This window comes from Pagrus pagrus (genome assembly GCF_965226575.1).
Source record: "Pagrus pagrus genome assembly, chromosome: 23".
In the NCBI taxonomy this organism is placed as follows: Eukaryota; Metazoa; Chordata; class Actinopteri; order Spariformes; family Sparidae; genus Pagrus; species Pagrus pagrus.
The window spans coordinates 8,725,858-8,845,771 of NC_140205.1; the positions used below are offsets into that span (position 1 = coordinate 8,725,858).

At 43.7% G+C, this 119,914-nt stretch overlaps 1 protein-coding gene across 2 annotated transcripts; it reads right to left on the reverse strand.

Moving 5' to 3' along the window:
• Positions 1 to 11,286: 11,286 nt before the first annotated feature.
• sema3aa (sema domain, immunoglobulin domain (Ig), short basic domain, secreted, (semaphorin) 3Aa) lies at positions 11,287 to 85,355 on the reverse strand. Of its 2 annotated transcripts, none has more exons than XM_084345751.1 (17): positions 85,285 to 85,355; positions 29,700 to 29,860; positions 27,947 to 28,009; positions 24,401 to 24,520; positions 23,485 to 23,575; positions 23,268 to 23,387; positions 20,736 to 20,878; positions 20,365 to 20,479; positions 20,195 to 20,264; positions 17,380 to 17,524; positions 17,059 to 17,278; positions 16,265 to 16,356; positions 16,109 to 16,150; positions 15,724 to 15,881; positions 14,160 to 14,227; positions 13,914 to 14,062; positions 11,287 to 13,353 (listed from the first exon to the last, which is right to left on the reverse strand). In XM_084345751.1, exons 2-17 carry the CDS (start codon positions 29,856 to 29,858, stop codon positions 12,628 to 12,630), a joined length of 2,481 nt encoding a protein of 826 aa, XP_084201877.1. In that variant the 5' UTR covers positions 29,859 to 29,860; positions 85,285 to 85,355; the 3' UTR covers positions 11,287 to 12,627. The 2 variants fall into 2 exon arrangements, with proteins under 2 accessions (XP_084201877.1, XP_084201876.1); XM_084345750.1 differs by lacking the exon at positions 85,285 to 85,355 and adding an exon at positions 45,027 to 45,762.
• Between the last annotated feature and the right edge of the window lie 34,559 nt (positions 85,356 to 119,914).

The window sequence follows — 119,914 nt, forward strand, 5'->3', positions numbered from 1 at the left end:
AAGCTAACATCTCTTAGCGCTGGCTTCATTTTTAGCTCAGTCTTAGCTGAATTTCGGCAAGAAAGACATTAAGCAGATTCTCAAAGTCTCAAACTACTTCTTCAATGCAGTCAAGGTAAATTCCTATATATGTATATCCTGTTGACACCTGTAGGTGTTGCAGCCACAGGGTTCAAATCCCACCTCCACATGCTTTTAGTTCCTCCTTCCCCATTTCTATTTTCTTAACTGCACATTTAGAGTTTCTTCATCTCCTTGGCTCTCCTATGTATAGATACAGCTCTTTCCTTTCAGTCTGTCTCCCTTCCATCTCCTCCTCCTCCTCCTCCTCCTCCTCACCTCAGTGTATGTGCATGTGTAGGCAGAGGTGAGTTTTGGTTTCCGTCTCCAGTGATAAACGATGATAGTGTAGCGATTGCTCCGCTCCTCCCCTTCTTCCCACTGATCGCTGAGGCATGGCCTGATTGTCTGTACGCTGTGAGGCGGAAGCAGCTCGTACATGCATGCTCTCTCTCTCTTTCTCTCTCTCTGTATCTCACCCACACATTCGCATAAACACACTGACCGAAGCAGCCAGTCATCCAAAGCAAACGCAGTCACCCAGACGGACAGACGGACGGACGCACAAACACACACAGGTGTAAACACACAACATCAAACACAGGCCTGGGGACAAGCAGCACTCTCCGAGGCATGTGCAAACCCAGCAATTTATACAGACACACACACACCTGCATACAGTGTACACAGTGTCGACTCGCTGGCACAATGCCATCAGGGCCCTTCAGGCAGATTTTTGTTATAGAGTAAACAAAATGTTGAGTTTTTAACTGTTATTGAAACTTATAGGGATGCACAATATAGATATTACTGCTGATACAAATAACCCATAACCAAAAATCACCTGCCTCTCATGGCCAATAGCAAAAAGATAACCGATGATTAGTGACTAGTTTGTAGGTTGTGCACGTACTGTAAGTAGGTAAGAAAGGCTAAGATGTAGCGAGCAAAGACGAACGACTTCTGGCAACAAAATGTAACATCCTGGAAAGAGATAGTTGAGTTTCATCCTCAGATTATCAAATCCTGATGCTTTGGGTTGGCAGCTCGGGTTGGATGCCTTACCCAAAGTGTCTGTAATTGATTTTCTGGGGCTGAGACTCAACGATCAACTATCTCTCTCCAGGAACCACTGATTCATGTTTTATTAATGGGTTTCTGTCTACTATGTGTTACTGTTTATGTAAAATCTGAACAATGTTGTCCAGTAGAAGTCTAAAGTCGTATAAAATGGGAATGCTGCAGTAACTAGTACCTTACAATTGTAATTAAAGGACCAGCATGTGGTATTTAGTGGTATCTAACAAACAGAATACCCTTTGTCTCACCCTCTCCTATACGGTGGCCGCTAAAGAAGCAAAAGTGGCTCTCTAAAGCCAGTGGTTTGGCCATTCTGGGCTACTGTAGAAACATGGCGGTGCAACATGGTGGGCTTTGTGAATTATGAATACCATTTTCCCCTAATTCCCTCTAAATTCTGGTGTCAGACCCGAGCTGTTAACCCAACGCGTCACTATCAGAACCTGGGGATGAGACTCATCAATCGTCTTTCTGGAACATTACATACTGTTGCTTTAAGTGAAATAGCTCAGAGGTTTAGAAAGGACTTGTAAACTTGCCCCATGTAAACACTGCTTTATTGTAAGGGGTCACAAGCCGAAAAGGTTGGGAACCAATGGTTAAATCTTTACTGATTCATTGAAATCTTAATGTGAAATGTAACTAGTGACTACAGCTGTGAGATAAATGAAATGAAATGTAGTGCAGCAGTAGTATAAAGTTGTAATTTAAAATAAATTGAAATGCTCAAGTAGAATACAAGTACCTTAAAGTTGTACTTACACAGCCTACATGAGTTGTACTTAGTTACTCTTCTACCTTGTACTTATATATGGATTAACTCCTCTCCTGGACGTTTACAGTTTGTGTGAGATGTATTTGTTCTGCATGGCCCGGCCAACGTAACTTGACTCTTGTAACCAGATAACGCACACTGCACTGAGTTCATTAAATTTGAATACTCGGTCGGGGTAGGGGGCAAAGACTAACAAAGGCAATTTCTTTCGCTGCAAAAATCGTACTAACAATATCGTCCTACGTGCAACAAGTTGCAGGTTTACACAATGAGACAAAAAAGACATCCCTGCAGATCTTTGGTACTTTTGACAGCTCTTTCCTCCCTGTGATACGGTCAGTTCTTATCCAAACAAACTACTAGAAGCTTCCCTGGAGAGCTTTAACTCCATAATCTGCTCTTATTTTCAGAAGCGAGTTCTCCAAACGTCCAGTTAAGAAGAGTCACATACCTTTACTTTAATCTCAATGTGTAGGATCAGGTGGTATCCTTGAAGTTGTGTGATGAGGTGAGGCAGCTCCCCGGGTGACGGTGCACTTGCGAGTGATGTTTCATTTCTAGTATATTAGCACTGAGCCTTTTCTCATCCCTATTAGCAGCCTGGCACGCGTCTAATTCCGCCCTCAACGCCAATTTCTCCTGACCGGCGAGACTCTGCGGACTAAAAATACCTTTAAAGCCACGGAGGCTCCCTTCCCTTTCCCTACACTCAATCTTACTACACATGCATGCGCACCGCCGGCACACGGGTAGGCGTGCTTGGGTGCTGCCAACACACAAACACAAGCCTGTGAACCAGACAAAGACACACTCGTGCACGGACATAAGAGGTCCTCCTAATCCTCTTTTCTTCTGAGAGATAGGCCAATCGCAGGCTGCCTTCTACTGTAAGCTGTTTTTCTTGTACACACACATACACAGTGAAGTCCTGCTGTAAATCTCTGCTGTATTCGAGGGTCAAGTTAACTCGCCGGCAATCATCTGAAACAACAAAACAAACGAGCAGAAAAAAGGCTCCCGGATCAATTATTCATCGCTCGCCCAACTCCATTTTACCCCTCAGAACACTTTCCCCCCCCTCACAAACACCCAGAGAGAAGCCATAACACCACCATCTGTTGGAGCCAGCCAACACAAACAAAAGGGAAGTGGATGACATAACTGCAGCATGACAGAAAACACGTATGATTTCTCTGCAAATGGGCCGTGTTTCTTTCTCGTGGCGTCTCCTTCCAGCTGAGTTCTCTGTGAATAATGCTCCTCGCTCCCTGAAGACACATAAAAAAAAAAAAAAAGGCGTCTGATTCAGAGACTTTGACACAATGCCGGAGTTACACAAGTCCCCTTTTGTTACATACAAACACACAGCAGCGCTGACACAAAGCGCAGAGTTGGGAAAGATGTAGACAAAAAGATAGAGTTTATGTCTGAGATTTTAAGGCATGAAATGTGGAAAATAACCCCAACATGTGCTGAAATCACACATGCTGTTTGAAAGGCTTAACTGTGGTGCGTTCCTACGTCACCTGTCCTCGTCATCCCTGATTCAGAAAGGTGCATTCAGGGACCGTAACACTCTCCCGTCTGAATCCTGAGATCTTATCTTTTTCAGGAGTAAAGATTAGGATTTTCGGACAGTCAAACAGACCTGATTAGTGTCTGCAGGATTTATTTTAAGGATTTTGTTATGGTGCTTTGGTGAAGGGCGTGGGAAGGAGACGTGGAACTGGTAACAGGACTGTTAATAGGATTTACTGGTCGCTGTCCAGAAGCCAATCTCCAAGTGGCTGATTGATGTAACAGCAGCATGACCTCCTAGCCAACGGATGGTGTAGGGCCAACTGTGAGGCGAGAACAAGAAAAACCTAGCGACAAACAATACATAATCATCTGTATAGGATCCCTGATTTGAGCAAATTTTCTACTTTATGCTCACTTTCTGTCTCGCAGCTTTTCACTCAGATATTTGCACAGCTCTCTGATGTCTCGTTCCTTGGAAGTTTTCATTCGTGTGAGCATAACAGTCATTGTCTTTGTCTGTTCAACACTCATTAACAAGGTTTTCTTTCCACAGCAGCTGCTGCCAGAAATGAAAAAACACATCACTGGAGGATATTTCAGGAGAAAGATCCACCTACAGGAAAACTGGCAGAAAGGCTTCATGAACAAAGTACATATCTGGATTTTTACTTTAAATTAATAGGCTGGTTTTTTTCTTGCATAGGTTTAGATGAAACGATCAATATCACACTAAATATGAAGCTATCACTAGCAGTTAGCTTAGCACGAAAACAGGAAATAGAGGTTGGCTGAAAAAAAGTTTAAAAAAAAAAGTTAAAAGTTAAAAAAGTTGTTATTAGCTAATTAAATCTTAATCTTGACTAAATCTATTATTTTGTTGGTTTACTTTTCTCTTCAGGTGTTACATTGCTTTTTTTTTTAAAGCGGAAACAGAAAACTTTTGCCAACAAAATGTTTCTTTGTGGTATATTACCGTTACCGTTGTGGAAAGACGTCGTTAGCTACATGGCTACCGCTAATGACCAGGCAACTGCAACCGTAAGAATCCCAATTTAATCCACTCGGTTGTATTAATAAGTACTTGTTCACACAGGAACTAATCTGGTAAAAATCATTTTGAAGTGTCTCAAGTCTTTTCGTTAAAGGGAAACACATAAAGCTTTCCTTTTTATCAACTGGGAAGCTAACGTTACACCTAGCATCATAGCGAGGCAGCTAGCAGTTTCAACTCCCGACACACAACCCACCATAAAACGACAACTTGTTGTTTTAACATTTCTTTTTTTGGACAGATAAATTAATTATCTTTACTTGTAGGCAGGTGTTTTGGACAGAGCCAAGCTAGCTGTTTCCTGTCTCCCGTCTTTATGCTAAGGTAGGCTAACCTTCTCCTCGCTCTAGCACAATATCAAGCGCACAGACATTTTCATATATTTCCACAGACGTCAAACTATTCCTTTCAAAGAAAACATCCTCATATCATTCAACTAAGCAATATAGTTCTTGAACAGCAACTCAACCGTGCTGTTGCTCATCAAAATAGCACTGCCGGTGGTGATATGTAATTGCTATTAATATCTGAACTATCTGCTCACGACTCGTGCCCTACATTTCTTTTTCGTGTGAATTATTCCTGCAGAGAAACGTGACATTTGAGAGAAACCTTCAGAAAAAGCATGGCTCACCAGTATAATGGATTCGTGTTATCTCCTCCTGCCCTCATCTCCCACTCTCACTCCACACACCCTCCCCTTTCAATTTTTCTTACTGAATTGACAGCAGCTGACATCTTAACTAATGCTGCTTCAGGATCTAATGGGCTGATTCATCAGCGGCGGATGAGCACTGGGAGTAGTCCTTTAGAGAATAAAAAAGAGAGTGAGAGAAAAGGCTGAAGAGATAGTGTCAGAGTGATGTGGGTTTGAATGCCAATCAAGTCACACAGACCCCCACGGCAGTTCATGAATCATTAACGACACACACACCTGTTGTCAAGGTAGTGCGTCACTGCCGGTCACGTCATCGCTCTGCAACGAGGAGGGGAAAGTCCCTCGAGTTCAGCCAGACTCAGCACGGATGAGTCACACTCAAGGCGAATTCAAATGTGAACACACAAACACATCACGTTATCAAGCTAACAAGGAGGTTACGTAAAAAAAAAAAAACCCTCCTTGGGAAATGTTCCAAATACTGCCTCAGCTTTAATGAAACCTTTTCTCTCTTGGCTCGTAGCATTGAGGTGGTTTGGACCTGAAAGCCTTGGCCGGCCCTTCCTTGATGATTTACCAAGTCCTTGAACGTAACCACGCAGCCCGGTGTGCATCAGTATTCTCTCCGGAGACGGACAGGAATAGGTCATTGATCACCTCATCAATCCCAAGCAATCAGCGAATGGAGGGTGTGTGAGGTCAAACTGGTGCGAGTCGGTTTTTAGCTGCGGCTGAGTGTAGGGTGTCTCTGTTTATGACTCCCAGCCATGTAGCTCGGTGCTGAGGAGGCGGGATCGCAGCCATAAATCATGGCGTCTTAACAACAGACAGGGAGACAGCACTCCCAGAGGGCACAGTGTATGTATTGAAACCCCAAGGAATATATGTATGGAGGGATGAAGCGCTTGGTTGTGTGATTAGCATCTGAAAATGAAAGGTAAACATTGCTCGGTAGCTTTTATTCAGGTCCAGATACATGTGTAGCAATCCTCATTCAAATTGTAGCTCAGTTAATGTTATATTATTAGTGTTGAACTTTAGCTTTCACCTTTTACAGGTGGATTATTTATATTGATTGTTATTCCTTGATCTGCCGATAATACCTCCTTTAATCTGTAGAAAATAAAATAGTGAAGAACCCAGCATGATGTCATCAAATGTGCAAAAATATAGTACACTTAAAGCTGTAATTTGTAAAATATTGCCAGAATTCTGAGTAGCAGAAGTTCGTAGTGGCCAAATCATGTAACTACATCGTCACCGGATGCACTGGAGCCCAAAAATACTTCCCTATAATGTGACTAAAATGATGTACAAGACAAAAAAAACAAAAATATAAATATAATTTGGTATAAATATATATATGTATAAATTGTATATAATGAAACATTGATAATAATACAGTGGAATAACATGATTTCACCCTCTCAAAGTTGTTAAAAGGGAAATAAAATAGGATTATAAACCATCCTTACATACTGTATTTTTTGCTTGACAATCCTGCGAGTGCAATCAGCGAGAAGGAAGGGAAGAAAAAGGAAAACTGCTGCTGCTGCTGCTGCTGCTGCTGCTAGAGAACACAGTTGTGGCTCAGTGGGGTTCAGTCTTGATGCAAAATGTCATCTATCATCAAGGAGAAACGCTCTGTATCTGATCCCTCCCTCGCCGGTTGCCATGGTTTCTGAGGCAGCTGCCACTCACCTGCAGCGTCCCTAATTACGGGATCACTCGAAGATTAGTGTCACGCGTGTTACAGGTCATTGCAGGTACAGTGTAGCACACCGACAAAAGCCTGCAGCTGTGAGCGCTCGTGAACACTGTGTGCGGTTTACTCAGCTGAAATTCATGGAAAATTGTGGACGAGGTTTGGAGCTTCACAGATGTTTTAACATCAGCTCAAAGGGAGAGAGATGAGATGGAGCTGAGGAGGGAAACAAGGACGTGAGGAGCTGAAATTCAGAGCAATGTCACGGCAATTCGTCCCTAATGAAGGAAAATGAGCTGAAGGAGGCTGAACAGTAAATTCTGTATATTGGATAGAGAGAGGGGGGGACTAGCAGCGAGTACAGCAGCCCGCTGGTGTGTTGTCCTGCCGTTGACCTAAATCTCCTCCTCTCTCCTTGCCCACAGACTTGATTTCCCACAATCCCTTGGGCTAGCTCCGGGGCAAGAAGGAATGAGTCAGAGCTTCTCAAGAGTCGCATGAAGCTCTGGATATGCACACACACAAATTCAAAGGTTTTGGCTGAAGGCAACATGAAGATATGTGAGATATCAATTTCTGCTTTCTCTCCAGTCTTGTTCCTCCTCCAGCACACAAACAAAGGCACAAACACACTGTGGCACGATGTAAACAGTGAGATATAAATAAGGGGACTGATGTTCTCTGATTCAGGGCGTCATCATGACGATAACATTCAGCCGATCAGATGTTGCATGAAGCCTGCTGTCAGAGATTACCTGTGTCGAATGAAAATATGAAGCGGCGTTTCTAATTTCAACAATTACGTACTAAAATGTTGGTCTATTTGAGCGCAGTGACAACTGAGCTTTCAGTCTGGACTGCTAGCTGCACGGCTAACTGAGCTAACTAGCTGATAGCAGCTACAGTTGGTAGCAGATAGCATTATAGTCCAAAAAATCCTTTTTGGCCCAGACCTGCTTATGGATGGAATATACGTAATTAATGTCATGATGTTGGGATTCAGTTTGTTTGTTTCCTGTTTTAATTTGTAGGGTTCATCCTCATGTGTCACGTTGTGTTACTTCCTGTCTTTGTCTTGTTTTCCCTCCCTTGATGATTTTTCAGGGTTAGTCATGTGTTTTCCCTGTTGCTCTGTGTTTGTTTGTCATGTTTCATGTGTTCCTGATCCCTGTGCTTTATTTGTATGTATTTTGTCTACTTTTTTAATGTTTTGTATTTCCTTGGTTCTTCTTCTGCCTGTTTTTTGATCCGTTTTACATTAAAGCTCTCTTCTGGTTTCAACATTTACCTGCCTGGAGTCTGCATTTCGGTCATTTTTGGCTACAACATTGAACACTGAGTGCTGCCACATCGAAGCATACGAAAACTTTAAAACTGAATCGAGCAATTTCTGACCACTGGGGAGCAGGAAAAAAACAAACAAATACTGAGTCCTACATGTCAGATTGGGATGGAAAAGATGGAAAATCAAAAATATAAAGAAATACATTTCAGTTGGAATGGATGTGACTGTACATTTTATCCAGTTTGCTGTTATAAATAATGCCTCCAGAGGGCTGAATGTGTTTTTATTCACAGCAGCGAATGATGAAGACGAGAAGGAGAAAGTAGTTCGAGACAGCGACGAAGCTCCCCCGAAGCAAAGGACACAGTAATAAAACCCTCCAACATAATAGTCAAGACAAGTCTTTTCTACAGCTGAAAATGTGTATTTCTACAGACTCAGGCAGATACACACACACACACACACACACACACAGACACACACACAGGACATTCAAGGACAGTCGCCATGGTAACAGGACCAGCGAGTTCCCTAACACATGTGAGTGAAACTCGAGGGCAGGGAACATGATTGCAGCCCTCCTAATCACTTCAGTCGACATGTACGCACACACACTCAAACACACACCTACACACACAGCTTCTGAGAAAAAGGTGATTGTGTCCGACTGTGAAAGGAAGGTATTTCTGTGCAAACACCACATCATGTTAAGATGTTACAGCTTCCACTTAGAGATCACCACGGAGCTTCAAGATGGGCTGCTGACAAGGAGGCAGTGAGACGACAGCGACCTCTGGTGGTTCATCCTGAGAATCATCAGTTTCACAGTCATGGATACTTTTTTTTTTTTTCTCCTATTGATGCTTGAACTGATATTGAGACCAGTGTCGATACTTTGGTAACCGATCCACCGACCAATAGTGCTGATTTCCATCCTGCTGGCTCAGTTTCAGAGTGCTCACTCACACACTTGAGTGAAACAGAGTTGGTGCTATTCCTACAATGACAATTCAGAAGGTCTGCTGAGAAAAACAGCAAATATTCAATGCTGGACATAAAAATATATATATTTATTGAGCAGTAACAGCAGCTGAGAAACACTTATAATAACCATGAATAAGAATTGGTAAATTTAGAGTTAATCAGTCTTTAGTTTTTAGTTGTTTCACTGTTTACAAACAATGAAATGCTTTAAAACCATTTACTAAACCGTTGTTTATTGTTGCAACGGATGGTTACAATGCTACTATGTACTGTAGTTTAGGGGAAAATACATTTTAATCAGAAGAGAATGATCTTAAAACAAACTCTCTTTGTTTTTGCGACTGAATAAACAAACTAACCTTAAAGGACAACACAAGTTCATACTGTTTTACTTTACCTGTGGCGGACCCTGCCACCTTTCCAGCCTCAAACAGTGTTCTGGGGACCTTATTTTCCTCTGAGAACAGCGCTATCAAGATTAAAATCAAAAACTGTAACACTGCACAGGTGAGCGCCGTCCCAGTTCCGGTTAACCACGACAGTGAGTCAGCACACAACAAGTTGATCTTGATGGAACGCAGTCGTTCTTAATGTTATTAGTTACACCTGTGCTTTTTCCTGCTATCACACACCAAAATGTCCGCCGTGAAAAAAAGCTCCATTCATCATGATTACAGTTAGCGGTGATAAATCGCCTCTGGATCGACTTTAACTCAAATAAATAGTCTCCATATGAAAACGATTAACTGCATGTTCTGTGGATTATGCGGGCTGACCTGGACAGTGTTTCTAGAGAGATACATTACTGAATACATTTTGGCGGTGCTTCATCTCAACATCTATGAACTGGCGCACATCTGTGCACAGATGTCCGTGGATGGCTATCCCACAGCTATCAGATGGATTGAAACTTGTTACACACTTTCATGTTCCCCCCAGGATGAACTGTAACAACTTTGGTGCACCCACAACTTTTTGTAGCGTCAAAATCAGATCACTTTTCAAATTTGCAAATATTATAACTACGAAACATACGGTAGATTTAAACACAAACGGGCTGAAGAGTCTTTATACATCTGTCTATCGTTATGCAAAAACCAAAAGTAGTGTCCTGCTGAGTTAGATCTGGGTCTGAGGAGATTATGTGATATGTTCTATGGTCATGACTATTATCTGTGTGTAAACCTCTTGAACAGAGCTGCAAAATGAAAACAGACAAGTTGCATCCTAGCGTAGATTATGCTCTCTGTGGCATGTTAGCATCAGTCACAGAGCTGCTAGCATGGCTGCAGACTCTTAGTGTTGTTTTTCATATAATTTGGGGAAATGACCCTTTAATGAGACATACTTCTTCATATATATATATATATAAATACATTTATCTCAGACCTTTTCTTGCCGACCATATGATCTTGTACGTGTAGCTGCGTTTTGTCACTGGACAAGAAATACAGTGAAGCAGTGAGGACAACATGTGCAGAAGGTTTTTTGACAGAAATGAGAACAAAGGGACATCGTTTTTTGTAACGGAGATGTTTATTTAGACAACTGAATGCATGCCAGAAAGAACTGTGTTACAGCAGCGGTAACTTTCAGCTCTCTCGCTTTTCTAACTCTGAGGGAGAGACCCGAAATCAGGGACACACCGAACTCTGGAGTGTTTTGCAGAGAACACGATCTGCACTAATTTATTGCATTGACACATTACTCTTGTCATGTATTAAGGGGGACAGGGGGGAGACAGGGGGGACGGGGAGGGGGGGTAACCACTGTTGAGTCGAAGATTAAGGAGCTTGGATCTTACACAGCTTCGGCCGGAGTATCGCGAGTTGTTAATATCACTGTTTTGGCAAAAGGACAGAAGTAACTCACACCTTGCTTTAAGGAGAACCTCTCACACAAAACACGTAAAGAGACGATAAAAAAGATGCACTTACTGTAGGTAGCATTCACATGCAGTATAACGTGTCTTCTCCTTCAGACTAGATTTAACATTTTTCTCCACTATTTCTTACAGAGATTCACAGCTAATGTTTTTCAGATTGGGGAATTATCTTACACGTAATGGCTACTGGATGAATGAAGACATGTTGGATGGATGCGGGAGAAAGAAAGAAAAAAGAAAGAAAAAAAAAAGACAAAATTGTGCTTATCGTTGTACTCGTGCTCCAGTTCAAAACCTTTCATCCGCACACAGGGGGACACGATTTCACCCGGTTGGTCCATCGAAAGTTTCCTTAGTCGCCGTTGCCGTTGTTTTCTCCAATATATTGATGAGCCAGAAATACCATAATATCAAAAATAAATGCAACCCTTTCACAAAACAATGAGCAATAAATAATAATCAAGTGGTGTTCTTGTACTGTATATGTACTGTATATACACAGAGAGTTAAGTTTGTTGTATATATGTACACAAAACAACTGGCAGTCTAGTTCAGACTGGCTTTTTAGCGTTAGCCTACTACTGGAATTCGTGCCCGGATTTCTAGAAATCCCAGAAAGAAGCGACGACATAATAACTTACACAGAGTCCTCGAGAGAGCAGAAGGGATAATGCACAATGAGACTACTATGTTGTGATTTTTTTTTTTTTTTTTTTTGCCTCGCAAAAATAGAAGCACCGGTCCGGAAAAGGAAAAAGTAAATATAAAAGAAAAATGTAACTTTTTTTTTTTTTAGGGTGTAAAAAAAAAAAAAAAAAAAAAAGCCTCTAGAATCCCATAAAATAACTAGCTTATTAAAACATTGATGACAACAACATGCACGATGCTTTTCCCAGCCTCGGGTGGAGAATGTTATGACGAAGCACGATCTCCCCACCGCCGCGGCATGACTTTGCAGTTTTTTTTTTGCATGTAACAATGCGTCTAACAACGTGAGGGCCACCGTCGAGCTGTGCACGCCTCGAGGTTGAATCGCAACCCTTCCCTTTTTTCTCCTGTAAGGGCGCTGTTCGTCTGTCTCGACTTGAAAGGGGAGCTCCTTTTCCCCCCTCAAACAGTTCCTCCAAAATAAGAGTTTTTTTTTATTTCCATGTACATTATCTCACAGTTCACATGCTCAGGTCAAAGAGGGGCAGCAGGATGCCATAAATCCGTAAATGTCTGCGTATCTGTTTCGTGTCTCTCGGCATTAAGTCCATCTGCTCACCAACAAACACCTCACGTAACATTTTTTCCGTCCCAGTCTTATTTTAGTAGCTTATGTACAGGAGGCTGGAGTGTCTGCCAGGCAGCATCCTCACACATTTACAGTATGCATTCCAGTTTCTCAGTCCTCTGTTCCTCTTCACAGGTACTTTTATGTATGCGTCCTTGGATGACAGCTTTACTGTTGTTATGTATTTCTATCTAGAGGTGTGTGTCGCTGTGTTTTTACGGGGTTTTGTTCTGCTGCTGTGATGGCGAGGTCACTGAATCTACAGAATGTGCTTGTGTATATATGTGTGGATGGTTGTTTTGTGCTTGTGTGTCGATCTGGTTGCATCATCTCTGTGCTTTTTTTCCTCAAACGCTACGTGGAGGTCTCTGAAGCTCGTGGGTCCTCCTGTTGCGTCCCTTCTTATTTTCCTGCATCCGTCTCCACTTGGCCGCGTGCTGGCTGCTCGCCCGAGACCCCCCTACGACCTGAGAGCCGGCCGCGCTGCCCTGCCCCTTCTGGCCGTTTTGCGTCTTCTGGTTGTTTTTAGGAGCCTGGCCGCTCAACATACCCAGATTCTGTTGAGCTCTCTGGTTGTTCTGGCCCCGTGCTGGCCCGTCCACTGTCGGAGCTCCAGCCTGGTGCCATGGCCTGCTCTGTGGTGGACTGGCCTGCTGCCTCTGGGTGTTCGGAGCTTTAGGCTGTAATCCAGAGTTGGTGCCGCCGGTGCTCTCAGGTTTACTCTGACCGTTGCTGTTCGGCGTCTTCACCCTCTTCTGCTTGCGCTCCTTCTTCCAAACTCGATCGCAAAACTCCTCCACGCTGTTGAGGTCCGGGTGGTCCAGGAGAGACAGGAAGTCGCGATACCACAGCCGGTGCTTGGCAGTGTGTCCGACCCCGCCCGCCGCACCGGAGAGCCCGGGTAGGATGTCGCCGAGCTTCTGGGCGGGGATGACCTGGAGGTTGAGGCGCAGTAGAGGCTGGATGAAGCCGTGCTCGACGGCCTGGCAGTGGTAGATAGCTGTGTCGGACTGGGCCAGACTCCGGATGAGCAGGCCCTGGTCTGTGCGGAGCACCCGGTCATCGAGCTTGATCTGAAAAAAGACAGAGAAGAGAACGTAAATAAACAGCAATCAGAAGAAGAGTGGTAGAAAAACACAGCACGTAACTTGACTGAGTGAATAACAGAGCCCACGTGATTTAAAGCAGTGAGGATGTTGAGGCATTGGTGAAAAAGATGTTTTTGTAAGATACAATGATGGTTGCCACGAGAGCTAAAATCCTTCCTTGTAATATTAAAACCAGCTGTGCAGATTGCATTTGATAAACTTCCTGGGTTGTGTTTCTTCATATCGCCAGTGCTCACAACCACACACCCTGCTCGTCCGGTTAGACAAATACAGCCACAGTAGAAAGTCAGGAAACTGGTTACATCACAGGGTCAAAAGTCAATCTAAACATCCACACCCACGAGGTCACCACCCTGTCTAAGTCACTGAGGTCGGAGGTCAAAGAGGTCCTACCATGATAACACAGCCGGAGAAGGAAAGGTGTAGCCTTCAGCACAGATGTGTTTTTTTTACATCGATTTAATTAGCCTGAAATCGAGAAATCCCTCAAAGTGCAGCGTGTGGGGTTTGCGCGACATACGCACCTCGTGCCTGCGGTCGTCGTTGGGCTTCTGCAGCTGCCAGTAGATGAGCGCTCGCTGAGACTTGGGGCTGCACTCCAGGAACATGCTGCTGTTCTCCACGCCGTACACGCTCCTGTCCTCCACGCTGCCTCCTAAGCCGTCCGTGTCTTCTACAGGACAACACACACAGAGACAGGATGAATGAGAAGTGTGTGGCAAGGAGAGGAAAGACTGTAGATGTACGTGCACGTGTGGTCATTAACGTACCGTGATGCTGAAGGTCTGAGCACTGAGAAAGAGGGTCTCCGTTTCTGATGTCCTGCCGTCTGGTTCGCCTGAGAAGAAGGATGGAAGTTAATGTACTGTACTGTTTAATTTCAACCACTAGGGGGCAATGTTACCCAACGCTAATCCACACGGCTTCAGGACTAGAGAGTGGCTGTTTATTCAACCTTCAGCTCCACTGTTAAATCACATATTAGGGAGAAAAAACTGAACCCTGGCGGAGTATAAAAATCATAAACCTGCCGAGCAATGAAACGGCGTGCTTCATTTCCTTCTGATGAGCCGAGATTATGAAACACATGCGGCATTGTCTCGCCCTTGAAAAGCCTTGTAAAAGCGGCCCCACTCAGCGCGCTCGCAACATGAAAGTCCACTATGTCACCCGGCTTTTAGCGAGGCGTTTTCACGGCCTGACTGAATACGTCTCCCCTGCTCCTAGTTGTCATGGTCATTTTTTAAAGTCTCTAATGGGCGCTGTAAAAATCAAAGCGGGGAGAAGAGGTGGGGTAAGCCAAAGGTGAGGCGAGGCCTGGAAAGTACGTAGAGCCATTAGGTGGAAAACGGAAACAGATGGAGCGAAACGGTCGGTGCACCAAAAGCGGGCACGAACATCCCTCCTTCCTGACTTCTGTGTCGTATGTGTCGTCTTTCTGTCTCTTTCTCACACGTGTACCTCCTCCCGGGCTAAACATTCCTGTCTCTTTTGGCCGTCTGAGCACGTGCGGGGCCTGGGAGGGAAAATATTTGCAGCGCTGGAGGAAGAGCTGAGAGGAGCCGGTTCCTGGCCTTAACCACGGGGTGTGCCACCTCCTCTGTAACCCCGCCAAGCTGGAGTATACCCACTGGCCTACTTCTGCTGGTGTGAGAAGTTCTGGATGAATGAGATGCAGGGGTGTAGTGCTGTGTGTGTGTGTGTGTGTGTGTGTGTGTGTGTGTGTGTGTGTGTGTGTGTGTGTGTGTGTGTGTGTGTGTGTGTGTTTGACGGCTGTAGTGGTCAGCCTAATCCCGCTGGATACAGCAGAGGGTAATTTGAGGGCGTGTATGTTCATACCTCCTGGCTGCAGGGTGAAGCGGTCAGACAGCTCCTGTTGGCTATAATTTAGAGTGTGTGTGGTTGTGTAGATGTATACTCGTGTGTTTCTTTATAGCTCAGCGTGTGTGTGTGTGAGCATCTTGGCTGTAGGTTGATGGCATCGCAGCTCAGAACAACTGTTACTGGCAGAGGTTGCACCTCTGTCGATTTAATGACTGTATTTTCTGCCCGACTCCAGATTACTTCCACGTTTAGATGTTCTGGCCTCTACCGTGTTCATTTTTTCTCAATTGCACTTGCTAATAAGCCGGTGGAGGTCTGAGGTCACAGAAACAGGGTTGTATATTGAGATGCCCTTGAGCAAAGCATTTAAAGCCAACTGCAGGTGCACTGATAACTCCCAGGTGTGTGCGTGACGGCAACACAAAGGCAGAAAGCATGCAGGCTCAGCAAACCCCGCTGAGCATAAATAAAGGTCACAGATTTGTTTGGTGTGTGTGCGCACGCTCCTACCTCTTGGCGGTGGGAAAGTATCTGGAGCACTCGGTGCCGTCCCAGGCGCAGTAAGGGTCTCTGGCCAGGCAGCACTCGGCGCAGGCTTTCCCATACACCTCGCAACGATGCAAAGACATCTGCGACACTCCCAGGGCCGAGCCAAGGTACAGCTGTTGCTGTGGGAGCAGAAGAGAAAGAGCGAGGACGTAAAAATTTTATATTCCTGTGTGGAAAAAGAAGGTGGTTGTGGGTTTGTTTCTCAGTAGGACCATTAGATATCTTTGTTTTCGGATATCAGTGTTTGCTTAAAGGCCCGGAGGTTAGCGCTTTTTGGTTCCGCGTGAACTTGCAGCCCTGTCAACAACTTTCCGATAAATGATTATGTGTGAAAACGAGTTTATACCTGCTTGGTGGACAGCTCCATGGCCGTAATGGGAGTGGGCTCCTGCGCAAAAAAAACACAATACAGCTGTTTTACGACCGCATCCAGACATCACGGGTGTTTTTATAGGCTTCGGATTCATTTCTTGTTGTTAACACTCAGTTTTCATTGTCGTACCCTGAAGACGGTCATCTCCTCCAGCACCACCTCCTCCAGGTCATGCCAGCTCTCTCTGGGGATCGTCACCACCTTCAGCACCGTGCCCACGTCTGAAACAATATAGACATTCATATACGTTTATTTTGATCGTATATTTACATTTTTTAATGTCTTCTACTAATGTTATTTCAATACAGATGCAACTGTAAAATGTTTGCTAAGCACTGTAATGTTTCTAACACTGGATTACACCATATTTCAAGGTGCAATATGTAAGAAGGTGCTCCAAACAAATAGGGGGCAGTATACCACCAGAGAAACTGCTACCTGTTGCTACCTCTGGGAGCTCAGAGCACTGGTGTTTACAATGCTAGCTGGTTAGCATGCTAACTTGATGGAATGGAATTGGACACACAAACAAAAGTTTAAATTTGTTTAAAGGTGCAATATGTAAGTATTGGCCATCTGTTGAATTCACACTCCCAACACATGGGGGCAGGATATCACCAGAGTAACTGCTAACTGCTGCTAACTGTATTCTGTTCATACATTCATGACTGTGGCTACTGTTAGCTTGTTAGCTCAGCTAGCTGTGCAGCTCGCCAGACTACCAGGGCAGTGTTGGTGTTTACACTGCTAGCACAGGAGCTTTGGACTGCTGCTTTGGTTTCAGGCCCTGGGGCTAGCTGGTTAGCATGCTAACTTGAGCAGACATCTCTGCTACCAAGTACATAGACGACTTTGACATAATGTTAGAACTGTTATTTCTTCACATTCTGCTAATAATTAAAGTTAATTGTACAGTTGTGTACCTGTCCCGATGAACATGACATCATACTGTCCGTCCTCCGCCTCCACTCTGTCCACCACCAGCTGGGAGAACTGGTAGTCCACGTCTGTCCGCACCATGATGGGACGCCCACCTATCGGGTGCACTGGGTTGTACATGGCTGGGTGACCCCTGGCGAAGGTGATGACATCATCGGGGAGGTCCTTGGTGGAGTCGAACCCGCCGAATGTCTTACTGGGACACTGAGAGTCAAATCAGAAAAAAATCAAGAATTGTTAGACTGTGGTGTGTTTTCCGTGTGCCTATTGTAAAAATCTTTGTAATTGTGGACTGTGTGACTCACAGTGCCAGGGCGGGGGTAGGGCACCCTCCCTTGGAAAGGCACCCACTGGTAGTTGGGTCCATCTCTGTGAGCGTAGGGCCCCAGGAACACCCTCCTGATGTCTGCCATGTTGTACATACACACCGCTGAGCCTTTAAAGATGTTACTGTGGAGAAACAGAGCGAGGGAGTGAGCGGTGAAATGAAGAAAGATGGCGCAGACAAACAGAAAAGGATTCAGGAATCATCGGTCACAAGACAGGGATTAGGAGCTTGTGAAATACTGAAGAAAGACAACAAAATGACCCTTCAGCGCACAAAGACGGAGGGGAGCAAGGTTGTCATTACCTAAGTACAGGAATGACAGATTGGAACTTCACTCTGATTGCTTCCAGCCTCTTGAGAACAGACAGGAATTTGGGCACGCCACCAACAAAACGAAAGACCTGCTTCGGAGTATTTGAAATCCCCCTTCAGTATTTTTGCAAAAACGCTCCAGCCAAGATGGGTGGGTTTTTTTTTTTTTGCTTTCACTAGCCAGACGACGTCCAAAAAGCAGGCGAAGGTCAATCAATCACGCCAAAAAAAGAGGGAATGATGTGGATTTCATTTCTGTTCATGCTCCGACCCAGGTCGTCCAGAAGACAGCAATCTGAGCGGTGACTCATTAAAGTGGAGGATTTGACGAATATTCCATGATGTACATATTCCGAACGCGTTATTAAAATATTCATGTGGAGACTGAGACAAATAAGCTGTCTGCTTAAAGGGTAACCCCGCCAATTTTACACATTAAAGTGTGTTTACAGGTCTACAGGGGAGAAACTACTGCAAATGTGAAAAAAAGCCTTCTGTGGCTCCAGAGGAGGCTGCATGTGATCTGTTAAATTGTCTCCAGTGATCTCACATTGGCTCCAAGTTGCATTATGGGTAATCTAGTGAGATGGTTTAGCTTTGCACTCCCATAACACCGTTATACTCGCGGACAGTTTAAAAACAAACAATTAAAATCAATAAAGCAGAACGAGCGATATCACCTTTTTTATTCCACACATTCTTCTTCCTTTTTCAGAACCTGGCGCCTACATTACCCACAATGCAACTTAGCCACCGAGTGACATCACTGGAGGCAATTTATCAGATTACATGCAGCTTCTTCTGGAGCCACAAAAGGATTTATAATTGTAATTGTATGCAACAGTACTCCCCAAGACCTGTAAAATTGGTGGAGTTACCCTTTAAATCTCCGAATCCATTAACGTCAGCCGACATGAAGGCGATCTGTTTCACGGTTTTTAAAATTGTGTTTATTTGCGTGTAGGTTAGACGCTCGTTCGTCAGCTTTTATTGCTTTCTACAGATGGCAGATTTGAATTTGTCGCTCGCCTTCGCAGGATCCGAACGCTTCAGTAAGATTCGGGGACGTCCTTTGTCTTGCTGACTGCAATGGGAAGTTGTATCAGACTAATTAGGGATGTGGCTGGCATACACGCAGCCGACAGTACTCGCTAAGGCGTGGAAGATGAATGGATTAGCATTTGAAAATGTTAATTACAGAGAAATTCAATTAACTCCTGGGGCACGAGAAAAAAAAAAAAGACACTCCGATATCTGTGCTTAAGAAGAAGGGCCAACACGTGTTTGTGCAGATACACACAGTCTGAGGGATTCAGTCGACCCCGGGTAAACGCGCGTACGCACACACACGCAAACACGGGCGCGATCAAACATTGATCTGTCAGTGGCTGCTTCTTTGTGCCTCATTAAGCAGTGATATTAAAAGCCGGTCCCTCCGAGTCTCTGCTCTATTCATCTCTGAAAACCGGCCACTTAGAAAACCAATTAAACCACTCTAATTCCTCAATGCCCCATAATTGAATTTTAAAGCGTGCGTGTGTGTGTGCGTGTGTGTGAGTAGACACACACACACGCGGGTACGTAGGTGCACGCCCGACCTCTTGCTTTGAATGCGTTCCAGAAAGCAGAGAAAAGCCGGACGGGTCTAGTGATGCAAGGCGCCTGTCGGTACGCGTTAGCTTGCGCCGCCGTTCCATTCAGCCCGTCTTATCATTAGCGGTGATTGATGGTGAAGTGTTTGTCCTCCTTTCAAAGCGAGTCAGAGACACTACTGGACACAAAATACCCCCCCCTCCTCCCTCCTCCTTTCCCAAAATGCAAATTCATCATCATCACGATAAGTGCCACCATCTGTGCCATTTCAACTCGCTTATCTGCCTTCACCTCTCCGCATGCTTCAATAGAGCCACACCCGGCCTCTGAAAACCCCATTCAAGGCTGGGGCGGCGGCCAGGGGCGAGACGTGCGTTCCCGCTGAGTGAATATCGTGTTTCTCTCGCTCCCTCCTGCTCCATAATCTGATTTCCCTACAAGCTTCTGCCAAGGTTTCAATGAAAAAAAAAAGAAAGGCGGGGGTGACAGGTAGGCGGGGAAAGGGGGGAATCGGCTAAAAGCAATCATGAGGAGGGGAGCCGTGCAACCATAAGACACCTGTAAGTGGATTACGGGACGGGGAGCGCTGTCTGGGAATTCGACGGGGGCACGCTCAGTTGCCTGCATCCTGCCGTGTCATTCAAAGCGGTTAGGAAATTACAGATAAAGGGGAATAAAGGATGTGAATAGGAAGAATTCTTGAAAGGAAATATGAAGCGTGTGTTTTTCAAATAACAGAGGAAATAACTTGTGCAGGACGGTCGCCCGCTGAATATATATCATCTCCGCCTGATCTCCAGGCAACACGGCAACAAAACAAATGTGATTCTCCCCGCGTCTGTCAAGCTACTTGAGAGTTTTGGAGGTCACCGTGAAAAGATCCGTACCTGGATGTGGTGAATACGGCGTAGATAACTGGATTCTTCGGGTCCTTGGAGCTCATCAGAAACACGTCCTCTGCAACGACACAAAGCAAAAAAACGGGCGAGGGGTGAGCTGTGAAGCGTGTGAGGTCAGCTTTTTCTCTTCGCGTACGCGTAAAGAAAACACTACTCACGCAGCTCATCGAAGTGTGTGTCAATGCCGTTGACCCCGGGCACTGAACACATTAGCCGGGCCTTGAGGAACGTGGTCCACTTGTTCACCAGACTCCTGTGACCTCCCATGTCGTTCTGCAATACAAATAACACAATAACTCAATGCATTTCCACAAGATTATTTCTGTGAGAGGCAGATTGGAGCTGCAACGAGTCGATGAATCAACGAGTCGGTCGAAAGAAAATTGAATCGCTTTGAAAGTCTGATCAGCATTTTTCACAATTTTCCAACATTAATGAAGGTGATCTTTAGTTGCAGCCCTAATGCAGATATGTAAGAAATGAACATGAGTCTCTGTGGTAAGGATTTTGTTTGTGTGTGTGTTGTTACCTTACACAGTTGTCCTATCCTGGCGATGGTAGCCTTGCCAGTGTGCTCTCCGTCCATGGCGTTCTCCTTGAAAAACAGGAAGATCTTGTCGTCTTCGGGGTTGTCGCTTTCTGGGATCAAGTTCACGCCGATGAACCTTGGGTCTAGAGGAGGGAAAAAAAAAACACACACATTGTTCCTACACGCTTGAGTCGCACTGACAAACTTACAATATACTATATAATATACTTTACGATCCAACCTCTGCCCCGACGGCAATCCTCTCACCCCTATTTTACACCTCCGAAACCAATCCCCCGTGATATTCTCCAGTCACGGCTCAGTAATAACAGCCATTCACTTTACACCCTGCTGTTACAGTATCTGACTTTACCCCAAGTGAGCACTCCAAGTCCAAATCCCACATAACCCCTGTCTCTAGACCACATCCTCACAAAACACACATGGCTCTGATTGTCCCGGGTAGCGCTCGAATACATTTATCCCGACTTTGGGCGCGAGAGGAAATCAAAGCTAAACGGGGCGAGGTCGAGGCCTCGGGGCCCGGGATAACTCTTCTAGGGGGAAAGAGGGGACCGAGGGGGGAAAGTGGCCGCAGTCACTGAGGCGTCGTCACGCGTAAAACGAGCCTGTGTCCAAAAGCTCGGGGGGTTTAGCTGCGGAGAAACAAGCAGTGCCATGTTACGCCTGCATGGTCGCTTAAGGATATAGAGTAGCTGTGAAAAAGACAAGTGTGGCCAAAGTGGGAAGCAGATTTATAAGCGCTGCGAGGGTGCGAGACCTCTGGTATGAATCATGTGTACCCCACACACGCTTCATACCTCCATCGTGAATATACCGTTAAATCTGCACGTTCGTAAATTTAACCTTGCGTGCGCTCGCATGCAAAAACAGGCTTCTGCCAGCGTCGCCAACCGCTGAGGTCATACGATTCATCCCGTTTAAATCCCGACAAAAGGCCACTTTATTCAGCGGAGGTTTAATCCAACCTCGGCGTTGAGTGCGAGGGCATTAAAGGGTGGAGAGACGTGTATATAAATTGCTCGATTCGAGACCAGCAAAGCCAAAGCCACTGTTTAACCCTAAATCCTTTTCAGTATCGACTGCTATTAAGGATTCATTCCCAAGTTTCTCTCTTGTTACATTTGAGTACCATGTAACCTTGTTGATAAAGGCTCAATAGAATATCCCCCATCCCAGTAATCCATGCAATTACAATCCCCCCTTTGTGGGAGAAGGAGCTGGGACTTTGCCGGGCCGGATGGATACAATCCCCCATGTGTATTTGTTTGAACAAGGTGAAAGATCGATGGGGATTAAGGCGCTAACAATGACTCCTCCTTTTTAAATCGCTCTTTATTAATATGTCACAGCAATCAGCGCTGCAGAGAGCGGTGTTTGTGATTTTTTTGATGGCGCTCGGGGGGGGGGGGGAGGAAGAAAGGGGGGCCGGTTGAGAGGAACTGAGAGGAATTTGACTCCACTACAGGAAAACAGCTGAGAGCGGATTAGTTCTGTGGGAAAGAGGGGGGAAAAGGGATGGCACGGCTCGAGGGAAAGGTTCAAACTGACCTTTTGTGGCTCCCCGAGTCCTCCGCGGTGCCGAAAGATAGCCAGACAGACTGAACGGTCAATAACCCCTCACTGCCGCGGTAATCTTACCAGCGCAGGCCAAATCCAGTGACTTTGTGAATGGGCTCTGATATCTGATGTCTGCCCGCGAATGGAAATGATCGGAGACTCGAAGCTTGTGAGAGAATTTAATGCCTCAAAGCCTGTTTGAAAAGCTCAGTGGTGTTCTTTCTTTAAAAATGCTCCATGACAAGGGTTTACTTTCTCCTTGTACTGAGGTTTTTGCAGGCCACAAGTGTCCAATTTTACTTTAATAGTAAAGTTTGTTGGAGTTTGTGAGGTTCGGAAATGTATATTATCTAGCTTTTGCAGTCTGAACACAATTTCAGCTTCCACTGCGAGCTTGTAGATGCACATGGCCCCTTAAAAAAACCAGGAGAGGCGACTTATTTGAGTAAACTACAGTGACAAAACCCCGGGACGACATTCAATGCAAACAACATTCAATTTAAAGCTGGAGCAAGCAGCCTGTTAGCTTAGCTTAGCATAAAGAATGAAAACAGATTTAATCTGTTTCATGCAGGTTACATTTGGGACTATTTCTCGGCGGGGTGCGGTGAAAAAAATCTGAAATTTGTCATCACTGTACTGAGCCAGGCTAGCTGTTTCCCCCTGTTTTTAGTCTTTATGCTAAGCTACGCTAACCAGCTGCCAGCTACAGTTTCTAATTGAATGTACAGACATGAGAGTGGTATTGATCTTCTTGTCTAACTCTGAAGAAGCTAATATGCGTATTTCCAAAATGGTCCAAAACTTCTATATTTCTAGAAGAAACACACAGATCCACTTTTTTCAGGAAATGCATCCCTTGGGGACTAAAACACAACTTTTCCCAAACCTTTATACTTTCTTCCCATGCTAAATCTGATTATTTATTTATTTAGTTATTTATTTTTTTACCGTTCAACCATCTTGAATCATGCTGCTCTGTTCTGATTGGATGATGATCTCCCAGGGTACGGAAAATAGCAAAGTCCCTTCCCATGAAATCAGCAGATGTGCCAGAGTACAGCTCTCCATCTGCCAGTGAGAGAAGTAAATAGTTAGGAACAAATGACCGGCGCTGAATCGAATGTGTGCACTTCCTGGAACTAATCTAGGCAGAGATCAAACTCACCGATCAGAAGTGAGGCCGAGAGCATTTTGGGGTCGTAGGGGCTTTTCCCGCGGCCGTTCTCGAAATGCGAGGCCAGTCGAAAGATGTTGTCCTGCGGTGGAGAGGGTCAGAGTTCAACATGAGGCCAATGAAAGCCACATTAAGCCCGGCTAAAGGTGCATTTATAGCCTGTGTTTCAAATTACACCCAATCCTCAGTTTAGCACACTGCACAACAACTTCAGGCCACACATGAGTTATGATCCGTTTCTCTTTTTCATTGATAACTTTGGTTACAGAACAACTTTAGTGTCTGCAACTGTGCAGGAATGGAAGGAATAATGGGGAGTAAAGTAGCAGCAAATGCACAGCTCAAACTCAGATTCTTTGAATATATTAAAAGAAAAGTTACAAAAGAGAGACCCAACTTCAAATCAATTACTGACAACACCACTTTAAACTCAAGTGAAGTCATGCAGGGTGCTCTTTACTCAGAACCCGCATGGTGCGAGCAGCCATTCCCCTCTCCATTGTCGGACTGCAGAGCCCATGCTGGTGCATTGATTAACCTGCAGACCTTCATCAAGATGACTGATTAAACTTTTATGTGGGGGAGAGGTTGTTTAATTTCCGAACCATGTAGTTACCACTCTTTTCCACGTCTTCGCACAAAAGAAAACACTGATGAGGAGATAATCAATGTAAGGAATGATTACTGCTGCGCTCGACAGAAAAAATGTGTGTGTGTGTGTGTGTGTTTGAGCCGCCTGCTCTTTAAAGGGGAAACACTATTGGACTTTCTCTCTCATTAGTTACTATAACACTGTTGTCACATTTCCAGACGCTTTAATGAAAGCTCAATTGAGCTCTAAATGACCCTTTGCATATATATAACTGATTAAATGTGAAGAAAAAAACCCCCACATTTTGTGCATTACCTCTGCCCTCTTGCCCATTTCCAGAAAAGCGCAGATGGGGTGGAAGGCTCCTGTGCCACAGATGTACAGATGGGTCTGGTTGTAGGGTTGGAGGACCCGGATGAAGTTATTACACTCTCTCTGAAAAAGGAATGAGATAAGGAACATCAAAACCCCCAACTAATGTGTAAAGCTTATACTGCGAGACACACACAGCTGGCAAAGAGATTTAAATACATTTATATACATTCATGGGTCTGCAATATCCGTCTCTGTTTATGTGGTAATCCTACCAGCGTAATATATTATATAGCCTTGTAAAGCGAGTTAAACTTTCGGGGATTTTTTTTATAAAAGAGGCTGCATCTGCGAGCATTAACCTCCACATATCATAAAGTTTAAATTAAGTTTTATCCTTTATGAAAATAATGCTGACACTTTTAATAGAGAAGAAACTGACTGAAAATAAAGACTAATAGGAAGCAGAGGAAAGCTCTGTTGGAATTCCCTGTAAAGCCGGGACTTTCCACTTGATTTGGAAAAGACTCGCTGTATGAAACTGAGTCTCCTTCAAGGAAATCCCACCTGTAAGTCAAATCAGGTCTTTAATGATCCATATGTTTGAATTTACTGAGGGGTGTTTGGGTTGGCTCTCCAGCACATGTTGATAGTCCCAGTGGTGTGAGACTGTTTATTAGAGTGCTAATCAACGGGATTGGTTAATGCAGGAGTGTTATTAGCAGCCTCGAGGAGCTGATTTGGCCACATGTGTTTAAGAGATTAGCCCGGGGTTTGCCTTATTACAAATACACACTGAACATCCCACCTAACAAATAAGAACACATTTGGTCGGGGATTTGGAAAACGCAGCGCACGCATCACATCACATCACATCACATGCAGACAGCCAAATTATCCGTCTTTCTTCCTCTCTTTTACACGTGCGTCTCGTCAGGCTCCTAAAACCTCACTGACATCTCGGTTTGATGGTTTGATGATGTCTCACATATGAGACACAAATGGATACAATGGAGTTCAGGTTTGAGTGATGACATTTTCCAGTGCAACAACAAATTGATTCTGGCATCGCGCACCGCAAACCTTTTCCAAAAAATCCAGATTTTTTTCCTGCTATTATTGAAAAAGGCAGAAACTCATGTTTAAGCTCCCAGTCTTTGTTCTCCTTTTGCTGAGACTACACAGTCAGAGCTAGCAGCCCGTTAGCTTAGCTTAGCATAAAGAATGAAAACAGAGAGGAACAGCTACCCTGGCTCTGCCATGCTCTGACAAAATCAGCCTATTAGTATTTTTTAATAATAGGCTATTATTATTAGGACTATTTCTTTGCCGAGGTGGTGATTTCCTGCAAGTCACTGCACCCCGCCAAGAAAAAGTCCCGTACAAAAGACCTTGTGAAACCACAAATTCGTAATTTCTGTACTTTGGTTTTTGTATATTTAAACAAACAAGAGTGTGTCGCCTTTGGACTGAGCCAGGCTAGCTGTTTCCCCCTGTTTCTAGTCTTTGTGCTAAGCTAGCTACAGCTTCCAAACAAAAAGTGGTATCGATCTTCTCGTCTACATCTCAAGAAAGCAAATTAGCATATTTCCAAGTCCTTTCTTACTGAGACTTACAATAGATGGGAAGATATATATACACTCAATTAAAAGCTGCAACATTTCCAAAATGTCCCAAATATTTTAGTTTTGGTTTCGCTGTAATACACATCATGTTATACTGTAGCATGCTGGAAGTATCTCACGGGGTCGATTGAAGCACTCAGCACCTTCCAACTGTGTATGTTATCATTAGCCCGATGTACAACAGATTTCAGAACCAGAACTTTTGCAGTCCACAGGGGAAGACTAAACTAAATGTCTTGTGGCTGACCTCAGCCCTGCACTTCTCTGTGTCTTTGCGACTGTGTAACTTAACGACTTTACCCTCTGTGTTTCCTCCCGTTGAACAGCAGGAGCGCACGTCCCCCCACATCATTCTCACGCCCTTATTATAGGCATTTCACCAGCTCCTATAATCCCCCCCCCCGCCCCAAAAGTCAGCTCTGTTTAGGATTTTACACAGCTGTCTTCGAGTTAGACTCATTAGCTATGTGGTAGGTAGGTCGCACCTAAACCACTGACAGACGTTAGTTACGCAAGTCACTCAAACACGCGGCCCTGTCTTGCCCTCCAGGTGAAAAACGGTCTCCCTGATCACAAACCATGTCATTATGTGAAAACCACAACACCCACAGAGGATAAATGAGTCATTATTGGATGAAATGAATGACTCTCTTTGGGCCGAGTACCGGCGATGACTTCCAACGAGAGAAATGGGTGGACAGATTTGTGTGTGGGTTTGTGTATATTTGGAAGAGTTGAGTGAATTTTGAGATTATGCTGAGGCCCCTAATTGAATATGGAAAATGCATTGGAAATGTAGGATAACTTCGGACTATTATTTTCCCTTTAATATCCATAATAGCTGGAGAAATAATTGCAAATGACATCAGTGAATCTGCACTCCAGCATCTGAACCCTTTGTTCACTGAATCAAATGCAACAACCTGGGCAGTGTTACACACTCGCCCTGCCAAGGAGAATGATACAGCCATCAGGCATTTTGGAGGGCAGCTGTTACATTTGCTCTGCGGCTGTAAATTGCGGTTTTGGAGAAATGCATCACTTTGGGAGCTCTGAATGCTTTAGTAATGTCCTAATCAAGGTCCCTCCATGCTGCACTCCGTCTCCACTCTCACCGCTTCATTTTCAGAGTAAACATTTTCACAGCACGCAAATACCTCATCATTGTGCTTTCGTGCGATTCTGTGCTGCCAGAACACATTTTTTGTTCCACTGTGCGACGGAGCGAAGGTGTAGTGCGGCGAAAAAGCCGGAGTTGGACCTCGGTTAAAACCTCTGTGATTTAAAAAGGGACGTCGTAATTCTGGATAATCCTAAAACCCTGCAGCCGATGCACTCCAGACTCATCCAGCCATGAAATTAAGATCAGATACAACACGGAGAGGGCCTATCCAAACAGCAACATGAAGATAACACACCACCGCCGCCGCCGTCGTGCACACAAACGGAGCTGGTGGCGTACAGTATGTGCTCAGCAAACTTGTGCAGAATGGCACATGTGAGCTAACACGCCGCGTTAGATAACGACAACTCAAACAATGCACTCCCACATAAATATGCACATATGCGCACTCTCTGAGGCACGTACACAAACAGACTCCCAACAGCAGCAAATAACCTCAGAGGTAATGTGTCATTGTACACCTTTCCGTGACCAAACATCTGTCGTACAGCATGTTATTAGTGGGGGGATGGCCTGCAGAGAGTACAGTCTACCGTTAAATCATTTTTATCCGAGCTGGGATCCTTTGCTGGATCCAGGCAAACTTCTCCTCAGCTGTATTATTTCCATCAAAACATGCATCCCAGAGATATTTGAAGAATTGCATGGAACTGCACAGGCCAGCCGTATAATTAGTGTAAAAATAGAAGAAAAAAATTGTAGAGCGCAAATGATGATGCCATCTTGCATGTGTGGACTTACCCCAAAGTCTTTCCCTGCCCACTTGCATTCGTCCCTCTTGGAGGGGGTGGCGGGCCACGCAATCTGTGCAAATGAGAGAGTGACAAAGTCATACTATGCTGGAGGAGGAGAGCACAGATTTACATGTTGGTTCATGAAACAGTGAGTCAATGCGGTGAATCAGAGGAAATCGGGATTTGTACATTTCCGGGAGAATGATTATGAATTTGTCATGTATTTATGTTGAAGATTCCTCGGTTACTCACTTCCTCGTTTCTCTCTATTCAAAGAATCATGAATTATAAGGTCCTTCTGGACAAATGAAGGAATATTTCAGTTTGTAATCAAAGTATTTACATTCATCCAATTTAACTTGCTTTCATGGGGGATACAAAGTTCAAGCCTTGCCTTCAGTCATGGTGACGGGCATAGGCAAGTCAGAATAAATCAAGAAACTTATACAGGACTGTACATCAGCGAGCTAGACAGCGTCTTCGAGTCATTCATGTGAGGATATTCAAGATTATCTCGCTTCAAGATTATCCAATTATGAAAATTCACGAAGAAGAAGAGGAAGAAGAAGAACAAGAAGAAGAAGAAGAAGAAGGAGAAGAAGAAGAAGAAGAAGAAGAAGAAGAAGAAGAAGAAGAAGGAGAAGAAGAAGAAGAAGGAGAAGATAGTCTGGAGGTTCTAACGCAACAAATCTTTTTAGAGCTGTACTTCTTTAAAAATAAAAAAATGTAAAGAAATCAGTTTTCTTATCGGCCATGAGAAGCAGGCAATTATTATCAGTATCAGCTGAAAAAAAATCCATATCATGCATCCCAAAACGTATAGCCTAAACAGCTCCTGGTTCAAATTATAGTGTTTAAAAGTTAAAGTCCTTTCTGCAGTTCAAATCCCGAGCATATGGTTCTGTTTTTCACTTCAAGTATGAGGAGAAAGAAGGACTTTTCGCTACTTTGTTTTGGAAGAAACGGGACTCATTGTGAAATAAACGATGGCTTTGTCCCGTCCTTAAGACAAATCCGTCTGTGGCCCCTGGTGTCACGTAAATTATAAACACACGCACAAGTCTGCATGTGCGATCTGTAAGGAAGTGATTATATACTCAAGAATTGGGTGCGATAGAGCTCACTGTTTCGCTGGGGGCCACACAGATGTGCACGGACAAAGGAAATGTATGCACATGCATTATTACGTCCACGTTGCTCCTTCTATCCCTTGACTTCTATCTCCTCCCCAGATCAGCTGAGTTGTCCTCTCTCGGGAATCTGCGTTGTACATTTCAGGGTAATTACATTAGATTTGCTTAATCACTGCTTTTTTCGTCTTTATCTCGTAATGACGCAAAGATCAGAACAAAGGAGGGAAAAAAAATACACATCCGAGCCAAGGGCGAAAGGAATTCAGAGACAAGCTCCCTCTCTCTCTGCATTGACTATGTATTTTTCAGCACTTTCATACTCCTGCTCAGCTCTCAGCAGCCTGCAAGCAAGTCTGTGTCAGTTTTGTGTGTCTATGAAAGCAGTCCAATCTGATAAAAAAGACTGTTAACCTAGTCCAGGTGGTGTAATGAAGTTATGGACAGCCCTGTCTGGACTGAGAGACAGTGGGAGGGGAGACAGAAATGGTATAATGGACTCCAGAGGAGAGGAGAGGAGAGGAGAGGAGAGGAGAGGAGAGGAGAGGAGAACTGCATTCAGTTCTCACAAAAACCTACAAAATAAGGCAAACTGCTCCCACAATTAACCAGCGCACATCTGACTTTTACCTGTTTCATGTCTCTGTTGATGTTGACGAGGTCGAATGAGAAGAGGTGGTCCTCGGCTCCGACCAGTAGCCTCCCTCGCTCCTCATCCAATAGGAACGCGTCGTAGCTCGAGCTGTTGGCCAAGCCGTTGAAGGTGACGAGGTTACTGGACTCTAACATCTCTGGAAGGGAAGGAGGAGGAAGAGTTAGTGTTGGCTGACAAATGAGTGAAAGATCATTAAAGAAACAGTTTGAAATGAAGGAAACAGACTCCACATGTGCACGTCACAGAACTTGCATAAAGTAAAGTTAGTGAACTAAAGCTGAGGACTGTGTGCACAGGAATGATGTAAAAAATACATATGCAGCAAATTATTCATACTTGAAATATGCAGGCCAGTGCTGCCAAAATTAACGGGGCTCTATGTGAGAATTCATGCTCACGAATTAATTAAATTCTCAGCAAATGTGAATAAATAGCAGTTTTGAGATTACGATGTTTATGTATTATGTAGCAGAGATATATGTACTGAAGTTAGCATGCTAACCAGCTAGCCACAGCCCGTCCTGGTCCACTTCTGTGCTAGCGGCGTAAACACTGGTCCCCCAGTTCCCAGTCCGAACCGGTAGCTGCGCAACTAACTAACTTAGGGCAGCAGTTAGCGGTAGTTCTGGTGATATGCTGCCCTCTATTTGTTTTGAGTATGAATTTAATAAGTGGCCAAATCTTACATATTGCAGCTTTAAGTACATGGTTCTCTCTCTTTAATGTTAAAAAGTGTAAATAACTTCATGCGTGCTTGATAATTCGGGCGTCAGAAAAGAAAGGAATTGAAGTGTTTCCGCAATCAAGATGCCCTCTTGTATTAAAAATCACATTTTCCACGTTTCCATAATTGCTTTTCCACACACACTTCCGTTCAGACACACGTCAGTCAGGTATAGCGTGAGACATTTTGAAGTGAACACAGCATGTCCTAATCAGGGACACGGTTCAGACTGTTCAGCCGTGTGATTGGTTGAATAATTCATATGGAGTTCAGGGCCAGGGGAGACACTGTGTGTCAGTAAGTTATGAGTGTGTGGCATGTCGCTGTAAATGGGTTATTATGTAAATCAACACTGAAGCACGTGGAATTCTGGTCCATTCAGGTGTACAAAGTCCTTAAGTGTATAACAACATGCAGCCAATCTAGACCAGCACAAGACTTTACAGACGGGCTGAAGTCAAGTCCGACCTCTGACAGTCAGTTAATGTTTAATCACCGAAGATGAGCTCCGTCACCTCCGACATCAGCTGTAACAGTAATAGTATTACATTAACAAAGACACACACTCCCTTCCTGAGACCAAGTTAACCTCCTGATTTTGTTTGTCACAGCACATGTAAGTACAACATGGTTCATTTATAGTAGTTATAGTGTAACTGGTGAGGCTTCAGTGTTCAAGTGAATCTCTGGATGATCCAGAATATCTGATTTAAAGCATTATAATCTGAATATATTCATTTCAATTCATGTAGCTTCTCTCAGCTTGTTAGCTCAGTTAGCCGTGCAGCTGGCCGGACAACCGGAGGAGTGTTGGTTCTACACCGCTACCACAGGAGCTTTGGACGACTGGGAGAGAGAGATTTTCAGGCCCGGGGCTAGCTGGTTAGCATGCTAACTCCAGTAGATATATACATTTGTACATATTGCACCTTTAAAGCAGCTACAAGGAGCTTTTTTTGGTTGATTCTGGCGGCCCCTGTGGACAAAAGCGGTATGAGCACCACCGCCTCGTGTAGTAAAGATCTTGATCTTGTTTTGAAAGTGAGGGAAAGAAAGTTGCGACTTATTTTTAATACTGTTGTGTTTATTCAATACAGCTGTCTGCAGCAATTAGTAATAAATAACTAAACTTTAAGGTGATGTATCTAGATTATTAACTGTTCTATGATGATGGTGAAACAAACAAACTTTGATTTAGTAACTAACTGTTAATACACCTGGCTAACAGAGTCAGTTGCTCAGCATTGTCATAGCCATTTTGTTGAGCTATATCAAAAGTTATCAACATTCTCTAATACTCGCATGTCTTCATAATCACAAGCCAATAGCAGGAGCAATAGCAGAAAATGTATACAAATAGCCATCATCCTGTGTCTCATTCGCTCATGTAGGTCACATAGAACGGTTGTATTTAACTGCGACTGTTTCATAACCAGTTTAAAGTTCCTTGTACTAAGTTAAATATCTTCATATTCATTTTTTCCAATCCTAACACTTCACGCTACTTTTCTTTCCTCTCACATCATCTTTAATTACAACATTTTTCTATAATGGAGAGCCTCACTTGACCAAATGCCTGTCAAAAAATGTAGATGTTTAATTATAATTAAGATCAAAAACAACCGTTTAGCAAATTGAATTGCAGCTCCTACAATTAATGGGCTATTTGTCAAGCAATTTGTGTAGCTTTCTTTATAATATTATGATAATAACAGTAACATTTAGCTTATAATTAAATGAACAGAAATTGAATTAACCCCTTCAAGCATCTGCCTCTGATTGATCCAGTGCGTATGCAGCATGTGCTCTACATTTGCATCACAGGTACGGTCCTCAAACAGTCCGACGTCGTCCATCATCATCACTGTCACCGTATAGCATGGACACACGCAGGCACGCAATATAGAAAACCAGCACGAGGCGCACATATGCACACAAACATGTATATACTGTATATATATGTGTACACACACACACACACACACATGCACACAGTCCGGTGGATTGTGATCTCCCTGCTCTCCCCACAGAGCTCTGATTGACGGGCTGCTATAGGAGCCATCTGCGCCCACTCACACTGTGTAAGATCTTGGACATCTGTGTCTACATAAAAGAGGGGATTGATGGAAGGGGAGATGGAGGAAGTGGCGTGTCGACCGTGTCTGTGTATCGAGTACCAGCGGGGTGGATGAGGACCGTGAGAGGGAGTGGTCGTCACCTAATAAAGACGGTTGCAGCTCATCTGCGTCAGGCGGATCTCGAGGCTAAGTTTGTAGGCTGAGGAAATGGAGTGGGTGGGTGTGGGCATGAATGGAGGTCTGTGGATGTGTGTGAATTTGTAGTGTACCACAGATGGGTTGAGCGTATGTGTGTGGGTTTCAGTGAGTGTGTGTGTGTGTGTAGGTATCTTTCTTCCATCCTGGCATTTGCATCGCATTTATATTACAATAGTCAAAACTACGATGGCAAGAATTGAATATTGAAGTTAAGAAGTGTGGTCGGAGCCATTTGGTTATCATGTGCGGCCAATCAGATAGCCCCATATTCTCAGTTTACCAATCAGATATGCCTCAGAGGAGGGAAGTAAGGAAATGTAATTTCCAGTCGACAGAACGCCAGAGGAGGTCGTCTTATGTTTCAACGATGAAGCAACGGAAAAAGAAATGGGACGTGGCAGAGAGCCAAGGTATTCATAAAAATGGGAATGAAATGGAAAAATAAACAGTTTAGGGCTCGGAAAGATTAGAAAAAAAGAAAAAAAGGACAGAGATACAAGGAAAAACAACGATATCCTCTGTCTGACAGATCTCAACTCCTCTTCACTGTCGTCTCGGCTCCATTTGCGACGACCTGTGTCGTCTGAAAGTGAGCGGCTGGAGCTGAACCCGAGAGCCGGGAGGGAATGTGGGCCAAAATGGCAGCCACAGAGGTCCGTCACGAAAGGTTTACCCCAGATGGGCCAGAGAAGGAAAAACACACGCGCTTATTTCAACACGTGGCGATCCCTGACAAAGACACGGTGGCCTGCGGGCGCACAAATACGCACAGGGAGGCTTTATTTTTTTATATCTGAACTGGGATCTGCTGTGTGTGTGTGTTTGGAGAATCGGAGGAACTGGGCGTGAGCACCTAAGGACCTCCAACCTAAACACAGACGCGCTCGTTTGGAAATGAGAGCGAGGGCAGATACGGAGCGCTCGACACGACACAGCTCATACAAAATATAATAACCAGGCGAAGCAGGTCGGACACAAATTCACTGCGCTCTGCTTTTAAAATGCAAACAAGTACACACAACCTCTAAACTGACATGCATATTATATTCATATTGACCTAAATGTTTACACCGCATCACTTCTCCCTGAACTCACACACACACACACAAACACACACGCACTCGCACACACACTTCTTCCCAGACTAAGTTGTAACCCAATCAGCATTTCTGCTTATGCAGCATGAACTAGTGGAACAGTGAGCACACTCAGCAGCTTCTACCTCGAACACACTCCCAGGCCCAGGACCCCCCAAATCACACACACACACACACACACACACACACACACTCACAGACACACACACACACACACACACACACACACACACACACACACAGACATTAAAACACACCTCCTCTCATGTACGTGTGTGCGCACACAGGCCACGAGCCTCCTCACCGCACACAGTCTGCTTACACTCGCCGCTGGACACACGGACACATTTAAACACACACACTCGTGTGTAAAAATGCGATACACTCACTCACTTCACACACACGTCTACACACACACATACACACACACTCTGTTCAGTCTCTGCCCACTTCCATCCCACTTTCTCTTGTTACATCCTCTGTCTGCTCTTTTTCACTCACACGTTCTGTCTTTTGCACATTAAAGGACACACATGTGGGTACAGTGGTGCACGCAAACACACACACACGCGCGCACACACAGATGCAAATATGTAGACTAACTTGTGTGTATTCAAAGATATAGTGAAATCATTGCCTTGGCTCCATTTGTAGTTTTGTTAGCTTTGTTAAAGGGGCATTATGTAGTTTTTTGGAGATTCAAACTCAGAAGTTTAATATTTACAATATCAATGAGGTAATAATACAAACTCATAAATATTTACTTTAACCATAACTGAATAAACAAGCTGTTCTCAGAGGAAAATAGGGTCCATAGAACACTGTTTGAAGCTAGAAAGGTGGCAGGGTCCGCCAAATATAAACAAAGCAACAGCATGAAATTGTGTTGTCCTTTAAGGTCAGTTTGTTTATTGAGTTTTTTTCAGTCATGAAAACAAAGACTTTGTTTATTTAGTTTGTTTAGGCATAAACAAATAAGCCGAGGAAGATCTTTAAAAGTTCTTCCCCAAAACTACACAGTGCACCTTTAATCATGTGATTGAAAGATGGACGTTTTCAGTTTTATCATATGCTCATCCCACATGCATTCATTTATATTCTATATGTGCATTAACTATGAGGTTATATGTCTTCATTTTTCATATTCGCTCTGTGATAAAACGCACTGTATATTCAAGGACGCCCCTCGAAACGGGAGAAAACAAGCAATTCATTCAAATAAATTATCATTTGTCCCTCTGCCATACTCCATTATGGAAAATAACCTGCCTCTTGTCTTAAAAAGCCCCAGGGAGAAAAAAAAAAACAGGAGAAAAAAAAAAAAAAAAGAGCTACATTCAAAATTCAAGTGCAATTGTCTGTGGAGTACTCTTCACTCCCCCATTCTCCAAACAGGCAGGCGCTTTAGACGCCTACATGCCACGCAATAGCGGAATAATGAAACGGCATGAAAGAAAAAGGCGACGGGGCATTAAATTATGTTTATCTGGATGTGTGTACGCCGCCGCTGTGTGAGCGAGCGAGGAGTGTGTGTGTGTGTTTGAGTGACACGCAACATAAAAGCCCGACAGAGGAAAACACTTGACTGAGATTCAACAGATGGGTAATATTCCATTAAACTAATGCAACACTTGTGAAGTGTTTCTCGCGTTCATGTATACAGCGAAGGCTCAGCGAGGGGAGAGAGGTTTTCGATATGTAAAAACCAGTGTTTGAATGACACATTTTACTTGTTAATTTCCTGTTGTTGACACAGCTCTCCCTTTCTCCCGCTGCTGGCAGAAGGTGCACGACTTGGACTGGAGGTGTGTTTTCGTGGTTTGTAAGTCTTAAAGAGCGACAACATTCAGAGGCCGGGGGAGGAAGAAGGAAAATAGCAGCTCAAAAGGCACTGGCGCGGAGAATTACACATGTTTGTCTTTTAAATACAAGGGCTAGCTTCAGAAAAACCAAAGGCACACAGTACTGTAATATCTCCAGCGGTTTGGTTTGGCATGTCAGTCTCTCTCTGTCTTTCCCAGCCCTGCCTGCCTCCTTTCTTTTTTCTCCGTGTGTGGCGCGGTGTGCGTTTTCTCTCGGCCACAAAACACAGGTGTCGGAGGGGGGAAAAAAAAGAAAGAAAGAAAGAAAAAAAAAAGACGAGACAGCCGTCCGCCCCGCGAAAATTTGCAGAGAGCTTTGCTTAACAAAGTGTTCAAATATTATCCTAAGCTCAAGGATATCCACACATGCCTCAAAAGTTCACCTCCCCTCCCTTTCTCGCTCTTTCTCTTTCTAAGCACAGTAGCAGGTGTGGGTTGGTTTCCATGGCGACCGTCTTGTACAGCACAACCTGGGGCCCCGTCGGATTTTTTTTCCACTCAGGTGCGGCTGAGTGACGGCTCCGACAGGAAATGTGCAACCTCGCGCGTGAACCCCGCGATTAAGAAGCGCTCCCGTGTGTGTTTCAATCCAAAAGAACAGGAGGAGGACGTGTGTGTGTGTGTGTGTGTGTGTTGCTGATTGATTATTCACCACAACCTCTCTAATTATGTGAGAAGTTTGCTGCTCGAGCCATCAGTTTACAAAAAAAAGTGTTGTCTCCGATGCCAGCGCAGTTTCAGTCGAAATAGGAACTGAATTTTCTATTTTTTCACCCAAAGTGACTCATAGCTGTAATTCACGGTCAAGTACTGTGTCTTATGGGACGTTTTAATACCACATTCTGTCCTGTGAATGTGAGCACGTTCAACCAGAGGATATGTATCAGAGGGACTAACAAGGAAAAGGTGACCGCATCCCCGAACCGCACAGAATCTATAAGAGTAGCCTAAGTATGTGTTGAATTTCATCTCTCCCAACCCAAATGCTAGACTCCCTCGTCACCGCACGACATTCCTGCTCTCCCTCGAGGGGGAGAGGAAGACAGAGAGTGAGGAAGGATACTGAATGCGAGAGAGCCGGGAGAGTTGACAGCGGAGAAAAGCAGCATAATGAACGATAAAGTCGAGACAAAAAGAAAATCAAGGATAATGAAAGCAAAAAAACTAAGGCAGAAACATGAGCGCGGCGGCAGAGGGAATAAAAGCGTGCGCAACAAAAGCGGGTTGAATGTGGAACCGTTTCATTAGCGTGCGTCTCCTCCTGTCGTTTGGACGGCTGGACCGCAGAGAGCGGTTTTCCACCAGCGCCGCGACCACAGACGGCTCGAGGCCTGGCCGTGCCCACCGCAGAGAGCCCACTCACACACCACTGAATGCTCACGGTGTAACCAGGCTGCTCAGCCTCTCTGGTTCGCATTACTCTTAAGGAAAACACACACAGACGCACGCTCACTTTTGTATGCAAATACAGCTGCAGACAGGAACTTGTTTGAATATGTACAAATAGGCAAAGCGGGCCGTGTGTATCCAAGCACACACACACAAATCACAGTATCACTCCTCTGCAGAGCCGTGCAGAGACGGTGCTATCGCCAGGCGGTTTGATGGATGGACTTTGAGAGGAACCAGGCTGTGGTTAGCGTGGTCATGTCTGGAGCCACTGCCTGTTAGTGCAGCCTGTCAGCCGTACCGTGTAGCCGAATGTCAGCTCTGCCATTTTATTAGAAATTAATGAGGCAGGGCTACAGATCCGAGCGTGTCCCAGGCAAACTGTGACAGCGAACACAATGATGCCACGGAGACACAGACGCACAATTTCAGCCCTTGCACACCATTACGAGAGGAGCCACTGTGACAAAACGAGGCCTCGCGTCATAAATGAATAAAGCGTCTGCGTTTTGCATTTGCACGAGAAAGTGATCAGAAACAACATCCCAAATCTTGTAACGACATGATTTATGTACGCCGTATCCCAGTGTGCCAAAGTAAAATACGACATTTGAGCAAAAGTGTTTGCAAAACCTTTCCTCATTATATCTCAGGCTGCTGCTGACATTTATGACAGGGAGAGAGAAATAACAAGTCCAAGAGAAGGAGTGAAAAAATGACTCCACAGCAAATTAAATCTTAAATTATAGAGGTTTTAAGGGACTGGTATTTCAAGCTGACCTTAAATTTTGACACCGAAACATTAAGAGGGGGAAGAGTTGTGATTGAAATGACTCTATAATTATAAATCCCTGCACATTCTTAGCGGCATCAATCTTCGTTCCACATTTCTGTTTGTCCGCCACTCCCCTGTCTCCGTTTTTGTGCGTCCGTCTGTTGTCCATCAGTCGTTCAGTCCGTCTTTCCGCGGAGATGTCCCCCTCATTTGTAACACGACTCTGTTTCGGATTGAACGGTGCACCCTTTCTCCGTCTGACTGACAAGACTTAGCAGGTGGCGGGACCCATTCATACCCGCGGTTCAGCAATCTGCGCCACGCTGTAACCCAAGCCTACGTCCCAAACACAGATGCAAAGACACGGGATATTTTTCCTGCGTGCACGTCCATACAGCGCTTGTGTACACACAGACAAAAAAAAAAAAAAAATGTCCACTGAACATACACGATTGCTGTGTGCACACACGTTAATCTTTGGGCAAACACACGCTGCGCTCACTCTACCTCCTGTTTTGGCCTACGAGCGCACATCCAGATTGTTTTTGGTAATCGTTTTAGTGTAAATAAAATTTTCTAAAGTAAATAGCGGCGTAACTGGAGAACATTTATGGACGGTGGGGAAATGCATGACATTCCAAAACATAAACCAACTCGGAAAGGAAACAGAGGACACGAGCAATCGAAACGTAATAAAACTCGCTGCCGGTTTTGCCACACGGGGGAAGATAACACACTCTGCAGCAGGCTGCGACTAACAGTTATTTTCATTGTTGATTAATCTACTGACTATTTTCTTAATTAATCGATTAGTTGTTTGGTCTTTTAACTTAAAAAATGTGGAAAATGTCGATTGGTGTTTCTCAAATGCCAAAATGAATTCAGCAAATGTCACAACTCAAAGATATGCAGAGGATTACTGTCATAGAGGAGTAAAGGAACCAGAAAGTACTCACATTTAAGAAGCTGGAACCAGGGCATTGTTGCTTTTTGTCTTAAATAGTTGTCAAAATGGTCTGCGAATAATCTAAAAGTTGACAATTAGTCGATTAATCGTAAGCAAAAATGTTTATTTCCCTGGTTAAATCAGCCAAATAATTATGATTTTACATTCTTATAATGGGCAATAGTGTTATTAAAAGAAAGATAAAATTGCTTTTTTTCTTAAAACATTATTATCAATATAGTTGCAGGTACACTGGTTGCACTGGTGCACCTAATGTTTTTTATTTAGGTGCACCAAATAAGACATTTTAATTTAATTTCCTAAGAAATTATGCATACGATTGAAAGACAACTGTTGTTTGTTAAAAATATTTGTAGTGGCTACACTGCTGAATATCAGGTGCACCGGTGCAACCAATGCCACAGATTTTCGGGTGCATGTGCAACCAAAAAAGTCGAACCCTTGAGCCCTGAGTTGGCGACTGAAGTAACAGTAGACAAATAATCGATAAATTGTTGCAGCTTCAATTTCTCCCATTACAAAAACAATCACCAAACAACCCTACCCTCCTGAGAAAACCTCCAAGTTATTCATTAAATCAGTCAAATCAGCCAAATAATCATAATAGAATTGTTGCTTTTATTCTGAAAGAACTACTCAAATCCATTAATTGTTTATCAATACTTGCAGCGCTCCAGATTAACTTTATACTGGTTGAACTGGTGCACCTTACTTTTTCATTCAGGTGCACCAGTACATAGCTCAGGTGCACCCAATAATACATTTTAATTACATTTCTTGAGATATTATGTCAACTATTGTAAACAGGGATACATTTATTCAAAGGCAACTGTCTACACACCCTGCTTGTGTTTGTTATAGGCTACATTTTTTTTTTAATCCGACCTGCTAAGTATCAGGTGCACCGGTGCGACCAATGAAAATTAACTGTAGCACTTAACAGATTTTTGGGTGTGAAACAGTCTCACCCTGCAGCCCTCAGCTGACAACTAATCGATTAACCACTGCGGCTCTACACTCATTCCCTTATTAGCTTAAACTACCGACAATAAGATATTTTCTGACACAGTATGAATGGTGACATGACGATGAACGAAATCACCCACTTCCTGTATTAGTAAGCGAGTGTAAAACTGCAACGACAACAAGTGACAGATCTTTTTTTTTTTGGGACTTGATGAATGGCTTTTTGTTTTGCATGTGAGTTTGAGTCACGGCACAATTATCCGCGGGGCGACATAAATACACTCTTACACACACTTCACTATGCCAGCCTTCATCGTGCGGACATTTAGTGATGGGAGCTCACAAAACACTGCGGTCAGGTATGTGAGTCAGTGTGAGGAAATGTCATATATTGGCATGAAGCGTGGGGGCAAAACCGCTGCGTAACATTGGGCTCACACTGCTGGAATGTGACTGTGTGGGAACAAAGATGAGGGTAGTCGAAAAAAGAAGGGTAGCCAAAAGATATGTATCAACTGAGCTGCAATCAAAGAGACAGGAAAAGTAGACCAAGGAGAAGAAGAAGAAGAAAAAAACGACAAACACACACACACACAGGGCGCACACACGGAGCCTTCTTGAAGATTGTACTTAGGGTCTGCGGTGTTGTGGTTCCTTGAGATGCGACTGAGCCGCAGGAGAGGGAGGAGGAGGTAGGACGAGAAGAACGATGAGAAAGAAAGAGAGGGAGAGCGGGGAGATGGAGGCAGACATCTCCAAAGTTGGCGCGTTGGGAGAACACCTTATAATTATCTGCATCCGCTCTGTCAGCCTCAGCCCACAGAATGGACGGATACAACGAGAGAGAAAACAGGGAAGCCAGAAGAAAGAGAGAGCGAGAGAGAGGCTCATTCACAGACAAAGATACCCTGATAAACCAACACACATGCAAACACCCACAAACATACAAACAAGTATGTATTTTCATAGGCAGGCACGCCCACACGCACACACACAAACGCACGCAGGGACACACTCACACAACACGGGGCTTATTATGGGGCTGAGTCCAGACTGCGTTGAGTGCGGTTCCACACCAAGTGTCTATTTCGAAGGCTTGTAAGCCAATTCCAGATTCCCTGTCTCTTTCTCAGTCTCGCTCCGTCTTTCCTCCGCAGTTCCACCCAACCATCCATCCAGCCAGCCATCCAGCCAGCCAGCCAGCCAGCCAGCCAGCCAGCGTGGGGCGGCCGCGACGGCATTAAGAGGTCATACAGTAGGCTCCATAATTACCCACCGCCGAGGGTAATTATCAGGTTGTTTAACGAGACCTTTTAAGTTTGAGAGTGCGGCTCGCTGGCTCCTTTTTAGGGATCACAATAGGGTCAAGTTTTTGCAGTCGCACGCCCCTGTGCTGTGTTTCTGTTTAACTGTGCGGTATGTGCATCGATTGCCCTTTAGGGGTCAGTGTTCCTCCTGATGAACACTCACAGTGCAGAGTGCTGTAGCTGGATTGTGTTGAGGAATGTGATCGTGTGCAGATATGCATTGATCCGTGGGAGCGTGTCATTGTTTTTTATCCTGGCGATTCAAACCGTCGCTGTATTGCAGCAGAGCGTGGTCTCACTTGTGCAACATTAAAGCTCTGAGACGATGATTTCAATATGTCACATTTCTTTAGAAATTCTGGGTGATGGTGACTCACTTTGAAGAGGAAAGGAGAGGAAGAGTCACATTTGTAACCTTTAAATATTACAAAGCAACGCTGATCTCGATCGGCTGTTTGAACAAAATCCAGCTTTGATGAAGTGATACCTTCGCTAAGCAAGATTATTTTAACTTGGACTTGAGTTTCACCTTTCGTCTCCCTCTCCTTAAGTTACCGGTCCCGGCGAGGAAAGTGAGAGCTATTCTAGTCTCAAGGAGAAGAGAAAATCATTAACTCCTGTGATCATAGCTCTGTCCCCCATCAAGCCACATCCTTTTAGCTGAATGTCTAACTGACCCCGCTGGGAAATCATTTACTCCGCACTTGCTTCGCCAGCCGTCCCATGAGAGGTCATTTTATCTACCTGCCTCCGTTTCTCACTCGTTCTGCCTCTCAAACTGCTTCGCTCTGCAGTCGCTCGTCTTCCCTCTTCCGGGCAGAGGAACATCACTCACTTTTCTTTTTTTTCTCCTCTAACTATCCGTCCCCGGAGGCAAGTCATCAGCGCTCATTTGAGAATGATTTCACGGGACCCTCCTTGCATGCTTGCTGTTTATCCGACTTCGCCGGATCACAGGCCCTCCTTGTTCTTGCGACCGTCCTCCTCCCGGGGCCCCCAGTCTGTCTTTTGCTCTAGATCGTCCCACTCGAGGACCCACTGTTGTTTGACTGTCCTTCCCAGGAGGATTCCTCCTTGTCGTTTATTTGACTTAATTACTATGCCGGCTTCGCGGAGGGAGAGGGGGATGACTGACACTTCACTGAACGATCAGCCTCCCTTCCTTCTGCGTCGTCTACTGTGTGTCTGCCAGCTTTTCCTTCATTAAACGCAAATCTCCTCCCCTCCACCGTCGCCCCCAACATGCCTCCATCCCTCTCTTCCCCCCCTCGAGCCGCCACAGTGTGGGTGTTAACCAAGAATGGTCCTCCTGAGAGGCATCAAGAGAGCCATCAAACACCTGTGGGTCCGAGACACAGGCGAGCAGGGACATACAAAGACAGCAGCACATGCACACACACACACACACACACACACACACACACAGCAGCAGTTTGCAATCACACGTAATTATAGAAACAGTGATTCGACAGCACAAAAAGAGATACCGATTTGTGAGCTTATGCATACAAAACCAGGTGTCTAATTATATGAGTGCACGCCAGACCCGACACATTCTTGCCTCGCTAAGAGACGCACAAAGTCGCACGCCGAGCCACCACTTACAGTCTAAGGGGAGGAAATAACAAGAGAGGGTGTTGAGTCCTCACACCAAGACGTGGCAAGAACATTCACACGCGCACATACACATAAACAACCAGGCTTTGATGCACTTTTTAGCAAAGAAATAGCTGTACATCCACCAGAGTGCATCCATCACGACGGGCTACAAGACCCGCTCGCTCCATCGCGTGTCCATCACTCGCACAGTCAGTCAATACGCACTTTGATGCTCGATGACATATCTCTTGTCTCGTATTGTTGTCAGCAACATGTTCACTTGTCAGCCTGAGCGGTGAAGAGGATCACAAGGGGGGGAGGGGGGGCAGCAGGGAACTATATTCACATTCTTTAAACAGATGGCTTTGTAAAGGAGGGATGACATTTTCCCATCATGCTTTGAGGCTCCAGTTTTGTGCGAACTGACATGATGGTGCCCAGGGGATGTGTGACCTGGAGCAGGTAAGTTCAACTATGATACTTTCCAGATTTTTTTTTTTTGTTGTTGTTCATGAGGTAAATGTGTGTCATCACCCTTTAAAATCTTAAAGGGGCACTATGTAAGAATTTTTAATATTAATGAGGTAATAACACAAACTCAGAAATATTTATTTTTCCATAAGTGAATAAACAAGTTGTTCTCAGAGGAAAATAAGGTCCCCAGAACACTGTTTGAAGCTAGAAAGGTGGCAGGGTCCGCCACATATAAACAAAGTAGTTGTCCTTTAAGGTCAGTTTGTTTATTCACTCGTGAAAACAAAGTGTTTGTTTATTTAGTTTGTTTAGACATAACAAATCAGTCAATGTCGATCTTTCTCTTCCGATTCCCCAGAACTACACAGTGCACCTTTAAATCACGATACGCAAAATTACAGTGCCGCCAGGACTCACTGAAAAAGCGTATTAAAACACAAAAAGTCACATTTTCACTCCAGATTTAGATCACAGACAATCGCCATACAGACTTGGAAGTTGACAGGGTGATAAAGGAAAATATACTCTCCCAAAATTACAAGTTACGCTCCATCTAAAGAATAGAGCATGTCATATAGCAGGCCTCTAAACATAAGTTACACCAAACGTCTCGGCTAAAGATAGAAAATGAAATAGAGTGACAAACATCGCATTCGCCCCCTCCGAGGCTTGAAAATTCCCCCCCTCCCCGACAAAGATCGAAATTATCCGAGTGACCGAAGCTTTGGGTGACAGTCGAACACACCAGGGGGACTATCAACCTCATGTTTTCGGCTGCGATACGACGGCAAATCAACCTTCTTCGTATTTTTTACGAGAGAAACGGGACTAAAATAAGGAATCGGGAGACCACACTCCCAGCCATATACTTTCGGTCATGTTTTAGGACAAAGAACCACAATGGCCTCCCTCACTGACATTAAAAAAAAGGAAAAAAAAAAAAAAAAACATCCCAAAATATGCCAAAAATGCTGCCAGTTATTTCTAGCTGAGATGAAAAGTCTGCTATTACAAAGAGCCTGATTTAATGTAGGGTGTGAGAGAGGAGACGAGACAGGGAGAGAGAGAGGGAGGAGGAGGAGGAGGAGGAGGGAGGGGAGGAAGAACCGGCGCTCCGCAGTCTCCCCTCAAAATAACACAGAAGCAGAGGGAATAACATGTTTGCTGTATACGTCAAAAACTTACACGTGCACGTTATAAAAAGCAACACGAAACTCCCTCCGCTGTGGATGCATTATTTAATGCACACGCTAAAACCACCGCCGTGTATAGTTTTTTCCATTTAAACAAAACTCTACAACTGTTGGATCCATTCGGGATAGAGTAACGAGAAGTCTTAAAGAAAAGGCTCTGTGTCATGACCGAAAGTTTTTTGGGACAGAAGCCATCAAAACAGAGGCTCTGGTGCCTGTTCGCAGCACTTAACAGGGCTGTACAGTACTAGCAGAAAGGGGACAGCGCGAGGGGAAAATCGGCACAGGGGCCAATATATACATTTAAGCCCCTTCCTCAGCATGTGGAACCAATCTGACTATTTGTAAGAATAGTGAATTCTGCGAGACAGCCAGGGCCGAGCGAGAGGAGAGCAGAGGAGAGGAGTGAGTTAATGGGGGAGAAGGTTAAGCAAGGGAGTTAGATGCTGTGTACTGACCAAGAGGGGAGAAAGAGTGAATGGGAGAGACACACAGGCAGAAAATAGATTCACAGAAATAGAAGAGAAAGAATGGATGAAAAGAAAAAGCATGAAAGAGCACCCACAGGCAAGAAAAACAGTAGACGAGCGAAAAGTCTACGTTAAAAGCAACCGGCGCCCGACCGCGCTCTACCCTGGAGTAGTCAGAATGGAGAATGGACAAGTGGGCTTACCCTTGTATGACAGCTTTAGCCTGGGTACGTTGTGCTTGGGCTCAACACCTCTTCCCGGCTGCACCGCCCCGCACAGCAGCACTACAATCCCAAACAGGTAATCCATGGTGCTGGAGTGCTGCTGGCTGGCCTCCAGACCAGGGGGCACTCACGACCCCTGACCAGTGCCCAGAGATGAGTGTCTCCTGCTGGGGTGGGGTGGGGGGTGTCCGCCGAAGCCCTGGAGCGTCCCTCCACGCGAGCCCTGAGAGTGGTTCCAGGGAGAGAGAGGGTGGGGAGGGGGGGTACAAAATCCTGGTTGTGCTCCCCGGCTCAGAGTGCAGCCTGTTGGGGGGGACTTCTGTAGTGTGAAGTGGGTGGAGGAAGGGGTGCCGCTCACATGGCTCCCCGTGTGGAGGTCCAGGCTGTGTAGTCCCTTGGCTGTATCTGTTCTCCCCCCAGGTGAAGGCTCAGCAAAGGCTTCAGCTTGAATGAGATGAAAGGCAGAGCCTGTGTGAAGGTAAATCAGATCCACAGTAGTAAGGCTATCCTTTCCTAGAGATCTGCTGCTTCTTCTTCTTCTTCTTCTTCTTTTTTTTCTTTATCTCTTTCTGTCTCCTGGCTTCTTCTCTTTGAGCAGACACTCACAGCAACCCTCTAATCCTTGTGTGCCGCTCCACCAGACTGCGAGGGAGAGAGAGACGGAGAGAGAGAGCTACACCATCCACGGGAGGAGAGGGGAGGGGAGGGAGAGCAGCTGAGAGAGAGAGAGAGAGAGAGAGAGAGAGAAGGGGAGTGCTGGTGAGAGAGAAAGAGAGAGGGGGGCGGGATGACACGAGAGCAACGATGAAACCAGTATAGTGGATGGGAAGTGTAGTGGATGGTGAGGTTTTTATAGAGATGTCTCTTCCGCACTTATTTCCTTTTTTATGTTCGTCATTATTTCCGTTATTTCTTATCGCTGACACCAAAACTCTTGCTTTAAAAAGCCTTTTTCTATTTTTTCTTACTCAGTGGAAAAAAATGCCAAACGTATAGATTGAATTGGACTCTTTATTAGCAAATTAATCTCAACACAAGACCCATTTCGAAGCTTTTCTGGAGCTTTTGAGCCGATCAGGTCCTCTGTAGAGCTGTAGATGTTAAACTTCTGTTTTAACTTTTAATTAGTTTTATTGCTTTAAGGACTTTTTGTCCACGTTGGCTTAAATGTCGAGACTTATTTGCTAGATTTTGTTGAAGAGACAGCTCCTTCCCTTGATGGAAAAAGTAAATCAGAGGCATTAGAGACATTATACTGTCTGTGTGTTATTACATTGTGTCTTCAGGATTTTGACAGGAAAAATTCACGTGTTACAGCTTTTTAAAGGGGCACTATGTAGTTTTGGAGAAGAAATTCAAACTCAGAATTGTAATATTTACAATATTAATGAGGTAATAAAGCAGTTTTTTACATAACTGAATAAACAAGCTGTTCTTCAAGGAAAATAAGGTCCCAGAACACTGTTTGAAGCTAGAAAGGTGGCAGGGTCCGCCACTTATAAACAAAGTAAAACAGCATGAAATTGTGTTGTCTTTTAAAGGTCAGTTTGTTTATTCAGTTTAATCAGTCATGAAAACAAAGAGTGTTTATTTATTTAGTTTGTTTGGGCATAACAAATCAGTCAATCAAGATCTTTCTCTTCTTCCCCCAAACTGTAATGTAGTGTAACCAACAGATGGTCCCTTCTTATGCTGCATTACGCTATTTTACATTTCAATTATTTTAATTTTCTATCAAATCTAATGTAATCTAATAGTTTTTAAAGGCTTTTTTTTGTCAACATAGCTCATTGTTCCTGTTTTTTTCCTTTTCTTTTCCTTGTTTTGATTTTATACGATGTCAATTTAAAGGGTCCCCCTTCACTGATCTCTCGTGAGTATAAAAAAGGCAATTTCTTTAAATTTTAAATGCATTGTGGATCATCTTCATGGCTTTTTCCGGATGTTTAGGTTGAAACTTTAGGGGTTGAAGTGGGTTTGGGAGTTATTCAAAGGCAGACTGGATGAAGGAAAACAGTTGTAGTCTTGGGTAAAGAGAAATAAATCACTGCCAGGCAAGAAGGAACATCGGTGTCTAATTTCTATAACAGCCATGTCCTGTACACTCTCACTAACACCTTCAACAAAGACAATTATAAATAAGATAACCTGTTAAAAGAGCTTCAGTATTACTTTCCCACATTTGAGGACATGTTTTTCAGAGAGTTATGAGGAACACTGTAATAAATCAAAAGTCAAACTTTTTCCCACAGTCAGAGTTTTTCAGCCTTTTTCGACTTGTCCAGATGAAACCAGCCGATTCAGGGAAACACATGCTGGGGTTCGACCTGTATAGTCTGAGACGGATCCTGTATCTGGTTAAGTCATTCACATCAGGTCAACAACACCACCCCCCCCCCTCTCCCACCTCTGAACCCCCTGCAGGTGTTTGTGTGTGAGTGGCCACCTCCTGCTTCCTCTGACGGGGTGACGGAGCAGTGGTGAGGTGATAAAAGCTTTGATAAACAGGAGTGCTGATGTGTCGACTCACACACCTCAAGACACTAAAAGAAAACAACCCCAGAGTTGGGCTGCTATAGTGAGTGCAGTGAGCGTGTGCTTGTGATATAGGGGTAACCCTCATACTCCAACACTCCCACCAGTTCTTTGTATAGCGAAACTCTTGCTGCTGCATTGTGAAGCATGTCGGATGTGTTTGTTGTGTGTGTACACATTTGCAAAACTTGCTGGTTTCCCCAAAAGTTCCTGGAAAAGGTACAAGAAACGTTTGCCAAAGCATGCGGGCCGTCTGTCTCCTTAAAGGAACAACACCCAGTTTATTACAGATAAGATCTGTTTTTGTAGTTTCGGCCATCGTTTCTATGGGTACAAAAATGACATTACTTGCAGTGATCTGGAAAATCAGTGTCATTGCTAAAAGGTCAAAGGAGGAAAGAAACTACTGTTGAACTTCCAGTTTAGCTTAAAGTTATCTGGAAGAGAAATTAAGGCATTTTTATCTATTGCAGTTATCCAAAATGTACAATGTAAATGTGCCTCACAGTGTGGAGACCGTTTTCCCTGTTTCAACTTTGACCTACAATCTATTTTCCATAGTTGTGGGCACCTAGTTTCCATTTTCTTTCAGGTTGACCTCCAAAAAAAACAGTGATTTAGTTGATCTGGCTAACCAGTTGACTTGTTTACAATCAGTCCGATCATTGTATTACTCATATTTCCTGCTTTGTCTGAAGTTCTAGCCACATCACCAAGTTCCCAGATCTAAGCAATTAACATAGCGGGGACAATGATGTCATAACCATGGAAACGGTGGCTATGAAAACGAAATAAACAAAACAAATCATTATTTACGTAATGTTGACGCTCTCCTTTTGCATTGTCAGACAAAAATGATTCAAATTGATGCAGGAGAACCAGAGATATGGGTTCTCCTTCCACACATTCTGAATTACTGTCAAAACTGGATGCATACATTACCCACAATGCTCCATCACCAAGACGTCGGTCAGATATTTCAGTGTGCTACAGTATGTTGCTCTGGAGCCACAAACAGCTTTATACAACTTTTTCTGTCGCCCTTTAAAAGAGACTGATATGTAAAATTAGCAGAATTCCCCTTTAAGAGTCAATGAATGTAAAAATTGCACCTTTTCACCGCTTCCCTTTGTTTAAATTGCTCTGAATGATTCGTGTTGTGTGCCTACATGTTTTCCATTGTGCATTCACTTCCACAACCGTGGCGCCCACGTCCTCGTATCTCATCACCCCTTTAGTCTAAACGGCCTTTTTAGCTGTTTACCCCAAACAAAAAGATGTGTGGACAGACACGTAAAAGTACCCTCTCCTCACACTCGGCGTCTCTCCATCGACCTCTGCCTCTTCCCTCTGCCCCGGTCAGCCACCTCCCTCCCCTTTATCTGCATCAGGCAAACTAATGGCAGCCCGGCTACCTGCATTGATCTTCGCCGGCGGATCGAGATGTGCTCGAACACGCCTTCATGGCTTGCCCTTTAGGGAGTGCAGCAACAGTCCGACCTATCCTCGCCCATCTATTTGCGACACCCCCCAGCAACCGCGGCAGGCGGAGCGGCCCTGAGTAATGACGACTTAATAAATGGTGACACGTCGTTGGCGGCGGAATGAGATGCCCATTGACAAGGAGCTTCCAGAGGCTTTCAGCGCCTGCCGGTAAAAATAGAAGAGGACACGGGACACCCTGCTTATGAGGACACGGCGGATAGGAGATAGGCGTCAAACAGGTCCGTGTGTGTGGCTAGTGTCAAAGTGCTGTTACTGATATGATGGTGTATCTTCATCCGGAGGTATGGGAAGCTCTGTTAATGTCCTGTATGTGTGTGTGTGTGTGTTTGACAAAATGATTATCGTAACGTGACGCCAGATGTCTGTTTTACAGAGAACATCGGAAATGTACCACCCTGAACTTCGACCTTTCCTCTCTTGAGCACACACCTACAAACTGCTCATAGTCGAACTGACCCTACTGTTCCCGAGGCCATTGCCGCCGCCAGCACAGAGTAACTAATTGCTGTTTCGATAAAAGACATATGAAGTTCAAGGTAGGAACAGCCATCTCTTCCTTTATGCCGCAGGAGTTTCTCTTCCTATTCACTTCCTGTTCCCAGGGAGGTCACACGGCAACCTCTTACTCAGCAAGTGACATGTCCAGGATGAGGAAAAGGTGGGAGACAGTCAGGAAAGATGGGTGGAGGGACAGAGGAAGAACAGTAGCGCGTAGCGTTTCCGTTTGTCCGGAGCTGAACTTCTTTCCAAGACCCCAAAGCTGCTTATCTGACAGGTTAAAGCAAAGAGACTAGAATGTGTTTTTTGGAGGCCATGGGCCACGTTGGGAGGGGGATGTATCGACGATCATATGACACCATAAAAGATGCAATAACAGATGCCAAGTGTGGAAAGTGAAACTGTAAAACATCAGCACACGGCTGGGTTAAACCGAGGACGTTTATTGCAAAAGGGAGGCAAAGAGGGGGCATGAGAGTTAAGGAGATAACTGCACACCTCTGGACTTTTTCATCACACAGTTGGCTGGGGAAAAAAAGCAAGATCGCCGTATACATCACCGGTTGTGCAAGCGGTATGTCACAATTAAACATTTACCTGAACGTGTAGGCGTGGGAAAGGAACAAAAAGAAAAAAAACATCTGCGTAGGCAATCATTACTGTAACTCTGTAAACCTGTCCGTGTCTGCGAGAGCTGCACAATGAGCTATATATCACGGTATATGAAGCCTGAAAGTGCGTCTCCGTTAGCATGTGAAAACGTCAACTCGGACTTTCTAATGTTTCCGAAATCTAGACAAAGAGATAATTTTAACAGAGAAGACATCTGGAGTGTGATAGAAAGAAAGTCTGGCAGTTTTGCGATTACAGACGCACACTTTGACAAAAAAAAATATAAAATTATTCGTCCAGTCAAGTGCCGACACCTGTTTCTGCTCTTGCGTGCTCTTTTTCGCCCTCCTCCTGGCTCTTCAAACAAAAGTGGCGGCTGCATTAAAAATCCATTCTAGAGCTCATTAACAATGCTGCCTCTGCACCAGAGGAGCTTTCAAACCCCGGCGGAGGGAAATGGGAGGTTTCCCTCCATTTCATCGCTTCTCAAAAGGTCAGAGGTCGGCCTCCAGGTTTACAATGGGGTCACGCAACCCCATCGTGTGCATGACGGAGGCTTGGGTAATCTCTTTTAGCGAGGCCTTCCACCTACACATGCATACGAGCAGCTCCGTGCGCGCACATCCAGTTTCCGCATCCACTCAAGACAAGTACGGGAATGAGAGGATAAATAAACAAAAGTGGAACCACATTGCACCATGGGAGAGAAATCACGACAGAGCTGTAACATCTGTTGCGATGAGGGAGGGACGGAGGGAAGTTGTTGGGTGTATTTATTCATTGCTGATACATTTCCATCCATCTTCTGGTGACGGAAGTCTCCCGTGGAGCTTTGCCTCACACAGATGTGTCCGCTCTGCTCCGAGGATGACGGTGGTACAAGGCAGAGCAGGAACCGTTTACAGGAAGCGGGGAAGTTTGACTGAAACGTAACGCTGATTCATAAAATCTGATCATTTCCTGCTGTGACTCGCTGCTGACGTCCGCGTGGGGGAGCAGGACGGAGGAGTTGTTTTGTCTGACATCAGCTGGCGTGCACTTGTTGAGGAGAACGTAACCATGTCCAGAGCAGAGGTGTAATCTCTCCTTCTGAAGTCCATTATAATAATATACACTACCTGTGAACCGAGCGGCTGTTTAGATCAGAGCAGCTGAACAACAAGCACAACGTTACAAATGAATGACTGAGCGACTTCCAACTCCGGGATGAAAGACTTTTTTTCTCGTTCGAGTCCAAAGGAGGCTCATCATGCGGCACCACTGATGCGGAAAGGACCAATAGAAGTCTTGAAGTGAGGGGGGCGCGGACTAATCCAGGACCTGAAGGATTCCTTTAAATCGTATGTATATGTAAATGCAAAACACACCGTTTGTGAATGGAGGTTTGTTGGGGGAGGACTTAAGTCCGGGGTTGGGCTGAGACAACAGCGGAGAGGCTCATTATTCCCTCTATAAGGTCAAATCAAGGAGCTTATAGGCCTTGAAGAAATCTGCTTTCCCTTGCCCCTGCCTCCCATCCAATAAGGCCTCTGAGAGATCTCTCAGAGAACATTAACTTCTCTGCCAGGTCGCTGAAATTAAAGTGTAACCTAATTGAGTGGCAAGGAGTTGTTTAGGTGGAGGAGTAATGCTGAGACTAAAAGCATTACCTTGTTGATAGATGAGGGTGGAAAATGCCACTTTAGTTTCACTTTTTCTCGATGTTTTCTCAGAATCGCCCACGCTGAAACTGCAACAAATATATTTCTTCTCTCTCTGCTTCTCCAGCCGCTGAAATCCTGCATTACTGCCCCCACCAGTTAATGACTGTGGATGGATGAAGCCTTTAACTCTAACAAATGTGGTTTTATGTTGATGTCTACGTGGTTTTCAGACAAAAACACAGTTCTGTCTGCCTCCAACTTGTTATCTTTTACTTAGATTACAGGTAATCAGGTTCTATTTCTGAAGTTGTTCTTATCTTTCAGATCAACTGAGGGCATACTGTTAATCTTGGATAACAGCTGGCATTAATGACCATCAAGCTATAAAGTTTTTATACGCGTGCAGCCTCCTGACAACAGTAACTCAAAATAAAACATGACCAACATCGCAGAGTATCACCAGTATTAGATGACTGGGAAACTAAAACGCAAAATAAAGGCCTATTTACAACTAAAGACTATTTTCCTATTTACCACCTGATTTCCAAAAAATTGGAAAATGTGTGAATATATGCTTCTGAAATTGACGCTTAACAAGTCGGGACAGGGGCGACAAAAGAGTAGAAAAGTGGTGGAGCGCTCCAAAAACACCTGTTTGGAACGTTCCACAGGTAAACAGGTTCGTTAGTAGCAGGTGAGACGAGGTTCAACACTTTGTGAGACACATCACTGTATAAAAGATATTACTACAAAGGCTCAGGACACTTCCTAAAACCATAATTTGGATTCTGCTTTTTATTATCGATTTACACTTAATCTGAAAGGATGCGTGTGAGACATGTTAAGGAAAAAAGGACTTAAAGAAGGAATCAATTATCAAAAAAGTAGTAAGTAAAGGCTAATGTCAAACCAGGGACCTTGCAGTACCAGTACGTGGTATGCCCCTTCATCATTTAGCTGCCAGGGCAACCCTATGGAAATAGTTGTATAATAATTTTCTGATGATCGATTAATCGACAAATTGTTTCAGGAATCCGCTCTGAAGACAAGTTTATTTTCTTTAAATACATTTGGGGGATCCTTTTATGCCTTTATTGGGCAGCATATAGTAAAGGAGTACAAGGACATGGCCAGACTTGAGCTGCGGACCATTACATGTCATTTTTTAACCCCTAGACCAGCAACACACCGTCTACAGAGCATTTTCAAAAAAGGTTTTCAAACTTTTCAGCAATGTGTCAACCAAACAAAACCAACAATGGCCATGAATACCACTTACCACGAAGATTTCCACCGGAGAAGTCAGTATTTGTTAAAACAGCTTTCATGATTTGTTTGAGAGCTCGTCAACTGATTAAGATTTCAAAGCTGAGTGTCTGAAATGGGATTGAAAGTGTGCAGGACCCGCAGAGTTTCAAAAAATATGAATGGGGAAATGCTATTAGACCAAAAAATGCATCTGAACTGGCACCAGACTACAGTATGCAGTCACAAAAATACCAAACAGACCCCCCAAACACACATCTCAAGTTTGGAATGCTGTTAGTCACCATCATGTTTCATACATATCAAGTTAGGTATCAACATCTATACCAACTGACATCTCCTGCACCGTAAACAGCTTGTATATCCATGTCTGTGTCACAGGATCCGAGAATCCGACTGCGACGAAATACGGTTGAGAATAAGACTTGTCTGTGAATCCTCTGGCTGCTCCATAAATTTCTCCTGTCAGGAAGAAATTCTCTCAGTATTGCTCTCTCTCTCTCTCTCTCTACGCCTGTATGGCTGACAGCGCAGGAACAGTGACACAGCACTCCATCCCGCTCTTCTATTAAATATTTACACACTTGTGAAACATATAAAACTAACCGCCGGCGCTCGCATTACCGCTCGGCAGAGGAGTCACATTTAATATGGCTCACATTCGCTTCCAAGAATATGCGCGTTAAATAAGGAGAGGTAGAGAGACGGACAGACAGACAAATGTTTCCAATGAGTCGCCGGTCAACTGGGAACTATTTCATTTATTTTGTTTTGTTTCATTTTTTTTTGAGATTTAAATCCCACATCCCAATCTTTAACCATCTCAACGCATTTTCTTTAACGCGTTTCTGACCGGTTTAATAGATTATGTGCAGAAAAGTTAGCTGCGGGGATCCAGCTGCCACTTTCTGCCTCCGTCACGAGTGCTTTTTGTTTATTCTATGCAATTACCATTAATCATGTTGTCTTTTAGGGCTGTGCTGTATCCCCGTACGTTCTGTTTTAGCTCCTGTCTCTTTAAGGCCCCTCCCCCTGAATACCCAGTCTGCTCTGATTGGTCAGCTCACACATGTCTGAGCCGGCACCCCACACTGCGACTCCGGTTGGCTCTGTCCTGTTTTTCAGCTTCCAGTGAGCTTCACTTCGACCGTGAAGACAGGCATCTATTGTACAAATGTGTGACATGGTGACATCACAAAGTCACGGAATTAAAGGCGGGACTACTGACGAGGCGTTTAAGTGTTTTTCTTGGGAGAGAGGAGCTCCCGTTGGCGTGGTTTCAAGACCTTTATATGCATGAGAACCTTTATAAAACAATGAAGGAAAGGAAAAAAACTAACATAATGCATCTTTTAAGATATCTACAGATTAATTTGGCAAGACATGACACCACATCCTCCAAATTATCATTCGCCGCTTCCTTTCACATATCTTTCGAGGATAAGTTACAGATACTTGACTTCTTTTCTCATCTTGGAAGTATTTCCACTCCTTCAGTTCTTGGATCAGCGTAATATTGGATTTCTGCACTATTACATTTCATTTTTATCTGCAATCACTCACAGGCAAAGAGAGGAGAGGTAGTGGAGTTGTCCTCGTTTTTGGGAAGGGGAGAAGATTGCCAATTTGTGGTACATAACTAAAAAGTGAAGTAAAAAGTACGATAAATCACAGCTTCCAGGGAGTAATAAGTAAAGTGATGATATCCCTTCTGAAATGATGAATGAGGACAATATATTTTTTGAGACGCGGGCCCAACATTGATCGCTACCATATGATTTCAGTGAACGCTATCTGAGAGTCAACTTATGTATTCTAGCTTGGTTGGTGAACGTCTCCTTTTAATATACTAGATGTGTTGTGGCATGTGGGTGACTCAGTCGCTGCATATTTCTCCACAGTGATTTGCCCCAGCTGTGTGAACAGGCTAACACTTCCACGCCAAGGGAAAACATTTCTGTGTTTTATCAAGAGAGGAAAACTCATCGCAGATACGCGGCGGTCTCGCTCGGCTGGCACCGAACTTCATCACCTCTCATTACTAAACTCTGTTTTTCCTCCAGATAAAAGCCCTCGCTCCTAAACACAGTTACAAGTCCCATTTTTTACAACGTAATTACCTTTTTTTATTTATTGACTCAGCCCTCTCCTGAAACCATTAGCACAATATTATCAGTTCAAATGCATCAGGGCCCATAACGCAACCTTCAGGCAACCTTTGTGCCCCAGTCAGTCTGGGGCAAAGTGGTTCACGTCTGTCGCCTTTAAGTTTTTATGAGACGCCGTGTCATGTAACCCTGAGAACAAAACTGTCATGTACTCTCCATTCATTACACTGCGCAGACAAAGTCCTCGTATTCTGCTACCTTTACAGCATTCATATATAGGGCCCTGGGTGAATACGAACCATCTGTGTCAACAGACTTCTGACAGGCCGGGATGGTGAGCGATGACTCCCACCTGTACGAGAGCACAAAAGTCTGGAACGGTTATGTAGCTTCTTATACAAGTCACACAAGCTCATGCAGACTCCCACTGTACACCTGGGAGAGGTCGTTTCTGATAAGAGTAATGACCGAAATGACTCACTCCAATTCGACAAGGGATAATTGAAGGACATCCTGCCATGTTAATGAATGATATATCCCCGCCATCTCCCCTCTCTCTAGTGCAATCACCCACTCACAAATTGATGCTTCACATTCGCTGTCCCTTAGATACCTTGTAAATCAAGTATAATTGACAGACAGAAGTGATGAAATGCAAAGCGCTGCAACAAAATGACTCCATCAAAGCAGCTCCATTAAAACCTCCTAGGTGACCAATTATCTTTCACACTTGCTTGGCAAATAACACAGGCAGGCAGACACTAAATAGCAAACTTTTACCTGAACACTATAGGGAAGTTATATACAGGAAAGAGCCGGTCAGAAAAGAAGAGCAAACAATTCAACGTGAATTTATGGTAGGAAAGATTCCTCTCGCTGTATTTAACAATCCTTTTGAGACATCTGTGTACATTCGAATCTGCAGGCCTGTTCACACGAGAAACTCCACAGTGAAATGTATCTGGATGTATAATATGTGGCGACGTCAGGCCAGATCTTAAACTAAAACCATTTCTACACCAAAATCAGCATGAATATGCAGGTTTTGTAGATGCAGTCAAATCGCCGAATAGCTAATTGACACTGACTGCAGACAAATGTCAAGTCCAACATCACCAATGTAAAAAAAAACAGAGAACAGTAGACGAAAACCTGGGAAATGTTACGTGGTTACTGTTTTAAATATATTGTGGGGCTGTTGAGAATGCACAGATAGAGGAAGGAAGGGGGGGAATATGCGCCCAGTGACATACTTCGTATCAACAGTCTACATCTGGTCTACATAGTATAATAAAAAGGGTTAGGGTTATAATTAAAAATTAAAATTAAAAAATTTAAATTAAACTAAATCAACAGAGGAGGGCTCAATAAAAGTGAATGGTGCGATACACGTGCTGGCTTGGCTTGACTCCATTATAGTTGGTGAGTCAGTCCCGTGCCAGGGATTGGCACCTCCATTACGACAGGGCTACTTGCTTTAACCTGCGCCTTCAAGTGATGACGCGCTTCTCTTGAGTCAGAGACACGCTGTTAACCTTTCACTTGGCATCAAAGGCTTAAAAAACGTAGGCAGGATGACGAAATGGATCTAGAAGAGGAAGAGGAAGCCACCATTTGTCCAAGAATGATGCCAAGGCCCATGTGACGTAACCGCAACCCGCTTGGAGGCGGTCAGGCGTGCTTTGAACAGTATGGTCCGTCCCGGGCACAGCTTGGGCACAACTCTGCGCATTTAAACTGCTCATTCAAATGCAAATTACTGTGGCATTGTTTGACTTATGGTTGGATTTTTGTAAAAGCCCTACGACTCTCCGCCTTGTCAAGACGGCTTCCTACTGGTCAACTGCAAACATTTTGAAGGTTAGGGATAAAGTTTGAAGTTTTGGTGCGACCAGGCCTTGAAATTATTCACTGGACTGTAGCTGTGCAGCGCAGTATAACAGTATAATGGATAGTGTCATTTCCTCCTAACAAATCCCATTGAGAATTCGCTTCAAGGCTTCTCGAGCATCTGTCAGAATCCATCTTTTCCCAAGGGGGCGAAAAAGATCCAACTACTCATCTCATCATCATCCCCACACTTCAATCCTTTAAGATTCCTTCCTTCAATTGCTTTCCCCGACAGCCTGCAGATCTAGGGTCGTTCTGTTCGGCGTCTCAACTTGGACTATAAAACCCCTGGACAGATGGATTCAAAGCACTGTCCACAGGGTGATTAGGTTTCATTATGGCAAATGAAACACCCCATTACTCTTTACTGTCTTTTAATAAATGTCTTTAAAGAATGCCTCCGTGAGATGAGGAGGAGCGACCGCGATGCAGACTTTTCGAGGACTCTTCTTTTGACGGAAGAGGACGAGGGAGACGGAGGAGGACGGGAATATAAATGTCAGCGCTTTGCGTCTGTTACAACAAGCCTCGTTAAAATAAATAAGTCAGTGTGTCATGTGTACGTTCTGTTCGACCGACACAGCACAGTCCATCTGGGCCCTGAGAGACCATCTCTGGAGCTCAACCATAAAGATCCAACAGCCTGTGTATGGAGCAATTTAGCAGAGACGACTGAAACACAAGTCATTTAAAAAGGACAAATATCAAGCGGGGGTTTGCTCTACTACTCAAAATCACAAGTGGGAACTTTTCTTTTCCCTGCTAAAATGCTGACAAAGCAACAGCAACCGATACCCATCTAATGGAGTAATCCCCATTTTGCGCCGTGCCCAAAACACAACACGCAGCTCCGCATTGCAACACAGGGCAGTCTGTTTGGACAGTTCCCCGGAAATTCTGTTATCAGTGCACGGCCAGAAATGAATGCGGGGAGGGTGGACGGTGGGTGGACAGTGGGTGGAGGGTTTTTGCGGGGGCGGGAACTCGTGTGGATGGTTGGATGGTGGCCCCCAGCTGAGTCTGTCTGGCAAAGGATCAGTCTCATTCCTCTCCAGTCGAAGGCTTCTTTTCTCTGACCCGTCAGTCCTGACGTCTCCGAGAACTGACGCAAGAAATGCAGCTATGAAAACAGCTTCTGGTCCTGCTGGTGAGAACTGGGCAGAGCTCGCAACGCGCATTCTTAAACACACACAATCACATCAGAGCCACTGCAGCCATCTTGCATTTTAATGGGAGAGGGAGACACAGAGAGCCAGCGAGATACTGTACATGAGCGGGGGGTGAAGGTTGATGATAAAGAGTCGAGATAAAGATGATACCGATGTATTATGTGTTTCAAACAGCTGTACTGCATGTGTTCTGGCATTGAACCAGGCCTTTGAACTGAAGCCTTTGTGATGATTGTAAAATAAGATGTAGAGCACTGACAGTGTAAGAAACCACATCAGTCACCTGAGCAGTGAATGGTGCACAATGGTGCACTGTTCAAATTAGCGCAGTTTTTCCTTCAGCCGCGCTGAAAAATGCCCCCGAGCCTGAAGTCTACAGAGCTCCATTCCAGCGCTCATCTCAAAGGTGAAAGCTGCCAACTTTTTATGCACTTGTCTGCCTCAAAGAAAGAGATTTTTTTTTTTGTATGAACATGAATAAATGCAGCCACTGTTTGCTTCTGGGCCGGTGGCACAGCGGTTCACCCGTCACCTCAGGCATAGATACTCATCGCACATCCTGTTTTTCCTGTGCCAGCCAGGTCGGACAATAGCGGCGCATCTCGTCCCTGTGTTTTCCTTCGGGGCGGATTCTTGTTGGATGATAGACGAAGCAGTGTCCTCCTGTTTCCCTCTGATGTTTGGGCTCTGGATTATCCCACAGCTCAGTGTGGTTGTTTTGGGTGGATTCTGCTCTAATCTCATGGGCTTCTGTCACACTGCGATGAAAGACAGCCTGTTGGTGTTGGCTCAAGGCTGAGGCTGACTCACAGGCACAGGTGCACCGCGACAGAGGAAGAGGTCACACTACTAGCTGAGCCTGACGGTGCATTTTTACATCCTCGGTAATGATCAGCCCGAATGCAAAACACCACAAAATAATACGCTGCTCATCCAAGGAACATTCTCAAAACAAATCACACAAATTAGCTGACTAATAGGGACGCCTCACGCAGCCTCAGCCAGTAAATACATACTGGTTTGAGCTTGTAAAACCTGATATTGCACCGACTAATCTGACAATTTACAGAATTCAGCTTTTTCTTCCTCCCTTAATCCTTTAAAAAGGCTGAAGGTTTTTAAAACAAACCACTCACTGTGTTCTTTGTTGTAGGATTTTGCCAAGCTGACAAGTTTAGCCTACGCAGATAAGCTATTTGTGATTAACATGTCTTCGTTTTCTATATGCGGGATTACCTTACGACAACAGTTGTCAGGGGAAAAATGTGGTGCAAAAGCTACATCGCAAAACAAGACATGTCCTTTGACAAAACGCCCGCCCTTTGAAACATGTCTCATCATACTGTACAGCAAGAACATGTCAAGCAACACCACAGGTGTGTTGAAGGCCTCTGAGAGTCAGCGTCATGTAGTCTTCTCCTACATGCACCCATTTATTGATGGGGATCATTTGATACGTATGAAACAGACGGTCTTGTGCAAATTAAATCTAAAAAGCTCCATAAATTGACTATTTTGGTGGAATTGAAGTCTTTGTTTGTGTGCTAACTAATGTTTTCTTGTCAATATCCATTTTTGTTAATAGCAGTTGGTTGATCATATTAATAATCTGGTTGTACTGGGCGCGTCAAACCAAATCCTATAGGACGAGGTGGGTTTCACAACCTGCTGCTCCACAGTGTGAAGCCTCTAATCCTGCCAGACAACTCCTATATTTTACGCTTGGCCAGGGAACAACATGTTTTGATAACAGCCACTGAACATGACCCTTGGAAACATACATTAATTCCTGTCGGGGGGGGGGGGAGTCTCCTTTGGCCTTCTACCTGCTGGGGTGTGATGGGTAAACAGTGGTTCTGATGGTGGTTGGTGGTCTACAGTGTTCAGTGGTTTACCGAGGATTCGCTCCTCTGGGGAGCAGTCCTGACGAGGAGGGGATTACCTCAATCCTCTCTCCCTGCTTCACCCCTTCCAACTCGACACTTCAGATTCAAACAAAAGCTCAGGGGCTGTGGGCCTCAGGCCCCTGGCGGGCTGCTAATCCCATTCCAGCTGGACAACAATCCGTCTGGCCGGTGGCCCCTAGTAAGAGGCTTGGAGGAGAAGTCAGACAGCTCATCAAGGATGAGGACTTAATTAGCCTTGCAAAGTCAACCTGGCTAATTGAAAAGATTCGACCTGCCACAGGGGCAGACGAGTGGATGAGAGCATTTTTTACGTTTTTTTTCCTGCATTCTTCAAGGTGTTCTGTTGCCAGGCGAAGAAAGATGCCAGGGATGAGGTGCCCCTGCTGCTTCAGAGTTGGCAATGTGAAAAAGGGCCTGCTTGTAAGGTTAATTGGGCTGGACACAGTGCCAAGATAAAGTATGGGGGAACATGTCTTGAAGTGTTTTCCTGCATCTGAGCTTAATCTTCCCTGACGGGCTTTATCGGCTGGGTCAGGAGGGTAGTTCTGGAAGTGATTCTACATGCTGCTTTTATTGGATGCATCAAGTTTGGGGGGAAAAAAACAAGAAAGAACTTTTTTCACATATGCATCAATGTCTGCATCCACGTGTATGTGTGTGTTTGTCAGTTCATGTGTGTGCCAATAAAACCCTCAAGTGCGCTTTACGTGAAACGAATCACTCTGGTAAGTTTGTGTACCCAGGCTGAGCCGATGTCAAAACTCAGTCAGCACTCACCGGGCAGACAAAGCACACACACCTTGCCGAAATAAAACAGAAACTCTCTTGACCCCCTCTCTCTCCCCGCCCTCCATCAACACTCTGTGTAAGCATGCCATCGCCGCTCCGGCGTAATGTGTTTAGAAACGTTGCACTCCCTCAACCTCTCCGACTCCGTAATGCATTTTGCTACGCGACCCCCATCTCTCTTATCCGCGTGTTTGAATACGCCACTTCTTCCCGAACGCGCTGTGTTTAAAGAATGCCACACTCTAACTCTCGAGCTCAATCACTGCCGGAGAGCGCGGGCCGCCTCTCTTTTTCTGTCATTTGTTTGCCGATGCTAGCCTCTCCGACGCCACTTACACTAATGTGTTCGAGCATTCACAGAATCGCACTCGCTCGCACGCACACACACACACACACACACACACACTCGGATGCATAAATTGTTTTTACTTTGAGCGCACAACTGATTAAGCCGAATGCAGAGAAAATAACTCATTTCATACCTCGATTCATGAGGCGAGGCAGCAGCCATTTGTGCCACCAATTACAATCTGGGGTTTAATTAAACATTATGATAAGATGTGAATACTTAAAAGCATTGAATAGAGAGAAATACATTTCAAATAAATAATTAACATTTAATGGACATTTGGAATTTAATGCATCTATGAGGCTGAATGTAATATTAGATTTTGCTTTAATTTAATGGCTCTACGCATGAGAGTGACGGACGCTCGGCTTGTCCACCACTTTGGTTCAAAATGAAACATCTCAACAACTACTGAATGGATTGCTATGAATTTCTGTACAGACATTCATGATTCCCAGACGATGAACATTCCCAACTTCGGTGATCCTTGCACGTTTCCTCTCGTATCACCATGGGAATCACATTGGACATTCCCATTATCCTTAGCTGCACTTTGCGTTTAGTGCTAATTAACAAAGGTTTGCATAACATAGCTAAACTAAGATGGTGACCCAAGGCAGTATATTAAATTTCAACTTGTGCTTTCTTTCAAAGTTACAATGATTGTTGCATGCTGTAGGTTCATTTCAATGTTTTAGTTTTGATAGTTCAGAAATTATATTGTATAATTCTAAACCATAAAGCCTATCAAAACCTGTCAAAACCACTTATCTCCCAAAATGTCAACTTTTCATGAGTTAACAAAAGCAGCCATGTTTTCAGCTGCATTTATCAGACGATTCAATGACTTTGTAACAGGTTTGTTTGGTTTAAGAAATACTAGAATTGGAGCACTCCCTCCTTCATTTACCACTAAAGTCGTGCACTCTTAACATCAGTTAAGATTTTTATGGTAAAAGTATTCTTGCAGTAGTGATGAACTAGGATGTAGCATACAGTAGGAGATTTAGGTGATCAGCTCATCTTAAATCAGAGAGAAGAAACTAATTGGCAAATTAGTAAACAGCCTGTCAACGCTTCCTAGGTTGGGTCTTTCTTTCACGACAACAATTTTTCCGCTTTGTCAAATCAAATGTATCTTTCAGTTAATCCCCCTCTGTCTCTGTCTGTCTGTCTGCTCTGGAAATCCTCACTTTGATCCACATCTTTCTTTCTTCCGGGGCTGCCTCAAAGTAAGCCCGGCGCTGACCCTGAGCTGTAGAAACCGATCACCCACAGCTACGATGCTAATGGTCCTCATGGGGTGACGATACTGCGCACAATGTGGTCATAAGGGATTAGCGCGGCTCCCTGCACATGGAGCCATCACTCACGGGCGAGGACAGCTGAGAGTCGAGGCAGATTCAGCTGAAAATGATTTAACAACTTCGGAGATGCCTCGAATTCTCTTTCTCGCTGTCGGAGTGTGTGGTTTTATTGTGCTACGTCTGTCACATTTAAAAAAACAAACAAAAGACGAACATCTCCGTAACGTATCCCGAGAATTAGAGCGAATCCCATTCGCATGTGCAAATAATCGGTTGGCGCGCAGTTTGTTATCATCACAGTAATCTCTTGTCTGTTTAATATCAAATGCAATGCTTCTGGATTCAGCTGAAATAACACCGCTGGTGTTTCAAGCAATTAACCTTTTCCACTGTGTAAATGGCTCCAGGAGGGGGGGGGGAGAGGAACTCGAGTGGGAATGAATGTCTGCCTGTGCGCTTCATCCACTCGGGGAGAATACATGGCACGTTTCAGGGAGGCCCCAGCTCAGTCGGGCAAGAACTCTGCACAGTGTGTGTGTGTGTGTGTGTGTGTGTGTGTGTGTGTGTGTGTGTTGAGACAAATGCAAAAGAAATCAGTGTGGTTTCTGGAGTTAATATAATGGGGGAAGGGGGAGTGATGTGTTGAAGCCGATGGCGGTGGGGGAGAAAAGGGAGGTAAGACATTAATAAAAACTAAATCAGTCAGGCTTGACATAAACACCCCTTTGTTCTTTGATGTGACGGCAGCAGCCACACAGTCGCAACGTGATACATCATGCACAGGAACAACCCCCCCGCCCCGACCACCACCACTCTTCATGAAGACCACATTTACACATGCACACATTCTGAGGCTTAATATCCCCCTCCACCTCCGTCCCCTACCTAGGAGCCTAATATCCAGGGCTTGATAATAGCGCGCTGTGTCTGATTCGTGTCTGCAGGAAGGAGCCATGAAATTACCTTCCTATGCATCAAGGGCAGTAGCGCAAAGCCGCACCTCAATCACCAAGAGAATAAGGCCTATTGTTACAAGCCGGAGCTTTTACGAAAAGTAAGCGATCCTACTTAAACGGGGGAAAAAAAGAGATGATGATAAGACTTGATATCCCTGAATAGTATGACTGTTGCCTGGAGTTAGAGCTTTACAGAAATCCAGGTCAAGCCCCCTCTGTGTCTTAGAGATCCTGCAAGAAACTCTTGAGTGTGTGATTATATATTAACCCCCAAGTGCAGGAGAAGCTCTGTCCTTATGTTCAGAGATGTTTAAAGCTCTGAATTCAGCTGGGGTTATCTCGCTTTTGTCTTCCTGGAAGTCGGGTCGAGGCCATTATCCTCTTCTCAAATCATACACTGGCATGTTGCATTGAAACAGTGGCGTTCAGTGACCCCGAGCGCCACAGGTAAAAAGGGGTCACGGTTTCCTTTTTTTCGCTTGAAAGGTCTCTAATGGCCAGAGGTCAGCGAGTCATGTTTGTCCTGCCTGGAGTGAATAACAATAGGGGAGGGTGGCGATGGACAGAGGCAGGCAGGTAGACAGATAATTAGATGGATGAGCAGACGGAGCTGAATGTTATCAGCGAGGAACAACAGGGGAGCAGACGATACTGGATCGGCATGTCCTAGTCTCTTTGTTGGGCCCACAGAGGCACCATGCTCATTAGAAGTTTTGTCCCACATTCATTCACAGTGTGACAAAACAGTTTAGCGAATCTGATGAGGGAAAAGGCGGCAAAACAAATACCTTTAATGTGTCTCGGTCGAATCCTCGCTAGCCGAGTTGTAGACGTTTCCTCAATCTGCTCCGCACGCTACTAAAGGAATGTTGTTTTAACTGTCTATCTTAATGTAAACTTAATTATTTAAGCGTTTAAGCATCGACGACAACGTGATAATTCAGTCCAGAGAGGATCGGGATGATTTTTTGATAGGATGAAATGTATTAACAGGGGCAGGCCATCATTTATTCAATTTCAAGGACGAGGATGAATGAACCAAGAGGCGGATTTCAGGGGAAGCTATTCTTGTCTCGATAACTGAAGAAGAGCAGCTCAGTTTGACGAACACTAACGAGGCCAAAACTCGGTAAAAGCAGTAAACACTTGTCACATTCGATTAACTGTACGATAACATCTTTTTAATCTCCGTCTTAGTCAAATGAAAATAATGGAATACAGATTTCAAGCGGTGACGCTGAAACAAGCAATTTAAAATTCATAAATCTTCGTCACGCAACGCGCAGTCATTGATGAAAAATGCTATTTCATACTGTTTTGACAGAAATATTGCTACACACAGGCGCGACTCCAAGCAGCACTGTTGTTGTTAGTCTGTCACCAGTTTCAGTAATTTATCTCTTTGCCTCGATTAGGTCATACATAATTATGTGAAACTGTAAAAAATGTTTTTCAGTCTCCGAGCGGAAAAACCGCCACGGAAAAAAGCTGGAGAGCAAGATTTATGATGAGCGCTGAGGCCCAGATTTTTATCCCGGGACCTGAAGAGTAAAGCTCAAATAAATGTTTACTTAATTACTAGAGCGGGAACAATAACGCCATCAATGGTCGATGACTTGAGCCGAGCTGATGAGTTCTGTTGTAGTGGCAGGATTGTGCACAAAGGATCGATCCGGGACTTTCATTAACACTGAGTGACGGGCACCCGAGACGGGTCGATCCTGAACCGGGATGACATTGACCCAGTTCCCTACCCTGTATGAGCTCTGCGTCTGCCCAAGTCCATCATCGCTGCCATCAATAGCCAAAGCCCTCAGGGGCAAAATGTGAGTGAATTGATTGTGGAGAGCACATGCAGAGTATTACTTGTGGAGGCACTGGTCCTCGTCCAAAAAGCCACATCCATCACAGTGCTGCCTCTGCTATCAATTCTCCATTATGGTTAAATTAAAGCTCAGCAGATCCAAACATTTCGCCTCATTAGCTGTGCGGTTGTTCTTTAATTTGAGCGACAACATTGTAGAATTTGTCCGCCATAAAAGTGAAAGAGTGGAAGTGTTTGTTGCTTCGTGGGTTAAAGTAAATCCAGCTCCTCAGCGGCTCCGATTGTCCTCAGAGCGTCAATTTCCTGCATTCTTTCACCTCTGTCACCGCTTTCTGTTTGCTTACAGGCCTGACCGACCCCGTCGCTTAGGATCTATGTTTATATACTCGTGATTTACAGAAAAGGTAATGCAGCAGCTGAACATCTCAGAGTGTTCATACGGAGCATATCTGCAAACCGTTTCCTGACAACATATTTAGTCTTTCCCACAATATCCAATATCCGTTCTTGCGACACAGTACGCACTCCACAACTAAGACGTAATAAAACTTTTTTATGGTAACGTCCTCAAGCACTCACAGCACTTTGTGTTTTTTTCTTTAAAATTCAAACAGCAATTTTGAGCACAAAACAAGACACGTTTAACCATAAACTGCCATTTTTTGATGCTTTTGAACAGCCACCATTCACCCTGACCACCTCTGTACGACTCTTAGTGATAGAAAGTAACTACATTTTTCTCATGTACTGTTTGCCGCGTTATAGATTAGACCCTCACAGGTGTTTTCAGTTGTTTTGTTGCAGGTTAAACTTGTATTTTCCATCAAGTAGAATGCAGAGTTTTTAGCTTTAACAGTATTTTAACACTATGGCATTATTACTTTTTCTTAAAGTTATAAAACGTAACATTTCTGCATTGAAATGTTTGAAAACAACTGGACTTTTATCATATATTTTGTAAAGCTGTGTACTTACATACTCCCAAATGTTTCCAATTATGTAAAAAAAAGGCTCAAGGTAAAGGTGCGCTATAACTTCTAGGAGACAGTCAGACAGTTAAGAAGAAGGTCGGCAAACACCACTTAATGCAACGTGAATAAAACAGTATCGCTTTTCTTCTGAGTCACATCTGATTTTGTCAGCAACATGGGTTGTTTCACAAGGACAGCACGTCCCATGACTCACGTCCCACAATGATTTGCGTCATCGTCAAACTACGTCTCTGTTTTGATTGAAAGACTCCTGGCGACCCAAGTTACATGTTGTGCGTAGAAGTAAAGGGTCTAAGTACTTCATCCACCACTTACAACTTCTGTGTAGTACTGTGTAGACTGGTGTGTTAACTTCATTACAAAAAATATTGCCACTGAATGAACTGCATATAAATTGTGTCCTTAAACATTCAGATTACGTTCGCATTTGGATGTCTTAACCTGAAAAAAATGCAACCTTTTCTGGATATTTTGACTGAAATGGTTGGGCAGTTTTTCCGAAAAACATCTGGAAACATTCGCTTTGCGTTTTGGTCCGAATGAGGAAAACAGAAAGGGAAAAACAATGACAGACGCCCTCTCTGACACAACAGGGTGCCGTGTGCTCGTAAAGCTATTGTCAAACTTCCTAACTCTCAGTGAAAACTACTTTTTAAAGGAAAAATACATATTTTAGGGGCTCACAGCGCCAAAAAAATACATGTGAAAAACATATACACTGTTTCTTTCTACAAAATCATGAGCAGGGCCATCTAGATCCATCATATCTGAGAGAAGGCAGACATCTCAACATGGCTATTCGTTATTTTCGTTATTTATTTGGGTTTGGGTTATTTTCTGACAAGAAAAGATTCAACTGTTTTCTGAGCGATCTTCCCACATTTCTCACACATATCACACACGTTTAGGTCTGTTTAACCTCGCTCATTCTATCATCACTGCGATCTATTTTTGCCTTTTTAATTCAACATGGTCTACCGTCTCACACTGTTTCTAGTTCACACACTGTAATGTGACAATCTGTGCAGAGTTTACCTTCTCTCTCCGTCTCTGTTTCTCTCAGCAACGGCCCCCGCCGCCTCTCCCTCCTCCCATGGGAGTCACTCCAACAGACAGGACCAATTTTCTGCTAATTGGGCCTCAGGAAATTGCTCTTCGTTTTAATTTACTGTCGGACAGCCATGAAGACATGTGATCCACCGCTGCTTTTCTCTACTCCCTCCCTCCTCTTCGTCCCCACAGCGGGTGCAGGTGTGAGGATGAGAGAGGTACACCACGCTGCCCGTTCTCCGCCCCCTCGCTCTCTCTCTCTTCGGAGAATGAAATAGTACGCAAAGGCGCCGGGTCGAAGGGTTAACTCACCGTGGCAACCAGATGCATTAAATATGACACGGTCTATGTTTGTAGGTCAGATACAAACACGGTGGGGAGCTCAAAGGTGTTTAAAGTTTTTCAAGACAAAAGTGAGCTTGAAGAGAAAATAATCAACACAGCTCCAGTTCAGTCTGAACATTTTTCACCAACACAGACTGTCACAATATTATTCAAACCACCGGGGTCTGTTGTACACTCTATCCAAACAGGAACTGTACTCATTGGAAAGAGTATTAACCTTTGCTATCGGGGCGATGACGGGACGGACTGTGAGATCACCAGGATCAAATGACGATATCTGACAGAGCGTTGTGTCTGGAGGATTGTCCAGATAAGATTAATTGCCATATAGTGACAAAACTAACACGATAACCGTAACATTAGTGACTGGGATTACCCTGTTAGCAATTACTGAACAAATATCTGAGGAAATCTACACCACGCTCGAGATTCGCAGACCGTGATAGTGATGGACGGGTGAGACAGGTGTTCCCTCCTCCACGGCCGTAAAATGTTCAGAGAGCCATTAGCTTTAGGAAATCACATGACATTTCACATGTTTCAAAGAGAAAAGCAATTTGTGAGTAATTTATGGGGTATACATGCACTTCAATTCACAAACCTACAACAAGTTCCAACAAATTTCAACACTTTTACAAACTAGAGTGGCACTCATGAGGCGCATACCTCCACCAAGGTCCCCATTCGTAGATACCAGCCACCTAAATGCGCCTGATTTATCTCATTAAGATCCATGCATTATTCACTTAGAAATTTGCAAAAATGTTTTTTTTAAACACCTTATCTCACAATGTTGAAGAAACCAGCCTATCAACCAACCAACCAACCAACCAACCACGAGCTAACAAACCAACCAACCAACCAAACAACCAAACACTATCTAACCAACCAACCAACCACTATCTAACCAACCAACCAACCAACCAACCAACCAACCAACCACTATCTAACAAACCAACCAACCAACCAACCAACCACTATCCAACCAACCAACCAAACACTATCTAACCAACCAACCAACCAACCACTATCTAACCAACCAACCAACCAACCACTAGCTAACAAACCAACCAGCCAACCAACCACTAGCTAACAAACCAACCAGCCAACCAACCAACCAACCAGCCAACCAACCAACCAACCTCTCTTTTCTCAGCCTCAGATCCACAGAAGCGTGATATATTTGAGTGCTGTTGGGAAACTTGGACGTCCACATTTCCAGCACATTTATGGGGAATTTCAAAGTGGAAAAAGGCATTTTTATAAAAACATACAACAGCTTGTCATATGGCTTTCATTTTGGCAACTTCAAAATTTACAGACTGCAGTTTATCAAACTGGTTGGTATTTGCTGTTGCGGATTGGAAAATGATTTCCAAGACCACAAATTACTCTCAGATCCTCACACACATTTGTAAATCTTCTTTTTTATTTGCTTATCTTGAGGCCAGAATTTAGGTTAAGTTCAATGTTGAACTGGTCACATATCTCAGTGAGTTTTACTGAGCTGAGTTTGACATGCCCTGTAGCAACAGAAGACGTTTTTTCCCGAGCTAAACATTTGACTATTTATTTTACCAAATGAAAGTGTCAACCTTCCTACTGACAGAAGGCATGCCCATTTCAACTTGAAGTGCTCATGAATCAGGGAACAATCCGGGCTGTCTGCAGAAGTCAAGGAGAAATGCCTTCACTCTCTACAGCACTTAAATGAGAATTCCCCTCTGGTCTTGTTTTTCCCCCTCTCTTATTTAGTTTCTCTGACAGCATCTATTATTTTCAATTCTACCTATTGTTTGTGTGTTTTTTGGCAACATAAGCAAAGTAAGAAACATTGGTTTGAAAACTGTGAGGCTTACCACTTCACTGACAATCTATAAACTGTGAGAATGATGCAACTTTGACTGGATTTTAAGGGCTCAAATTTAATCTCATTTGAAGTACAGTAAATACAATCAAACAATCTCAAACAATCTCTCTCAGAAATCTGTCTTGCTAGGGCTGTTTGCCACAGGACTGATAGCCATGCAATTACATTTATTGCCTGTGTTTACTGCACAAGTTTGGCACCGACCAAGAAGATGTGGCAGAAAAACAGTTGAAGAAATTAGACAGTTTTTGAGCTCACAGCCAAACCCTGCACTGCTACACTGACACACAGCCCCGAGCCCTTCCTAAACACACGTGTTGCGAAACGACTGGATCCAACCTTGGTTGACATTCACACCGACACATCCACGGCCCCCCCGAGGGCCCGCTCTGACCCTCGCGAAGGGTTCATCTGCATCCACCAATCAATACGCACGCATGTTTTAGCACAGAATCCCTCCATCCATGCCTATCAATACTGACATGCTACCCAGGCCAAACATCCATCAGGCAGCCTGACATGTTTTTGAGTCAAGCACCACCATCCATCAGTGCTGGACTTTTATAAACCTAACGACCTAATATGAATCAATAAGTCATGTTTTCAAACATTCGGCGGAGTCGATATGCAAAAGCTGCACTCCAGCACCAGCAGTGACCTCCGTTCAAGGACCTCAAAAAAACAATCATAACAAAGACCGACCTCTATGGAAAGATGGCTTTGAAGTGGACTGGTATTGATGCCGCTGTAAACAAGCAGGAAATGAAGTTTAGCATGACTTGTGATGGCGTTCATTGATCCTGTATTTGCAGGGATTAGTGAGCTAACAAAGCCCCTGTAAAGGAGTCAAGCTTGATAAATCTGCGGTGTTTGGTAAGCTATGTTGTACTCTTTGTACCTGTGTGACAAGGAGGAGAGAAGGGGGGAAAGAAAAATAATCAAAAACACTCCTGTCTCGCTCTCAAACACACACACACACACACACACACACACACACACACACACACACATATCCATGTACACACTGAGCTCATTACATCCACCCTGCTGCCTGATGCCTGCTTGACAACTTAGCACCTTCAACTTACTTTCACACTTTCCAAACTTCCTAACTGCTCGGCCTCTGCGCACAGTGGAGCTCATTCACTCGAATCCTTGGTGGACGGAGAGGAGACAAATAACCCTGTCTGCCCACCGAATCCTCAACATCTTATCAGTTTGAACTCCTGACTTCCTGCTTTAATTGTTCACATAGTGCTTTTCAAAAAACGCACCTCAATAAAAGGTGAGAAACTTTTCCGGGGGGTTTCTGTTGCGACTTAAATCTCCATCCATCACGCGGATAGGTATGTGTCCCTCAAGGGGACTCCAGCACTCTCCGGCTGTTGTAATAAAGTGGACCTATCAGTCAGAATGGAGCAGACTTATTACTGTCTGTGTGGCCTCCTAATGCTTTACACACTCTTTAAAACCTCCTGCTGCTCCTGCTCACTGTGCAATAACACCACTGCTTCAAACATGGGTTAAGAAACAGCGGGAGGCGAACCCCGGGGTAAAACAGAGCGGGGGTAAAACATATATATATATGGATCACTAATGATAATGGTCAGCGGTGACAAATTGCACTCAAAAAGCAGTTCTCAGAGCCACATTTAATATTTATAGTCATTAATAATGTAAATAATAATGAATTACACGAAGAGCCTTTTATCTCTGCTTTAAGCGACTTTGTTCTCCTTCTGTTTTCATGTCGGATTAATTAACTGGGAGGACAATGGCCACAACACAATCTGCAACCAAAGGAAAACAAAACAATGTGCTGCACTGCGGCCACCACAGAAAAGGCTGCAGCGACAACACAAGGACATCAAGGATGCGGCAGCACTGCAAAGGCAACTGGGACTTCTTTTTTGTACTCTGACATCCCACCCACCACTACCAGCACCAAAACTGTGGTCTCAGCACACCATGAACTGTTACATCAAAGCTACAGTGCAGTGAGACAAATCAGCCCCTGGTTTCTGCTCGACAGAGATGCATCAATCTTTGCGAGTATTTCGCAAGTGAGCCAGAAGGTTAAGTCTTGGAAAATAACTAATTTATTTGAGTGACACAGTTAACACCCCAAAAGCCAAATGCATCAGGGCAGGTTGGAGTAAATCACAGCGTGCTCTTTGACACAGTGCACCTGAACGTGGCTTTTGAAGGCTTGGTGAGTTTAATGGCGTGGCAGGTCATCTGCACTATGTTGAAACACCCTCGGGGCAAAGGAGAGTGAGAGCCCTCGCTCAAAGACCTCCAATACGTACAGCTACATATTCCACCTGGGTGGCGAGTAGTAAAGATACAGTGGGAGATCAGTGGGAAGGAATGTTATGGATTTATGCATGTCAGGTATCACCTGTCAAAAAGTGGGGAAGATATACAGGCTGTGATCTATAATGAAGAGGCCAGGGCTTGTAAATGAGGTTTCCATGTTTGTGGGCTCTTTTTTTCCACCTCATCACACCTGTTTTCTGCATCAGTGTCTGTGTTTGCTCGGGTCTTGAGAGGTGAGATGTTTCTATGAACCCTAGGACCCCAGGAGTTCACCAGCATGTTCTCTTATACTTCCGTCCAAAACGCTTCAAGTTATTACACCTATTTTTCCCCTTAATATCACACATTAGGTACTTTATTCACTTCCTACGGTAATTCAACTACTTCTACACCTGTCACCACGCTAAGAAAGTAGCTTACTGTAGGTACGTAAGGCACAAAAACAGTTGGTTAGGTTTAGGTTAAAATCTGTACATCAACTATAATATTGTGAACATGATTTCTTTCTCTTTCCCACCGTTCTTAAATATCCCTGGATTATCAGAGGAAACAGAAATGCAAAGCTACCATGTGTTGAACCAATCGCATTGCGACCTTTAGCATGCTAATTGGGTATCGTTATGCATTGGCACCAGGGAATCGTCTATGTCTGTGTCTGTATGCAGGCTGAGAGAGCTGCCCCGCCTCTCACACAGTGCACTGATGACAGGCATGAGAAAAAAGAGAGATCACTCCTCTGGATTGTAGCGAAAATACAGCAAATACAGCAGCACCCAATAAAAATGTAAATATATTTTCATAATCTGATGGATAACGCTCCTGAACGTTAGAAAACTACACTCTTACATATCCTTGGGCATTTTTAAGTGGTCATGCAGAAATTCTGGAGCGTTCTTCGTGTTCTTCTAGCTAGCAACAGCTGAGAAAATCTGCAAATGACATTTCAGCTGGTAAAATGGACCTTTGCATGCTAGAAGTGAGAAGCTTGGTTTTGTCTCCTCTGGCTGTCTGGAGTGAAGAACCCTCTGTTTCAGTCATTACTATGAGCTTCGAGTTTTAAATCTGCCACCGTTGTCGCTGAAAACTTCATATGTGCCATGCGACAGGCGTAGCAACAGTAAATAAGAGGTACAGGTTCAGCAATTTACGGAAATGTGTTATACACATTGTAAAGTCCTCAAAGACTTCTGATTTTGACTACACAAATAAAACTGACCTGACTCAATGTTCATCATTTTTACAGTCCAATGTCCCAGGAATAACAAGATTCTGCATGTGGGAAATTGTGTACATGCAGTGAGGCACATAAGATGGTTGTGGAGGTTGCATTGGTTGACCGGCATGTAGTGAATATGGCTTAGGTATAGAACCTTAACCTTACGCATTATCTGGGGTTTTGTAGAATCATCTAATATCCACATTGTTATATGTTGGAGTAAACTGTTAACTCTCTCTAAGTCCATTACAGGAAGAGGAAGGCTGTAGGTTCTGTGGTAAGCCATTATCCCCTTCATCTCCTGGGCCTCTCAGTCTAACCAGAAGCAACTATCTCAGCTCATCTTTTGAAGGCCTGCCCCTTTCCCCCTTGCATCATCAACTACAGTCCCTTTCCACCTGAGAGCTTTGGAGGAGCAGAGCAGCACGGGTCAAAAAAACGCAACCGCTCCATCTAGATACCCATCACCTGTCATTGTGTGACCCAGGTAATGCACTTAAGGAGGCCCGCGGAGCCTTGAGGGTATTTCTTCTGTTTTAAGTATCCACAATCAAAACTCCCTAAAACATCACTGGGTCCCCCTGAGGCTCGGAGCACCGGCAACCTTTGACCTCAGAGGTCAGGTGACTAATTAGCCAACACCTCTGCAGAGCTGTGGAATGCTCTGCGGACGAGGGCGGGAAAAAGTGAAGTGGGATCTGTCAGTTCCCTTCACTGGAGCTACAAACACTTAGAAACAGCTGATAATTGCGTGTGTACAGTCATGTGTACCACTACGTGTCAAGTAGAGCATGATGGACGAGAAAGAGGAGGCGGCTGTGGTTGCGTTGACGGGAAATTTGGAGCAAACATCGCCAATTAAAGTTAAAGCTTTTGTACATATGTGATGTCATTTGCTAACTTTAACCTTATTTTGCAAGGAAGCAGCCTTTTGTTCTCAAAGAGTGTGTGCATGCTGAAGGGGTACGGTATAATTTAATGTGTTTAGATGAAGGGTATGAGCTGGGTTCTAATGACATATAATGGTCTGTGTCCTACAGCAGTTTATTGGCTTCTCAAGGGCATAATGATAGTCAATGGCCGTGCATTACATTTCAGACCATGGCCCCCATTAGGTCCAATAGGATCTTTCATCTTCTACGTTCCTGCTCGTGGCCGATAGAAGATCCTATGTCATTGTCAGAACGTTGTCCCCGCGGTACAGGAATCAACTCCAGGCCACCTTGACACAGAATTCAACATGATTGATGGTAATTGCCTTCTGTGAAATGCCACCGCCACTCTTTATTTTCCTCCCTGCCTTTCATAAAGAGCGACTAAAATACTTCACCTGATCTATATGTGGAAATGGTCGGCACCGTACGAAACGCATGACACATTCGGCTCTCTGTCCTAAATGGCTTAATTATGCTGATGACATGTTGCGATTCATTGGCCTATTTGGACGCGGTGACTGTGGTCGAGCGTGGCCAGATTTAGAACGGATAAAAAGACTATTGTGTGCGCGAGGATGGACGGGGAGAAATATATAAGGAAAGGCATTTGAAACTGAAACCAGATGTGTGCGTGAGTGCGTCTGTGTGTGTGTGCATGCGCAAAGGCAGCGCTTGTTTCAAGACTGCCGGCCGTGCCGTTTCTTGGCCGGTGACTTTTTTTTTTTTAAGAGTTTGCGGTTTTGAAGAAGTATGTTTGGTACAATTAAAGGAAAGAATAAAATGAGTAACACGGTAGGGTAAGAAACTGCCTGAGGAAAAAGGGAAAGCCAGGAGGATGACTTGAGCAGAATATATCTAAAAATGCTCTCTTGACTCAGCGAAACATTTCACATTGGAGAAAGAGAATATGACATCCTGGATTCACATCACTGCAACAAAGGATGGGTACAAAATCTCACCCAGGGATGACCTGCACGAAACAGCCGTCCAAAAAAAGGACAACTCTCCCACAGCAGCTAAACAATGTCCAGTCTATTCAGAGCTAGTCACCCTGTTAGCAACAGAAAATAATTTCTGTTTAGGGGAGTAATGAAACAAAAGTGCTCTGGCATTGCTCGAGACAATTTAAGCCAAGAGACTCATTCCACCACGGCTCCACAAATGTCCTCTTTCCTTGCACCTTGAATATTTCCAGCCGCGCCAAATAAAATTGTTCCAGGTGCACCAATGAAAAGGACGGGCCCGGTTTCCCTGAAAGTGGGGCCAAGGGCTGTTAAACGGAGAGGCGTGAATTCAGCCAGGCTTTGTAATGGCTTGAAGTAGTGGCCAGTGGCCCCTGTAAAGGTTGAGTGCCCTCTCTCACAATACAGAGTGGTGTTATACTGACAGGTGTCTGCTAACCATTATAACACATGGCAGATTAATTCAGTCAGTAACGTGACAGAAATAAGATACATGGCCCGGAATGTATTATTATAAAGACAATGTTCGTTTATTCAATGTTGTGATATCTGGCTGGAAAGAGAACGATGGTAACCCAGTAAAGAATGATAATATCAAAAGAGACGGATCATATCGTGTCCACCACAGCAAAATCCTGAGAAATCAGCGAATATAACTCAGAGAAAACTAACTGTGGTAGCCTGACAAAAAATAAAAAAGGGTGTTAACATAACAGTTGAGAAATATATTTTCACAGTCAGATAACCATCTCAGAAAATATCGGTTTCATGGTATACGGGGTTACACAGTTAGTTTTTCTATGAGTTATTTTTTCTTTTTGGTTTAATAAACACTGTCCTATAATTTCACAAAATATTATACACATGAAACTTAATATAAAAGTGAAATTCAGTATATGTATTACAAGTTTTATACTGTATATAAGTTCTTGTGCATGAAAAAGGTCTTGAAAGTTATGAAGGTCAAAGTCCACACCAACAGAAGCTCGTCTCTCCCACAGAATACCTTGCTCCTGAAATGCCTCGTCAGTAGTCCCGCCTTTAATTGCGTGACTTTGCGACATCACACCTACGTCACCATGTCGCACTTTTGCATAATTTATGCCTAGGGGCTAGTTTGACACATACTATTTGATAAACAGCTGCACTGTTGTCATTAGCAGAAAGACACAAACCTCACTTACTGTTTTAGAAAACAGAGAGCATTTTTTTTTTCTCTCTCTCTCTCTAATAATCCATCTGGCGCTAAATCTAAAAATGAGAAGCCTGCTACCAGCTTTGATTATGCCCTTGATTTTATGGGGACAATTGGGTGCTGGTACGTTGCAGCGACGGGACATTTAATGTTTTAATGGGGACATTGTTCCTGAAGGAGAAGATGGTGCAGAGAGACAATACAGGTCTTTTTATGTTTCGATACAGAGTTATTAACAGATTCCAGCTCTCGGTTTGGCAAGAACCACGTCGGATATACGAGAGGCATTTAAAGTAACTGACTGTGTCGTGTAATCCATGGCGTAGTCTCTGCTGGGTGAGAGACAGTGATGGAATGTAACTAAGTAGATTCACTCAAGTAAATGATGTACTTTACTTGAGTATTTCAATTTTCTGCTACTTTATAATTTCTCCACCACATTCTAGAGGCATATATTGCACTTTTTACTCGACTACATTCATTTGATAACTTTAATTACTAGTTACTTCGCAGATTACATGCTGCATTAGAGCCGACTATATTATAATTTACTTTTACTTGTACTTTTTATACTTAATTACATTTAATATCAGATATTTTAAGACTTTAACTCAAGTTACATTCCAATGGGTGACTTTCACTTATACCAAAGTAATATTTTAACACGATATCTTTACTTTTACTCAAGAATGACTTTTGAGTACTTGAGTACAACACTGGTGAGAGACGACAGAGAAGTGAGTGAGTGAGTGGAGCAGGACAGGACTCATTACTAACTCCAAACAGCTCCTTCTTCTGTCTTTCATTTCTCTCTGAAGCCCTAACAAACTCCAAGTGTAAAAGAGCGGCGCTTTCTGTCCGAGGTTCATCAGCGCCCGGTAAGCTGAAACCCGAGCAGAGGAAAAAGGGCACCTCAACGTATGGAAAGGTTTAGGTGAGTAGTAAACTCCCTCCTACGGAACTGATGAGAAACACCTGGATGTCTGAGCAACAACGTCGGCCAGACGAATCAAAGCCAGGGTAGATGATTGAGAGCGAGGCGGCACAACTCAAGACCTCTGATCACACGGTCCAGAGCTATGAAAATGCGCAGAAACGGCTGGAACGAAACCCGAAGCATGCCTTCAAAATACACAAACAAAATATGAATCACAGAAAAATACACACATTAATCAAAAACTGTAATAAACATTCAATAAACAAATGGGAGTCTGCATAAATAACCAGGATCCGAGCTCTAATTCACAAAGGACTTCACATTAACAAACGCGACTGTACGCAACACACACGGAGGCATTAGAAGAGGCTTTAGCACAAACAAAATCAAACCTACAAACTGCTAGCATCATTTAATCTATGTGTGAGGTTCAAAGTGGCGGTCTCTCAGCCACTTGATTAAAATGGGCCACTGGGTTTCTTTCTCGCTTTGGCCGCACAATATCTGAAGTCATTAAAGGGGCGCCCGTTGAAAACAACCGTACAAGGGGAGAGGAAATGCTGGAAACTCGTCTAATCCTCGCCGCCAAGCACTTCTCCCTCCATGTGAAAAAGAAGTGTGTTGGGTAAAACCAAGATTTCAAAGTGCCATGGGTAATTGTAGCCAACTGCCCTCAGTTGCCAGCTATTTTGGATCGCGCAACCCGATATTTCTTAATTTATGCTGTCTTCATGAAACCCAATTGCACCTCAACCAAGAGTGACCACTCTCGATGTTGTACATCAATTGAAAATAATTATATTCCGGATAATCGCAGGGGTTGGACGGCTCAATTTCCTCTTTGTGGGGAAGACGCGGCCGTTGGCAAATCGTTTATGAGCGGAAATGAAACACAAATGTCTCTCACCCTGTGGTCGGAGATTTGTGATGTGTTTAAGGAGGTAGCATGTGAAATGTGCCCCTTCGCTGCCCACCGGTGATGTGTGTATGTGAGGGTAATGTGGAGAGGACAGACGTCAAAGCTTTTGCCAGTAGCGCGGCTTCTCCCAACTGTTACTCTATGTTTGTGCTCTTGTGTGTCCGTCCGCCGTTTCTGTGCATGTGTGTTGGCGTCAGTACTAATAGGTCTGTCAGATGAGATGCTGCTGAGAGCAGTTGTCATAGCCCGATGTCCAAACTGGCAGCATTCACTTTCCACTTCCAGTCCCCGGAGAGAGTTTGACCTGAGTGGAGTCACCACAATGTGCTTTCACGCTGCCCAGTCGGTCATCTAAACCCTGCATGCACACACACGCTCTCTCAAACACACACAGCTGACACTTAAAGCGTCTGTTACTAAAACCTCTACTGAGACATAATCCAATAGTCAGTACTTAATTGTTCCAATTAGCCATATAAACAATTCAGGACAGAGATTTACAAGGACACGGGCACATTTGTATTTCCTAAATGGTAACGTGTTTACATGCAGTGTGAAATAGTGAATCTATACAGTAGGTGAAGTGTACGTGGGCATGTATTGTTAATTAAGTTTAACCTTTTCAAGCATTGATTATGAAAGAGGCATGATGTAGTTTTGAAGAAGAAATTCAAACTCAGAATTTGAAAATGTACAATATTTATGAGGTAATAATACAAACTCAGTCAAATGTTTATTTTTTTCCATAACTTAATAAACAAGCTGTTCTCAGAGGACAATAAGGTCCCCAGAACACTGTTTGAAGCTAGACAGGTGGCAGGGTCCGCCACATATAAACAAAGTAAAACAGTATGAAACTGTGTTGTCCTTTAATGTCAGTTTGTTTATTCAGTTTATTTTGTTTAGGTCAGTAAATGAAGATCTTTCTCTTCTGATTAAAATGTCTTCCCTAAAAATACATAGAGCACCTTTAAATAAAGTAATCACTTTTTAAATGTTTCGTTTTGCTCTCAAATGTGCAATGGGTTCTTATGTTGGGACGTCCCTGTATTGTCGCAAAGATATTTAATAAAGATGTCATGCTAACGAGCTAGCCCCAGCCTGTCACAGTCCAAAACTACTGAACTAAACACCAACACTTCCCTGACGCTAGCTCCCCGTCGATACATGGCCAATTCTTACAAACTGCACCTTTAAACAAGGCATCAACGGCATAAAAAGTAATTCTGCAATAACTGCTTTAATCCTTAAATTCTCAGAAAACTGGACAGGTAAAAACAACATTTTTCAACTAAATAAGAGATGTTAGAAATACAAAGGTTATGTTCTGCCTGTTGGAGCTCACAGTCTTTCTCTCACCCGAATCAAAATTATTCTTATAAATTACATTTTGTGACAGAGTATAAACCAAAAGTATCAAAGTGGTTATGTTGCCTGAACCTAAACACAGACCGGATTCTGGTCCTGGACTTTGTACACCCACCATCCACCCCGAGAAACCTCCAGCATGGATCATGACTGCCAAGAGTTATATTTCATCACAATTTGACACTACTATGCTCCAAGGAAATATCTCTTCATGGTAAATACACTGTCACTGAACACAAACAGTGTCATCTAAATATCAGAAGCAGATGGTTAATTTGAAAACAACATATTGGTCAGAGGGTCTTGGACTTCTTCCAGCGGAAACCTCTTTAACAGGATTCACTAGTCAACAGTAAAAAAAGTTGAATGAAAAAAAAAGAACCTGCTGATCTTTTTGTCAAAGTGTGACAGATAATGTCATTCAGGTTAAAATTAGAGTCTTATTCTTAGTATCACTATAGGTTATCTCGCTTGTAGCTTTTTCTCATAAATCCCAATTTCCTGAGAAAAAATGTCAGAACAACAATGGCTCTTCCTGCACAGGGGTCAGGCTTTGGCCTACAACACACGCATATATATAACTCTCCCTGCGCATGCAAATCTTTAAGGTCACATACTTGTGCACACACAGAAATCTCTGCAGAGTACACACGGCTTATGAAAAAACTCCCACTGTGCTCGCAGATGAGGCTGAGTATACAATGGAGCTGGAGGACAGAGACCTCAACTGAGATTTAACAGGAAAACAGCGTGCCAGCACGTTGGCCAGCCAGCGGAGATCTCACAAAGAAAACAGTCCTGTATTATTCCAACCAGAGGAGCCTGTATTGGCCATTCTGCCTGTTCAACAGCGAGACCTGTTTAGTCTTTGACTGATTTTACAGTAACTACTACTGTCTGTGGTCTACAATAACCACAACAGACATGCTTTCATTGGAGATGAATGAAAGCAGCGACCTCACTGCATTCAACCAGACCACCCTTAAGTGAAAGCTCCCAGAAAAAATTGTGTCGGAGTTTGAACCCTTATATGAAACAAATCTCCTCGTCGGGCGCCTATGTTGAGATTCCCCATATTGAAGCGCTGTTTTTGCGCGTCCAGCTGCCGAACATCCATGTGCTGATGTTTATGAGTGAACCTGGAAATCCAGCGGAGCTCTGTCACCGCTTTTAACAAGCCTCTGCAGAACGCCGCGCACATGCAAACACATAAACATGCACAGCAGCAGCGTGCAAACAAACACACGCGCTGAGAGGGACAGAAATGACGACAATGCACAACAGTCCAAGTGACCTCGACCTGCAAATGCCTCCATGTTTTTCTACTCTAACAACGCTTCTAATAAGCATGAAAAAAAACATTATTTTCCTGCTGCAGCCATTTTTCCTCTCAAAATAAAAAAACTGCATTGAAATCAAAATGGAGTTCATCCATCTCTGTCTCGGAGGCTCTTATTAATAAATACAGGCAGCGCTGTGGTTTTGAAGAGAGAAGAGTAGGGTGCATGTGCATGGAGGAGATTAACTGTGGGAGAAAGTGAAAGGCTTGTAGCGCCGCTTGTAGCTTTGTTGTGTTTGCTGCCCAGAGGACAAGTAGAAGGCACCCAGTTCCAAATGACTCTCTGTGTGTGTGCACTGGTGCTGGCTCAGCAGGCTTCGAGTCCGCTTCATTCGGCTCCCTGATTGCATTGGCCTTCTGTCCAACCCAGCCATTGATTCCCATGCCCCAGCCAAGCACTTTTCTGTTTGCCTCGCTTCTCCTCTCAATACTACAACCGAAGCTGCCTCGATACTGGTATTACCACGGTGTTACCTGTATTAGTGCGGAGGTCAACGGGTTTGAGAGGGGACGGTTCATGTGTAGCGGAAGATGCATGGACCCCCGGCTTACGGGAGGCTGACATTATGACTTACACCCTGCTGCACTGGTAAAACAGAGAGGGGCTTGAACAATCCCATAGGTCAGAAGGTGCTGTTTCATCATTCTGCTTAAGAGGTCTATCACTTTGACTTCAGTTCAGTTATTGGTATTTGAAGCCCTGAGTGGAAACACTTCGGGAAAGGTTAGTGAGGGTAGAGGTAAAGAACATAAAAACCTTTTTTTTTTAATTCTTAGGTCCAAAACATCCTATCAAGGGGGACATCTTGGTTGCTGAAATATCAATTTCACCCAAAAAACTCCTCATAACCTTCAGCTGCAGTTGAACCTGCTGTGAAACCGATATTGGCTTTAAAGGAGAGCTCTCCAGGCAGGCCAACGTACAGAGGCCACATTGTATTTTGTAATAGCTCTTTATCTTACGAGCACGTCTTTGATAATAATATGTCCAATCGTACAATGAAGACATTTCAAGACTCTGATGCGCGCCGTCTATGACAAGGTGAGATTCGATCCGCCTTCAGTATGAGCAACCTCTCGCATTCGCACTGTCCCGTCATTCAGGCTCAGCTACGAGGGAGGTTTCATAATGGAGGGAAACATGAAACCGGACGCAGAGGTGGGAACGCTTGCAGACAGAAAATATTCTCGAAAAACACAAAAGGAATGCAAGCCAAGCCTTTGAAGATTAGAAACCGAAGCAGGCAGTCTGATAACGCTGTCTGACAGGAGAGTTTTACAAAGAAAGGTTCTGACATTCCTTGTGTACTTTTTGTCTTTTAGACAAGCAGACTGTATTTAGCTGTGCGACTCGAATGGAGAGCACTTGAGGAGAGCTGTGAGGGAAGGCTGTATACATTTGAATTTTATTTTCATAAGCAAAACAAATCATAGCACTGAAACAATACCATCAATCTGAATTTATTTGGTTTGAACCAGATAGGACAGCGAAGTTTCTGAACTTCACCACAACAATTCGAGCAACTTGATTTTTTTTTTCATATGAGAGCAGATTGAAATGTGATGTGAAACATGAGATCTTACACGTCAGTCGTCTATAGAGGCCTTTGGACGATTTGTTTAAGTTGTCTGATGCTGCTGGACTCGGGTTGGATTGTCTGCTACAGTCCAAAGGATGTGACTTCATGTACGTTCTCAGTGCCTCGTCTCCGCTCTCCTAACAGAGAGCAAGAGTAGCTAACTTTGGTTTAGAAATGGATCCGCTAACCTAAACTAACAACCCACAACAACACAGAAACCGCCTGTTCTCAGCTTTGTGACTTTGTGTTTTCCAGCTAAACAAAGAGTATTTTTACTTCGCTCAAGGAGGTTATGTTTTCAACCGTGTCCGTTTGTTGGTCGGTTGGTTTGTCAGAAGGATTACACAAAATCTACTGAAGGGATTTACACGAAACTTGAATGGGGGATGGGTGTCGGCCCAGAATAGACCCCGTTGGCTTTTGGTGCGGATCAGAAGAAGGGACGGATCCAGGAATTTTTTGTCTCTTTCTTTAACATTGCGATATATTGCCATTTTCGTTCTCAGGGAATAATGCATGAACCTAGATGACAATATCAGGCTTATTTACATGGCTGGTACACTTTGATGCAGTGTACTTAGTTACATTCCACCAATAGATTCAAGTCTTACAGCATCAATTTACTTCCACACTACTATCAAACTATAACCCATGAAAAAAGACACAGAACAACAAATACACAGAGAAAAAGACGGTGTGAAGCGAGAACAAAGTGCAGACAGGCCGACCTCAAGAATTCCCCTTAATGAATTCACTTTCACAAGAGGCCAGGCGCTTTAATGAAAATCAATAGTGTAATTTTCTACTTAGATAACCCAATCCCTCGAAACTGATTCCCTCATTTCCTCCCGGTGCATCTTCGATTATTCAATCAGGAAGCCGACCCCAACAGCACCTTGGTGCGGAGATTATAGTTTTAAAGTCAGTCGACTCCAGCCCTCGGGTCAATCTCCCACAAAGTTCATGGCTATTTCACCCGCCCGCTTCAAACGCTCAAATTCAGAAGCTGTTTGTTGTATAACCCCTCTCGCTAAGACATGCCTCTTATTTATGACTTAATCAATGTAGACCCTCAGACCTGGAGGCCGATCGATATGATTACAGGGCTGTTAAAAATCTGTTAAGACTTGCCAAGTCCCAGCAGATTTTGTGCTGATCGGGCAGCTTGAGAAGGTTGTCAGTCATCGAGGGCTCGCTCACATCCCAGGGATTTTGCAGGAGGCTAATTAGGGGGAACTTGTCATGTTTGTGCAAGTTAACCACAATCACAAAATGTGTCTTATTGAGCTCCTACCAAGCTAAGCCTGACTCCTCAATCTCTGTGCGCTCGTGTTTTCCCGTGGGACATTTAAAGACCTTTAGCACTAAGCAACGCTGGACCTACGGAGCACCTTCTGTGTTACATCCTTATTTTCACATTGTTAAACTGTTTAGATTTGGGTGGGCCCAGTTGTTTTGGGCAGATTTCATTGTGCCACGCTGTTGGGTTGGCATTTCAGCTCATGTTTCCTGCCAGGAAAGAGCTAATGCTAGTTGTAAATGGAAGGTACTGCAAACCATTATGATTGTGTCTAGACACATAAACAGTGCTGTTAAGGGGGAAACAGAAAAGTTGTGGAAACAGTCAGAGAGTAAATTTAAACCTGACATATATTAGGAAGCTATAGCATCAATCATATGTATCTTGTAATCTAATCATAAATAGATTTGAGGATGGTGAAAATGATGTCATGGTACCACTTTACAATAAGGTAAACTAAAATGTGAGTAGTTACTGAAAACGAATAACGAATGCATCAGGAAAGATTTGATACTTAATGATTCGTTAATGAGTACTAGAGAGAAGACTGGGAGATACTATATCAATGAATAATTAGGTCATGATTAGTTCATAAATATCTGTGAATTGACATACTGACCACTTTCTTCATAAGTTGTTCCCCATTAACTATCAAGTAATTACTCAGTAATTATTAATTACTGGATCATTAGTTACTCTTTTTGTGCACCTTCAGGTAAAAGTCTTTAATGAGTCTACTGGTAACGACTCAGTATTATGTTTCACTTTACTTGAAGGTACACTAGAAGAGTAACTAATGATTAAGTAATTAGTGATAAATGACACTCAGCAGATGGTTCATAGTTTATCAGACTCATGATGAAAGTGGTCAATATGTCGATTCACAGATATTTATGAACTAATCGTCACCTAATGATTCATCAATGTCGTATCTCCCAGTCAGTAACTTGTCATTCTCTACAATACAGTCCTGAAATCACAGTTATGAGGAATTACTCATTAACGACTCATTAACTCATTCCATATTTGCTCCTCAGCAACTACTCACATTTTTGTGTCCGTTATTGTGAAGCGTTACCTATGATATTTCTGAAGTAATCTGTATTTCACAATCTGTACCTGCTGAAGTCTATAGATCAACTTTTATCATGTGCAGGAACTTCATAAATCTCAATACGTACATGAAAGCGAGGCCTCCCGCTGATGCCGTGCCAAAAGCGATTCGGACTCTCATGAAAAGGAATCAAGCATCCAGATGCAGTACGCATGAGTCTCTGTTTTGTATTTAATCTGTGGTCCGATCTGGGACTGAGGTAAGCGTGAGCTGATCGCTACCAACAGCTGGTATGTGCTCATTTCCATTGTCTGGATCATCTTTCTCTTTTGGACAGGCAGAAAAAATAAATGGAGGCTCATGAGGTGGCCATGTACGGTTTTCTCACTGGGAGAAGACGGGAAGACGGAAGGTGAGACAGGAAAAGGTGGCATGAGAAGAAAGTAGGACGGAGAAAGAGTGTGAGACAGAAAGAGATTCCCGGGCCTTGTGGTACCTGATCAAACAACTTGACAGTGTGTCAACACACATCTGGAGCAGATATACCGCCTCCCTCCCATTATGAAACCAGCTCCTCCCTCCTCCTCATTCCCTTCTGGCACAGTGATCCTATTAAAACAAGAAAACACATTTGATATCAGTGCCGTCGTACTTCATTTCGATAAATATTGATCAAGAAAAACACTGACCAGGAGGACCGAAATATAGCTTAACTATGTTAATCACATAAGAGTTTAACTTCTCCAAAGACTCCTTGCAGTCTGTGAGCACTTGGCACAGATTCCCCCTCCTTTCATTCCCTTGTTTGCTCTTGGCAGCCTCCCCTTGTTTTTACGAACTGGCCCTTTAATCCTATCCGACCACAATTGATGCAAACAACACGGGGCATTGGAGTACACACCAGGCAATTGCACAAACACAAACATGTCCTAACATTTACAGCAATGATTGAAGTGGAGGCCTTGAAACCTTGGAGAGTCAGAGTGAGCCCATTTCCCAAGGGCAGGCGGGATGCATGTGTGCAGGGCTGAGCAGTGACCATGTGTGATTCGAGGCATGTTCGGGGCATTATTCTTGGCGTGCGGACACATCGCATCTGATATTACTTCCGTACTGTAATAATAAACCGCTTCATATCTTCGGAAAAGGAGGGATAGAGTGTTCTGGACGGCTCAGCCCTTCCTGAAATTACATACCAGATGCTGAGGGCATCTCTCCCGCCTGATATGTACAGAAACGAAGGCCAGTAACGAATGCACTCCCCTCACTCCTCCACATGCAAGAAGGTTTGACACAAGGACGAATCAAACTGTAGCTTGCGATGTATGTACGAGGAGAAAAAAAATAAATGAATCGGATGAGTCATCAAAGAGAACTCACACCGTGGATGTTTGGAGAATGAGTCGCACACATGGCATGAAGATAACATGTATACAAACACGCGCAAACAATCCGCCCTGAAAGCCCCCTGTGACATAACCGTGTGTGTGATCATTAAGTGACTGTGGCAGGTTGTTTTTGCCCAGGCTGCCCTCTCCGCATCTGTTCCCCATAGTGCCTCATTAGTGGAATTCCTCTGGGAGATGATGGGCAGGTCAGGAAGAGGGTCCCAGACCTCCGCTGTCTGTGAATCTGACAGAGCTGATAACGCTGAGGTCTGGACAGGACCGGGGAGAAGGGAAGGAGGAGGAGGGGGGTGGTTTCTGATCCAGGAACCCGTGACCTCGTCGGGCCATGATCTGATGAGAAGAGGAGGCCGAGGAGGCGTGTGGAGAAGGCATCCCAGCATGCAGCCTCAGCTCTTTGTTGCTTCCTATCAAAGGTTTGCTGTTCTGTCCTCGAGCCTACGAGCTTTAATACGAGCAACAGAAGATGTGGTAGCTGAATAATTAAAGTGTCAACTCAAACAGACAAACAGTATTTTTTGTCTTCTTAACATTTTTATGTAGACAAATCATGTTTTAGAAATAATACATCCTCAGAGCTCGTAGAAAGGTGCAGAATAAAAGTATTTATCTTCTTGAAAACATTATCACGATAGTAAATTAATCTTAATTAACCGTGTCATCCTATCGCTTGTCATTTCATTATTTCATTATTTTGAAATTGTTTCTCCTGCTTTTTCATTATCTAGGTCATGTGAATGCCTCCTTTCTTCGGGCCATGTCAAGTTGTTTCTTGTTGTTTGGAGTCCCGATAAACTTAATGTCGAAACATGTTGGCTTTTTTAATGATTTAGCCAGTATAATAAAGGTTTTTTTCAATATTTGATTCCTCCTTTTGGTACTTTTTCTTGTTTGGAGCGCCTGGATTGCCTGTGCTATTTGAAGTTTGTCTTAATAAGGTGTTGGGCCACCACATGCTGCCAGAATTAGCTTAAATGTGCCTTGGCGTTGATTCCACAAGTCTCTGGAACTTAACCATAGGGATGGAAGATATTCCCTCATTTGCCGTTTGGATGATGGTGGTGGGAAACGCTCTTAGACATTTTGGTCTGAAATCTCAAGTGGACAAAGGGACCCAAACCATGCCACCAAAATGCCATACCAGGATGTTTTAATAAGGTATCTCAAAATGCTTATTTCTTATGGATCAAGGTAATATCACATGTTGTTGGTTTATTCCTTTTAAGAATGGTATTTATCTATTTTTGTACATTACGCTTCAGTATTTGAGCCATTGGCCCATTGCACATTTTCCTGAGCCTGAAGAAGCACTGAGTGAAACCCGTTGTTCATGTGGGTGTTGATAAAAGCTCCTTGATTATATTCTTACGGATTAAGAGGGCGGTCTGAAGATTACCACAAAGATACTTTTGGCTTCCTGTCTGTCTGCTGCTTGGCCAATGCAACTGAGGTGAAAGGAATGTTGCTCAAAGCAGAGAACAGTTTTTTCTATATATTTATATTTATGATTTTAATAACAACTTGTCTTTCCAGAGGAAATATACTGGTTATTCTAGAAAATCCACAGACCACCCTGTCAACAATTCTCATTGGAAGAACTTTTGATCCTGACAAAATGCTGATTGACTCCATTCCATTGGGTTGTGGCACAAATATCAGCGAGGAATATCTCAAAGTATCAGCAGATAAAACAAAAACTACACGGGTAATTTGGGTGAACTGACCGTATCACCTCCATCATCTCTCGTACTGATCCCTCTGCCAGCTCTCTGCTCCCCTATTTCCTTTTCACTCACCGTTTATTTCACCAAATCCTTCCTGTCGGGTACTTTTTCTCTCACTGACTCGTTCCATTCGCCGGCTCGCGATTCCTTGCTCGTGTTCGCGTAATCAGTGTGAGGCGCAGATAAATATCAGTAAACAGTGAGTGACATCTCCCAGCTGGTTTTGATTTTTCTGCTGTCTTAGCGGGTCAGTCAGCGTCTTACACCGGATCAAAAAACCTGAACATGATACCTCGCAAATCCCAGTAGACCGCTGGGGTTTGACCACTGATGTCCCTGAATTACACACTTGCATGAGTGCACCGATATACACACAAACACACGCATTCATGGCCAACACCTTTGTGACACTAATGGTGTGCATATGTCTTCGTAGACTGACAAAAACTAAAGTGCCTGAAGAACAATCGCAGATCAACACCGTATTCTTTATATACTTTCGTTGCTCAGTACTCAATGTTACAGGACATGACAGGTGTCAGCATATATAAAAGGGATTTTCACCCTAACTCAATACCTCTATTTGAAGTAAATGGCAGATACATTCTTCAGCTCTCCGGTCCAAGGGGTGAGGGGAAGTTCACAGCCCATCAATGCAAATGAACAGCTTTCACAAGCAATCTAACTCAGCTACTGAGTAGCTATAGGCTCCTGTGAGAACTTGGCAACAGTATCAGTTTGATCTGTTGGGAGCACAAAATAACCAGTTAATCAGATAATTCCAAATAAATGTGTAATAACATTTCAGTTTTACAAGAAGTCTGGCCAACAAAATAAGCTACAGATGTGAAATTAAGGACTAGAGCTACGTATATTTGGAGCTTCCAGGTCTGAAAAGTGCTGCCAATGCAGTAAACCTGCATTATTTTCTCCCTTGGTTCCAAATAGAAGTCTGGTTTCTATGTAAGCTTATGAGAAAATTACCCTTCCTCTCACTTGATTTATTACCTCAGTAAACAGTTTCCTAATGAGGTGATGGTCTCAATCGCCAGTTTAAAGTCTCCTTTAATACAGCATGATGTTCATTTATTTACAATATGGTTCTATTTAGTGTAAAATAGACAATAAAGCAGGGTATTAGGCTAACGCTACCTTGTGATTGACAAGTTTCTACCAAAGCATTTCTTGGACCAGGATATCCTCTCCAGCTTCACCCTCTTGTCCAAATATGGTCACTAAAAACCAAGGTGGCGATGGCCACAATGCCAAACTTAGTCCACAAACTAACCGGTGATTATGTGGAAGCTTATGAGAAAATGACCCTACTTCTCACTTGATTCATTACCTCACTATACAGTTTTCTAATAAGTTAATGGTCTCAATCACTAGTTACAAGTCTTTCTACCAAAATGTGCTCTTGGGTTTTCTGTCAGATCCAATCAGGATATCCTCTTCAGCTCCCGTCCAAGTATGCTCACTAGAAACCAAGATGGCGACGGCCACAGTGCCAAACTTGAGTCGACAAACCAGCGGGTGATGTCATGGTGGGTTTGCACTTGGTTTTGGAAAGATGTAAGCAGAGCACAACTAAAACAGTATGACCTTTACTGAGTGAAGCTTTTATATTATGTGTTGGTTTATTGAAATTTATGGCCCTCTCATCTGTTTTTACAAGTGAAATATGTGACATTACAAGCAAACTAATAGCACCACATTCTCTCTAAACTTTTATATGTCTATTTTCATTCATACCTCATACCGAGTTCAGTGAATAATATTTTTGTTACTGACACAAACTGGTGCAAAATATAAAATTTAATGAGAAACTATGGACCATACGACAAATTGCCACTAACCTCACAGTGAATGGAATGTTTCAGATTCTTAATGGTGAACACATATCCCATTTTTGGGACCACTTCTCTTCCAACTATTGATAAAATGTGAAGCTAACAGCCTAATAGGTCGTGGTTGGGCTTATATTGTAGACGAGTGCCAAGCCTTCGCTGAGGCTCTTACACTGCCCTTATTGTAGTTAAGCCACGGTCCAGAACGCTGCATAGAAAACTAGTCAAACATACATTCGGTGCCATATTCTGCTTGTCACATGCATGGTCTGTTTCCCCATTGCATCACTCACAGAAAAGAGTAGTTAACTATTGGCAGGTACTCCAAAATCTGGTTGGATTTAATGAAATGTGACTGCTCATTTTACACAGGCCTCAAATATGAGACTGTGCTCCCTCCACCTAATCCCACAAGGCTACGAATATCCATATAAATATGTCACATTTGTCTAAATCCACAGATTTGACAGCCCACAGTACAAGCAATCGTTTAAGGCTGACAGACACCATGGTCCACTGAAATATAAATAAATAAAGAAAATAAAACAGCAGTTCCATTTTACTATTTCATCCTCCTTCCATTTTGGTTATATTAAAATCCCCCTGCTTTCCCTCAGGCTGAAGAGTTTCAGTAGGATTTTTCAGCGTCAGCTTAACAGGGAATTGCATCCAGATGTGGCCTGAGCCTGGCTCACGGTCAGTCCGGGCTGGAGACGCAGCTTCGGGGGGAAGAGCTAAAGGGGACAAGGTGGAACCACGTGGTTTTAGGCACACTCCAAGATTCACTGAATAAACATGACCCTGCTGTGACCCTCACTAGCCGGCGTCGTCCTCAGGGGGCTCCTGCAGGTCCATTAAACCTGTTCAGATACCTCAGGGCTAACCTGCCCTATTTCAAACTCAATCAGTGTCCCACAGGAGATCGGCTCTATTGCTTGTACACCTTTAACACAGCCACTACACCACAACAAGCGCCTCAATTGCTGCAGAGTGAACCCATATACCTACAGGAAAGACTCTGGCTCCGCCGGAGAAAAACAATTCAAGCACAAAATTGAGTTTTGACTCTTTTTCCTAACAATATCCAGCTCACATACAATGGCGGCGTCGGGTAAGTCCCAGAGGATAACATGCATGGCTTCTAAAAGGTTATTTTTCATCAATGTGTCGCAGAGCCATGTTTAAAATCAGCCTCTCCTTCTCTGTAATGGGTTCCTGCGGCTGCACTTGGCCGTCATGCTCAAGTTGACAGGTTGCATCATGAAAACACTCGTGTGTGTGTTTAGCTGACGTCCTCTCGTTCCGTCATGTGTAAAACAAAGCAGATCTGCGGCATCGACCGCTGAACACAAAAGCCAATAACTGCAATTTCTAATACCACCCATGGTTACACATGGGGGATTTTTAGTGAGTAATGGCACATTGTTCAGTCCTACCTCATCCCTCACCCCTGGATCACCCCTTCTGGAGGATGGAGGGTGTGGTCAAGGATGCGCCGATTGTTGTATTCAAGGAAAGGGCGAAAAAAAAGCAGATAAATCAAACCATACTCTTGCATTTTACATCAGGATGTGTGGAGGATAACTTAAGAATAAATCGGAGCAGGAAGATTAATTAGTAAGATTAAAAAGTCGTCTCGGTGTTGCTTTCACTCCATAATGTGTTAGAATACAGTATCGTCACCTCAGCAGCTCTTCCTCACATTTTTAAGTCTGTAACCTACTTTTGTTTCACAGCTAGCGGTGACTCTGCAGGCATTATCAGCTCCTTTTAACACCAACACTCGCAGCACTGGAATCAGCACTGCAGGCACTTATTTTCACATGCTGAAGAGTAATTACGGAACGTTTGCAACTCATTGGCCTTCTCCCTGTGCCATACTGACTATAATTATCTATTCATGCATCACATTCCCAGGAAAAGTGTATCGATTCCAGCTGTGATGGGGGCTCTCCACTGCTCAGAGAAAACCAAGAGCCAGCAGAAGAAGGCAGCGTGTTTCTATATTTGATTAACAGAATCCTCATTGACCAGTAAACTGGCTTTGATGCTTTTATGTGTCTATTTTTGGTAATTTATTTATTTTTCAGGAGGCCAAAGGAGGGGACCAGAGCAAGAGGAGAAGTTTGCACAATAAGTGTTTTCATTCTGTTTTCTCTGTTTGCGAAATGCTTTTAGTGATATGTGATGATGTATTTTGCATGAATTAAAGGCTGGTTACTTTTTGTTATTGTTGAGATTGCAAAAAAAACATTTGGAAAGTGGAATTGACACCACAGACGAGAGGTTTTCTTTTAACTATCTCTTAATTGAGTGATTTCATTTCCACAGTATATTATATGTTAAACTAGAATGGCACAGAAGAGTGCATACCTCTGCCAAGGCCCAAAAATTCAATTCAAGCCTAGTCCAATAAAAAGTCAAACATATTTGAATCCATTACACCTGGTTTTTATTTGGATCTGCATGAAACATGACACCTGAGAATGCTGCAGATAAACACCTACATCTCGCAATGTTAAAGAAAGTAAGAAAAAATTCCATAATCCGGATCCACATCAAAACCTAATGGGGTCTATTTTGTGCTGGGATCCATCCTCTATCCAAATTTCGTGGAAATCTGTTCAGTGGTTTTTGTGTAATCCTGCTGACAAACCAACAAAAACAAACCTCTTCACGTCTTTATCTAAATAACAGACAATTTTATACATTCTTTTACTGTTTGAAGCTTTGCAGATGTTCGTAGAGGACGCAGACGGGGGCTGACTGGGGGAGACGCAAGAACAAAACTGTTCATCGCACTGTATTATGAAGATGTGTTCTTTAGCTTCATTTTATCTTTGGGTGTGGTTTTATCTTTATATTTATATTTATGATGTTTTATAAAGGCCTTGACATACCAGGCTAACAGTCTGCCATTCGACATTGAAGGGCAGACGGCGCTTGTTGGCTGCTCTTTGGCCAGTTGACCATGTAGAATCAGACATAAGCTCGATCCTAAGCAACTTTTTTAGCAGAGTGGTGTAAAAAACAATGCTGCTAAATCATAACAACAGTTTGTATATCTGCAGAATGTATACGTTTGTTTGCTGTAGTCTTTGCGGTGTGTTCAAGTGCAGCTTTTTGGCTAAGACACAGGAGTCGTTCTAGCTGCTAGTTGTTCGATGTCAGTTTTGTGTGTCAGGGCCTTAAGGGGTATCATCCAACCAGGAGCGAAAAACATTCCAATATTTCCAATATTTCATGTTGCAAAGAAAGCTTTCCCAGTTTTAAAATAGTAACAACCTGAGGATAACTTTCCACCTAACGTGAATTAATCACAATGTCAAAACTGTTTTTGCTTGGAGTTGGATTAAACACAACCTGACAGGAGGAAACTATCTCAAGTTTTTGGCTCTCAGAAGTTACCTTGTTGCACAGAAAGAAAGTGTTTACTTTTCCCATGGCTCATCACTGACTGTGATTGGTTAATCACACGAGGGGCATGAAATCAACCACTGGACGTCTCTGCTTCCACATTCCAGATTTCGCCAAGCGGAGGAGTTATTCTGGGCCTGCCACAAGATTATTTGGATGCTTTTCAAGGCTCTAAATTGAAAACCACAAGCATTCAGAGTGCTTAACCCAAACCCTTGACTAATCAGGCTTGGAGTACAGTGAGTGGTTTTCTCACAGGTACCAGAGGGGCAGTGAACCCCCAAAGTGGATTTGACTCATTCACAAGTCACCCTTTGCTATAAAATCAAGCCATCTGCCAAGAAGTATTCCAGTCGCTGGCTCTCTGATTTTCCCATACCGTTCTGAGCTGGAAATGAAGCTTTTCTTTCTTTTTCTAATTGTGGATGTGTTGCAAGTTTAGACTGACCACTATATGACTGCTGCGAGAGTGTTAAAAGAGAAATGCCTGGCTTTTTCAAGGGCAGCTCTGCCCACATATAAAAACATCCACAAAAATGTTATGAGGTTATTATGATATCACACTGGCATATCACAATAACAAGAAATAACAGCCAGACAATAAATTAAATCTTTTCATCTCTGATATTGCATCTTAAGATGGTCATAAAAGTTAACAAACAGATACGCTCATGATGGCAAACAATGAGCATGCAATCAGACCTGCGGCGACTTCTTTTATTGTTTCGGTTTATGTGTTTTAGGGAAGAAATGTTTTACTGAGGCCAGAAAAAGAAGCATCAGGCTGACAGATTTTTTTTGTTTCAATACTTTCGACAGAGACCCATAGTTAACATGCACTGTGTCAAAATAGTGTAATAAACTCTGGACGGTGGAAACATTTAATTAACTTAGCATTGTTGAAAATCAGCCCCGGCTAATTAGACATTCATTTTAGACTCAACACAACTTGAGTCTATGTTAATCCAGTCAATTAAACACAAATAAAGCACTTCATATATCCGATTTCTGCTTAAATAATTCACACAATCCTTATTAATGTATTCACATTCATCTAATCCTCACCAAGCTTTCCCCAAAAGAGGTTCAGGGATGCAGATTTTGCACACGCTGTTTGTTATTTGCATTTTTATCATTTCACTATTTCTGGTCCAACACTCCTGTGCTAGCGGTGTGAACAACAACACTTCCACACCTTCCTGGTGCTTCGAGCTCCAGTCTGTACCACTAGATGCACAGCTAATCGAGCTAATCAGCTAACAGCAGCAACAGTTTGTTAAGAGTGTTGAGTAATAGCACCTTTAATATTACAGAAATACTTGCCAGGTACATGTTCCACTCACTTATTATTAAATGTGGAACTGCTGTCATCCAGTGTCATCCTACTAACCTTTGCATTTTAAACTCTAGGTGGGAGTTATTAAGTTGCCCTTTAAATGAAAAGTAAGTATTTTTTTGCTCTTGGGCTTCTCTCAATCAAAACTATGAGATAAAAGGTTGCAGTATGACGATCATACGTCATGAAGTAGCGTGGGATTATAGGAGTTGTTTCATTTCACTTCATTTGTTTAACAATGAAGACATCATTGCTGATAAAAATCTGATGCGACTCAGACGGAAAAGTTCACGGATGAGACAATGTATTACAGTTTTGTTTGCATCATCATCTACTGCCTCAGTGACAGGCAACCAAATGAAATGCATGGCTACCTTGAATAAAATAAAGGATTTTGACGTGTTCAAACATCATTGGAAACATGTCAGTACAAACTCAACACATATGTAACAACGTCTGGTCGCTTTAAGACACTTTAGTGGAAATGTTACATATTATATCTTTAAGGAGTCCACATGTTTTTTAAAAGGCTGGGGAAGTCCACTGACAAAACCCTGCATCAAAGATTACGACAAAAACATAAACTGCATCTGCACAAGTGATTGATGCGTGAACTCAGGCTGAGCTCTCAAGTCGATTCCGGCTTCTCTGTTTCTGCTATTTGAGCTGGACATTTTCATGGCTTCCAGCCGCACTGAGCCTGCTGGACAAACTGCGTCTCTTCGCAAATTACTGTACTTTTAACATTGACTGGTTATCTTGAAGCATAAAGTGCATTATTGTGCTCCACTAACTAACACTGATTCGCTGCCCCATTAGAACAAAACCACTAATTGAGCTACCACAGTCGCTCTTGCCAGCTTCCCAAAAACTAGCAACGAGCTGAACCCTCGACAGTAATTCTGCCAAACAAGGACGACAGCCAACAATGTGTAGTTGCTGTCAGAGGTCATTGAAATTATCTGTCTACAAATTACTTTGTGGGCTCATGGTAATGTGAGGCCTCAAGCAGAGGGGTCGGGGAGCGGCAAATTCAAGTCTCATGGATAATGCAGAGTTGGTCTGAGCCCAGGAAAGCATCATCGGAGTTCAGATGATCTCTCTGCGATCCTAACCGCTGACATAGAGGAAAGACGCATCACTGCAAAACACCGGATACACAGCCACGGCTCTCATATCAGATTCCTGACATAGTTTGTGTTATTGAAACAAGGCCAGATGGAAGTGATACAGCTGGTCTTTTGTCATGTTGCGATTTAGGATGGATTTACACAGAATTTTTTGATTTATTTTCAGGCTGTGAACAGCCAGCCAGCACCAACATTAACATTTAATTGCTCTCCTACCGACAGTATTTTGTCCTTGCGGGTTTATCAAACTGACACAGTAAAGAGTTTCTACATGCAAAGCTGTAGGCCTAACAAGTATTAATATAGAAATCTACGCTATGTGACGTGCTCGCTGACATGTCAGCACCTGTGTCATCGAGTCAGCAGGTGTTTGCCCCGTCTGTTCCCTACAAAACAAGACCGGCACTATTCTCCCACCGTAGACACTGACCTACAGTGAAAGTTCAACCATCCTCCGCCCTTTAAGGCAGTTAAGGTCGTACAAGTGGGGCACAAGTGGCAAAGTAATCACTATAAAGTAAGGAGTTGGGAGGGGGGGAGGAAGAGCAGGTTTCTCTTCAGACAAACAGGGTCATTAGCACTTTCAGAGGGAGTCCCAGCGAGGGGTCTCCACTTTGGGAGTTTGATCTCAGTGAGAGTGTCTGAAGCCGTGAAATGTGGGGGCAAACCCAAACCATGGGGAAGGGCACAAATGGTAGAGCGATCACAGGACTGCAAGCGGAGCTCCACTTTAAAAGGGGTCAGATGGCTTTTTCATCTCCGCTAAAGGCGCTCGGCAAAAGTGACGTGATGCACAAAGGACAGGCGCTGTGTTGATTGACAGACGCTAGAGGACGGGGTTAATGCTATTCTGCATACGTCCATAGAGCCTAAACAAAGGGACAACGGAGCAGAAATCGCAAGAGAGAGTGGAAACGTCTCAGAGTCTCCGAAAAATTGTGGACATTAAGTGATGGATGCCAAACTGTCAGTTCTAATAGGCAGCAAGGCAGCAGCACTGTACTGCTGCTTCAGGAGTCCAGGAGAGAACAGTCCAATGATCAACACAAGGGAGCCAATTAAAAACTAGACTTTGGCAGCAAACTGCATTACACCGACCCTCATGTGACGCTGGAAACACATCAGAATCCACGGAGAGGGCTCTTATTTTATTTTTATTTTCTGCACAAAAAAAAAAACCTACCCAGCATTTTCAGTCTGCAGGCCGCTATCGATCGGTGGTCTCCTGTTAAATCACCGAGCCTCCACTTTAATTATTTCTAACCGACTGGCTGCAGGAGAGTCTGGTTTCACCCCTTGTTATGGTGAAGAAGGGATGAGTGCTGACATCACTCCCTCCTCTGATAAGCTGGAGAGCCAAATGACAAGGTCACGGAGGTGGAGGAGGTGAGGCTGCAGTCTATTCTAAAGATAACACATTTCAGCGAAGGTTTCTTTATACTGTTGCCTGCAGAGATCAAACACAGAGGCTGCTTTTTTCCACTCCGCGATTGAATTTGTCTCAGTCCTCTGAGTTAGGTTGTTTTTCTCTCGCTAATTGGAGAGAAGACTCACAGGCGGATGCAGGAGATAGCTGGAACTGAGGAAGGTCACTGATATGAAGTTCCTCTTCCTCTTTCAAATGCTTTGAAATTGCTTCAAAAGACGAGTGTTTTGTTTAAAAATAAATCCCATGAGAAAGCAAGGCGCTATTGAACTTGGTAGAAATCTGCCAGGTGACCATACGTAAGCGGCAAACATGTTGGCAAAAGAGATCTGTTCTAAATAGAGTCGAGTTATTTCTGTATGGGAACTTCGACACTGAAAGAGTAATTATGCTGGAAGCGACTAATTATATGTTGAGCGATCAATCCTCAGCCAATCAAAGCAAACAAACAGCTTTACAACTCCTCTGCTTACAATGCTTTTTACACAAGAAAGGGAGTTCAATCAAATTCAAGCGATTTCAAAGTCAAATTCAACAGAAACATTTTCACACATGGAAAACACATCAGAGGTAATCCAGAACACACGGACAGGCCCCTGCAGAAAAAAGTGCTTGTTGTTCCTGTTTCCTCACTCTGAAATAAACCTGAACACCGTGCGAACAAAGTCTAAAAATGACTCCCGAGTGTACCTGGGCCAAATTGTAACGTCTCCACATCCTAGAAGAAACATTAGCAGACTTGGTGACAGAGATAGTGAGTGCAGAGTGTCAAAGATGTTTGAGGTTGTCCATCCGACCCAGCGTCGTAACCGCCAAGGAGGGCGAGGCCATCTGGAAATAGCGCTTCCCAACGAGCCTTTGGTGTCTCCTCTTTTTACACTCATATGACCGACGGATCCACCTGACGGGTGTTAATATACACTCACCGAAAACAAATAAAAGCTCAGTGAGCTATTGAGCGGGTCACGGGTTTAAGGTCCTGTGGTTTTTACCGTCGAGGTGCCAGAGTCAGTCATCCTTGACCGGGGTGATTCCCCGCGTGACTGTGGTTCATCAGCAGCCTGTTCATTTATCACCATCCTGTCCCGATGGACTTCCACTGTCATGCTGTAACATCTGCCGAGCATCACGCCAAATATCCTAAAGAATGATGGCATGTCACATGTGTAACTGTAACTCTTCTGTTTGAAGATCAGGATGTGAAACACATGCCTGTCATTTAAACCTCAGAAACGCGGCAGTTGAGCTAAAATGTTGCTTCACCGAACGCTTCCTGCAACCAACACGAAAATACCAACGGGGCACTAAAAAAGAGGGTCAACGCCACTAAACCCAGTGATATGAGAGGAGGAGGTCGAGGTTCAATAGGTCAAAGGGCCACTGTCAATCGACACATCTGTCAGGGAATATTTTCTGCCTTTACATCTCCATCTGGTGTTTTGAGTTACGAGGGTCTCCGGTACAGTGGAAATACAAACACGGCGCACATGCAACTCGTTGGAATCCGAACAAAGATTTAATCGGCCATCACGCCATCAAAGACGCTCTCAATCACCAGACGTAAGAGATCATACATTTGGAGAGGTTGGTGTTTAGTAAACACAAATGCAAATATGTCCAGCAGATCCTTTCAATTGCGGACCACACCAAGCTTAAATGCTGGATGAGTGTGAACTAAATCAGAAACTGCTACGCTGCCTTCTGGTTGGTGACCTTGTGCGTGTGGTCAAAACATTAGAACACGGTTTTTTCATGTGCATAACTGGTGAGAATTGTAGGTGGCGGGAAACGTCTGACCACGCACTATTTTGGGATTGGTCCGAGACACTTTGCAGACAGAGTCGTCTTTCCATTTGGGGGGAATGTCAGGCCGCCTGGGTGAATTCCTCTCCCCTAGTTTGGGGAGTGACCTCTTGCCCTTTGCCCCACAAATCTTCAGGTCCACAGGTTCTTTACTGTTGGAGTCCAAAAGGCCGTCCTTAGACGTCATGGCCCATTGGAAGAGACGACAGGGAGGCCCTGGTTTTCTCAGTCACGTTCATGTGTGAGTCTTTGAGCAGTAACCTGTCGCGCCGCCAATGGCACACCTGTTTGCCATGTTGCCCCCTTATGGCCATCATAATGAATTACATGTTTATACATTTTAAATTTAACAACCTAGGGCCAAATATCTTCATTTTTTTTCGCAGTTTACCTGTGTTTCATTTGTTAATAGGTCCTCGTCTGTTTAAGCCTGTGTTTTTTCAATCACTTTTTATCAGCTCGTCTGTCCTGCATCCCTACGTCAGTCCTGGGTCTCCTGTGTTCCCTGTGTTCCCAGTGCCTCTTTGGTTTGTACTTTTTAAATTTTTTTATATTTTTTTACTTATTTATTCTTGGATTTGCCTTCTTCCTCTGCTTTTGTTTCCTTTTGTTGGCTTCCTTTTATGCTTTTGATTTTTGGATTTTGTGTTTGGACTTGGCTTTGTTATCGAAGCTCGTCTTTTGCTCGTTTACCTGCCTGTCCTGGCCTTTATTCAACAACACAGATCAGGAACAACATACAACCACGAGACGATAACTCTAGTTTTTCTGTTTGTGTTATATGCAAGTAAACCGTGCACAAATACCAGCAGAAAACGACCCGGCTGAAATACATCACACAACCGTACACTGCTGTTCAGAAATGAACTCTGCTTTGCTTTGTTATACATCGCCTCCCCTCTCTATTGTTGACATGTACATTTATCAACCCTGGATCTTTTGCTTTTTGCTCACACCTCTCACTCTCCCTCTCAATTTACCTCCTGCGATCCCTCCCACTCACGCCCACTCGTTCTATCACCGAGTCGCCTCTCTCGCATGTCCCTCGCATGCTGCTGCAGTCAAGAGGATGAAAATCACTCCATCAGTGAGTGGAGCCTCCACTGTCACTGGCATCAGACAGCTCCAGACAAGGCCGTAATTAAACAACTCAAGCTCTGGTAATTACCCTACAGTGGCCCTAATTACCCCATTCTCAGGCTGATTACAGCCTATAGGGGGAGGGGACCGACTACAAAAAGCCCTCCCTCTCTGGGTGAAGAGGGGTGGGAATGATTGTGGTGAAATCGTGCGCCTTTAATCTGGTGTCACTGTGGAAATGAAGGAAATGAGCAGGTACACTGAGACAAAAGGGTTGAGGTGACGGTAAAAAAAAGATGCTGTGACGCACCATGGAGGACAGGTAGTGTTAAAATAAACCACACAATCCTTCAGGGAGTAAACAGGGCAGCAGGATGCAAGCTGTTTGGATTGTCAGAATAAAGGCTTTGTGCCCTCCACACAGAGATTACAACCGCAACAAGAGCCACAACAAGATCGAAAGCTGTTCGCGCTGATGTACCCAACACCTTGAAACTTTGCCAAAAGGTTACAGTCTATCGCGTCCATCATGCGGTGTTCAGGAGTGTATCTTACACAGATCAGCGCATCTCCTCTCTGTCTCAGCATTTTTAGTACAAGAGGGGCTATGCTGCTCTAAGCATATCGCTCTCTTCCCTCTCTCCTTCCCCCCCCTGAGGACGTGCTGACTGGGGGAGGGATCGATGCTCCGCTCCAACAGACACCGGTGTGTCGATTCAGCACCTGGCCAGAGGGACAAAGTGGAAGGGAAAGAATAAAGTGACATCTCGGCTAACTCCGTAGAACTTGTGGCCTCCTTTGTGAAGGTGAGTCATTTTAGTGCGTACAGGGACCCTTGGGACCCCCACAAACTGGCCGCTGTCCTCTGGTGGAACAATGCAGTAAGGTGAGCCGAAGTGGGATATGTGCTCCATCGCAGAGACAACTGCATCCAAGCTTTTAAGTGCATGAATCTACCATTTATGATGGTTTTAATCATTCTTTATTGTAAGCTATTAAATAAACATTATACTCATTACGTTTGCATACTTGCCACCTTCCCACCAACATACATAACATGATTGGCATGCTTTTATTTGCCATAAGAGCGATAATAGAGCATGTTGCTGTTAAAGGTACCTAGTGCGGTTTTTCAAAAGTAGTAGTAGCACATTGGTACACGAATCCAATGATCTACAGGTGGTGGTAACGCGCCATGAAATGCAGCAATGTGCCAACAACAGCAGGGAAAAAGAAAACAGAAAGCTGGTAAACAGGGATGTAAAAACTGCAGGTTTCAGACTGAAAAATCTGTTTTGCAAATGTTTTATGAGGAAGGAAAGGCATTCAATGAGTTTGTTTGACCTCAAGGACAAAAACGCCTCCTGCTTTTGCTTATATTAAAAGCCGTTCACAGGGAAACCACTGTAATGCTTTTATTAAGAAACAGCAACAGATGAGGCCTAACGGGGCTTTCCACACACATGTGCTGGCCCGGCTTGACTCAGTTTGACTTGAAGGTGTGTCTTTAACAAATGACACAATTGTCTTGAATAGTTGTCACCGGAGTGGCTGCAAATACTCGGCAAAGTCCTCAGTAATTTAGTTACTTAAACGCTTTTACTTTGAAGTAGCAACATCGGGAAATGTTGAGTTTTCACCAACAGTAACTTGTAGCTCCTATTTGTAAGATAATTGATTTTTAAGTCTCATTTCCAACTCATCAAATACGGTTTCGGATAGACCACCCAGACCTAAAGTCCTAAAGCTTGGAAACCCAAAGCATCAGTGTCACTATCTTACAAACAGGAGCTTTACCTCGACTCCCAAAACAGCTGAAGGTGAACGAAACCGTAAAATACAGCAGATGTCTAATGCAAGACGGTGGAGCAGACGCACTTTGGTCGCACTCTGGAAACGGTCCATACCAGGCATGGACGCGGTAACAGAACCGCACATTGCAGTTTCACTCGGCACGGCCAAAAGTGCCATGGAAAGGCCTCATTAGACAGCTTCTGCGTTAATGGTGCAGACAGTGGAGAGGTGACAAAGCACTGAGATGGAGAATGACATATAACAAAGGTCCATGAAGCCAGAGGCGGACGTTGCAGTTCATGATTGCCACCTTGATTACTAGGTATTCAGCATGTCGTGCTATGGCCCGCCCTCCGTGAATTACCATTGTGCCAATATCACAGGCTCCGACAATGGTTACTCATTATATAGCGAGATGCAGGTCGCCCCACCGAACACATTTTATCCCAAAGCGAACACATGCTCAACACTCTCAACAAGACTTAACAATTAAACTTAACAGAAAAACAAACACCGCTGTTCTGAACTCCTACTTATTAAAATAAACCACTCAATCTGTCAACAGCTAATATGGCTCACAGTCCTCTGGGGTTTCATTTCAAACAGACAAATACAAAAACTGCAGAGGAAACTCTGGATTCTCCTTTAACAGCGTTGGAAGGAATGCAGGACCACGCCCAACACCTTGCAGCCATTTGTAGCCATAATGGGGATTTGTTTTGTCAAAGCAACAGACCAACATCATTAGCATGCATTTGGCATTATTTATGCCGTGTGCTGGAGGATCAGACTGGGACATCTGCTATGTGTTGAGTGAGTGAGGAGGGCCATTTGAGTGAGCATGCTGAGGACCCTGATTGATGTCACACACAGCGGAAAGTCCCGGCGGTCCCATTAGCAGCTACAGTCTGCATTACTGTCACACCCGTCAGCCGTGATGGAGAACGGCTCCGGCGCTACAACCATCAGTAACCTGCCCCGTCTATGAAACGACACATAGGGACAAATGAATCGAATGCAGCACTTCCCAAATGAACACTGGTTGAAACCGGAGACACACCGTGCTTTAATGCAGCCCTCGGCTCTTGTGAAATTGCTCCCATTTCCAGCGGCGCGCATTTGGCATTCATCAAAGTCGATATCACCTTTCATGCGCGGAGTTGCCTCTGTGGCCCGGTTCTCAGTCATAACTATTCACGTGGGATTAATAAAAGAGGAATACTGTTGGATCACTTGAAAATATTTACATGACAACACGATGTGATATTATGTATGTGCAGCAGGTTCGGCGCTTTGTTTTGCTAGAATTGTCCAGATGCGAGATTTCATTACTTCCTTTTTCTCTTGGGTGAGTAACGATATTGGCCTTATACACAGGTGCAACAACGGATAAGATATGAATCACCTCACAAGTGGTGCTTCAAAGGTCACTCTAACATATATATGTCTGTCTGCTGCACCACAGTATGCTACCACAACTGGGAACAAGTCCTACAGAGAGGAGATGTGTCAGTGTTGAACATTCCTGATTGGCAATTCCCATAGCTTCTGGCATGTCTGAATTACCCACAAAGCCCTGAGGATGAAGCCATATGTCATACTGGTACTTTTAAACTCAAATCAAATGTCTCTGGCAGTTTAAACAGCTCCGTGTTTGACTTCACCAGACAACACAGTAAAACAAAAGGCTTCTTGTACCCAAAGTAGAACGTCTCTTGCTCCCAGAACAATTAGCCTCATACATGACAACAGCACTGTGATGTGTTTAAAAAAAAATATTTACCCTTTCAATCTAATTACCCTGATCCCTCCTGCCCCCAAAAGGCTTCCAACTCACAATGGGGCTGTTTGTAGGGAGCTGCGTCGGGACTGTAGATGACATAATTGTGATGAATATGTAACTCAACCAAGACAAACAAGCATGGATGTTTAAGATTCCACAATAATTGAATTAAGACATGACAAGATGTATCGTCGGTGCCGGCATGTTCCCTTACAGAAGCTCCAGTTATTGAGAATCAACAGACCAGGCTACGCAACACTTGTGTCTTGTCTGCAGCTGAACATCTGCGGGCTATAGTAGATGTACATATAGGCTCATTGTACGAAGCCCTTTGTGTTGTTTGAATGTATATCCATACGCCCCCCGTTCCTGTATATACACAAACATATGTGTGTATGTGACTCTGCATACATGTGTGCATCGTATGCAATTACTCCCGATGTGACACAGATGACTTCGTGGAGTCTGTGGAGAGCAGAACTGAACCAGTGGGACTCTGCTTACTTCAGACAACTTCAAAGAAGAAGAGGGAATGTTTGTTACAGAGGGGCTGATGGTAATCTGAACTCCACAGGACTTCACTGGACAAGCACAAAAGGCCACATAAGTCATGCCGTTCGTGCTCATTGCATGCCCTGTCCTTCATGCTCGCTCTAGTTTTCAGTGTTGAAGATACTGTACAACAAATACACAAACCCTAACCTAGATATTGAGGACTATAAACACACACAGACACACTACAGGTGGGCGGTATCCCGGCTTCATCACAGTCACAGGTGTCACATTCGGCCACGACATGGATTTCGCTAAATTTTTCAGCATATTAAAAATGACGTGCTGCACTGTGGCTGCGATAACGTTCAGCTAGAGGGCTAAACACGTACTCATAGAACTAAAGTTACATCCGGTAACTGCTGTTTTACGCGCAAATGCTGACTTCTGTCTTCATCCTGTATAAAGAAACAGTACTCCCCTGAAAACATATGAAGGCCTATACCCCATTTTCCCCCCTATTTCCAGGCAATAAACACATATATTCTGTTTTTGTTGTCCCTTACATTGCTAATAGATTGTAAAGAGACAGAATCATGTTTGAGTAATACCGCGATAAACCGCAGAACTGGAGGTTTAATCTTTGTGCATACCATATTTTGAAATGTACGTACATTGGGAATGTGCCCTAGAAAAGGTACCGTATGAGAGAGAAGTTGTATCCTCAGTGATGCTCCTGCAAACACAACTGTGCAGGTTCCTCACTACTCGCAGAAGACACATCCAAGTTCAGCCAAAGGCCGCACAGTGAAGGCGCTAATTCCACTGCGAAGAACATGGCAACTTAAAGCCTTCCTTCAACACTACTGCAAATCCACTCGACAGCGCCTCTGACAGCCTCTCTGCCTCTCAGCCTCTGGCGGACAACGGGGAGAAAGCAGCAGCGGACAGCGGTGTCAGTAATGAGAATGGATAGCAGCTCGGCTACACCGCCTCGGCCCCCATTGATCACGCGGCCGCGAAGAGTGATGGAGCCCGGCGCGGCGAGAGAGCCGTGTGCATGTTCTAACTCTTCTCAGATCCATTCTCATTTGGCTCTATATTGATAACTTCTCCCTAGAAGCCTTTTGTAGCAATGCGTTATGCATGTTACAGTGCAGAATAGAGTAAACATGCTTTAACGGCCATTGAGCGGTATTCATCATTCTGCGGAAGGCGGATATAATTGGAGACATTTATGGATGCATTCACGACTGCTGTGTGTGCGTGCTGTTATGATTTCTAACTGAAGGCCGTGTCGATACGTGTATTAATGGTTACTCTGGGCAAATAGCCGAGAAATGAATTATTTGATTGAGTTACTTTAACACTCGGCTGGCTCGGAGTTCGTCGCCATCAATCAGAATGACCACTCGCAAACGCGAGGATGGTGACTTCATTTTACGCATAGATGTGGCCTCTTTCTCCGACCCACAAACACACTTTAGTCCTCATTCTGTCTCTCAAAAGGTTTCTTTCTGAAGTGGCTGTGTGTGTTAGAAAAGGGTCACATTTGATCCAACACCACTACCCGTACTATTTCCCCTTTCTTCTATCCCCCAGTCCATGCCTCATAAATGTCATCCCAGTCCTTCTGACGATTAATCTCTATGAGGCCGGGGCCCAGTGACTCTCCAAAACAAACCAGTCTTGTTGAACTGCTCCCCTGCTGAACAGTAGAAGCTTGGCAGAGCCACAGGAAACAGAGAAGTATGGATCTGGAGGGGGGGAGGAGGGGTGTCTCTGTCCTTTTTTTTTTAACGGATGCAGGGGAGTGCCGCAGCAGCAACAGTGGGGTCTCCAGTGGGAAAAATATCAGCAGCATTATGGAGTGGGGTTGAGCCTGCCATCACTATCAATGAGAGGAAGAGGCCTGTCAGAGCACACAAAGGGGAAAAAGACACAATCCCAGACAAAGAATAACGGGAGGGATGGATGGAGGGAGAGAGGAGAAGAGAGAGAGAGAGGGAAACAACACACGAGGAGCTGAGAGAAGGACAAAGGGAGGGATTAAAAAGCATTCAAATTAGAAACGGGGGAGACAGTCGCAGGAGCTACAGAGAGCACCGATGAGAGACTTAGATAAACCGCCACAAACACGCCAGCAAATTGAAAGAGATAGAGAAAAGACAGCGAGGAAGACAAAGAGAGAGAGACAAAGAACAAGCAAGAGTGAGCAGAAAAAAGGCACAGGCCAAAAAGAAATTAATTAATGACTTTATAGAGAGGAGGTACAATAGGGAAAAAATAGACAATAGGAGACTAAATTAGATGAAAGGAAGAAAAACGTCCTGTCACAATGGCGCATCAGAGCCCGCATGTGGCACCACTTGATAAGACGCGTCTTTGCCACCTTCCATGCTGGCACCCATGTCCCCCGTCCGCCTCCCCCCCCCCTCTCCCGTCCCCAACCATCTGTGCCATACAAACACACCAAGCTGTCCGTCAGCGTCTCGAGCTGCCGACAACGCCAGTTTTGTGACATCAGCCCCGGAGTCCGGCTCCCGATGACAACCAGGGGCCGCGGGGATCTGTGACATCACCAACCCACAAGTGCGAGGTGCCAAACAGTTAGCTCCCACAGAGGAGGACTTGAGTCATGTGAGCTGGGACTCCAACCACAGCAAGCTAATGGTTATTCTGGACGGCGCACAGAGAGAGACACGGAGGGAGAGTTTGCTGAGACTTTTGAGGAAGCCGATCAAGTTCCGCTCTCCTCCCTCTGCCTCCATCTTTCCATCTGTGAACAGCTGTGGGTATTAGAGTTCGGCTTACACACCACCCAGCGGGGTGGCAGCCGCTGGCCGGGAGTGACTGACATCTGACAAAGAGGAGATAGGCGTGGAACACGGGGTGGCAAAGTTCAACACGGGGATGAATGACGAGTAGAAATCCACTCACAAAGAATAAAAACCTTGCGCCCTTGGTGCTGCCCATTGACGCCTCGAAGGAAATGTGTTCAGTCATCAGTGGAGGGTGGAGGGCTGAAAATCCATCCTCGAGTAAAAGAACAATTACTCACAGAAAACTTACTCAATCCAAAGTGAAATTGCTATTTGAGAAACCTAATCAAGTGAGAGTTAAAAGTATCTGGTTTGCATTTTAATATTTTAAACTACCTACAAGATAAGACAAAGTCATTATCATAAGGTTATACATGAAAAATTAATGTTAAAATGTTCTTGCAGAGAGTTAGAAGTTTTTTAAAGTGTTTTTCATGAGGCACAACAAACCTTTCATTATGTAACTGTTGTGTTTTTTAAGAATTTGGCATAAAAAGTGTGGCCAGATGTGGCCGGAGATTGTTGCTGGAAGCTGCGATTGTTCCGTTCAGCTGGCAATTCAGCCTCTGTGGTCGAGGTGGTCCTCGCATGTTCTCCCCCGTTTACACTCAATCCCTGCTTTCAAAACAGACTTGTTATAACGAAGGTTTATATAGTAAATGTAGCCAAGTAAAAAGTGTCTCAAAAATATACTCAGGTAAGGAGAAGTGCCGTTTCAATAAAGGAAGAAGAAAACCACCAAACTGTCATCAGTTTGTCTCAGAATCCAAGTAGACGTTTGTGCCAAATTTGAAGAAATTTGCTGATTCGTATTCCTGAGATATCGCATTTACGAGAACAAGACAGATGAAAACATACTGCCTCTAGCAACAGCTATCGCTGGCGTGGAGGCATAAACAATGAAAAATGGTAACTGATGTGTCTTCAAATAGCTTCCTTGTGTAGAAAACAGTCAAAACCCCAAAGATGTTCAATTTACATTCATACAAAGAGAGAAAAGCAGCAGATTCTCACATTTAAGAAACTGAAATCAGTAAATATTTGGCTTTTTTGCTTAGGGGGCAGCATATCACGAGGGTGACCGCTAACTGCTGCTAACTTTAGCTGCAGTTAGTCTGTAAGCACAGTTAACTATGCAGCTAGCAGTTGTTTTACTTGACCCCGGTCTGGGAGCTCAGAGCACTGGGTGGGTGTTGGTGTTTTTGTTGATCAGACTGCCACCCTGCGAGGTGGCTACAGGCTAGCTGGTTAGCATGCCAACCTCAATAGTTAGTTAATTATTCATTTCTTTGCATTCTGTTGATAATTGGTTATATTTTAAATGTTTCAAACAAAAAATCTTACATATTGCACCTTTAAGACTTATTTAATACACTGTCATTTCTCCATTTCGTTTCTTTTGTTCATCTTTCATGAGGAGAAGTCTTTTTTCACCTCGAGTTGTCGAAGAAGAGACTAAATACTTTCACTAAATCAGTCCTTTCCTGTATAATCATTCCTCCTGTTAGAGCGTTGCCATGTGTGTGAGCGTGTGTGTTTGTGCGTGTGCGTGCATATGGTGTGCTTGTGACTCGAGGAGCTTTTTAGAGAAGAACACACACTCCAAAAGTAAGAGGGGGCAAAAAGTAATATCACATCCATGGCAACAAATCAATTATCCCAGACGAAGAGCGAAAGGGGTGACAGGTAATGGAAAAGGATTAAATGTCTACAAGTTACCCTCAATTGGTCAGAGTAAAAAAGAATGGCTGTACTTTGTTTCTCTCTCTCTCACACACACACACACACGCGCGCACACACTCATATTACATGACCTATCACAATCTCGATATCCGGTGAAGTGGAGAGAGTTCCTGCTCCGCCTGGCAGTATATAGGAGAAGCTATAACAGTTCTTCCTTAGCCCGGGCAGGTATCCAAACAGCCTCTGCAGGCTTTGATGAAGTGTCCTGTCATGATGTCAGCCCGCATCGGTCTCCAGCTCACCTGGGACCTCCCCTTAACAACTCCTGGCTGGGAGGACAAAAAAAGGAAGAAAAAGGAGCAAAGAACTGGCCTCCTCATCTGAAGCTTCTCACATACTTTACTAACCCTGCGTTCTCAACAAATAATGACAATAAAAAACTCAAGATATGGATTCATTAATCTCATATCTTCTCTCTCCTTCCTCCTCCTCCTCCTCCTAGCTTGCTGGCTGTCAGCAGGTTAAAAAATGGCTCGGCACTAGCAAGGGAGAAACAATTACTCATGGTGCGGGCTGCATAGACATTAGGAGCTCTGTACTCCTCTGCGATCTCAAGGCCATGTGTTTCTAATTAAACGGTGCACTGGTGGAATTATCAAAGCTTAGGATTGCATAATGAGCACTGGCAGAAATCTGCAGCAGGCTGTGACACTCTTTGTCTCAAGAGGCACACTGTCGTTTTATTGAATTAAAATGGAAGCGTGTCAATAAGTGTCTGGGAGAAGCCATCGTTTACCCAGATTGTGTCTTAGTTACAGAACGATCGCTTTGTAGAATCAGTTTATTTAGCGAGATTAAGGAATTCATTCAAAGGAGCTTGTTTTCTATTCATAAAGACTATTCTGCCTTTCGGATCTCGATGCTTGCGTGATGATCGCTAACACCTACCCCAGAGTGTTCCTCTATCATCACACAGCACCAGTTGGCCAGAGACGGACGCGGTCGATTTAGCTCGCCAAATGGAGGCATGTTCGTCCTTACGCCGAGAGAGACACTTCTGTAATAGACGTCGGGTCAGCTTTTGTGAAACATCACACATGAGCCTGCATGTGCTTACCGCACAAAGCGCGCACACACGCACTTAAATCCTGGTCTCCATGGTGATTGTTTTAGTGCCCATGTGAACTTGCCCCCTGCATCTGTTTCTCGGTTTGTTCGTCGTGTAAAAAAAAAGAGGAGAAATAAAACACAATTACTTATTCATGACCACATGATTATTTTCATTTTCTACAGCATTCTCTGGGCACCATAAAAACCACAGGAAAGAAGAGGGAGAGGGAACAAACTGTGCCTAATTTCTTTGTTTTGTGAAAGCCTGTTCTTGTTTTATTGACGATCGCTGAAGACACAATTCACATGTTCGCCGTGGATGCGTCCAAGTTGAAGGTTTACACTTCTAACAAGGAGGGAGTCCTGCCTGCTCAGAGCCAAAGTGGCCGTTTAGAGCACCGAGTCCATCTGGTGGACGAGAGGAGAACCGCACGTCGGTAACGTTGGGTTCTTCAGTCATCCTAATCCTGTTATTTTAATGTTTAATGCCGACTCCAGCCAGCACTTTAGTGGAAGTAAGCAAATTGGATTCTCTGAGGGAAACATCTCTCGATAGATAAGCCTGGAAACACACACGAAAACCTCCGCGGCTCACTCCGAAAAAGCGAGGAAGACGCCAGGAGTAATGCGAGGCATGTGTGTCAGAGACAGTCTCCTAACTCTGTGTTACGTGTAGTGAAGTGTGTGTCTATGAGTTTAAGTGTCTGCGTGATGGTTTGGAGTCATCCAGAGTTTCCTTCACACACACACACACACAGACACACACACTCTTGTGGTCACAGTATTGGTGGATGTTTCCCTGCCACACAGAAGAAACAACTTACCAATGTCTGCTGAACTGTCTGAACACCAAACCACACGCAGAGTTCAGACTGTCACCAATAAATCTTCTGCCCGTGTAGCTTAAATTTCAAGTCACCTGAGAGCAAAACCAAAAGGAAGAGTTCTCTGCTTTCAGAGATTAGCTGTATTAAGGCATAAAAACTCCCGACTATATTTACATATTATGATGTTCACACAACATATTACACAAACTAAGTATGGCCAGAGTTTAATTTCTGGCGTCTACAGGCTCTGACATCCTCACTGCCGACAAACACGCAACAAAATCGACACAGCAGAGACCGGGAAGTGATAAATTCAAGCGCATTTTATGTTGCGGGGCCCCTTTTACAGTTTGAATTAGACCATAAATATGCATGGTGAAGATAATAAAGCCCTTTTCTGCCAGTTTATTTGGTTTGCAATTTGTTCATCCTAAACTTTCATAAAGTGGGTAAAGAACAGGAACTTTAAAAGGTCCGGTGTGTAAGATTTATTAGCATCTAGCAGTGATGTTACAGATTGCAACCAAGGCCAGAGGAGCACGACGGTGGCCACAGGAAATATTAAAAAAAAGGGTGTTGTTAGAGGTGTTATCAATGCATCTACTTTTACTACAACCTTTAATAAGCTTATTTAAACAGTTCTTAGTTTCAGGTAATTATACACTAATGAAAACATATTGTGAAAATATGTTAAATTTCTGCCGACAGACCCCCCTAAATCCTACGCACTGGACCTTTAACTGGGTGGTTTTTAAAGGTGCACTATGCACAAGCATATAAAAAAAAAAGAGACAGAGCTCTTGATACAAGGAATAGCAATTTGCAAGAACTAAGGCCGGGCTCAGACTACAGGAGTTTAAGGCCAATTTAATCCTACATTTCTCCAATTGGAGGAGAAGTTTGTTCTGGGACCTCAGCTGGTACAATCGTTTGGCCCAGATTATCTGGTAATGTGAGGAGTTACAGATCAAGTCTTAAACCTTCCAAACATGAGTTTCTAGATGTCCTTGAAATTCTCATGGTTACATTCGTATTTGAGTTTTGGCGGGGTGAGATCAAAACGAGCCAACTGTCCGTCGAGAGGTGCTACAGTTCAAAAATATAGGTCGAAAACAGTTACGGTGCCCCTCTAAATGACCAAAACAGCTTTAGGAAAATTTATGACCAAAGAACCAACAGTCTTTATTCAATCCCACACTGAAATACTGAAATGACAAATGATGTTGTTTTAGGATCACTTATTGAGTGTTGGCAGCACAGATTTCACTCCCATTCGCAGGAATTAATGGTGCGTGCAATTCAAGGTCAGCCCACGTATTTTGTTCTGGTCAAACCATCAGGTGGGTAAACTCAAAGCTCACAAAGGTATACAGTGCTGAGTTTCTTCATACAGACACATGTTTCATGAAAACCCCGGAACGTGAAGCCATCTTTGTTTATAAACGACATCAACTTGTAATCATTATTTTTGGAGACGTGTTTCACAGATGGGACGCAGCAGCCGTGAGGACCGACGACTACAACACTTAAAATCATGTTCGCTGGATAAACGCTGATTTACTGAGACACGTTTCATCCTTCCCGGTGTTGAAAAGGATATCCAGATGTAAAGCCTGTAAAGCTCCCACAGCTGCACACCTTAAGGCCCGACACGCACCTTCCTGTCCGCAGAGAACCAAATGAAGGTTGACGCTTCAAGAGCCGCATAAACACTATCACACTCCCACGAAACGCCAGGAACTGTTTATGTTTCCAAACCTGCATTACAGCTTTCGCAAATGTCAAAATTATACTGGTATATAAAGATAAATACCTGAAGTGCTCTGCTGCCGTGAAACTGTCAATTAGAACATTAGTTTTTGTAAACAGGTAATTTCCTGGCGAGCCACGGGATGAGGAGATCCATGTGCTCGGTTTACATTCTTCTGACTGGATCAGTGGTATTCAGAGATAAAGACTACAGGATAATTCAGGCAGTATTGACTGATATGAGCGATGACAGATGCTGGAGAAGAAGAAGAAGAAGAAAAAATGTTGGGTGTTACAACACTCAGCATTGCTGAAATGCACATCTGCATGCGGGTTGGTAAGAGGCTACAATTTGAAACTAGAGAGATTAAATTGAAGTGACATGATTTTGTGATGTCGACAGAATACATTTTAATCCAGAAATTTCATAACTTGTGGTCTTTGGCGTTAAATACACAGAATAATGGTGGACAATAGAAAATGTTTGCCTGCAAACCATTTAACAATCGGTTAGTTTTTCGACGGGGCATGACAGCCACCATAGTGTCAAATCATTCAGCCACTGTGTTCACTTACAATTTTCCAGCTTTTCTACAAGCAACTACTGGAGACTACATCGACTTTTTACAAGCGTTGCTGGCTGTACATGCCGACACTGGCATCCAAACATGGACGTCCTCAGACTACTGTTGCTTCAAATTGGCGTCCATACTGAAAATCATTTGTTTATTCTCTCGTGGCTGAGTCAGAACGTTCTATACCAGCTCTGGTTTTTAAGATTGGCTCTGATAAACGATTTTAGTTGGTCCTTGGTCACGATAACCTCCCAGACGTAAGCAGTTCTTTGTTCTTGACCAGCAAAGTGTCGGTGCCACCCTGGAACCAGTTATCCGGGCCAAGAGCCAGGTCTTTGGATGTCGAAACGCAAAGACCAGGTTCCAGAGTAGGCACTGGCCCCAAACCAGCACCTGAACACTTGAAATGGGTAAAGAATGAATTCCAAATTCGGAAAATGGGACCATCCAAGGAGCGCGTGACTGCAGGCTTAATATGATGTTTTGATGATGTGAGACCAAACCAAAAAAGTCCCGTCTCAGTAAGAAAGTTTGAGTAAAGAGCTGCATACTATATTTTGGGAAATTGTTTCACAAGCTGTCTACAGTTATGCTAAAACACCATTCAGCAGATGAGTCTCATTTCTGAAACAAAGAACGTTCCTCACAGTGTGATGCCTGTGCTCATTTAGTCTAAATTCTCTACTGAATTTTGCACATTTCGAAGTCCAAACATCCTTTTTCTCCCTTTCAAACCAATTTGCCATCTGTCTTCATTGCCTCTATCTTACCTCTCAAGGCCATTCGCTCTAATAGCACAGCGCCTCATTGTTTAAGTGTTTACTTCCCAAAGGGCACTCCAGAGCCTGTTTACTGATTACTGACTCTCCCTCTCCCTTTCTTTCTCCGAGCTCACGCCACTCTCATGACCAAGTCAAGGTCGCTCCCATGCTCCCCTCCATGCCATCAATCTCATATGGCGAAGCAAAACTTCCTCTCACGCTATTTTTCTCCCACCCCCCCCCCCTTGTTTTCTGCGTATGATAAATACACTTTCCCTCCAAATATCATATCCGCTACTTCCTCTTCTATTCATCTCGCAGCATAAACAAACACAGGTTGACAGAATAATCTGTTTTCATACAAAAGTCTCATCCTTTCCAGCCTGGAGCTCGGGGTTTAAACCACCGCCGCTGCTCTTCATTTGGGGAAAAACTGTCATGTCATGTTTTTCATTTGCCAGAAAGGTAGATATTGACATCATGTGGAGTTCTCACAAGCAAACACAAAACCACATATGTGTGTCACTTGTACACATAACTCCAACGCCAAACACAAAAAGTTTTTTGTAATCAAACTATTTTTGCACACAGGTGGTTGCAGTTTATTCTGCCTTGTTGCAGCGTTTCCATTTTTAACCTGTTAAAAGTCAGCGTCCGGCTAGTTCGCCAAACACCGCAAACATAGCCAAGCAAACAGGCAAACAATTTAAGTATATAGTCGTGCCATATATCGTTAGAAAGCTTAGATTCTTGTGATTCTCGTCATGCCAACCATTTCAAGATAAAACCACATCAGCGCGGTTCAATCAACAAACAAACAAGCTAAGAAACTACAGTTGCCGTTGGACTGACAGCTCATTTGAGCAGATTGGGAGCGTCTATGCCCTAGAGCCTAAAAAAGCCAATGAGTGATCGTGTAGACAAGAGACCCACTCTCTCTTCTTTCTCCTTTCCGCTGAGACTCCAGATGATTTATGCATCATGTAGCCAGTGAGATTTCTGATCCACTAATATATAGTTTATTACAGTTTTTAAAGCCATAAACTTGGAAATGTACGTAGTGTAAGCATTTTGCTCTTTGAAAAAGCAGTTTTCTCACCTAACAGTTGTTTTGACTATTTTATATACATAAAGTTGGTGTGAATAAGGAAATAAAAGGCTATAATGACTTCATGCCCCTGTTACTCTCAGGAAGGGGTATTTTGATGTCGACCCACTACATTTCCCAGCTAATAGGGGCAGTTACAGGTAATCTGCAGGCTTATTTTTGCATAAAATATTTAATTAATTAATAATTCAGTGTATTTTAATGCCTATGGATTAATGTCAGAAGCCCTTACAAAGCTCATGACAGGTTGGGGAAAAAAATCTGATTATAATTTTTCAAAAGGGCCCAAAAACCATGCCATACTCCCAAACGTTCAACAACAGCTTTGAATTTACTTTGGGCTAGACTGTGATAGGCGCTTCAGGATAACTTTTCATAAATGTCCAGGAATGAGAACAGGTCAAGAGGTTTTTTCATACAGGAAACACAACAAAGCAGAGTATGTAGTTTTTCTTTGCGCACGCTAACAAACTGACAAAGCAATGCATAGGGTGTAGAGACAGACTGCAGCCAGCTTGTAAAAGTTTACAGACTCCAACCTTCTGCTTTAAACAGAAACACCACTCGGCCCGTATAAATTACAGTGTAACAACACCATCAGTGAATGCCGAGGAAGCCATGTTAAAGTCCAGCGCTGCTGACATACTTCAAGCATGAAACTCCATAGCCTTGTTGGCCCGCTTTACCACATATAAGCAACGCCACATTCATCACTTGGAAACACATTCTTTTGACCCAGCAGACACTTCTCTTTGACTCACGCTGGGGGAACGAGCACGACCGTAATGTAAGCAAATCTGATCACATACCACAAATCACAATCTATTCAGCACAAAAACTGAGTGCTACACAAACACACTGATACACAAAGCTAGATTATGTAAGCATGCTCATTTAACTGTCAGTATTTATCAAAGTGGTTGATGTTGGTCAAGTACACAACAGGGCATCACTCTCGACTTTATTTTTCACATGACGTGTCAGTCAGAGGACAGTGGTTATCAGTCTCACATTTCCTTTTCCGTACTGCTTTATCACCTGCTTTATCTGCTTTATCGCGAGCTCCCCGCCATCTGTTTGGTATCAATCAACACCCTCATCAACACGACGCTCATCATCATTATCAGACAGCAGGCTTTTGAAACGCTGTCTTGAAACACTTTCTGAAGTTTGTTTCCATCTAAGCTCATTCTCCCATGGACAAAGACCCTCCCACACACACTGGGAAACACATACACACATACCTCAGAAACCACAGCTTTCTCAACTGTGGGGGTACTGGGAAGAGAGCGAGAAACATGTAAGGGTCTGGGGTATGCACTCAGCCCTCATTTCAGATCACTAAGTGACATGTTATAGCTGTGTTTAAAGTCTTGTATCTTAATTTAGCGTGTTGTGTTAGCACGCTACTACTTGCTGATAAGGATGGCATTCAATTTATTTTATTCATCTTATGGTATTTTTCTCATAATATCTCTATGCCATTATTTTTATTTTAATTCCAGTACTGTATCAGGGTTTTTCTTTTTCATTCCCCATCCTAATCTGATAAGGTCCTTGTTTTTTTCCATGTCGCAGAAATTGCACATTCAAGACAAATTAAATAAACACTTGTAACGTACTCTGTATGGCACGTTCTTTTCCAAAATACAATATACCCTCTTCTGTCATGTGTGCACAAAAAAGTCTATCAAATGTCTTTTTGAGGTAAGATGAGTTATTAATTATCCTCTGGAAATAATCGCATGGAACTAGGAATGCGGCGTTTCATCTATCGCAGACGCAAAGAGATGCTGTGCTTGAGAGGAGTCGGTGTTGGTGGCTCGGTGTTGGAGGGCTTTATAACCCACTCCTTCTTAAAGCCAACTGGTTTGGAATGACACTCGATGTGACAAACCCTCCACAAAAACCTACAAACAGAGTGAACGTGGGTAGGGGGAGTGTGTAGGCCTTCAGTGTGTTGATGGTGGTCATTTGAACCAAAGATTGCAATTGCTTTAACTCAGGATGTAAAAGTATCCAGTAATTCACAATCAACAAGTGCAATATATATTAAAAAACAACTATCTAAACATAGTTTTGTGTGGCAGATTTCTTGTTTCTGTTTTCCCTAACCTGTTTAACACCTCATATTTATCTTGCAACCTCTTAGGTCCAAAGCCCCAGGTTAAAAACCTCTGCTTTAATGTCCAATGGAGCACAGAAAGACATAGACAGGTAGAAATTAACTACCATCATCCTAACTTGTTGTGAAAAAGAAGTGTTGACTTTATATGTAAGGGAGACATTGAGGGATTTCCTATTGATTTAAGGCATCATGAGCGCTTTTGGTACCTTTGTACTATCTAATCCAAAAAGGAAATTGTGCTGCTCATGAATAACAAGTTTAAAATATGGAGTAAAACACATGCCTGAAAGAGGCATACTGTGCGTCCATGTTGGTGCCTACATTCATTTCCAAATGCCAAATAAAAGTATTTTTACTCTATCGGGACAGATATTAGGTTTCGATTTATGTTGCCGTGCTGCTCTTCAGCCTCCTATAAGCCTCGACGTCCAGCGCTGAAGTTATCTACACACACGCCATCTCCTCCCCTTTGATCCCTGCAGAAATCTGTCAAACACATTTATGGCCAGAGCTAATGTGTTGCAGGCCAGACGCGAGTTTGTTGAGAGGTGAGTCAGAGGATGAAGGTGAACGTACGCTTATGAAACCAGATCTGATCTGATGAAAAAACTGGTTGTGTTTTGGACTTGGATGAATATTTTATAATAAAACATAATTAACTAAAGGTGTAGTTTTGAGGCAGATCTTTTAATCAGAGGAGTAAGATCTTCATTGACTGATTTTCATGCCTAAACAAACTAAATAAACAAACTCTCTTTGTTTCCATGACTTAATAAACTGAATAAACAAACTGACCTTAAAGGACAACACAATTTCATACTGTCTTACTTTGTTTATATTTGGTCGACCCTGCCATCTTTCTAGCTTCAAACAGTGTCCTGGCAATCTTATTTTCCTCTGAGAGCAGCTTGTTTATTCAGTTTGTTATTCAGAGTTTGTATATTGACCTCATTAATATTGTAAATATTAAAATTTCTTCTCCAAACTACATAGTGCCTCTTTAAGTCACACATTTAGCTACTTTGTTGGTGCTACTCAATGGCGTGCGATCACACACCGGCAACGCTGGACACTGGACTCTCTGTCAGTGTTTATTTATATTCAACAATTGTGTAATTCTGCAGTTTTATTTTGGTGAATGCATCTGCGGTTTGTGTACAAAACTCTGTTGATTGTCACGCTGCTTTGGCGTCCATTTCCAGACCCGTTTAATATCTGACGTTCAAACTAATCGGATCCACCTTTGTAGCAGAATTCTGCAATTGCGATGGACGTAGCTTCAAAGCACTTCTCCGCCAAGTGTTTGCAAACAGGAAGGTCTAGTCAGCTAAAGTGGCTGATCAGACAAACACTCAATCCCGGACACTGACGTAATCCTAGTTTTAGTTCAGCAAGACAACACACTCATTGTCTCCCCGATCTTAACGCAGATATGTAGACGGAGGCCGTTTTACGAGAGCCATGCGAACATGATGAATTCTTCACCGCACTTGTGCACCTTCAGGCTTGTTGCATTCAGCACAAGATGTGTTATAGAAGTCCTTTCCCACACATCTATTACGCTTAAGGCGCCTCGCTATTCAATCACCGCAACTGAGGCTTTAAGTATTTTCTGCACATATTAAACACAGGTGCACTTACTGAGACAATAGCCCGTGTTATGCCAGAATGTGTTTTATGAGAGCTCAACAAATGTCTTATAGACAAAGAAAACCCATAATTCAAGTGTCTGATAGCAGCCTGACATGCAAGGGGACATATACAGAAAACAGTAAATACATTCTTTTAGAATTCAGAGATGACTTCAGTATTTACGTAATACTTTAAATCTGCAGGTATTCATGTGTATTAGACTTTATCTCTGCACATGCAGACACATGCTCACAGTCGGCAGATAAATGATATTGCAACACATGTTCTTTGGTAACTTCTCGCGCCAGTCCCATTGAAATATCGCCCCTGTGGCTACAATGTGAAGAGGATGGAGGGTGTAAGTAGTGTGTGTGTGTGTGTGTGTGTGTGTGTGTGTGTGTGTGTGTGTGTGTTGCAGAGAGGCCTCAACACATGGGAGCGCTGAATCTCCAGCTGCTCCTAATTCTGCCTCATGGGTTTTTATTTTGGCAAAGGGTGTTAACCGCATGCTAATGTGCGCAACCTCCGAGTGTGTGTGTGTGTGTGTGTGTGTGTGTGTGTGTGTCTCGTCAGTGTGCCCTTTTTCTTCATCGTAGTGTGTGTGACATCTGCAGGAAATGAGAGCCATCCTCCTATAGCTGATGAAGACAAAGGGACTGACGGATTCTATATGATCGCTGAAGCCAAAATGTTGGAGAACGTCCAAACTCTTTTAAAACTTTCTGCCCTTTTTCCCTAAATGGGTGACAATGATAGATCGCTCGGAACCGATACAGAGTCTTATAAGGAATCTGGAGCTGTGGGGAAACAAAGACGAAGAAACAAAGTCGTGCTTCAAAGACAAATAGTTAGGTCATATGGCAACAATATAGCACAACAATAATGCACAATGTATGTGCATGGCATTGTGTTTGATATATGGAGACGTTGCCTCAACAAGGCTTTAAAACCACACAAAACTGCACCAGCGCTGCATCATGAATAAATGTGGTTTGAACTGGGGACCCTACAAGATTTTCCGATGTGGAGTTGTGGGAGACCCCACACGTAACAAGTGTTTTCACAACGGTCTCCAACTGAAGCCCACACACTCCACGATAATGTGGCCGATCTCACCCTGAGATCTCACTGCAGCTTACATTATCTAGCAAGGCTGCAACACTGCTTGTTGTGTATCGAGTAAATACAAAGAGACAGATTTTAAAAGAGAAAAAGATTTACATGAAACTGAGGCTGTAAACACACGGCGAGAATAGTTAGGACCATTTCAAAACAGGATCTGGTGTGTGTGTGTAATCAGTAGGCACTGTTTATGACAAATAGACAAATGAATCATTTTATGGATGAATCAGTTCAGCTTTGCTGCAGATCGTCATGCCAACGCACTCAAAATTCAAAACATGTCCCGGTTCATGTCACAGACTTTCTCGAACAAATTCATGCTATAACCTGCAATGCACATTCCTACAGCGTGTAAGAATTGTCAATACGTT

What these genes read in the sequence shown, in the direction of transcription:
- sema3aa (XM_084345750.1), bottom strand. Translation starts at nt 45,132, where the DNA reads ATGGATTACCTGTTTGGGATTGTAGTGCTGCTGTGCGGGGCGGTGCAG. An exon ending in GGATAGGACAACTGTGTAAG is followed by an intron (nt 20,480 to 20,735) that starts GTAACAACACAC and finishes TTTGTATTGCAG; the next exon opens with AACGACATGGGAGGTCACAG. An exon ending in AGGAGATGACCGTCTTCAGG is followed by an intron (nt 16,151 to 16,264) that starts GTACGACAATGA and finishes TTTTTTGCGCAG; the next exon opens with GAGCCCACTCCCATTACGGC.